This window comes from Ovis aries, chromosome 2 (genome assembly GCF_016772045.2).
Source record: "Ovis aries strain OAR_USU_Benz2616 breed Rambouillet chromosome 2, ARS-UI_Ramb_v3.0, whole genome shotgun sequence".
Taxonomy (NCBI): Eukaryota; Metazoa; Chordata; class Mammalia; order Artiodactyla; family Bovidae; genus Ovis; species Ovis aries.
In genome coordinates this window covers 216,712,832-216,857,010 of record NC_056055.1, presented here as the reverse complement: position 1 = coordinate 216,857,010, position 144,179 = coordinate 216,712,832, and the positions used below count along the sequence as shown (strand labels likewise).

The window sequence follows — 144,179 nt, the reverse complement described above, 5'->3', positions numbered from 1 at the left end:
TCAGCTTCAGATAGTTCCTTGACCCAGCTTATACTTCGTCTAAAAGTCTATAGGCCCCTTCCAATGCTTAGTCGATGCTAACCAATGGGCTTTAATCTGTTGCACCTGTCACTTCCAGAGCAGTTCCCTCTTCTTTGTTCATTTTGGCTTCCTCTGTTTGCAAGTCTCTTCAGTGTCTAATTTCCACCCTGACACAGGGGAGCGAAGGTGATCACTTATTTAGGCTCACTTGTTCAGTTGTGCTGTGGGGAGGGAGGAACATTGCAAACAAATATCACTGGTGTGTGGGGAGTGCTCGCAGTGTATGGACCACACTAGGTTTGCCCCAGCTCATAAAGGCATGTGCTTTCTGGGTCTACACTGCTGAGGCTCCAGGGTGCTCTGCAGGGGAACTGTCCAAAGGGGGCCCTGCATTTCATGCACTTCCCAGGTCTAAGCTATTCAGGTTCAGGTTCTCAGGTACTCCACAAAGGCACAGACTCAGTTGGGCGTGCGTTTTGTGTCCTTCCCAGGTCTGAGAAGCTCAGGCAACCAGGCACTTGGTGAGCGCACAGTCCTGGATGAGCTGTGCATCTTAATCACCTCCCTTGTCCCAGCCGCTCAGTTTCCTGGGTGCGTTGCTGGAGGACTGTCTCAGGTGTGCCATGTGTCTCCTCTGGGGAGCTGATCTCTGGCTGTGACCCTCCTGGAAGATGTCAACCATCCAGGATCCCAGGAAGACTTGGTTGGCAACTGGGAGCCTGTTTATAGTTTGGTGGAGGATGCCAGTCTCTGGGGCTGAGATTGCCCTTGCATTCTGGCTCTGGCTGTTGCCCACCTGCCTCTTTGCCTCCCTGCCTCTGGCAGGGGGATGGGCCAGTCTACAGCCAGCTAGCTTTCCTTTGGTATTTGCTCAGTCCTTTGTTCTGTGAGCAGGCCAGGCTGTGCTTAGGTTAGAGCTTTTCACTGGAAAGTTCTCTCTCTCTCTCTTTTTCTCCCTGTCTCTGGCTATCCCATAGTTTGGGCTGCTAACTCACATTAGCTCCCTCAGATTGTCCTCAGGGCATTCAGGCCCGGTCCTCACCCTAAGCATGCAACCAGTCCCTCCCTGTCCAGCCCCTGCTTGCTGGTGGTGGATGTGAGAATCTGGGCTACTTCTCCAGTGAGAGTTGTGGTTAGGCACATATTCTGTGGGTTTTTTTTTTTTTCTTTTCTCCTGGTTATGTTGCCCTCTGAGGTTCCAAAACTCCCCACAGACCCACTGGTGAGAGGGTTTCCTGCTGTTTGGAAACTTCTCCTTCATGGCTCCCTCCCTGGGACAGGTCTCTATCCCTAACTCTTCTGTCTCTTTTTTTTGTCTTTTATATTTTGTCCTACCTCCTTTCAAAGAGAATGGGCTGCCTTTCTGGATGCTGGTGTCCTCTGCCAGCATTCAGAATTTGTTCTGTGGAAGTTGTTCAGGGTTCAGATGATCTTTTGATGAATTTGTAGGGGAGAAAATGGCCTCCCCATCCTATTCCTCTGCCATCTTAGGACTGCCTCCTGCTATAGACTTTTTAAGAGAGTGTGAAATATGCTTCAGAACTGTACCACTGCATTCCAGGCAAGGCCCTTCCCTTCTTTGTTGAGAATTGAGTCACTACTACTGATATTAAACCTCTAGCATCTCTGGGAGGCTTGAGTACCTCGTTCCCCTTTTCTTTCCATTGCCTGGGGCTCATGCAAAGACCTCTCCCAAGGCAGATGCCTCAAAAAATGGTGTTTCTCCTCCTCAAGATCTGTCTTCACCTCCCCTCTTTGCTTCTAGACCAATGACTGGGGTCAGATCTCAGCATGGATCAAGTGGGGAGAATACTGGATATAGAAAAGGCAGAGGAACCAGAGATCAAACTGCCAACATCCGTTGGATCATGAAAAAAGCAACAGAGTTCCAGAAAAACATCAACTTCTGCTTTATTGACTACACCAAAGCTTTTGACTGTGTGGATCACAACAATCTGTGGAAAATTCTTCAAGAGATGAGAATACCAGGCCACCTGACCTGCCCCCAAGAAATCTGTATGCAGGTCAAGAAGCAACAGTTAGAGCTGGACATGGAACAACAGACTGGTTCCAAATTGAGAAAGGAGTACATCAAGGCTGTATATTGTCACCCTGCTTATTTAACTTACATTCAGAGTACCTCATGTGAAATGCCAGGCTGGATGAAGCCCAAGATGGTATCAAGATTGCCAAGAGAAATATTCTCAGATATGCAGATGACACCACCCTTATGGCAGAAAGTGAAGAAGAACTAAAGAGCCTCTTGATGAAAGTGAAAGAGGAGAAGGAAAATGTTGGCTTAAATCTCAACATTCACAAAACTAAGATAATGGCATCCAGTCCCATCACTTCATGGCAAATAGATGGGGAAACAATGGAAACAGTGAGAGACTTTATTGGGGAGGGGGCTCCAAAATCACCGCAGATGGTCACTGCAGCCACTAAATTAGAAGACACTTGCTCCTTGGAAGAAAAGCTATGTCCATCCTAGACAGCACATTAAAAAGCAGAGACATTACTTTGCCGACAAAGGTCCATCTAGTCAAAGCTGTGATTTTTCCAGTAGTCATGTATGGATGTGAGAGTTGGACTATAAGGAGAGCTGAGTACCAAAGAATTGATGCTTTTGAACTGTGGTGTTGGAGAAGACTCTAGAGAGTCTATTGATCACAAGGAGATCCAACCAGTCCACCCTAAAGGAAATCAGTCCTGAATATTCATTAGAAGGACTGATGCTGAAGCTGAAATGCCAATACTTTGGCCACCTAATGCTAAGAACTGACTCAGTGGAAAAGACCCTGATGCTGAAAAAGATTGAAGGTGGGAGGAGAAGGGGACGACAGAGCATGAGATGGATGGCATCAGTGACTCGATGCACATGAGTTTGAGTAAGCTCTAGGAATTGTTGATGGACAGAGAAGCCTGCCGTGTTGCAGTCCATGGGGTCACAGTTGGACATGACTGAGCAACTGAACAGAACTGAACCCTTCTTTGCTTCTAGGCCAATGACTGGAGTCAGGTCTCAGCATGAATCAAGTGGGGAAATGCTGTCCCTGTTTTGAAGGAAACAGTTTCCCCAAAGTTCTTCAGAACCTGCTAGTATGTGTTGTCAAGAACCAGGAGATTCGTATCATGTGTATTTGAGGGGGACTGGGGGTAAGGTGGGGACAGAATATTAATTTACTAGTGAAGATTTTATCGATATGGGCTATTCTCCTGTGACTTAGAAGGCAACACCTTGACAAGAATGCCTGGAGTCAGTCTCAGTATGCTGCTGGAATGATGCCTTGAAGCTTGAAAAACAAGGACTGTCTACAGTGGGGATGGAGATGAAAGCACAGGCTCAGGAGTGTTTTGAGAAAGGGGTCCTGATACTCAAAAAGATAGGCGTATTACTTAAGTCAAAGGAACCCATTAGCTGACTCTGGTATGTAGAAGGACCCGGGCAGACACTCTTTAAGAAAACTAAAGGATGCATTAGTGAAGGGATACTGGTATCATTGAAAAACAAAGTGATGGATGTCATCTCTAGATCAGGATTGACAATAGAGGAGTCTGAGCTTCCTAATGATGCTGGAGATGAAAAAATTTTGGAATAATTATAGTGGGATCATTTAACTAACACAGGTAATTACTATAACATTATTACTACAACAGGCAGAGACCATAGTGGGAACCAAGGAAACCCAACCCACAAAGATCTGTGGTGATGGTGAATTAACCAGGGTGTGCCTTGGACTAGATAAGCAGGCAATCAATAATAATTGTTGATTCATTTGTATAAGCAAAAACAATCAAAAGCTGGAAAGCAAATGTTTGATGTCAGTCATTGAAATAGCAAATCATGCTCACTTACCTTGTGTTCACATCTGAGTCTATTCTCAGACCCAAGGCTCACTGATCAAGAAGAAGGCCAGGTTCTCTTCAAAAAGGGGCTTGCAATGTCATAGCAAGTATATAGTAGAAATATTTCACCAAATCTCCAAAAGAACCTCAGGGCTTTTATCACATGAATAGTCCACTAGACAGATGGTAATACCCAGAACTTTCAAGGATTTAGCGTCAAAGATGACTGTGATGCTGAGGGACACAAAATGGCTTCAGAGCCCCTGTTCAATTTGGAATACACTGAGGCCATAAGACAAATAGAGGTCCTGTCCATGTCTATCTCACAGTGAGTCCATGAAGTCCCCAGGTAATTGATCATTTCCCCATTATAAATGCAAAACTGGATATATTTTGCAGATAGCAGAAACCTCCATTTACTCCTTGACTTGATAAGTAAGAGCCATGGTGGTAGGGAAAGGCAAGAAGTCTCTGAAACTGACCCTGCCACCTGGCCAAAACAGTAACTCAATATCAGTCCTTATCAGTTGGAATGCCAGAGATGTGTACCATCCTCAAAGTCTTAAAAGATGGACTTCATTGTGTTCTCATTTAAATCATTGGTATAGCCCCTATAAAAACCAGATTGATGACACATGATAGTGGACTACCACAATACAGACCTTATTCACAGCTGCTGTCATATGTGGTACTGCTACTAGAACAAATCAACACAGCTGCTCTTGACCTGAAAAATGAATTTTTAAAATTCATTACCAGGAAAGAGAATCAAAAGCATTTTGCATCCATGCGGACGGACTTGTGGTTATTCAGTCGCTAATTCATGTCTGACTCTTTGTGACCCCATGGACTGCAGCATGCCAGGCTTACCTGTCCTTCACTATATCCCAGAGTTTGCTCAAACTCATGTCCATTGAGTCAATGATGCCATCCAATCATCTCATCCTGTGTCTCTTCCTGCCCTCAGTCTTTCCCAGGACCAGGGTCTTTTCTAATGAGTCAACTCTTCATATCAGGTGACCAAAGTATTGGAGCTTCAGCATCAGTCCTTCGAATGAATATTCAGCATTGATTTTCTTTAGAATTGACTAAAGAAACTAATTCCAAGGGACTCTCAGGAGTTTTCTCTAACACCACAAATTGAAAGCATCAGTTATTTGGCACTCAGTTTTTATGGTCCAACTCTCACATTCTACATGATTACTGGAAAAACCATAGATTTAACTAGATGAACATTTGTTGGCAAAGTGATGTCTCTGCTTTTTAATATGCTGCCTCAGTTTGTCATAGCTTTTCTTCCAAGGAGCAAGCATCTTTTAATTCATGGCTGCAGTCACCATTTGCAGTGATTTTGGAGCCCAAGAAAATAAAGTCAGCCACTGTTTCCACCGTTTCCACTGTTTCCCCATCTATTTGCCATGAAGTGATGGGACCGGATGCCATGATCTTAGTTTTTTGAACGTTGAGTTTTTTAAGGCAGCTTTTCACTCTTCTCTTTCATCATCAGCAAGAGGCTTTTAGTTCCTCTTTGCATTCTGCCAGTTCCTCTTCACTTTCTGCCATAAGGGTGATGTCATGTGCATATCTGAGTTTATTGATGTTTCTCCAAGTAATCTTGATTGCAGCTTGTGCTTCATCCAGCTCAACATTTTGCATAATGTACTCTGCATATAAGTTAAATAAGCAGGGTGACAGTGCACAGCCTTGACATACTCCTTTCTGTTGTTCTATGTCTGGTTCTAACTGTTGCTTCTTGACCTGCATACAGGTTTCTTAGGAGGCAGGTTAGATGGTCTGGTATTTCCATCTCTTAAAGAACTTTCCACAGTTTGTTGTGATCCACATAATCAAAGACTTTAGCATAGTCAGGGAAGCAGAAGTAGATGTTTTCCTGGAATTCTCTTTCTTTTTCTGGGACCCAGGGGATATTGGCAATTTGATCTCTGGTTCCTCTGCCTTTTCGAAATCCAGCTTGACCATCTGGAAGTTCTCAGTTCACATACTTTTGAAGCCTACCTTGAATAAGTTTGAGCATGACCTTGCTAGCATGTGAAATGAGTGAAATTGTGTGGTAGTTTGAGCATTCTTTGGCATTGCCTTTCTTTGGGATTGGAATGAAAACTGACCTTTTCCAGTCCTGTGGTCGTTGCTGAGTTTTCCAAATTTGCTGGCATACTCAGTGCAGCATTTTCACAGCCTCATCTTTTCAGATTTGAAATAGCTCAGCTGGAATTCCGTCACCTCTACTAGCTTTGTTTGTAGTAATGCTTCCTAAGGCCCACTTAACTTCACACTCCAGGATGTCTGGATTATGGGTAGAGAGCCATACACATTTAGAGTCCTGCCCCAGGTCTTTGTAAACTTCCCTGCTTCCTATTGCAGTAGACTCTAAAGCAGAACTCCACAGAACTTCACACTGGTCCTGTAGGTGAATGACATTCATTGAACTAGTGACCATGAAGTGGCAAATGCTCTGGATGCTCTGATGAGTCATATGTCAACTGGAAAGTACATAAACCCCACAAATATTCATGGTACATCAGTGATATTTTTATGGTCCAATGTCTTGAGGAATGCCAGGATATTCCTTCTATGCTAAAGGACAAGTTATTACACCTCTTACCTTAAAAAAAGAGGCACAGCACTGTAGCTCTCTTTGAATTTGGGAGATATACTATTGGTAGGGTTAACTATCTGACATTCCTTGCTCCTTGGTGGTAAAATTCAGAAATATGTTTTGCTTGGTTTCTCAGAGGATCAACACCAAGACTGAGCCCCAGTTATCCACATGCTGACCTTCTTATTAACATTAAATCTTTTATTGGCTTTTCTTCTTACTCTTCTCTTTGCACCTCATCCTACAATGGTTCTTAGGAACATCTTCTAAATAAATTATATCCACATTCCCACTCAGGATCTGTTATTGGAGGCACCTAAACCAAGACACTTTATAGGACAGAGACAGGGAAAGCAGCTACAAAGTTATTGCAATAATACAATAGGAGATGATGATGATGGTTCATTCAGGGTGGTATTACTATAGTCAGGAGAGGTTGAATTCTGGATATATTTTCAAGTTAGATGCATAAAGTTGGATGTGTTATATGAGCTAATGAAGGAGTCCAGGATGTTTCCAAAGATTTTGCCTGGATTAATTGGAAAAATTGAGTTTCTTTCAAGTGAGACAGAAAAGATTTCAGGAGGAGCAGATTTTCTGGGGAACATACAGAACTCAGTTTTTGTCAGCCTACTACATATCCCTGAGAGGCTTTCAAGTAACTAGTTGGAAACATGAGTCTGGAGTTCAGGAGGAAGACCCACTGAAGGGACACAATGATAGTCATGGGTATATAGATGATGTTTCCAGCAATGAGATCATCAAGAGAGTGATTATAGGGAGAAAGAGAAGACAACCAAACTCTGAGCACTGCATCCCTCCAATGTTAAAAGACTAGAGAGAAGAGAAGGAACAAGGGAGATCAGAAAGAAGTTAGCAGTGTAATAGGAGGAAAATCCAGGAAATGAGATGTCCAAATGGGAGGCCAAAGTGGCAAAGAAAAATGATAAATCAAGGAAGAAGTAGCAAATGCTGAAGATAAGTTAGATTACATAAGGACTAAGCATTTATAAGAGAATTTAGCAATGGAAAGATCAGTTCAAGCCTAATGACAAATGTTGGGTGTTTAAAGCACTTCATAAATCCAGTGAATGTCAGTGGATATCAGAGCATTCCTGGGACTAAAAACAATCCATGTTTTATCAAAAAGCTGAAGAGAAAATGCATGAAAAAAAGGACTCTTAAAATGAACTTTGGCTGCCTTTCAGTTTTGCTTAGGGTCAGCCATGTCATTGACAATAAAACATTGGATATAATATAAACGACAAATGAGTAAATTCCCCTTGGGTGCTCTGGGGAAAAACTGTAGCACTAGAATTTCCTGGCAGTCGAGCCAGATAATTAACGCAATGATTTCTGATAGATTTTACTATAAAATAAATTGAATAAACTGGATAGTAGGTTCTATTGAACAATAGTATATAAAATTTCTGATTGCAGAGTATTTTGACTTATTACAATCAATGAGAGGCTCCTAGATACTTTGGAAATGATGATTAAAAATAGGATGGTACAGCTGCCTGATAATAATGCTGGAAATCACTTGACAGTAAGCCTTTGTTGTTCAATGAAAACCCAAGAGAGATAATGCCAAAAAGCCTTATATACAATAAGCAACAGACTCCCAAAAAAGAGAGGGCAAAATAAGTTCATATAATCATGTCACCCATTCTCTATGTGGCAAAAAGTTGTTCTGTGTCTGGTTTTAATGTTGGTACAAATAATGGATTAGTTTTTCCTTATGATCGTATTTGACTTTAATCCAAGAATTACATTTAGCTTTACTTCACTGGTGCCTAATGTCATCTTCTTTCCTGTTGGAAAGTGTTACCTACACAGGATTTGCATTTCTTCATCCACTATCCTTCTCTTGGCAGTATACACTTAAGATAAAAGTAGCATCTGTCTATAGAGCTGTTAAGAGTATCATGCAACTTAATCCAGCTCAATCACTTAAAACAGTACCTGGAAAAAGTGGTGCTGTGTATATGTTTCCTCTTATTTTAACTCTTATGTGGTAAATGTTTTACCTTTGCATTGCCTGTGTTCATATTGGTTTCTGGCCTTCGTGATCATGACAATTATAATATATAGAGTTTGCCAAATCATTATGAAAATGAATACTTTTAATTCTAAATGTAGGCTTCCCAGGTGATACAATAGTAAAGAATCTGCCTGATAATGCAGGAGATACAAGATACATGGGTTCAATCCCTGGGTTGGGAAGATTCCCTGGAGTAGGAATGGCAACCCACTCCAGTATTGTTGCCTAAAAAATCCCATGGATAGAGGAGCCTGGCAGGCTACAGTCCATGGTGTCACAAAGAATCATAGGTGGCTGAGCACACACACATATTCTGAATGTATAAATGTGTAAAAATTGATGATCCTGAGACCTTTGGAAACCCTACTAATTCTGGAGACAGAAGTAAATATGAGCCACTCATATTCCAAAGGCCTGGATCAGAGCTCAGAATCTTAAGGTTTTTGAGTCTGAGATTAGCAGTCAACATATTCTAAATGAGTATTTACAGCAATTACATACTTCTAAAGGAAACTAGGAAAGTTATGACCAACCTGGATAGCATAGTCAAAAACAGAGACATTACTTTGCCAACAAAGGTCTGTCTAGTCAAGGCTATGGTTTTTCCAGTAGTTATGTATGGATGTGAGAGTTGGACTGTGAAGAAAACTGAGCACTGAAGAATTGATGCTTTTGAACTGTGGTGTTGGAGAAGACTCTTGAGAGTCCCTTGGACTGCAAGGAGATCCAACCAGTCTATTCTAAAGGAGATCAGTCCTGGGTGTTCTTTGAAGGAATGATGCTAAAGCTGAAACTCCAGTACTTTGGCCACCTCATATGAAGAGTTGACTCATTGGAAAAGACTCTGATGCTGGGAGGGATTGGGAGCAGGAGGATAAGGGGACAACAGAGGATGAAATGGCTGGATGGCATCACTGACTCGATGGACGTGAGTCTGAGTGAACTCCGGGAGTTGGTGATGGACATGGAGGCCTGGCATGCTGCAATTTGTGGGGTCGCAAAGAGTCTGACACGACTGAGCGACTGAACTGAACTGAACTAAAAGGAAACTAGTACATCTATCCCTTGGCCAACCCCACCATATCTCAGATTTAGTAGGTGTTCTCTTTGGCCCAAATAGGTCCCTGTTTATTGTCCAAGACTGGATTTTCTTTGTAAAGAGGCATCATTGGTAACATGAGTACTGAGACCCTTGCAGAAACTAGGAGCTTTGGTGATTGGGCCCAGCCATTCTTCAAGCTCCTGACAACTCCCCAGGATACAGTGAAGAGGTGGAGTGCAGATCTGCTACTCTCAGGACCCCTCATCATCAACCCTCCTAGGAGCCTCTTTCAATTTTGTCATGTCTGGTTCCTGATCTTACGAACTCGAAGCATATCTGCTTTCCTGGACTATTTTCTCTTACAAAAGAAAATTTTCTTTTTAAAACTATTTTTCTATTTGGTGGCATCAGGTCTTAATTGCATCATGAAGGATCTTTGTTGCTTCATGCAGGATCTTTCCTTGTGGGGCATGGACTCTAGTTGTGGTGAGGCTCAGTAGTTGGGGCACTCAGGCTTAGTTGCTCCATAGCACGTTGGATCTTAGTTCCCCACAGGTATCAAACCTATGTCCTCTGCATTGCAAGGCAGATTCTTACCCACTGGACCACCAGGTAAGTCCCCCAAATTTTCTTAACTCTGCAAATCAGGGTCCAGGACTCTATCAATTGAAAGTGTAACTGAGACAGAGATTTGAAGAAGTAAAAAAAAAATTAGTGCTTGCGTTTCTGATTCATCTATAGCTATGTAAAGAAAACACACATTAATTCCTCAGTGAAGAATTCTGGCACATAGTAGTAAAGTGGGCTGTACCATCTCTTGCCTCTGACTTTCACTCATGCCACTTTCTCTGCCTGGAATACTGCTGCTTGCCCTTCCTTCTTCCTTACCTGGCTAGCTCCTACTCACTCTGCACATCTTAGTCTAAACCCTCCTTGAAGTGAAGTGAAATGTTAGTCGCTCAGTCATGTACAGCTCTGAGACTGCATGGATTATAGCCCAACAGGTTCCTCTGTCCATTAAATTCTCCAGGCAAGAATATTGGAATGGGTAGCCATTCCCTTCTCCAGGGGTTCTCCAAGGGATCTTCCCGACCCAGGGCTTGAACCCAACATTGTAGGCAGATTCTTTACCATCTAGGCTACCAGGGAAGCCCATCACTTAACAAATTTAAACTATGCCTTGACTCATTATCTTAAAAATTGGCACAGATGAACATTTTCCAGAACATTAATACACTGTCACACATGATGTTCACTGCTGCTTCTGCTGCTAAGTCGCTTCAGTCATGTCTGACTCTGTGCAACCCCATGGATGGCAGCCCATCAGGCTCCCCCGTCCCTGGGATTCTCCAAGCAAGAACACTGGAGTGGGTTGCCATTTCCTTCTCTAGCACAGCTTAAAGTGAGGATAGGGTGGCCCCAGCTGGCCTGTGGATAAGGCCAGGTTTCTCTTCCAGGGCTCCTGCTTATGCAAACTCCTCACTGGAGGAGGTCCACATTTTCAGAAGTAGAGTGCTTGCAGGCTCTTTCTTTCATTTTTCCCCCAAATCTTCTGACAGAAAAGGATCTGTAATCATCTATTTGCATCTTAGTGGAAATGTAAATTGCTGCCTTGAGTGTCCCAGGGCTGCTGCAGGTTCAACCTATGTACTCTTGTGCAATGCAAACCTTTATTCCCAAGTAAAATAAGGTTAAGCTGCAGAGTAGATTTTGCTTATTTCAATACAGGACAATACAGGAAAAGGGGACGACAGAGGAAGAGATGGTTGGATGGCATCACCAACTTGATGGACATGGGTTTGGGTGGACTCTGGGAGTTGGTGATGGACAGGGAGGCCTGGCATGCTGCAATTCATGGGGTTGCAAAGAGCTGGACACGACTGAGTGACTGAACTGAACTGAATACAGTATTAAATGACTGGTTCAAAATTGGGAAAGGAGTACCCCAAGGCTGTATATTTTCACCCTGCTCAGTTAACTTGCATGCAGAGTACATCATGCAAAATGCTGGGCTGGATGAAGCACAAGCTGAAATCAAAGATTGCCGGGAGAAATAGCAATAACTTCAGATATTCAGATAGCACCACCCTTATGGTAGAAAGCAAAGAGGAACCAAAGAGTCTCTTGATGAAGGTGAAGGAGGAGAATGAAAAAGCTTGCTTAAAACTCAACATTCAAAACATCAAGATCATGGCATCTGGTCCCATCATTTCATGGCAAATAGATAGGGAAACATTGGAAACAATGACAGACTTTATTTTCTTGGGCTCCAAATTCACTGTGGATGGTGACTGCAGCCATGAAATTAAAAGACCCTTGCTCCTTGGAAGAAGACCTGTGATAAGTGACAGTGAAAGACTCTCAGTCATGTCCCCATGGACTATACAGTCCAGGGAATTCTCCTGGCCAGAATACTGCAGTGGGTAGCCACTCCCTTCTCCAGGGGATCATCCCAACCCAATGATCGAATCCAGGTCTCCAGCACTGCAGGCAGATTCTTTACAGCTGAGCCACAAGAGAAGCCCAAGAACACTGGAGTTGGTAGTCCATCCATTCTCCAGCAGATCTTCCTGACCCAAGAATCAAACTGGTGTCTCCTGCATTGCAGGAGGGTTCTTTTCCAACTGAGCTATCAGGGAAGCCCTTAGACAGTGTATTAAAAAGCAGAGACATCACTACACTGACAAAGGTCTGTCTAGTGAAAGCAATGGTTTTTCTAGTAGTCATGTATGGATGTAAGAGTTGGATCTTAAAGAAAGCTGAGCACTGAAAAATTGATGCCTTTGAGTTGTGGTGTTGGAGAAGACTCTTAAGAGTCCCTTGGACTGCAAGGAACAGTCAATCCCCAAAGAAATCAACCCTGAAGGACTGATGCTGAAACTCCAATACTTTGGCTACATGATGAGAACAGCTGACTCATTGGAAAAAACCTTGATGCTGGGAAAGATTGAAGGCAGGAGGAGAAGGTGATGACAGAGGATGAGATGGTTGGATGGCATCACCGACTCAGTGGACAAGAGTTTGAGCAAGCTCTGGGAGATGGTGAAGAGAAGGGGAGCCTGGTGTGCTGCTGTCCATAGAGTCACAAGAGTTGGACATACTGAGCAACTGAACAAAAACAACAATTAAGTAACTGTGTGTGTGTGTGCTGAGTTACTCAGTTGTGTCTGGCTGGCTCTTTGTGACTCAATGGACTGTAGCCCACCAGGCTCCTCTTTCCATAGCATTTTTCAGACAAAAATACTGCGGTGGGTTGCCGTTTCCTCCTCCAAGGGATCTTTCAGACCCAGGAATTGAACCTGCATCTCCTATGAGTCCTGCACTGGCAAACAGATTTTTATTGCTACTGAGCCATCTGGGAAGCCATTAAGTGACTTCAGGCCTGACCTAACTTCTGCCATCAGTTAAATATCATCAAATATATTCTGATTTTCCCAAGGGTCATTTTGAAAACCAAATGAGATAATGTATTTGAAAGTGTCCATAAACTATAAAGTATTACACAAATGTTAGTGCTATTATTAGTAAGTTTCATGAATTTGACATTCATTGGCATTCAAGGCGAGTCTAAAAATTCCTTATTCATGACTGCCAGATCTCAGACACACTTGCTGTATTCTTTTCTGCATTCAGTAGAATCTGTAATTCCATGTACATTTAGGGAGAGGTTCTGAATATTGTCATAAAGCAAGAAAGCATTTTTGTTTAAGAATAAAATGATACATCTGTCTTGCAATAATTTTTTAGAATCTTTTTTAATTCTGTCTTTTGTCTCCATGAGAATTGTCCCAGCCTTCCTTATTTTATCTCATAAGAGAATTTTATTTTCCTATGTGACTTGAATATTTTTTTCTGTCTGATCCAAGAGCTGAACTTCAATATTCAGTAAAATATAATAAATATTTTAAAATACATTAAAACAGTATAATTTAAATATAAAATTATATATTAAATGTACAATTTAATATATAAATATAATATGATAAATATATTAATATATTAAAATATAAAAACTCATTTTTTCATTTTTGATAAAAATGCATTATATCCTCTATTTACTCCTGGTTAATAGGAAAAATATTACATTTATTATATCTTATAAGCAAATTGCAGAGTTATAGAACCTTATCTTTTAAAGAACTATTTTTTTCTTCCTACCAAATGTGTACAATTCAAACATTAGCATATATTTCATATTTCCTGCATATCACTAAGGTACTAAAATTTTCCTTTAATCAAATGTTGTACATTTACATAACTAAAAATGATCATTGTCTATTTGTTTAAAGATTGGCCTTTGTTTGAAGTGGTATTTGTTTGAGAATGTTTTTCTCTGAAGCCAGAAAATTGTTTCAGAAAACAGGCAGCAAATTATGAAACAAAAGAATCTGTTATTTAACCTCAAGCTCAAGTACCTACATCATGGGATTGAAGCCATTTACCTCAGGCTGAGATTTGAATCCATGAGCTGGGACTCAAACCCAGCCAAAACCCAGTTTGGGACTCAAATCCATGTGGCTGGGACCTGAACCCAGCCAAAACCCATGGTCTTTCCACTAATATCACAGACTGGGTTTCAGGACCTATTGAAGCTCAGGTTCTTGATGTCTCATTGCAGAAAGAATTCAATGAGAGACAAAGTGATAGGTGAGAAGTGGATTTATTCAAGAGAAACACACTCCACAGACAGATTGTTGGCCATCACAGAGGGCAAGTGCAGTGGCCTCAAAATGTGGTGTGGTTAGCTTTCATGGGTAATTTCATAGGCTAATGAGTGGAGGGATTATTCCAACTATTTTGGGGAAGGGGTGGAGATTTCCAGGAATTGGGCCACTGCCCACTTTTTGGTCTTTTGATAGTGCCTTGGAAATGTCATGATGCCTCTGGGTATGTCATTTAGCTTGCTGAATGAGGATCAAGGTCTAGTCAAAGTTGACTTGTCTGCCATCTTGGGCCTATTTGATTCTGCTTGGTTTATGTTTTGTCCTCTGGGACATGTCATTCTTTCAAGTCGTGTCCTGCCCTCTTCTCTCCCGTTTAAGGATCATTTATGTATGGCAACCCACTCTAGTACTCTTGCCTAGCAAATCCCATAGATGGAGGAGCCTGGTAGGGTGCAGTCCATGGGGTCACTAGGAGTCAGACACGACTGAGTGACTTCACTTTCACTTTTCACTTTTCACTTTCATGCATTGGAGAAGGAAATGACAACCCACTCCAGTGTTCTTGCCTGGAGAATCCCAGGGATGGGGGAGCCTGGTGGGCTGCTGTCTATGGGGTCACACAGAGTCGGACACGACTGAAGTGACTTAGCAGCAGCAACATGTAGTCACTTAGCTCTGAGTGTCTGAGTGAACTGCAATGTCATGAGTTACATTTATACTCTAAGCATATTGACTTTTAAAAATGAAAATTCATTCAAGTATTCATTTGCTTATTCATCCAACAAATACTTTTGGCCAAATATGTTCGAGGCACACATTTAGGTGAACAAGTGCCTGATCCAGGCATTCAGATGAATAATAGAGTCTCTTGCTTTCATGAAGATAATGATTAGGTGGATAGAAGTAGACCATAAAAAACACATAAAACAAGATCACAAAGAGCTGTAATGAGGGAAACTGATAAGTGAATGAAGGGAAGGTGAGTTATTTAGATTGGAGCAGGGCATGGCAACCCATTGCAGTATTCTTGCCTGGAGAATCCCATGGACAGAAGAGCCTGGTGGACTGCAGTCCACAGGGTCACAAGGAGGAGGACATGACTGAGCACGCACACACTTAAACCACAAAGAACTGGAGTAAAATGTTTCTGGGAATAGAAATGCAAAGGCCCTGAAGAAGGAGAAGGCTTTTTGCCTTTTTGGTATTTCAGCAAGAAGCCAAAGTGACTGCAGCTTAGTGAGCAGAGGAGAGAGTGTAGGAAAGGAAGTTAGATGGAGTGGGGGGGGGGGGGGGTGGTGGCAGGGAGCATCATGAAACTCATGAAGATCACAGAAAGGGATTTGAGTGGTAAAACTTCCACGTGGAAAAAGAAGCCACAGGAGAGCTTTAAGCACTGGAGTTACAGGGTCTGTTTAGATTTACAGCATCACTCTGACTGCTGTGCAGAGAATGAACAGCAAAATTCCAAGAGTTGAAATGGGAAAGCTAATAGCAAAGTGATTTCAGTGGACTAGGTGAGACATGGTGGTGGACCAGGTAAGAACAGAGGAGATGGAGATAAATTAATGGGTTTGTGGTACCTTTAAAGATAAAGCCAATGGTTATCAAAATATTAGATTAGATACTGAGGAGGGGATGAGAGAAATCAAGGTTAACTCCTAAATTTTTGATATAAGGCACAGTGCCAATGACCATGCCATTTACTGAGATAGAAAGGCTAGGGGAGGGATAAGTTTTTTGATAGAATATCAAGAGTTCCAGGAAGAGTATGAAACCTGGGAGGAGATGATAACATACCAGGAAATGAGGAGAAGGGGACAACAGAGGATGAGATGGTTGGATGGCATCACCGACTCAATGGACATGAGTTTGAGTAAACTCTGGGAGTTGGTGATGGACAGGGAAGCCTAGCATGCTATCGTCCATGGACTCGCAAAGAGTCAGACATGACTGAGCAACTGAACTGAACTGACTGAGACCAAAAACAAATCAGTCAACAGTAGCAGAACTACAATTAGAGGGGAATGACACACGGTTCTTTCAAACATGGTCTCTTTCTTATGCTTTGAAGACTAACCAATGGGTGCAAATAATTTCATGGGTTCTAGCTTGAGAGAGCTGTAGTTGTGCTTAGGTGCAGAATACATAGATTCACAGTTTTACAAACACTGATATATCCTCATATAAGTTAGAAATATTTTGCTATAAGAAATATACATATATTATAGAACTATACAGGTGCCTGATGTATAATACATGCTCAAGAAATATTTGTGGAATGAATGCAAACACATATAAAATATAAAATAATTATGAGTACATGTGCTCATGGAAAACTAGAGGAAGAATCATAAACTATTTATAGATGCATTTAGAAAAGCTATGACAAACCTAGGCAGTGTATTAAAAAGCAGAGACATCACTCTGTCAACAAAGGTCAGTATAGTCAAAGCTATGGTTTTTCCAGTAGTCATGTATGGATGTGAGAGCCAGACCATAAAGAAAACTGAAATAATTGATGCTTTTGAGCTGTAGTGTTGGAGAAGACTCTTGAGAATCCCTTGCTGCAAGGAGCTCAAACCAGCCAATCCTAAAGGAAATCAAACCTGAATATTCCTTGAAAGTACTGATACTGAAGCTGAAGCTCCAATATTTTGGAGCTTCTCTCCATGATGAGAAGAACTGACTCATTGGAAAAGACCCTGATGCCGGGAAAGATTGAAGGCGGGAGGAGAAGGGAACAACAGAGGAAGAGGTGGTTGGATGGCATCACTGGCTCAATGGACATAACTTTGAGCAAGCTCCAGAAAATGGTGAAGGACAGGGAAGCCTGGTGTGCTGCTCTCCAAGGGGTCACAAAAAGTCGGACACAACTGAGTGACTGAACAACAAAAAGTAAATTGGTGAGCATAGAGAAAGCCTGAGTGGACACACATTAAGTGCAATCGTACTGTTGCTTATTCCAAAGCCTCGATCTTTTCAGTGTTTTTTTTTTTTCAAATAGGGAAAATTACTCAAAGAACATGTTATTTTAAAAATCAGCTTTCACCTGTGATGGTGGTGGTTTAGTCGCTAAGTCGTGTCCGACTCTTACGAGTCCATGGACTGCAGCCCACCAGGCTCCTCTGTCCATGGGATTTTCCAGGTATACTGGAGTGGATTGCCATTTCCTTCCCCAGGAGATCTTCCCAACCCAGGAATCGAACCTGGGTCTCTTGCATTGCAGGCGGATTCTTTACCGACTGAGCTATGCTTTCACCTGGCATACAACAAAATCTTCATCCACAGGGAAACATGCAGATGTGGGCAAATGAAGGATATTCCTGCCTGAAAGCTGTAAGAACTGATGTTGTAATTGATTTGACTGGATTCTAAGAATGACTAAGTGGCCATAGATCATTAGGAAATAGAAGATTAACTAGAGAATATGTTCTTTGCTAGAGAGTAATAAGCTGGGAGTTTACGGTTTCTGATAATTTCACTATCCACTTTACATTTTTATTAAATCTGTGTTATTGGAGTACAAGTTAGCTAACTTTAGATGTAGCCAGTTATTCATTGCACAACATAGCATTCAAGTAAATGCTAATATGGCTTCTAAAGGTTAAAGTTTCCAGTGCAAGATTTTCCTAGGCAATAGTTTAAAAGACTTGACATTTGCTGAAATGAGCCTCTTCTTAAAAGTGTTCTTCCTCCTGGAAAATAAGATTTGCAGGAGCTAGACCCATTCAATAAACATTGAGGGTCTAATATACACTAGGCATTGGGTATGATACTTTGAGACAAGCCTTTTATCTGATATAGAGGTTAAAAGACCAACACCTATACCCTTTCCTTTCCATCTGATTAATGGGAAAGAACACAATAAGGACTGGTACTCTGAGAGTCTAGAGGAGCAGCACCAGGCCCACCGTTGGAGCCTGGGGGCCCAGGAAGTCTTCCTGGAGGAAATGACAAAGTAGCTGAGTTTTCAGAGATGAGTAAGACCTCAGGAGTTTACATTTCTGACATCTATCATCACTGTCTATTAACTGTTTGTTTTTTACTTGAGAAATTTATGTCATGTAAATTTTCATCTGAAAACGAATATTGATCTTAACCGAAACTTTGTATATTCAAACCATGAGAGTTCCAATCAGAGTGGGTATGCACTTATTCTGAAAACTATGGTTACCTCATAAAGATTGCATTAGCAAATGACATCCCAGAGCAAATATATCAGGGAATATCTTTAACCATAAGGTGAACATGTGCATGGGTGCTGTAGTTTCTCAGGCTTTGAGAGATAAACTCTATTCCTGGAAGTTTGTTGGGGAAGTAGGGAAGAATAGAAAGCTATTGACTAGCTAAGCCTTATAGAGACTTCAAATAATGTTTCTGAGTCAAGTAGCTTTTACAATATATTTTAAAATAGTAGCTTTTAAATGGAAAAAAATGTTTCTCATACTGAGGTTTGCTTATATATATACATACAAAGGTAAGACTAAGTCTAATTTCTTAAGCTAATAGCTCTTATAAACGAAAATAAATATGTAAACAAAATATAAAATCAACAAAATTACACATTAAATGTAAATTAATGTATAAATATAATTCAATTTAAATTGAAAACATTAACTATGTCTCATGCTACTATTTTGGTAAATTTAAATAAAAAACAAAATAATGAATAGATTAAATAATACAAAGATTTGAAAAATATAGACTCAGCCAGACTCTTATATTAAGTGTATATATATTTTTTACCACTGTGACAATTAAGGACATTTATTCTATTTTTCTCTTTTCTATCATCTTTACCTGCTACTTCTTACAGTATTATTTCAACCTCATGTAATGTATGTATTCATATTTTTAACACAGTAATACTAATACAAATAATACTAGTTCACATTAGTATTGACAATTTCACGGGGTTGCTTTCTAGTTGAAAGTAATTAGATTTTGTACCTAACTAAATTTTGACCAGAGAAACCCATGATTGCCAATTTATTGAAATTTGCATTAATTAGGTACATAACTTGAGTTATTGGTGAGGAGGGAAAAGAAAAAATTTTTCATGTGTATCTCTTATTCTATTTGTTGTTTAGTCACACCGTCATGTCCAACTCTTTGCAACCCCATGGACTGCAGCACACCAGGCCTCCCTGTCCATCACCAACTCCCAGAGTTTACTCAAATCCATGTCCATTGAGTTGGTGATGCCATCCAACCATCTCATCCTCCGTCATCCCCTTCTCCCGCCTTCAATCTTCCCCAGCATCAGGGTCTTTTCCAGTGAGTCGACTCTTTGCATCACGTGACCAAAGTATTGGAGTTTCAGCTTCAGCATCAGTACTTTCAATGGATATTTGGGTTGATTTCCTTTAGGACTGACTGATTTGATCTCCTTGCAGTCTAAGGGACTCTTGAGATTCTTCTCCAGCACCACAGTTTGAAAGCATCAATTCTTTGGTACTCAGCCTTCTTTATGGTCCAACCCCCACATCCATATATGATCACTGGAAAAACAATAGTTTTGACTATGAAGTTTACTAAATTGCTACATTTGAGGAATATGATAAATTCGAGGAAGAATATCCACATTTATGAAATCTTTTTCATTATCAGTTACAACTGTATACAAGACTAAAAGGATTGCTAAATACTGAAGGTGAAGAGGAAGGTGGGTTAAATTTGAGAAAACTGTCCAAGCATTTTTATATCTTTATTGATTTCTTGCATGAGAAAGTTTCTTCTCTTTGGAAGAAAGGAAGGGAAAAATAATTTCGGTATAGGAATAAATACAGAAGCAAGTAAAAGTGAGAGAACACAAAAGAAACTTCTAGATGAAATTTGTCTGATTTCAGCAGACAAGTTAAGTTGGAGCAAAGCAGGTGAGGGGATGCAAGAGAAACTTAAATTTATCAGTATTGTGACTTCCTTAGTGAAGGAGAGACCCACAGTTCAGGATAGTGAACAAGTGAAGTCACTCCGTTGTGTCCGACTCTTTGCGACCCTGTGGACTGTAGCCCATCAGGCTCCTCTGTCCATGGGTTTCTCCAGGCAAGAATACTGGAGTGGGTTGCCATTTCCTTCTCCAACAATTCAGGATTCTTCTACCATAATTTGATGTCTGTCATTTATTTTGTCATGAATTTGAAAGCTTCAGAGAGGGAGAGTAAATGGACAGAGGATGTTTGCAGTTTCCATAGAGATTGTTTGGAAGAAAGACATAGCTGTTACCATGGTCTAGTGGTTTTACAACCTATTTTTTCTCAGGCATCTCTCATAGTAATATATAATTTTTTAAACCTCCTTCAGTTTGGTTCAATTCAGTCGCTCAGTCATGTCTGACTCTTTGCAACCCCATGGACTGCAGCACGCCAGGCCTCCCTGTCCATCACCAACTCCTGGAGCTTAATCAAACTTATGTCCATTGAGTCGGTGATGCCATCCAACCATCTTATCCTCTGTCGTCCTCTTCTCCTGTCTTCAATCTTTCCCAGCATCAGGGTCTTTTCAAAGAGTCAGTTTTTCGCATCAGGTGGCCAAAATATCGGAGTTTCAGCTTTAACATCAGTCCTTCCAATGAACACCCAGGACTGATCTCCTTTAGGATGGACTGCTTTGATCTACTTGCAGTCCAAGGGACTCTCAAGAGTCTTTTCCAACACCACAGTTCAAAAGCATCAATTCTTCGGCGCTCAGCTTTCTTTATAGTCCACCTCTCACATCCATACATGACTACTGGAAAAATCATAGCCTTTACTAGACGGACCTTTGTTGGCAAAATAATGTCTCTACTTTTTAATACGCTATCTATGTTGGTCATATTTTTTCTTCCAAGGAGCAAGTGTCTTTTAATTTCATGGCTGCAGTCACCATCTGCAATGATTTTGGAGCCTAAGAAAATAAAGTCTGTCACTGTTTCCACTGTTACCCCATCTATTTGCCATGAAGTGATCAGACCAGATGCCATGATCTTTGTTTTCTGAAAGTTGAGCTTTAAGCTAACTTTTCCACTCTCCTCTTTCACTTTCATCAAAAGGTTCTTTAGTTCTTCTTGGCTTTCTGCCATAAGGGTGGTGTCATCTGCATATCTGAGGTTATTGATATTTTTCCCAGCAATCATGATTCCAGCTTGCGCTTCCTCTAGCCTGGCGTTTCTCATGATGTATTCTGCATATAAGTTAAATAAGCAGGGTGACAATATACAGCCTTGACGTACTCCTTTACCTATTTGGAACTAGTCTGTTGTTCCGTGTCCGGTTCTAACTGTTGCTTCCTGACCTGCATATAGATTTCTCAGGAGGCAGGTTAGGTGGTCTGGTATTCCCATCTCTTTCAGAATTTTCCACAATTTATTGTGATCCACACAGTCAAAGGCTTTGGCATAGTCAATAAAGCAGAAATAGATGTTTTTCTGGAACTCTCTTGCTTTTTCGATGATCCAGCGGATGTTGGCAATTTGGTCTCTGATTCCTTTGCCTTTTCTAAAACCAGCTTGAACATCTGGAATTTCACGGTTCATGTATTGCTGAAGCCTGTCTTGGATAATTTTGAGCATTAGTTTACTAGAGTGTGAGATGAGTGCAATTGTGCAGTAGTTTGAGCATTCTTTGGCATTGCCTTTCTTTGGGATTGGAATGAAAACTGACCTTTTCCAATCCTGTGGCCAGTGATGAGTTTTCTAAATTTGCTGGCATATTGAGTACAGCACTTTCACAGCATCATATTTTAGGATTTGAAACAGCTCAACTGGAATCCCATCACCTCCACTAGCTTTGTTCTTAGTGATACTTCCTTCTTTGGAAATTTAGTAATTTAAACCTTCTTGGGAAATTTAAATCATTTGGTAATTTTTTATGTACTGCTAAGTTTCTAGGAACTTGCTACGTTTTGATATCCATGAACTAAAATAACTGTGATTGAGTTTATTGAAACATTTAATTCAAAGCAAGACTAACAATAATCGAGAATCATCCTAAAATATCACTACTGTTTCTATTATCTCCCTGGCCTTTCCTAATGTGAGGCCACTTCTTTGTTACTCATTGGAAAGTGAGAGGAATAGTGTGTATGAGACAGAGCTTTTTGCACCTGCCATGGATCAAATGGCAAACAATGGAAACAGTGATAGACTTTATTTTCTTGGGCTCCAAAATCACTGCAGACAGTGACTGCAGCCATGATATTAAAAGATGCTTGCTCCTTGGAAGAAAAGCTATGACTAACGTAGACAACACATTAAAAAGCAGAGACACTACATTGCTGACAAAAGCCCATCTTGTCAAAGCTATGTTTTTTTCAGTAGTCATGTATGAATGTGAGAGGACTATAAAGAAAGCTGAGCACTGAAGAATTGATGCTTTTGAACTGTGGTGTTGGAGAAAACTCTTGAGAATCCCTTGAACTGTAAGGAGATCAAACTAATCATTCCTAAAGGAAATCAGTCCTGAATATTCTTTGGAAGGGCTGATGCTAAAACTGAAACTCCAATACTTTGGCCACACGATACAAAGAACTGACTCTATAGAAAAGATCCTGATGCTGAGAAAGATTGAAGGCAGGAGGAGAAGGGGATGATAGAGGATGAGATGGTTGGATGGCATCACCGACTCAATGGACATGAATTTGTGTAAGCTCCGGGAGTTGGTGATGGACAGGGCATGCTTCAATCCATGGCGTCACAAAGAGTTGGACGCGACTGAGACTGACCTGAATTAATTTATCAAATTCTAACAGAAAATCTTCTGGCCATTGTTCTAGGGAAAGTGATTAGTCATTTCTCAAAGTTACTAGAGCATGTTTGTGGCTGACAGGGAAAAGTGAAGCCAGTAGTGCATTGTCTGAAGTGTTCCCCACTGTTTAAAGCAATGAGAAGGGTCACAGGATTCTAAATAAAGAAATGACTGAAAAATATAGATTGCTTCAAAATTGGCAGGTTATGAACCAAATTATTAGAACTTAGGCATTAAAGGTGGCAGAAAAGAGTGCATCTCTATTACATCTTTTCATCTACTGATTATCTTTTGGCCAATAATGGCTTGTTTTCTAGTGATCCAAATGCAAAACAATTTGGGCAATGAAGGTACTTCTTCCAAAAGTAAACCTTTTCTTTTTTCCCAGTAAAATCAAACAAGTCAATTTTATGATGCATTATGATGATTTTTCCTGCATCACTGGTACAAATGGAATGTGGAAATTTGATATTATAAGTGGGATTTTGTCAGACTACCCATTCTTAATTATTTTTGAAAAGCACTGGATAGATTTAACTTTGATTTACAATTTTTTTTATCACCTTGGTTCTTATGTAAACCCCATTTGAAAATCCAAATTAATCCAGAGAAACTTTCAAAATGAAATAATACATTCATTTAATAGAAAACTTCCAGGAATACTAATTGGTAGTGAGAGCTTTATTTCCTAGCAACAAGTTTCTTGCCAATATTATATTTTTCTGACTGTGAATACGCATTGTATCATCAGATTATAATTGCATTTCAAATTGTCATAATTTATAGTTACCCTTTCCCTACGTAAATTTGTACAAACAACAAAGTTGACAATCTGACTAATCATTTTTTTTTACCAATTTAAACTTCCACAAAGAAAAGCAATTAAAATAGAGAATCTTTTGTTTGTTTGTTGACAACTCACCAGTCAGATAGTGGATAAGCAAATATTTTTCTGCTATTTTTTTTTAGTTAAATTTTGAGATAAACAGCTAACTTGCTAAAGACTAGACATATATTGCAAAGATATACTATTATGACATGAGAATAGCATAAAAAATTTCTGAGGATGAAATAGAAACATACTTCTCAATGATTATGTTTCATCTATATAAAAATCTAGTCATTTATAGGATGTTCAGAAAGACAGGCCATTCTTGATTATTTAGAGATCAAAGAGGTATTTCTTTTGAGTTTTCATAATCAAATTCCTGGATGTATACAGGATTGTATAGGAAAGAAAATACAAAATACTTACAAATACATATTACAAAACTGGCCTTTGGAAAATTAGTACTCACTCAAAGGGAACAGAATCCTGTACACTTAACACTAGATTCTATTTTCCCCACTGCTTAAAACATCAGCATCTGGAGAATATGATATAAGTGCAACAGCAAATCAAATTCAAAGTGAAAATACAAATATTGCATAAAATGCAAACTTTCTTGAAGTCACTGAAAGTGATCATAGATAATTGCTAGAATCTTGAGCAAATGGCAATTTCACTACCCAACCACTGGAGAGGAGCAAAAAAAGTAGGAGGCATGAAGACAAGGGAGGAGCTTCAAAAAAGAACTATTTGACTATCAAAGGATTAAGAGAGGCCCATACATGGATTAAAACATGAATTAAGAATGCCATGTCTGACTGTCAAAAACATTTCTTTGCCATGTTACACCCCAAAGCAGTGAAGTTTTGTTTCATACTTTGTTCATTCTAAAGATGAACACGTAATTGCAGTTATAACCTGTTGTTAAATAATTTATTTTCACAATTTTGATTTCATTTTTAAGTTAAAGAACCATCATACCTCTTTTATCCCCCTCTTCTTCTTTCTCCTTCTCCTCTTCTATCTTTTTTTTTTTTTTCATTCTCCTACATTAGTATTTATTATGAAATTCTGCCCTGGAGTTAAGAGGACCCACCTCAAGTAGACTGTTTTTGTTATTGTTTAGTACCTTAGCCAAGTCTCTTTTGAGACCCCATGGACTATAGCCTACCTCACTCTGTCCAAGGGATTTCCCAGGCAAGAATACTGGAGTGGGTTGCCATTTCTACCTCCAGAGAATCTTCCTGACCCAGGAATCGAACCCACATCTCCTGTGGCTCCTGGGTTGGCAGGTGGATACTTTACCCCAAGTGGACCTACCCCTTTCAGAATACTGAGATTTGAAATAGCTCTGGCTCATTCCTTTTTCTGTTCCCCGCCACCCCAAGAGGGTCTCCAGGATCTGACACTATTTGGTATTAGTCCCCAGTTTGTCTATTGCATCAGTGATGCCATCCAGCCATCTCATCCTCTGATGACCGCTTCTCCCTCTGCCCTCAATCTTTCCCAGCATCAGGGGCTTTTCCAGTGAGTTGGCTGTTGGCATCAGATGACCAAAATACTGGAGTTTCAGCTTCAGCATCAGTCCTTCCAAGAGTATTCAGGGTTGATTTCCCTGAAAAGAGCTTTCTAAATATTGATACTTATTTGACCAAAAACATTTTTTTCTACATGAAAGTCAAGTTTTAACAAACTGAACAGGTACTACATGGAGAAAGCCATTCTTGTTGCATTGCTATTCTGCAACATGTGGAAATAAATCTCTCATATCCTTCCTTTTAATTCTGGACTTGAAATGGAATCTCTTTCTATTTGATGTATTCTTTTCGTTAATTCTAAATATCAGAGAAAATCATCACCAGAATAAATTTTCAGTCTCTTCCAGACTTAAGTAATTAGAAAGGAGGATATGACTAACTAAACAGCTTTGCTCATTGTGATTCAGTCAAGATCATTCATACAAGTGAGGAATAAAAACTATTGGAACCTACCCTTCTAGTACTATCTAAGGAACCCTGTGTCATTAATACTGGGTTTTTTGTTCACCCCTAGTTCTAATATAGATGCCCAATAGAAATATTAAACATAAATTATAGGTTGAATTTGAATCTTAAGAAGAGATCCATATTTGCAGTTTATTTTCTTCAGGTACCTTACAATTAATCTTAATGGAGTATTTTAAAGAAAATCTCACCAGTGATGGATGTAGCTTCAGTATAAGATGTGAAATGATTATTCCTCATAAAAACATAATTTATACAGGATTTTATTATATTTCACTTAAATATTAAGTAAAATGTGGTTCATTGACTGTGATTATATGCTTTTATAAATTGTTTCATGACATTCTTTGTTCCATATTCTGTTTATGCAGAATATGAATAACAGAAAAAAGAGCTGCAATCCTTTCTAAAGTCATGTTGGAAAGCAATAAAAGGTTCATTATTTTAAAAATATAGTTACAATTGTGAAATTGCTCTCCCTGTACTTGTTTCAGTGAGTTAAAATATTGATTTTCACAAAGATGAATATTTTTAACTTTTACTATATTAAAAAACATACCAAACCTTGTAAAATAATGAGTACCATATTTGTATTCAAATTTTCATTAGGCATTTTAATAAATAAACTATTTGTATTAAGTAGTACATAAAGATGATAAGTGGAGCTACTTTAAATACAGAGGCTGTAGTACAATCTATTTGGAATATGATTGTAATTCTCTTCCAAAGTGCTATTTTTCTCTTTAAATTTGTTCTTTAAGAAGTGCGTTGCTTGGAAATCATATCACTCTCTTAGCAAGGTTGGGTCCATTGTTACTTTGACAGGATGTGGACGTCTTGATTCATGTTCACACAGAACTAAGCTATCACATATATCACACTACGCTTAAACACTACATAAACCAAATTTAGTGATCTGTTTATTCTTTATGCTTGTATAGGCCCAGTTGTTCACACTTTGAAATATTCAACTGTCTGCAATAATTTACTGCAGAAAAAACTCTTTCCTGTATTTCTAAAGTCTGTAACTCTTCAACCTTGTGAATTTAAGAATGAGTCAGTTTAATCTTATATCCTACTACAATAATATATGTATGCACATACTATTACTTTTATGTGCCTTTGATCTTGGTTGTATTATGTAGTGGTTTGTTCTATGTTTACTTCGTTGTAAATTTAAGTAAAGCCCAATATAGAAATGCATACACAAACCAATTTATTCACAAGTCTGCAGGCATATTTCAGTTTGTAAGAAAGAAAATGATGTCTTATGGTAACTTTTATTTTCAAAAGTTAGTGGCAACTTTATTTAGAAGATCCATGGATCAAATACTATCTAAAATAGGTACTACCACTACTTCAAAACTGGTGTGTTTGTCAGCAAGTAATACTTAAAAGAAATACTCATTTCCAGTAATACTTAACAATTTTTGATTAATTATAGAACATTTACCAGAGCAGAGCTTGTCCAGATTGCTTGAGCTACAAATATGTTAGTGCTAGAATTTTATTTAAAGAAATATAGCATATGAATGAGAATAAGGGAGGATATGGGGTTATGGTTCTGTTTGACTTGATATTAAATTTAGTCCCTGAGTAGGCATATTAAATTGCTATTTTGTTTGTTTTTATTTATTTTTTGTTATTTTAATTCAATATTTAAAAAATTATCTTTAGATATACTTTTCTTTTAACTATGCTGTAATGATGTTATGTAATTAAAAACTAACTAGGTCTGAGGATATCTCTATTTAAATTATAGGGGGTTATTTTGTCTGTGGTTCTAGTATTAGAACAGAATGAGTGTGATTTTGTGATTCTCCCCCAATGCTTCAACCATTTATTCTGGCACCCTACAATTCAAGAAAGGAAATTTTATTCCCGTTTGGAAATGAAATCCAGATGAGAAATTTCAAAGCAAGCCACATTGTCTATTGATCATAATGGGAGTTGCACAAAATCTTGATAGATTTTCTTTTTTTAAAAGAAGGTATTTTCTTCAGCAGAAGCCATTGCGCACTGACAACTGAAGTTTAAAAAATTTGTTTCAATTTTAACAAATGTAGGGTTGGCTGAGTACCTCTTATTTTGAGTTCAAGTAAGGAGAAGTATTTGGTCTGATCTCCTTGCAGTCCAAGAGAGTTTCAACAGTCTTCTCCAGCACCACAATTTGAAAGCATCAATTCTTTGGCACTCAGCTTTCTTTATGGTCCTACTCTCACATCTGTACATGACTACTGGAAAAACCATAGCTTTGACTATCAGCAAGGTGATGTCTTTGCTTTTTAATATGCTGTTTAGGTTTGTCATAGCTTTATAATAATCATTGGTGTGTATAGCTTTCATAGTGTTTTTACATAAGATATTCTCATTTGATTCTCACAGCAACGCTATGAGAGGGTAATTATTATTTTTTCCTATTATAGAGTTAATACAAGGGAAGCAGAGATTATAAAATCTGTGACGGGAGTGGGAGAGAGATTGGTCTTCCAGCACCTAATAGAGTGATGGCATGTACACGCTCAAGAACCATGTGATGCATGAGATGCGTTAAATGACTTAACTAAAGTCAGCAGTACTAGCAAATGGCAAGGCAAGGGCTTGACCATGTATCTTTTTTTTATATATATAATTTTTTGGCTGTGCCAGGCAACATGTGGAATCTTAGTTCCCTGACTAGATATTGACTTAGTTCCCTGACTAGAGGGTCCCTGCACCCTCTGCTCTGGACCAAGTCTCAAGTACAATGTCCTGTTTTCATTTTTGGTTTGTTTTTGATTCTTAGCCCATTCATTAGTTGTTATTCCATCTCTCCTATTTTTTTTTTATCTCCCTACTCCTACCCCAAAAGATGCACATGAATCCTTTTAAATATATGTATACATTTGAAGTATATTTCTCCTTTTTGTTATAAGTAGCCTTAGCCATTAAAAATAGTTGGAAAACAAAGGGTCTTTTTCCTTTTCTTGTTCTTTCTGGGTTTTGATAATTACTGCTCCCATAGCACCTACATTCACCAAAAGTAATAAGCCAGAAAGGTGCGAAAATCTTGGACATCATGTCACTGAATGTGAAAATAGAACTCTATTGAGAAGATAATATGATCAGAAAGAAATTTCAGGTAACGTTTTTACCCACACAGACTCTCGTCTCTTGCCTCTTGCAGAATAAGCACACATTTGGTGGGCTGTTTGGATGGTTTTGAGGGTGAAATGCTAGGAGCCTGAAACAGCTTCCAACACCACAGTCTTTGTCCTTCTTGTTCTGTGAGCAAAAGTTTTCGCCTTGGGGGCAGAAAGTATCTGATGTTTAAAAAGTAAAATGAAACAACAAAAAACCCAGAATCTTCTTACCCAGTGGCCCTACTGAGATAAAACAAAAGATTAGATTTCAAAGCAGACTTGCTCAAACTGGGCTCTCACCATTTTTGCTAACAATTTCATACTTTCCTCATCATTTCAAGGTCCCAGATTGCCAGCCAGCTCCTATCTGTATTTTTTTTTTTTTTTTTTTTTTTGGTGTCAGGGGCTGGGCAGCATATGATGATGTGCTCTGATCTAAGCAAAAATATAAGCAAAAATATATTCAGCTACTTCACTGGCATAAGAGACATGAAATACCATTATCTCTACCTCAGTGTACATAGGGAGCATCCATAGCATTTTTCAGGGAGCCAGGCCCCATAAATACATGGAATTCAGATTTGTTTCCATAGTAATCCTATAGCCGGCTAAAAGAGTTCCATTATTAAGGACTTGTTCTTAAAGTTCTCACCATCCAACTCCTGGGACTCTTCATTGGCTGCCTTTTATGTTGCAAGTCCTATCCCTTGACAGTCTTGTTGGCTCTTCTTTCTGCTCCCCCCTCCCCCATTTCCTCTTTCCCAGGCCCCAAAGCTAATTTTTTTTCTCTCCTTGTCCATAGTAGTTTAAACACTGCCTGTTGCTGCTTTAGCTTTTATGAATACCCTTCTCAGCCAAACATCTTATCAAGACTTTTACCAAACCATCTCACAAAAGAAATTCTGATTTGAACCATTAAGGAAATCATTTTTTAAAAACATTTGGGGGGTTATTCTGATTTTACACACTCATAGGTTTTATTTCTCTTCAGACAGTTAAAGAACAGAATGGGAAGGATGAGAGATCTCTTCAAGAAAATTGGAGATACCAAGGGAATATTTCATGCAAAGATGGGCTTGATAAAGGACAGAAATGATATAGACCAAACAGAAGCAGAAAATATTAAGAAGAGGTGGCAAGAATACACAGAAGAACTGTACAAAAAAGATCTTCATGACCCAGATAATCACGATGGTGTGATCACTCATCTAGAGCCAGACATCTTGGAATGTGAAGTCAAGTGGGCCTTAGAAAGCATCACTACGAACAAAGCTAGTGGAGGTGACGGAATTCCAGTTGAGCTATTTCAAATCCTGAAAGATGATGCTGTGAAAGTGCTGCACTCAATATGCCAGCAAATTTGGAAAACTCAGCAGTGGCCACAGGAATGGAAAAGGTCCGTTTTCATTCCAATCCCAAAGAAAGGCAATGCCAAAGAATGCTCAAACTACCACACAATTGCACTCATCTCACATGCTGCTTGGAGAAGGAAATGGCAACCCACTCCAGTATTCTTGCCTGGAGAATTCCATGGACAGAGGAGCCTGGCGGGCTACAGTCTATGGGGTTGCAAAGAGTCGGACATGACTGAGCGACTTCACTTCACATGCTGCTAAAGTAATGGTCAAAATTCTCCAAGCCAGGTTTCAGCAATATGTGAACCGTGAACTTCCAGATGTCCCAGCTGGTTTTAGAAAAGGCAGAGGAACCAGAGATCAAATTGCCAACATCTGCTGGATCATCGAAAAAGCAAGAGAGTTCCAGAAAAACGTCTATTTCTGCTTTATTGACTATGCCAAAGCCTTTGACTGTGTGGATCACAATAAACTGTGGAAAATTCTGAAAGAGATGGGAATACCAGATTATCTGACCTGCCTCTTGAGAAATCTGTATGCATGTAAGGAAGCAACAGTTAGAACTGGACATGGAACAACAGACTGGTTCCAAATAGGAAAAGGAGTATGTCAAGGCTGTATATTGCCACCCTGCTTATTCAACTTCTATGCAGAGCACATCATGAGAAACGCTGGACTGGAAGAAACACAAGCTGGAATCAAGATTGCCGGGAGAAATATCAATAACCTCAGATATGCAGATGACACCACCCTTATGGCAGAAAGTGAAGAGGAACTAAAAAGCCTCTTGATGAAAGTGAAAGAGGAGAGTGAAAAAGTTGGCATAAAGCTCAACATTCAGAAAATGAAGATCATGGCATCCGGTCCCATCACTTCATGGAAAATAGATGGGGAACCAGTGGAAACAGTGTTAGACTTTATTTTTTTGGGCTCCAAAATCACTGCAGATGGTGACTGCAGCCATGAAATTAAAAGACGCTTACTCCTTGGAAGAAAAGTTATGAGCAACCTAGATAGCATATTGAAAAGCAGAGACATTACTTCGCCGACTAAGGTCCGTCTAGTCAAGGCTATGGTTTTTCCTGTGGTCATGTATGGATGTGAGAGTTGGACTGTGAAGAAGGCTGAGCATCGAAGAATTGATGCTTCTGAACTGTGGTGTTGGAGAAGACTCTTGAGAGTCCCTTGGACTGCAAGGAGATCCAAGCAGTCCATTCTGAAGGAAATCAGCCCTGGGATTTCTTCGGAAGGAATGATGCTAAAGCTGAAACTCCAGTCCTTTGGCCACCTCATGCAAAGAGTTGACTCATTGGAAAAGACTCTTATGCTGGGAGGGATTAGAGGCAAGAGGAGAAGGGGACGATAGAGGATGAGATGGCTGGATGGCATCACTGACTCGATGGACGTGAATCTGAGTGAACTTCGGGAGTTGGTAATGGACAGGGAGGCCTGACGTGCTGCGATTCATGGGGTCGCAAAGAGTCGGACATGACTGAGAGACTGAACTGAACTGAACTAAGGCACGAGGCAACATAATTAGTTCAGAATAGGTACAATATTGAAGTGAGTGAAAGTGAAGTCGCTCAGTCGTGTCTGACTCTTTGCGACCCCATGGACTGTAACCTATCAGGCTCCTCTGTCCATGGGATTTTCCAGGCAATAGCACTGGAGTGGATTGCCATTTCCTTCTCCAGCGGATCTTCCCAACCCAGAGATCGAACCTAGGTCTCCCGCACTGTAGACAGACGCTTTACCATCTGAGCCACCAGGGAAGTCAGAAGTGAAAGTGAAAGTCACTCAATCTTGTTTGACTCTTTGTGACTCCATGGACTATATAGTTGGTAGATTCTCCAGGCCAGAATACTCGACTGGGTAGCCTTTCCCTTCTCCAGAGGATCTTCCCAACTCAGGGATTGAATGCATGTCTCCAGCACTGCAGGCAGATTCTTTACCAGCTGAGCCACAAAGGAAGCAAAGAATACTGGAGTGGGTAGCCTACCCCTTCTCCAGGGAAACTTTCCAACCCAGGAATTTAACCTGGGTCTTCTGCATTGCAGGAGAATTCTTTACCAACTGAGCTATCAGGGAAGCTCCCAGGTACAATATTGCAGAAAAGGAAATCTCCCTATTTTAATAAAGCAGTGTTGACCCAGAAAACTTTTCAAAGGTAGCCACTAGAGACAGTTTTGGACTGCGGTTGTGGAACCCAAAGGAGTAAGAATCTAAGGATCTCAGAGCATATGGCAGCAGGAATCACTGTGGGACTCTGAGTCAAAGCCTGGGAAGAGGGAAAAGCTAGATGCCAGTACTATAGCCAACAGCACCAGGTCTGTGAATGAACGTGAAATGTAGCCTGAAGACATTCATGGCAGGGGAGTGGGGGTGTGTATGGGGGGGGTGGGAGGGTGTGGGTGTGTATGGGGGGTGGGATGGTGGGGATGACAAGGGAGACACCAGATGGGAAGATGCACTGTTCTGCTGGTAAACGTTGAATAACTGACTTTATGAGCATAATTCCCACACATATTGGATGATATTCGTGTTAAATTCATGAATAAGATAAAGTGAAACCTGTTTATCAGTGATGTGAGTGAATTGTTTGCTGATTTAGTTTTGAATACTGGAAAAACAAATCATCAGTTTTTTGTGCCAATTCATGATATAAGAATTACAGACATGATATATTATCTGTAACTAACATAGATTAAAGCTCAACAGTCAGAAAATGAAGATCATTGCATCTGGTCCCATCATTTCATGGGAAATAGAGGGGGAAACAGTGGAAACAGTGTCAGACTTTATTTTGGGGGGCTCCAAAATCACTGCAGATGGTGACTGCAGCCATGAAATTAAAAGACGCATACTCCTTGAAAGAAAAGTTATGACCAACCTAGACAGCATATTCAAAAGCAGAGACATTACTTTTCCAACAAAGGTCCGTCTAGTCAAGGCTATGGTTTTTCCAATAGTCATGTATGGATGTGAGAGTTGGACTGTGAAGAAAGCTGAGCGCCGAAGAATTGATGCTTTTGAACTCTGGTGTTGGAGAAGACTCTTGAGAGTCCCTTGGACTGCAAGGAGATCCAACCAGTCTATTCTGAAGGAGATCAGCCCTGCGATTTCTTTGGAAGGAATGATGCTAAAGCTGAAACTCCAGTACTTCGGCCACCTCATGCGAAGAGTTGACTCACTGGAAAAGACTCTGATGCTGGGAGGGATTGGCGGCAGGAGGAGAAGGGTTGACCAAGGATGATATGGCTGGATGTCATCACTGACTCGATGGACGCGAGTCTGAGTGAACTTCGGGAGTTGGTGATGGACAGGGAGGCCTGGCGTGCTGTGATTCATGGGGTCGCAAAGAGTCGGACACAACTGAACGACTGAACTGAACTGAACTGAACATAGATTTCAAGCCACCAAGAGGAGGTTACTGATCATGAAATTGGCAAGAAATGTGCAGGGCCACACCTTTATGTACTGTAGAATGTTCATCATAGAAATTTCTAAAAAATATAATTCACACTAAGAAGGTAGATAATTTTTAAAATGTAGGAAAACATTTAGGATGTGATGAGTTTTAAATATTTACTACTTTTAAGGAACAATTTATTTAATTCTAAGCTTACATAATATGTTTTTTGATAATGGATATGTTAAACAAATAGCTAGTAAAATTCCTACAAAGTTAGTGTTGAATCTTTTGAACCTGTATAAACCAACTACCCCACATCACTGATAGATGCCAAAACCACATATATGTGAATTGTTGTTTTTAATAATGTGAGTTAATTTTCATTCTCATGCTCAAGTTGCCTTGAAAAGGCAAGTTAAAAAAAAAATTCAGTCCTTTAATTTTATTCAATTTGCTTTAATTGAACCAGGGCTTTTATTTGAATATCTAAGCAACCTATTTCCAAATCTCTCTTACAGTGCATAAATGAGCAAATAATAATCTCAGCAATTATTAGTTCATTCCTGCTTGCTTCCCTCTCAAGAAAGTGGATTTTCATGGACTCCTCTCCCAAATTCCTAAAATTCTTTATTGCACTCAGCTATGTATTATACATGGGCTTCCCTTGTGGCTCAGCTGGTAAAGAATCTGCCCGCAATGTGGGAAACCTGAGCTCACTTCCTGAGTTGGGAAGATCCCCTGGAAAAGGGAAAGGATAACCATGGTGATTGCAGCCATGAAATTAAAAGACGCTTACTCCTTGGAAGAAAAGTTATGACCAATCTAGATAGCATATTCAAAAGCAGAGACATTACTTTGCCACTAAGGTCCGTCTAGTCAAGGCTATGGTTTTTCCTGTGGTCATGTATGGATGTGAGAGTTGGACTGTGAAAAAGGCTGAGAGCCAAAGAATTGATGCTTTTGAACTGTGATGTTGGAGAAGACTCTTGAAAGTCCCTTGGACTGCAAGGAGATCACAGGACATTCTGAAGGAGATCAGCCCTGGGATTTTTTTGGAAGGAATGATGCTAAAGCTGAAACTCCAGTACTTTGGCCACCTCATGCGAAGAGTTGACTCATTGGGAAAGACTCTGATGCTGGGAGGGATTGGGGGCAGGAGGAAAAGGGGATGACGGAGGATGAGATGGCTGGATGGCATCACCGACTCGATGGACGCGAGTCTGAGTGAACTCCGGGAGGTGGTAATGGACAGGGAGGCCTGGCGTGCTGCGATCATGGGGTCGCAAAGAGTCAGGCACGACTGAGCGACTGAAATGAACTGACCCATTCTAGAATTCTAGCCTGGAGAATTTCATGGATTGTAAAGTCCATCGGGTTGAAAAGAGTCAGACACAACTGAACAACTTTCACTTTCATGCACTCTAGATAATCACTACTATTTAATATGTATTCAGAGCCGGACACGACTGAAGCAACTTAGCAGCAGCAGCAGGAGCAGCAGCTCGAGCCAGCTGAAATTGCTGTTACCTGACCAATTCTGACCTACAAAAACAGTCATTTCATATGCTTCAGTCTAATGTTTTTTTCTAGTCAAATTGGTGCCGTTCCCCTATCATGTGTCTCTTTGTTATATGATTCTGCCCGTTTGAAATAATCTTCCTCTGCTTTTCTACTACTTCAAACTTTTATCTTCCAAGACTAAACTCCCACTTTCACCTCTCCCATAAAAACATCCACCATCACCCCAGTCTTCTATAAGCAATTTTAAACACTCTATCCTTTGACATTTTGTGATACTTACAGATGCGCTGCATAATGAAACACTTAATTATAACCTGTCTCATATAATTTGTATTGTTTCTTATATTAGTCTTATCTGTAGACAGAAAATTTTCTTGGGAGAAAAGACTATGAATTAAACTTCTATAATTTTATAATGAGGAATTGTGCTGAAAGTCAGTATGCGCTCTGGTTTTTAATTGGGAATTAAAAATCCTTGGAAGTTAAATTTAATTAAAAGTAGGTTATGCAGGTGCTTAAAACTTGGGGTTTGAAGACAGGCAGACCTGGATCTATTTCCCACCTCTGCCATTTATAAACTGTGTGTCCTTGGGATGGTTACTAAACAATCTGAAGCCTCTTTTCTGTCTATTGAAGAGATAATGACACCTGTACCATTAGGTGATTGTTAAGATTATATGGTAAGTCTGCATTTGATAGACTCTTTTTGGAAATTAAAAACCGATAGAGTTGACTGTTGAATAACGGGTTTGAACTGTGCAGGTCCACTTATACATAGAATTCTTTTAGTAAGTATGTAGTTGGACCTTCTTATCTGTGGCTTCTTTATCCTCAGATTCAACCAACTGTGGGTCCCAAACTTGGTACATGGTCCAAGGTTGGCTTATCCTTGGATATGGAACCCGCACATGCAGAAGGCTTACATGACACTTGAGCAACCTCGGATTTTGGTATCCATGGCAGTTCCTGGAACCAATCTCCCCCTCCCTACCCTATGACTCCTGCCCCATAATGAGAAATGACTGTATATTTTTCTCAATGATTTGAATACTTCTTGTAAAGATTATCATTGTGTTATGTCTGGCTTAACAGTGAAAAGTGTTGGTAGAGTTATTTTTAAGATAAGCTTTTATCATTTGAGGCCACTTCCCAATCTCCCAATTAACATCTAAAAATTGCATGTGTGTTCTCAATCACTTAGTCGTATCCGACTCTTTGGCACCAGATGGACTGTAAGCTGCCAGGCTCCTCTGTCCATGGAATTTCCCAGGCAAGAATACTGGAGTGGGTTGCCATTTCCTTCTCCAGGGGATCTTCCTGACCCAGGAACTGAACCTGTGTCTCTTGAGTCTCCTGCTTTGGGAGGTAGATTCTTTACCACTAGTGCCACATACATACATACATACATACACACACACACACACACACACACACATATACACAGACACAGAGAAAGAGGCTGAGGGAACGTATATTTTTAAAAGTTGAAACATACTGGATTCCAATCTGAGCATCAAAGAGGATACTGTCATTCTTATTACTTAAGAATAAATTTCTTATCACTTTATTATTCTTGGACCTAGAGTTTTGTGCAGTAATAAGTGATAGTATTAAGAGTTTACAATGTATCAGTCAAGGACTTTGCTCAGGGTATTAGTTTACTTTATTCGTACAATAGCAATGAAGTATTTTCTATTATCCCTGCTTCACAGATGAAGAAATATTTAAACTATCTTTGAAATAGTGAGAAAAGCAACTAAATGAAGGCATATGCAAAATATTGAGAGATTTGATAAACTTTCTCTCATAGAGTGACTTTACATAGTAACTAAATTTTAATTCAATGTTCTAAACTCTAAAATCTATTTTTGAAGGGCTACTAAGGGTTATTACCAACACTAGCAAAATGAATTCAATATGTATAAACCATAATTTTCAAAACAGTATATGTGAATGGAAAAAAAGCTGAAATGCACTTTGTAATTTCAGGGACAGTGGTATATAGTAATTCACTCATTTATTTCACTATTAAACATGTACTGTGTCTAAGGTGTACTTAAATATACTGATTACCTCTCACTTGGCCTTGGAAAGAAATTTAAATTATTGTATGAATTTTGATTAAACTGATAACAAAATTTTGAAACACAGTGGAACCCAAACTAGGTCCAATTCTTGTTTCCTAAATGAACACTTTATGTGCAAACAAACAGCTGCTGGAATTCGACAGAATTTAAAACAAGCTGTTTGTAAATTTTACTGACAGCTGTTTTTGGTGATTTTCGTCAACAGAATTTTTCTGCTTTGCATCACAACATTCTTTTATTATGGTGTCCCCTCAAAGAATAACTTGCTTGCTTTAATCACGATTACAGAGATTTATGACTTGATGCTTATTCATTGGTAGAGCTTCTCGACACAAAATGTCAGTGAGCCTGTTATAAATTGCGTCTGGCATTCCTACTCTATCTTTTATTTGGCTGGGAGTATTTCCACCTGAAAGTGATAAATTCCTGCTATAACTACTTTATGTGCTTCAATAATTACACTGTACAGAAAAAGGAGGTTTCTACTGAGGTATCTCCTTAAAAATAGCAAGCCATAAAAGGCAGTGGAATGGGCTGAACTCTGAAGTCTGTTGAACAAAAAACAATGACCAGTGAAATATCTGTGTCAGACTGAATTTGATAAGTGATCAGGAAATATAGAAGACACGAAAACCTTTAAATTCTCCGCTGAAGGGACTTACTAATATACCCGTGCCTTTAGACTAGTTACTTCTGGTCCAGTGACAGAAATTTGGTAGGTACCCACAAGAATGGGGTTAACATCCTATCAGAAACCATTTCAAACTATCTACATGCTTCTAGAGACGTAGGCAGTTTTTCAGTAAATGCCAAGGTCTACGTGACCTTGAGACTGTGTCTATACATGCAACACAAAGAGGCTGCAGCCACTAACTTGATCAATACAGGTATGCACAACCGTACTAATCAAGAGGGGATCCACCTTCATCACATGGTTCTGTAGGGGGTGGGTACTGATTAGTTTTGGCCATACTGTTTGGTTTGTTTCATAATGCATAATGTACAGAGAACAAAATTATTGGTTTGCTTGTTTTTTTTTTTTTTTTTTGGCTGCACTGCACAGCATATGTGATCTTAGTTCCCTGACCAGGGATCAAATATGTGCCCTTTGCATTGGAAGCACAGAGTCTTAACCACTAGACTGCCATATGAAAGTCCCCCAAATTACTGTTTTTAACTGCTGAGGTGTTCTTGCTCTTAAAGGAGGAACAAAACATTGTAAATAAAAGATCTCCAAGTTAACTGAACAAAAACTATAAGGATTTTATTATCAAGTCCTAACACCATGCCAAGAATGATGTTAGGAATTCAGTAGATACTGCATCTGTGAAGATACTAAGAGAGATTATGGGCATTAAACAGAATTCAAGTTTCTTTTCAGAGTTATGACATCATATTTGCAAAGGAATTGCTATAGCCAGTACCTCGGTTCCATAGGCACGGAATTGAGTGGCTCCTTCTCGTTCAGAAGAGGTACTCTTTCGTAAGAGAATTTTAAAGCAAGCGTAACTGGCTTAGTGTAAATCAACAATGCTAAAACTGGTTCTAAGAATGGGAAAATGTGTTGTGCACTTTCTGTGACATAAGCTTTAATATATGCATTAAGGTTTAGGACAGCCCATTGTGAAGGGATTTGCAATGGTTGTGCTGCCTTCTTGGTTTAGAAGAGTTTCAGTTTGTCATTCCTTTCTCACAACAACCCTACGAATGTGAGGCTGGTATACATTAATCTGAGGTCTGCAAAAGATTAAACTAAGTTCCAGGATAGGTTAAACAATGAGCCCATGGACACAATTCTAGGAAATGACAGGGCTTGGTTTTTAACCCAGTTCTGCTTGACTCCAGAGCTCCAAGGCACTTAATCATTATGCCACACTTGTTTCCAGAAAAAATGGCATAGAACTTATGACTTTAACTTGGGTTAATGGCATTTTCACATCATAGGAAGGCTGGCTCAGTTATAGGGAGAGAGAAGACACCACCCTCCTAGATGCGGGGGAGGTTTGTTCTACTCCATCAGTTACCACATTCAATTGTTCTTTATCAATTGTTTTCAAACTGCATTTTCTGGGGGGAGCTCAAGGTTTCATAGAGGTCCTTGAAAACAAAATTTATATCTGTCAAGGAGGAAGCACTCAAAAGAACTGAGGTGGTGAGTTCACTGCATGACATCATAATTAAAGGCCAGAGAAGAACTAGTGTACGTGCTAAATTTGTGGGATAGCTTACATTCCATGGGCTGAGAGTCTGGCTATTATGCTTCTCCCATTTTGCTTGTTATATATGTTCATCTGAATGAATATGGGGAATTTACTATTTGTAAAATACTTCAAACACAACAAACAAATTAGCATTTAGACTGTTTTCAACAAATGGTTATACTGAGCCTGAATATTGGGAAAGAGGTCCAGGCACAAGATGCCTTTGGAATAAGTAAAAGTGGTTCAGTCATGTCCGACACTTTGTGACCCCATGGACTCTACAGTTCATGGAATTCCCCAGGCCAGAATACTGGAGTGGGTAGCCTTTCCCTTCTCCAGGGGATCTTCCAGCCCAAGGATTGAACCCAGGTCTCCCACATTGCAGGAAGATTCTTTACCAGGTGAGCCACAGGGGAAGCCTATTTGGAATAAAGTAGAATTCATGCTTGTGCTCAGTCTCACTCTTTGAGGCTTCTCTGTCCATAGGATTCTCCAGGCAAGAATACTGAAGTGGGTTGCCATTTCTTACTCCAGGGGATCTTACCAACCTAGGGATGAAACCTATGTCTCTCGTGTCTCCTATGTTGGCAGGCAGGTTCCTTGGCACTGTGCCACTTGGGAAGCCCAAAGTAGAATTATAGATGATAGTCACGGTGAGGAGGGGGTGGGCATGGAGAGAGTAGAATGGGTAAGTAGGCTAGAGCAAGCCAATTTGTATCATTCAGATTACCTCCTGGTACCAGAGGGTTACCCTGGGGTAGGATGAATAATTTTGGAAGAGTCTAAGGTTCTGGGAAATAATGCTTAATTGGAAGAAGAGAACCGAAGACTAGGAGTGAAATGAAGCAGCAAACCTGAACTCAAGGATTCAGGAGGTCCTTGCAGGGAAACAGAAAGGGACATAAGATACTATTTTGTTGTTCAGTTGCTAAGTTGTATCTGACTCTTTGTGATTCCATGGCCTGCAGCATGCTAGGCTCCCCTGTCCTTCACATCTCCCGGAGTTTGCTCAAACTCGGGTCCATTGAGTTGGTGATGCCCTCCAACCATCTCATCCTCTGTCGTCCATTTCTCCTCCTGCCCTCAGTCTTTCCCAGCATCAGGGTCTTTTGTAATGAGTTGCCTCTTCGCATCAAGTGGCCAAAGTATTAGAGTTTCAGCTTCAGCATCAGTCCCTCCAATGAATATTCAGGGTTGATTTCCTTTTGGATTGACTGGTTTGATCTCTTTGCAGTCCAAGGGACTCCTTGTCTTTTCTAGCACCACAACTCAAAAACTTCAATTATTTGCCACTCAGATTTCCTTATGGTCCAAATCTCACATCTGTGCATGACTACTGGAAAAACCATAGCTTTGACTATGCAGACCTTTGTCAGCAAAGTGATGTCTCTGCTCTTTAATACGCCATCTGCTGCTGCTGCTGATGCTAAGTTGCTTCAGTTGTGTCTGACTCTGTGCGACCCCATGGACTGCAGCCTACCAGGCTCCAGGCAAGAGTACTGGAGTGGGGTGCCATTGCCTTCTCCATTAATACGCCATCTAGGTTTTCATTTCGGAGAAGGCAACGGCACCCTGCTACAATACTCTTGCCTGGAGAATCCCCGGGACGCGGGAGCCTGGTGGGCTGCCATCTATGGGGTCGCACAGAGTCGGACATGACTGAAGTGACTTAGCAGCAGCAGCAGCAGGTTTCATTTAGGTTTGTCATAGCTTTTCTTCCAAGGAGCAAGCATCTTTTAATGTCATGGCTGCAGTCACAGTCTGCAGTGATTTTGAAGCCCAAGAAAATAAAATCTGTCACTGTTTCCTTTATTTCTCTGTCTATTTGCCATGAAGTGACGTGAAGATACCATTTTGCCCTTTTAAAGCAGAGAAGGGATATTGTTAATGCCCTAAGCTAAAACTCCACTGGAATCCTATATGTGGACTAGATTTCCCAGGGGAGGTTTTCTTTAGGAGCAGAATTTCAGGATTTCACACATTGTTCATGGACCTAATCCTGAAATGTTGCTCATCTTTTTACCTGCACGCCCAGTGGATGTGTGAGAAAGAACCGGCTCTTGAAATTCAGGATCCAGGGCTGGGAGGAAGAGTTGGTTTAAAAACACATATCCCATCTCAACTAAAAGCTAAGCATCAGCGAGCTGAACTGCAGCACTGCGGGGTTGGGAGTAAGGGAATGGAAGGGGAAGTGGCTGATGGAAGAATAACTGCCTATTCTTTTGACCAGTTAACTGTGGCCACCACAAAACAGCTGCCAAGAATTTTGTGAGGTTAGGGGGTGGGAGGTACTGGAGCAGTGGTGGTGGTTTAGTCACTAAGTTGTGTCCAACTCTTGTGATCACATGGACTGTAGCCCTCCAGACTCCTCTGTCCATGGGATTTCCCAAGCAAGAATACCGGAGTGGGTTGTCTTCCTTCTCCTGGGGATCTTCCTGACTCAGAGATTGAACCTCTTACATTGCAGGTAATCTCCTGCATTCCTGGAAGATTCTTTACTGACTGAGCCACTGGGGAAGACCTATGAAGCAGTGGTAGAGGGAAGGAAAAAGGAAACAAATAGGAGAAAGAACTCATTGCACCTGCATCATAATTTACTTAATAGCACTATGAGTAGACCAGTAACAATTATTTGGTTCTCAAAGCATTTGACCAAAATGTGAAATTTTCATTTACGCTGATCACAAAGTAAAGTATGCCCTGATAAAAAATAAAAGGCATCTGATAAAAGTATTCAATGTATTTTAGGATAAGTAAAGCATTCACAGTACCAGTCATCTTCACATTGGTTTTGGGTACTTATGATGTAGGCGATTTTACATTTATTGTATTTAATAATCTGGCAAATCTACAGGATAAATCCCTATTTTGCGAGTAAGGAAACAAATGCTCAGAGAACTTAAGACTTAGTGTAAATCACACAATTATTCAGTAGAGGAAGTGGGATTAGAAGTAGGGCTGTCTGAGATGCATGGAAAAAGACAGCCTTGTATGTATCTACAATGGAATACCATTCAGCCATAAAAAAGCAATAACACCATTAGCAGCAGCATGGAAAGATCTAGAGATTATCAACTAAGTGAAGTCAGAAAGAGACAAATATCATATGATAACACTTTCTGTAATCTAAAGTACAACATAAATGAAACAGAAATAGACATTAAAAACAGACTTGTGGATCCCAAGGGGGAGGGGGTTTGCGGGGAGGGACTGAGACTTTTCCAAACTATTACATATAGAATGAATAAACAATAAGGTCCTACTTCATGGTACAGGGCATTATATTCAGTATCCTGTGATAAACCATAATGGAAAAGAACATAAAAAAGAATATATACATATATATATTATGAAAAGTGTGGAAAGTGTCATTGTCTTTCCAACTGTGTTCCACAGTTGTGTCCAACTCTTTTCCACCTCATGGACTGGAGCTGCCAAGTTCCTCTGTCCATGGAAGTCTCCAGGCAAGAATACTGGAGTGGATAGCCATTCCCTTCTCCAGGGGATGTTCCTGACCCAGGGTTCAAACCTGGGTCTCCTGAATGACAGGCAGAGCTTTATCTTCTGAGTCACCAGGGAAGCCACAGAAGAAATTAATACAACATTGTAAATCAACTATACTTCATTAAAATTTTTAAAATTATGATAAAAAAGACTGGCTCCTGAAATTGCCAACTAATTCTCTAAGTTCATTTAACATTTTAAGTTTGCTAAACAATAAACTGTGGAAAATTCTGAAAGAGATGGGAATACGAGACCACCTGACCTGCCTCTTGAGAAACCTGTATGCAGGTCAGGAAGCAACAGTTAGAACCAGACATGGAACAACAGACTGGTTCCAAATAGGAAAAGGAGTACGTCAAGGCTGTATATTGTCACCTTGCTTATTTAACTTCTATGCAGAGTACATCATGAGAAACACTGGGCTGGAGGAAGCACAAGCTGGAATCAAGATTGCAGGGAGAAATATCAATAACCTCAGATATGCAGATGACACCACCCTTATGGGAGAAAGCCAAGAAGAACTAAAGAGCCTCTTGATGAAAGTGAAAGAGGAGAGTGAAAAAGTTGGCTTAAAGCTCAACATTCAGAAAACTAAGGTCATGGCAGATAGACAGGGAAACAGTGGACACAGTGGCTGACTTTATTTTTGGGGGCTCCAAAATCACTGCAGATGGTGATTGCAGCCATGAAATTAAAAGAAGATGCTTGCTCTTTGGAAGGAAAGTTATGACCAACCTAGACAGCATATTAAAAAGCAGAGACATTACCTTGCCCACAAAGGTCCATCTATGGTTTTTCCAGTAGTCATGTATGGATGTGAGAGTTGGACTGTGAAGAAAGCTGAGCACTGAAGAATTGATGCTTTTGAACTGTGGTGTTGGAGAAGACTTTTGAGAGTCCTGTGGATTGCAAGGAGATCCACCCAGTCCATCCTAAAGAAGATCAATCCTGGGTATTCATTGGAGGGACTGATGTTGAAGCTGAAACTCCAGTACTTCCGTTACCTGATGCAGAGAGCTGACGCATTTGAAAAGACCCTGATGCTGTGAGGGATTGGGGGCAGGAGGAGAAGGGGAAGACCAGAGGATTAGATGGTTGGATGGCATCACCAACTCGATGGACGTGGGTTTGGGTGGACTCTGGGAGTTGGAGATGGACAGGGAGGCCTGGCATGCTGTGATTCATGGGGTTGCAAAGAGTTGGACACGACTGAGCGACTGAACTGAACTGAAAGCTTGTTTTGTCTGCAAATTGTAAACAATGGCTTAACAGGGTTAAAAATCAAGGATTAACTTCTTGGCTACCCCTGAACTTAAATGTATTAATAAATGCATGCTCAATTGCTCACTTGTGCTTGATTGTGCACCCTCGTGGACTGCAGCCCACCAGGCTCCTCTGCCTATGGGATTATCCCAGCAAGAAAACTGGAATGGGTTGCCATATGCTCTTCCAGGGTATATTAATAAATGTTTTAGGCCACAATGGAAAAAATTACTATAAAAAGAATATCCTTATAAAATTTTTGAAATTTATAACATATAAAAATGTAAATATATACTTATATATAAATAGAAACATATGAATAATATATATTTCAATATAATTTATATGGCTTCCCTGGTGGTTCAGACTGTAAAGAATCCACCTTCAATGTGGGAGACCTGGGTCCGATCCCTGGGTTGGGAAGATTCCCCTGGGGGAGAGCCTGGCTACCCACTCCAGTATTCTTGCCTGGAGAATCCTATGGACAGAGGAGCCTGGTGGGCTACAATCCATGGGGACGCAAAGAGTCAGACAGGACTGAGTGACTAAGCACATAATTTATATATATACATGTGTGTGTGTGTGTGTGTGTGTGTGTGTGTCTTAGTTTCTCGTGCTATCGTAGGTCAGTTAAAATCTTTAGTTTTCTCCTTCCACTTCTACTAACCATGGGTTTATTTGGAAATGTTTTAGACAGTTGCAGTGTAGCTTAAAAATTGAAGGGGACTTGGGGGGACACTGGGGAATCAGCTAGAAGGTGATGGGGAAAATCTAGGCTAAAATGATACAACTGGATCTGTTGTGACGATAGAAATGGGAAAATTTGCGAGTAAGTTAGGGGGGAAAATGCAAAGATTTGGCAGTGGAGTGGATGGGGGCGGGTTGAAGGGGTGAGTAGTAGTTAGTGTTTGGGTATATCTAAGTGAAGTTGCTCAGTCGTGTGCGATTCTTTACAATCCCATGGGCTGTAGCCTAACAGGCTCCTCTGTCCGTGGAATTTTCCAGGCAACAGTAGTGGAGTTCCTTCTCCAGGGATTTTCCCGACCCGGGGATGGAACCCAGGTCTCTCGCATTGCAGGTGGACGCTTTACCCTCTGAGCCACCGGGGAAGTCTGTCTATATATATGGCGATCACAGAAAAGCGTGAGGGTGGGGGTGAAAGAGGAAGTAGGGAAAGAAAATAAAGATACTTTCTTAGGAATCAAGAGTGGCATCTTCAGTGTCACAGCAAAGCTTTTCCAAACAAAGCAGCTGTCGAAATAGCACTCCTTATAGGGCTTCCCTGGTGGCTCAGACGGTAAAGAATTCGCCTGCCAATAAGGAGACCCAGGTTCCATCCCTGGGTCCGGAAGATTCCCTGGAGGAGGGCATGGCAACCCACTCCAGTTATCTTGCCTGGAAAATCCCATGGACAGAGGAGTCTGGCGGGCTACAGTCCACAGGGGTTGCAAAGAGTCAGACACGACTGAACGAGCAACATAGATAATACTTAAAACTTCTCGGCTTGTGACTTTCCATTGATTAAATTCAGTGAAAGTTCCTTAGAATCGTCTCAGTTTCTTGCATTTATCCCTCCAGACAGCCTGTGGCCCCGCCCCCTTTCCCTCCAACACAAGGGTTCTGCGGCGGCCGCTCCCCCTGTCTAGGCCCCGCCCCACCAGCTAGCGTGCCCCTACTTTTGGCGCGTTTCGGCCTTGCTCCGCCCACCCCGCGCGCCCCGCCCATCCCGCGCGCCCCGCCCCCTTGGCGTCCCGCTGGCCCAGACCTAGGAACTGCTTGGGCTGGGGGCGAGGAGTCGGGTCGCCGGTCTCCGGTGTCTCGGAGGTTGCCCGAGTTCTCTCAGCCTCCCGCCTTCGGAGGAGCCTACTCCGCGAGGGCGGGGCGATGCAGGGGAACCGGCAGCCGAGGGTCCGCTCTGGGAACCAGTCTCATCCTGCGCCCGCCATGAAGCCGGCAGGTCTCGGGGCCTGGGCCCACAGCCGCGCCGCGCTTGACCGGCTGGAGAAGCTGCTGCGCTGCTCACGCTGGTAAAGACCGATTCTCGAGGGGGCTTCCGGGAGGGCCGCAGCGCGGCCAGGGGTCTCCTCAAACCTCGGATTTCCTCCTTTAATTCCCGCTTCCCTTCCCGCCCCCTATTTGGGCGGGCGAGTAGTGTTAATACATGCCCAGGGATCTGGCCTGCTGCAGTCTAGGGGGTCTCAAAGAGTTCCACACGACTTACGACTGAACAGCAACAGGGATCTGGTGTTCGTTCTCCCCCGTCTGGCCCCCATTCAATCCTTTTCGGGCGACTTTCTGCCTTTCAGTTGCACCAAACACCATCTAAGATGGTAGTTTTTGAACTTTAGCGGGCAAAAGAGTCTAGAGGTGTGGCTAAAGAGGAGGATCCCAGTTCCCGCCTGCACAGTTTGAATCGGTAGGGCTGAGGCATCTGCACTGTTCACCTTGCCCCTGGTTCTTGTGTCCAGGGTAATTTCAAAACCTTAGGCCCAGGGCTGTAAGGTTTGAAGAGGCCCCCTAAATATAAAGCAGCAGTCGCTTTGCTGAACTGGCTCCTTTGATCAGTTCTCCGTCGCAGCCTTGTTTGGGGAGGGGGAGTTTTGGGTACCCTTGTTGGCGATTGAAGATGCCAGTGTAATGGACACTGCCAATTGCGCATTCAATTCCACATTTCCTTGGTTTGATCAAAGACTGTGTGGCTTGGGATTCCAGCTCCTAGAGATGCTGTGTGTTATTAACTTTTGCTTGTTTTCCTTCATACTGTTAGACACCATGGGAATACTTTCAAGGTTTTCATTCCATCATTTTTATGACTGGTACTCCTTGCTTCTCCTTTTCCTGTAGCTTCTCCTAATATAGAGGTCAAGAAGGTTTATAAAACCAGAAAAGGGTTTATCTCACTTTTCCTGCTCAAAAATCATTTATTGAGCCCCTGCTGTGTGCACAGCTCAGTATTTCTGCATCACTATCACTTTGGCAGCTTTTCTCCCTGCTTGTGACTGTTCTATCATATTTCTTTTTTGGACTTTGTTTTCTCACTGTGATTTCCAACTTGCAGAACTTAGTTGTACAGAAAGCATAAGTAATATAGCAACTTTTTCAAACTGAAAGGACTTAACTGTCAGAATTTTGTACTTATATTTTGTTTTCAAAAACTTTAAAACTTGTGATGAAATGACATCGTGACACTAGAAAAGTGGCGTGTTTGTATATGAAGACATTCTGATTGTGTGTGTTTTCCCATAGCTCACAGGTCATCCATCTGAGAATAAAAAATTTCAAACAAACTGGCTCTTCCAGCTGTTAAAACAGAGGCAACTGTAGTAACACCTTTAAAAGTCAATGAAAGTTAGACATTAAGATGGTACATTTCAGTATGGAAGGCGCGAGGGTAGCAACATGTTGCTTCATTAGACAGTAGAGTTCAACTGTTGGGGTGGCCATTGTGATTATCATAGAACAAGTGATTGACAATAGTTGTCTTTTTTTTTTTTTGGCTACATTCGGTCTTAGTTGCTTCATGTGGGACCTTTTTCTTTTTTCGTTTTGTTATGTGAGAGATCTTTCCTTGGCGGCACATGGGGTCAGTAGCTGAGTCACTTGTGGGCTTAGTTTCTGCAAAACTTATGGGATATTAGCTATCCAACCAGGGACAGAACCACATTCCCTGCATTGCAAGGCAGATTCTTAACCACTGGACATCAGGGAAGTCCTACAACAAGTGTCTTAAACATACAAAAATACAGTCTGCTTGCTGAATGGTGTGGGAGGAAGGTGGACAAAAGAGGTAATCTATAGGAATAATCTATAGATTGTCCTAAAATCTAATAAGGCCAGTTTCAGTTTTATCCCCTACCAGTATTTTTCCAGTTTTATTAAAGTGAGCGAACAATAAGAGCCAAAAAAAACTGAAAGTAGACATTGGTAACTAGGTCTAGATTTTTAATACAACTCATCCCGCATGGTTAATAATATTTAACTCCAGTGATTGAAAGCACAAAATTAATATGTGAACCACTGATGGATTAACTAAATCTTAGCTATTCCTTTTGTGCTTATTTTAACATAGGGCTCTGCAAACTCTCTAAGGGTCATATGGTATATATTTAAGGCTTTGCTGGCCACACAATGTTCTTTTGTTTTTTACAACCCTTAAAAACGTAAAAAAATTCTTAGCTCAGTTCAGTCGCTCAGTTGTGTCCAACTCTTTGCGACTCCATGAATTGCAGCACACCAGGCCTCCCTATCCATCACCAACTCCCAGAGTTCACTCAAACTCACATCCATCGAGTCAGTGATGCCATCTAGCCATCTCATTCTCTGTCATCCCCTTTTCCTCCTGCCCCCAATCCCTCCCAACATCAGAGTCTTTCCCAATGAGTCAGCAATTCGCATGAGGTGGCCAAAGTACTGGAGTTTCAACTTTAGCATCATTCCTTCGAAAGAACACCCAGGACTGATCTCCTTTATAATGGACTGGTTGGATCTCCTTTAGTCCAAGGGCCTCTCAAGTGTCTTCTCCAACACCACACTTCAAAAGCATCAATTAAAAACATAAAAAAGTTCTTAGCTCAAAGGCTGTACAAAAATAGGCTTGATTTGGTGCATAGGCAATAGTTTGCAAAACTATTTTAAAACATCTTAAGGTTAAAAAATCCTTTTTGATGGAAAATTTAGCATCAGATAGGGTTTAGTGTTTAGAAATGATTAGTGTTCCTCTTCCTGTCACTGCACATTTGACATTGTCTGTGGCGAGTAAAGTATGGAAGAAAACCAGCCCAGTCTTCCCACTTATGCTTTGCTTAGTGGCTGTATCATAGCTTGAAAGGAGCAACTCAGGATGCCCTGTTTCTTGCTTTTGCTACCCATCATTCAAAACAAAGTCATATTATCTGCAATTGTGTGTCAGTATGTCCTTTTTATAGTGCTTCACAGTTTTACTCAGTGGGCTAGTGATTACCCCAATTACCCTCACATTCAGCTTGCAGCTGTTATCCATCTCCCGTTCCCAGCTGTCACCTGTCCTGTGTAGAACATTATATCTGTTTTGGAGCAAGCATTACTGGTGGGTGAGGGTGGATTGGCTACATTACAGGGCATCCTTTCTTGACCTTTAACAGGAGTATGACTTCAAGGCGAAGCTGATGAAATTGTTCAAGAGGCCAGATGTGACATTTGTGTTAAGTGCGTGCTTCACAACCAAATAGTAGCTATTTAAAGATTTGCAAAAATGCAACAGGAAGACTGTCGTTTGAGAGGCTGACAGAAAGCATGAGAATAATGTGTTCCTAAAGGAAGCAGGAATTAGGAAATGTAGTGTGAAAGCCCAGGTGTCATTTGACACTGTTTTGTGAGATAAAATAATTAGATACCTCTTGATCTATTTTTTTGGTGGGGGTTGGAGTTTAGCATCTACCACAATTTTTGAAATTCTAGTGACTTTAAAAAAAATTGAAGTGTAGTTGATTTACAACGTGTTGTGTTATTGTCTGGTGTACGGCAAAGTGATTCAGTAAATATAAGTACATTTTTTCATATTTTCCATTATGGTTTATTGCCATAAACCATTGATATTGAATATTCTCTGTGTTATAGGTCTTTATTAGGTCCTTATTCTAATGATTTTTTTAAGTCAACTTTTAGTAAAAAGTAAAAATGTAGTTTTGTGTTTTTTAAGATAGGTGATTTTATTTTTCTAAATTATCTCTGGTCATTTTATTAATAGTAAAGGTGATTGACATTGTTTTGAAGTTGCATAGCTTAGTGGTTAAGAGAATGGATTTTGGATCCTGGCTTCAAATCCTGGCTCAGCGATTTTGGACAAATTATTTCATCTTTATATATTTCCTTTTCTTCATCTGTGAGATGAGTTAGTAGTTTTTACTTTGTAAGTTTGTTAAGGGAATTAAATGAGTTAATATTTATAAGGTACTCAGAGCAGTGTGTATTCTGTTTGAATTGCTATATGGATGCTTGTAAAATAAAGGATAGAATTCCTGATGCCAGCATCAGGAATTTGTCTTTCTTCATTAGTTCTGATTGTTCAGAGGCGTTTTTACAGGCCATCTATCCTTTGATGGGATGATTATTGCCTTCTTTGTTAGGACAATGAGCAACCAGGAGGCACCTGTGTGTTCTGATGCCCTGAGGCTTTCCACCCTCAAGGAGGGTATCTTGAGCTGTAAGAGGTGAAATGTGTTACCCTAACACACAATCCAGGAGAAGGCAATGGCACCCCACTCCAGTACGCCTGCCTGGAAAATCCCATGGACGGAGGAGCCTGGTAGGCTGTAGTCCATGGGGTCGCTGAGGGTCGGACACGACTGAGCGACTTCACTTTTACTTTTCACTTTCATGCTTTGGAGAAGGAAATGGCAACCCACTCCACTGTTCCTGCCTAGAGAATCCCAGGGACGGGGGAGCCTGGTGGGCTGCCATCTATGGGGTCACACAGAGTCGGACAGGACTGAAGTGACTTAGCAGCAGCAGCAACACACAATCCAGGGTAAATTAGGGGATGCAGAAATGAATACTTGTGCAGGGCTAATGGAGGAAAGCTTCCTTTGCTTTTGAATTGGGGTTTAGATAGATTTTTATAGGTGGATCCAGATAGAAGATTATAGCACATGAAAATATGCGGAAAATTATATAGAATAGGAAGGGAGTGAGTCAGGTGGGCACAGTTAGGACAAGGTCAGATCCTAGATTAGAAGCATTGTTACTCCCTAAGGAGAGCCACTTGTGTAACTTTCCCTGGACTCTGGCATCCTCCTAAGTAAAACGAGGAAAATGGATGACTTGATTTTTCGAACTCTTTCCTGTTCTCAGATTCTGGAATTATTAGCATGTTTTGGATGCAAAATATCATTTAAAACTTTTTAGTTAAGTTAGATATACACATAGAAAAAGGCACAGACCATTGTATCATGTCCTCCAAATTGTGGGATTTATTTACTTCTGTGGTCTTTTGGTTTCTTTGATGTGGCACCTTTCTCTTTCACTGATACTACACATTTCAGAAGGGTAGGTCCACATTTGCCACAGTGTTGGACATATAGTTTCTTAGTGTTTGTTAAATTAAGATATTAAAGCATCTAGGTTAAGATTACATTGCAGGTGGGAGTACCAGAGGACCTGGTCAGTTCATTTGAAATGCCAGGAATCCTCCATAGGTTCCTGGGGGATAATTACCCATAGTAAACAGTGACTAAGGCTTCATCATCACATCCGGTCCCATCATTTCATGGCAAATAGATGGAGAAACAATGGAGACAGTGACAGACTTTATTTTCTTGGGCATCCCAAATCACTGCAGACAGTGACTGCAGTTATGAAATTAAAAGATGCTTGCTCCTTGAAAGAAAAGCTGTGACAAACCTAGACAGCACATTAAAAAGCAGAGACATTACTTTGCCGACAAAGGTCTGTATAGTCAAAGCTATGGTTTTTCCAGTGGTCATGTACAGATGTGAGAGTTGGACCATAAGGAAGGCTGAAAGCTGAAGAATTGATGCTTTTGAACTGTGGTGCTGGAGAAGACTCTTGAGAGTCCCTTGGACTGCAGGGAGATCAAACCAGTCAATCCTAAAGGAAGTCAGTCCTGAATATTCATTGGGAGGACCGATGCTGAAGCTGAAGCTCCAATACTTTGGCCATCTGATCCAAAGAGCCCAATCATTGGAAAAGACCCTGATGCTGGGCAAGATTGAGGGCAGGAGGAGAAGAGGACAACAGAGTATAAGATGGTTGGATGGCATAACAGACTCGATGGACATGGGTTTGAGGGAGTTAGTGATGGACAGGGAAGCCTGGCGTGCTGCAGTCCCATAGGGTTGCAAAGAGCTGGACAGGAGTTAGCAACTGAACGAAACAACAACAAGGCTTCAGGGCAGATGTAAAGGTGCAGGTCTTTCCCCTGTGGATTTAGAGCTAGAACCAAGACATGCACAGTCCTGTTACAGGCTACACAGACCTGGTGTTATATAGGGCTTGTGACTGCTGGGGAAACTTACCAGAGACATTGAGCACCTTTTAGTTACTGACCTCTGTAGCAGAGGAGATGGTCTTGCAAGTGAAGTTACTGTTATGCAGGTCTGAGGCTGAGGAGAGTTTCAGGCTCAGTGCAAATTTGAAAGTTATCAGCAAATACATGGCAATCGAAAGCATACTCCCGGAAGTAAGTGGGAAAGAGGGTATAAAAATGTCGACTTAAAAAATAGTCACAACCTAGAATTTGAGTTATGTTTTATTCAGTGGGAATTTTTAGGACTTCAAGCACTGGAGACAGCATGTCAGGTAACCCTGAGGGTATTGCTTGGGGGCTGGGAGGAGTCAGTTTACATTGAAGTTTGCAACAAAAGGTGGGTAGTCTGAATATCAAAAGCATTTTTGTGAATTAAAATCAGATATCTCAGGTTAAGGAATTTAGCACTTTTCTGTGTTTGGGAAGATGCAGGTCTGGGCTCACAGAAGACATTCCTTTCAGAGGCATCTCAGCTATTTGGGGCCAGTAGCATCTGGGCTCCCTGTAGGGAATGGCTGCAGGCTACTAACTGCTGGATTGGAGGTATTGTTTTCCTTCCTGATTGCCCTTCAGGCTCAGACATTCAGGGTTGAAATCACTGATGACTGTGATCCTTGTTTACTGATGTGGCTGGAATACTTCATCTATCAAAGGTGAATACCTGTGTCTAAGCCTTAAAACTCCAGAGAACCCACTCTAGTACTCTTGCCTGGAAAATCCCATGGATGGGGGAGCCTGGTGGGCTGCCGTCTATGGGGTCGCACAGAGTCAGACACGACTGAGTGCTTTCCCTTTCACTTTTCACTTTCATGCACTGCAGAAGGAAATGGCAACCCACTCCAGTGTTCTTGCCTGGAGAATCCCAGGGACGGGGAAGCCTGGTAGGCTGCTGTCTATGGGGTCGCACAGAGTCGGACACGACTGAGGCAACTTAGCAGCAGCAGCAGCAGCAGCAAGCCTTAAAACTCAGTATATGAACATCAGGTAGGTGAAAGCAGTGAAGTGAAGTCAAGTTGACTTGACTTGTGTCCGACTCTTTGCAACCCCGTGGACTGTAGCCTACCAGGTTCCTCTGTCCGTGGGATTTTCCAGGCAAGAATACTGGGGTAGCCATTTCCTTCTCCAGGAGATCTTCCTGACCCAGGAATTGAACCTGGGTCTCCCGCATTGCAGACAGATGCTTACCGTCTGAGCCACCTGGTAGGGAAAGTGATGCTTTAAGAACAGGAGCATCAGTGGTTACTTAGATACTGTTTTGCTTTGATAGAAAGGGAATATATCGGAAGACAGAATAACCGAAACTATTTGAGTTGGATATACATAATATTCTCTGTGGCTTATCTGTCTCCTAATAGTAGATTCTATTCTATTAGACATTAGGGTATAGAATTCTATTAACCCCTTTCATGTTTGACTCACTGATTTATTCAATATTTATTGACACTAAATAATTAGATATGCAGATGACAACACTTACGGCAGAAAGCGAAGGACTAAAGAGCCTCTTGATGAAAGTGAAACAGGAGAGTGAAAAAGTTGGCTTGAAACTCAGCATTCAGTAAACAAAGATCATGGCATCCGGTCTCATCACTTCATGGGAAATAGATGGTGAAACAGTGGAAACTGTGAGAGACTTTATTTTTGGGGGCTCCAAAATCACTGCAGATGGTGACTGGAGCCATGAAATTAAAAGATGCTTGCTCCTTGGAAGAAAAGTTAAGACCAACCTAGACAGTATATTAAAAAGCAGAGACATTACTTTGCCAGCAAAGGTCTTATCTAGTCGAAGCTGTGGTTTTTCCAGTAGTCATATATGGATGTGAGAGTTGGACTGTAAAGAAAGCTGAGCATCGAAGAATTGATGCTTTTCAATTGTGGTGTTGGAGAAGACTCTTGAGAGTCCCTTGGACTGCAAGGGGATCCATTCTGTCCATGTCCATCCTAAAGGAAATCATTCCTGATTATTTATTGGAAGGACTGATGCTGAAGCTGAAACTCCAATACCGTGGCCACCTGATGCGAATAACTGACCCATTTGAAAAGACCTTGATGAAAAAAAAAAAAGAAAATGAAAAGACCTTGATGCTGGGGAAAGATTGAAGGCGGGAGGAGAAGGGGACAACAGAGGATGAGATGATTGGGTGGCATGACCGACCCAATGGACATGAGTTTGAGTAAGCTCCGGGAGTTGGTGATGGGCCTGGAGGCCTGGTGTGCTGTAGTCCATGGGGTCACAAAGAGTCGGACAACTGAGTGACTGAACTGAATAATTAGACATGAATTATTATTTTTCCCTGTGATTTACTTGAATCTGACATACAGAATAACTGTGCAAAATAATATGCTTTCCTGTCATTGTCCATATTCCTTTATTTGCTAACAATTTTGCTTTTTTCCCCTTAAGAAAAAAACCCAGATTGTATAGTTCACTTGGTGAGCCTTTGCATTTTGGTAAGTGTGTTGGTCCATGCTTAAAAGAGCATGGGGATTTTCTGAAATGCTTGAGCACTGTAGTAGCTGTCTAAATGAGCTAAATCAGGTCTAGCTCTTTTGCGACCCCATTGACAGAAGCCCTCCAGGCTCCTCTGTCCGTGGAATTTCCCAGGCAAGAATGCTGGAGTAGGTTGCCATTTTCTCCTCCAGGGCATCTTCCAGACCCAGGAATTGAACCCAAGTCTCCTACTTGGCAGGCGGATTCTTTACCACTGAGCCACCAGGGAAGCCCAGTAGCTATCTTGAGTGAGTGAGTGAGTGAGTGAAGTTGCTCAGTCGTGTCTGACTCTTTGCGACCCCATGGACTGTAGCCTACAAGGCTCCTCTGTCCATGAAATTTTCCAGGCAAGAGTACTGGAGTGGGTTGCCATTTCCTTCTGCTATCTTGCCTAATACTAAATAGCAGTTGATATCTCATGGAAATTTAGGGACCAGTTCAGTTCAGAAATAGGTCTGCCTCAGTATTGTGATCTCAACTGAATTTACTTTCTTTTTCTTCTCTGCAAAGAAAATTTTCTGTCAGTAAGACCTTTAAAAAAAAAAGTCTGTTTTCCCTACTTATTTCTTCACTTAGTTTTAATCCTCTGATTACAGGTCTTTCTAAATCAACTACATGTAAAGTAACAAAAGTATGATGGCAGATGGAAAAAAGTAAAGTAGCTGAATTTTCAAGGTGCAGAAATCCTGTTACCATGCAAATGTATTTTCTTATTCCTCTGGCTTTTTCCCCCTGTATATCAGACAAAATACAGGGTGAGGATAAAATAGAATTGCTAATATAAATGCATTTTTATATGTAGTCTTCCACTTGATTCATGCACTAAGGATTTATTGAAATCACATGGCACCATGCTAGGTAGGTAATGGTGTGTTGGGGAGCTCAGAAAAAGTGAAAGTCAAGATTTCTTGTCCGTAGGACTATGATCTATATGGAGACTTAAAAAGCAATGAGGAAGATAAAATACAAAATACTTAGTTTTCAACATTGGTTTCCAGAGCCCCCGCTTGATGCCCTGTGTGAAACTTTAGATTTTGTACTTAAGACACATGTTAACTTGGCTTATAAAGCTACCTAACTAGATCAGTAAGCCCCTTAGGAAGGAGTATAATGCAGTCAGCTTTGCGTCCAGTGTGTGTCTGCTGCGGGGTACAGATTCTGCAGAAGTGAATGGTATGGAAACAAAATTCCAAGTGTTTCTATGCTTCTTTGTTTAGTGTCATTTTATTCTGTCATCCTGGAGAGTATTTGGAAAATCTGTTGGAAGAGGAGGAACTGGGTACAGTCTGAGCAGTCCTGGGCTTGGCATTGGACTTAAAGTGTTCGAGAAATGTTAACAGACACTGACTGGTGTGATAAGAGCAGTTTTTGCTTTGGAGTAACCAAATTGTGAAGAACTGTTTAAAACTGTGTTTTAAAACCTGAAAGTAATACATGTATATGAATTAACACAGTATATAGTCATTTAATATTTGTTAAGTGAATGACAAGTAAGTCTGAACCTTCTTCAAGAACCCACTGTGATCAATTACTTGTGTGTCCCTTAAGTGGTTCTCTATTTATATAAGCACTTTGTACCTCAGATGAGAGGATACAGTGACCAGGTAGATGTGTCATGATTTATTTAACCATTTCCTTGGTAGAAATTTAGTTTTCAGTCTTGTGCTATATAAACACAAGACTTCGCCTAGAGTAAATGTCCTTGTCCATGTGTATTTACATTAAAAAATTTTAAATTGAAATTATGCCTGAACACGGTTGACAAAATCAGTGGGACAAAGACTGTACTACTGTAATGAAACATTCTTTCACCTCATTCCTATCACCTTTGAGTTCTATACTCCAGGTACAGCCTCTTTCATCTCTTAATTCTTTAACTTCCACGTGACCAAATGTGTTTCTATTGCTAGTTCTAGATTTTTTTTTCTGTTTTGGACATTATTTGCTAATTCCCTAACTTCCTACTCTGAAAGATGAGTTTTCTGATTACCAGTGATCAACTTTCTACTGTGGAAGATGACTGTGTATCGTATTCAAAGTACAAAATAATTTTTAGTCATTACTCTGAAGACCTAATGCTTGTTGTCTCCCTTGAGATGACTTATACTATTCTGAATTCTTTAAAAAATATGTGTGTATATATATCTAACATTTTATCTTAGTCTCTGGAAGCTTTTGGTGTCTTGTTTAGATAGACATCTTTACTATTTTGAAGTTTCAGTTTTGCAAGCATCTGAGATTATCTGAAAAATAAATTGCTGGCAGTAGAATAGTTGAGTTAAAGTTTGGCACATTTAAAATTTTGATAGGTATTGTCTGGTTGTAATAAGAATTCTTTTATTCCAGAGCATCTTCTCAGCGAAGCTCTAGACATTTGAGAAAGTCTCACTATTGACAGAAATCAGTGTCACCCTCTGTGTAGCGAATCTATTCTTTGAGCTCTTCCATTAGAATTCTTTTGAACTACTCCCAGCTTTGGCTATAACACTCCTCTCCCTGCTTCTTCCCCTAACTCACACATGCACGTACTTTTCATTCACTCTTCCAGTGTCTCTTCTCATTTATTAACAGCAATAAAAAATATTTTCAAGGTCATTAATTAAAATAATTACTATAGTTGACCAGTTATTCATAGTGCTAGATTCATTGCTAGTTGCACTGTAGTATCTTGTTGCTGGGGTGAAGGGTAAGAACTGTAGATCAAGAAATTCAGAGTCATTTTAGGAAGGAAATTTAAGTTTATAAATAGAATCAAGTCATTGAGTCAGGTATTGGCAGAGAGAGCCAGAAGGCTGTGGGCTGCATCCTGAGGGTACACCTCCATTGAGAAATAGGAAAAGAAGCAGCTAAGGAAGTATTGAACTCAGCAAATTAAGAAAATTAAAACTCAGGGAAGGTTTCAGGAAAGAACGTGAGGTTGATGTTATTTCACAGGGATGTCGGGGAGAGTGAGGACCGAAACGTGTTTTGGTGAGCAGTGTGAACAGAGTGATGGGAGTTAAAGCTAGGAAGAAAAGGCAGATTAGCTAAGGGGTCCCCAACCTCCAGGATCTAACGCCTGATGATCAGAGATGGAGCTGATGTAATAAATAATAGAAATAAAATGCACAATAACTGTAATGCTCTTGAATCATCCTCAAACCCCACCTACTCCCCAATTAGTGCATGGAAAAATTGCCCTCTACAAAACTAGTCCCTGGTGCTATAAAGGGTCGGGGACTCCTGGATTTGCTGGTGAAAGTGAAAGTGGAGATGAAGTCGCTCAGTCCTGTCCGTCTCTTTGCAACCCCATGGACTGTAGCCTACCAGGCTTCTCTGTCCATGGGATTCTCCAGCAAGAATACTGGAGTGGGTTACCATTTCCTTCTCCAGGGTATCTTCCAGACTCAGGGATCAAGCCCGGGTCTCCTGTATTGGAGGCAGACACTTTACCTCTGAGCCACCAGGGAAGCCAGGGAAGGATTTGCTGGTGAGATTCCTTATTTAAGATCTTAAATATACAAGAAAGGGAAGAGGTAGGGCAGAAGGTAGAGTGGAGGGTAGAGTCTAAAGGTTTTTTTTTTTTTTATGTTGCAGGAGAGATTAACTTTGGATGTTTAGATGCAGCTAGAAGATGAAAGGTGGCTATAGTCATGTGAATAGACTGTTTTAGAAAGCAGAGAAGATAAGGGATCCAAGGACAAGTCTGAACCTGGAGGGTGGGGAAGTAGGAATAAATCTGGTGGGACAAAGCTCACACTGTTTGGCTTCAGTAAGATTAATGGGATTTAGAGCTTGGGCATTGCTATTCTATTTGTTTGTTTGTTTACGCACAGAACATCTACTACATCATTTTGGTAGAGATACAATGGTGAGGAAACTACCTGATGAGTTTTAGAGACAAGTTTGTATATATTTCTGTCTTTTTATGGTGGTTATTCAGAGCCTGAGTGCAGGCATAGAAAGAGCTGACTGGGGGGCCTGTCTAGCATTGTAGATTGGCATTCTTGAGTGTCTGAGAGGTTAGTAGAATTGAGGTGATGGTGAAGATGGTGCTGAAGCAGGTAAAACTCTGTGACCTGGGCTGGTAGGGAATCCAAGCAGCTAATACTGAATGGAAGTCTCTCCAGATGGAGAGCAACCTGAATGTGGAGGTTTGGTCAGGGTGATGGGGTAGAAGAGAGGGGGGATATTATGATAAGAGGACTTTTGGTCACACCACTCTTGAGATCTCAGAAGCAGAGCTTGTAATGAAGTAGAATTTAACACACTTATTCGGAGATCAGAGGTTAGGTTTGGTAGCTCAAATAATGAACAGAAATTATAGGGCTAGCATGAGTATTGTAGCAGAAATATCTGAATTGCCAGCAGTTGCCAGCACAAGTCATATTTTTATCACTATGTTCTATGTAGTGTGATAGAGAAATCAGATATTCTGAGTTTTTAAAAAGTGATGGGTTTTATAATGTCAGTGAGCACCATTTTCAATATCTTGAGAATAACATTGTGGGTGTGCTCTGTTTTTAGCACTCTTGCTGAAAACTCAATTTCACTTTAATGTTCATATCTATTAAAATGTGCAGTGTGATGCATTTGATCTTTCGAGAAACAGGAAACTATTTTTATTGGTATGTGAGATGTGTGCAGAGATAATTGGATAATAATGATGTAAATACCTAAAGGTCCTAGGGTTAGTATAATAAGCCAAAAAAAGTTCATTTTTAAAAAGCTTTACTTCTGTTTTTTCTTGCCACATTATGCCCTGTGACTAATGACTTGATCTGTGTTTATTAGTTAAGTAGCTTTACCTTCTTCGGATTATCAAATTTAGCAGGTGTTTTTTGATGGACAATGCTGGGGATACTTAATTTTCTGCAGACTGCCAACCTGATGATTCCTATTCCCAGTTGCTTTAAAGAATAAAACAATTTCCTGTAAATAGAAAGAATTGCTGCATTTCTGAAAAGACATCTGTGAAAAATAGATGGCTACTTGACAACAACTGGAAAGCAGTTTTTTTTTTTTTTTTTTAATGGGAAACCATAAATTTTTATGGTCAAGGGGAGCAGATGTCCTGTTTTTCTACGACAGTCTTGGTTCACACCTGCTGTTCTATCCAGTTATCACTCCCCTTTACTCTCAGAAGTATTTTCGTTTGGACATTACACTGTATAGTCATTCTATTTGTGAGTCTCCTTTTGAGATTTATGGTCTACACTTTGAATCATGAATTGAAAGAAGTGGCCAGTGGTTGGTTTTACTTGAAAGAGGTTCAGAGATATTGAGCAAAGTTGCTTCTTTCTATGATTTCACAGCATATGCATTATAAAAAGTGTTACAGTTTGTCCTGAGTTTGGTAGTTGCTATTTGAATTCAGCAGATGTGTGATGATACAATATTTAATCAGGGAGTTACAGCCTTTCAAATGAATATGACCATAATATCTTATGTTTTGAGAAACAAGTACAGTAGTGTTGGGTCTTGGACTTGTGAAATGTTGGGTAAAAAATGTTTAACAGTGACCTAAGTCTTGATTATTTTTCTTTCTTCAAACAGCACTAATATTCTGAGGGAGCCTGTGTGCTTAGGCGGATGTGAGCACATCTTCTGTAGGTAAGTAATGATGGCTTATGATAGATAGACACACACATTTAATGTAAGTGTATTTTTTACTGAGGTAATAGTCACGTGATCATGTTGATACTGGTATTACTTTCTGTTGTATAATTCTCATGGACTGCAAAATGACTTACTGTACATTATCTCCTTTTGATCCTTTTATCTGTCTTAATTTACTAATCAGAAGCTAAAAGGTCAAAGAGGATAACTTACTGACAGGTACAAAGCTTAGAAAATAGCTTTACTAAGTATGGGGAGAAAATTAATTATTATATAATTCAAATATGCCTCTCTTGCTCTTCCAGTTAATGTTGAATCTAGGCCTCTACAAACTGTGAAACCTAAGTTCTTTTCATTTACTGTATTAGTTTCGGAAGGCTGCCATAACAGGGTGCCAAAAACCAGGTGACTTTGAGAACAACAGAAATTTATTGTCTCACAGTTGTGGAGCCTAGAAGTCTGATAGCGAGGTGTTAGTGAGGCTGGCCCCTTCTGAGGGAGGTAAGGGAGTATCTAGCATGCCTCTCTCCTGCCTTCTGGTAGAAAGTCTTTGGTTTCTGGCAGTGATCCTGTTAGAGATACATCACTCTGCTCTTAGCCTGCAAGTTCACATGGCAGTCTCCCTTGTGTGCCTTTTGCCGTTGCTGAGTCACCAAGTTGTATCCGACTCTGCAATTTCATGGATTGCAGTAGGCTAGGCCTCCCTGTCCCTCACCTTTTCCCAGCGTTTGCCCAAGTTCATGCCCTTCGCATTGGTGATGCCATCCAGCCATCTCATCTTCTGTCGCCCTCTTCTCCTTCCACCTTCAATCTTTTCCATTATTAGAGTCTTTTCCAATGAGTGGGCTGTCCACATCAGGTGGCCAGAGTAGCCTCTTTGTGTCCAAATGTCCACTTTTTATAAGATTAAAATACCAGTTGGTTATATTGGATTAGGGTGCTCACCCTAATGATCTCATCTACACTAGATCATTTACGAAGACCTTGTTTCCCAGATAAGATCACAGGTCCTGGGGTTTAAGACTTAAGCATCTTTTTGTGGGGGGACACAATTCAGGCCATAACAGTTGCTATGAAATTATCTACTAAAGCCCTGTCTGAGAGGTTAGAATGTTAGATTTTCATTTCATCTTATTTCTTAGTCAAGAGGAAATCAATTAAAGGAGTGAATGTCTTAGTTTAATTGTCTGTGAGACAGGGTTAATATATCCTCCTTTGAATCAACCTTTTAATTATTTCAAGTTATGACTGTGATTATCTGGCATGAGCAAACTGCAATATGAAGTTTAAGCACATATGAAAGTAATTTACAGTGTCACTTGGGTGCGCTGGGGACTGTGGGAGGCGGCTATGGTTAGGGTCCAGATTTTGTTCCTATGTAGAAACATAGGTCTGCTCCATGGGGCACATCCGGCAGGAGGATGGGGTAGGAAAGAGTATCTCTTGCCTACCTGATAACTCCATTTGGATGATGAAGTGGGATTCCAGGCTTGGTATGTTGAGAGCAGATCTGCTGCTCGTCCTTGCCTTTACCCTGTTCTGCCTCGGTAATCTTCATATCAGTAAACCGTGCCGTTGGAATAAATGGTACCAAAGTTGCTCAAAGCAGAAACCAGGCATACCTGGCTGCTGTTTTTCTTGCTTATCCCTTATCATGAAGTTCTCAGTTTCACCTGAAAATGTACCCTAAGTCTTTCATTTTCCCACTTTTCTATTTCCTGTTTATGCTTTTGTCCAAGCCATGATCTCTCCCTGGCCTATTGTAAGACGTTCAGAACAGGTCCCCTTCTCCATTTTCTGCATTCTTGTGAGTGATCTTTTGAAAATCTGAATCACATTCATATCATTACCACTCTTAAAATCATTCAGTGGTTTCCTTTTACAATCAGAATACTCTGCGCTGGGGTCCACAAGACTCTGCACAGGGCAGAGTCTCTGACTGCCTCTCGGACCACACTGTTCAGCCACCATCTCCTTTTGGTTCATTAAACATGTCAAACTCACTCCTGCCCCAGGACTTTGGCACTCACTGATTTTTCCATCTGAACTGTCCTTCTGCCAGATTTTTGTGAGGCTAGCTTTTCATCAGTTGTATTTCAGCTCAAATATTACCTCCTTCAAATGTCTCCCATAATGCCTGTCTAAAATTCTGTCCGCCAGATTTTTGTGAGCCTAGCTTTTTTTCATCAGTTGCATTTCAGCTCAAATATTACTTCCTCCAAAAGGCCTCTCATAATGCCTATCTAAAATTTGTCTGCTCCCTGCCTCCACTCTGGAATAAGCAGATTTATTTCATTTCGGGGTTGTACTCACTGTATATAATAAATCAGTTACACATCTAGAGCATAACAAACTTGAAATTGTATGTAAAGCATGTGTATATTTGTGTGTTCCATACCTTTAATTGGATTCTGAAGGGGTCTATATGTAAGGCGTGTGTGTGTGTGTGTGTGACCATACCTTTAATTGGATTCTGAAGGGATCTGTAATTTAAAACAACCAATGAAAGAGTAAGAGAGGCATGAGAACCATCTTAAAAGAGAAAATGGTCATCTGTATGTGAACAGAAGAAAGAACTGATTCAGTGTAGTTTTGATTCATTTTCATTATATGGTGCCAAGAATTAGGGTAGCTGTTTGTGTTTCCTGGTGATTTGGAGATATTAAAGCTCTTGACCAGCGCTATAAATGCCATGAAGTTTTGTTTTCATTTTGGGGCGCTGTGCTGTGCATCCTTGTGGAATCTCAGTTTCCCAACCAGGAATTGAACCTGGGCCATGGCAGTGAATGCCTGGAATCCTAACCACTAGGCCACCAGGGAATTCCTGCCATGCAGGTTTTTAAAAAAATTAAATTAATTTATTTTAATTGGAGGCTAATTACTTTACAATATTGTGGTGGTTTTTGCCATACATCGACGTGAATCAGCTGTGGGTGTACATGTGTCCCCTGATCCTGAACCCCGCTTCCTTCTCCCTCCCCACCCCATCCCTCTGGGATGTCCCGAAGCACTGGCTTCCAGTGCCCTGCTTCATGCATTGAACTTGCATTGTCCAGCTGTTTTACATATGGTCATTTACATGTTTCAGTGCTGTTCTCAAGTCATCCTACCCTTGCCCTCTCTGACCGCCATGTGGGTTTAAAAGATGGCTTTAATATGTCACAGTGCAGCTGAAGCCTTGGAGTCAAGGGAAGGTTAGCAGGAACACAGGTCTTTATCTTACTGACACATTCTGGCAGCTTCAGAATATCATACTTTCGTGCCAGTCCCTGATAAAAGTAGTTCATGAACTCTCAGATGTAAGTCTTCAAGATATGTGGCAGGAGGACCCAGACATTTTGGGCTCAAACCACTTTGCATTCTTGAAAATTGAGCCCTGCTAAGAGCTTTTGTTTATGGGTGTGTGTTTTTCCCATGTAAAACTTAGACATTTAAACAATACTAATTCACTTAAAAATAATGAGGATAAACACGTTGCATAGTAATACTAAAGAACACTTTTTAAGGGAAAATAACTTTGGCAAACCAAAGGAAAAATGTCAGGGTGGCACTGTTTTTACGTTTTTGCAAATTTCTTTGTTTTGCTGAGTAGCTGCCACTAAGTTGCCTCAGTCGAGTCCAACTCTTTGCGACCCCATAGACAGCAGCCTATCAGGCTCTGCTGTCCCTGGGATTCTTCAGGCAAGAACACTGGAATGGGCTGCCAATTCCTTCTCCAATGCATGAAAGTGAAGTCACTCAGTCGTGTCCGACTCTTTGTGACCCCCATGGAGTTTAGCCTACCAGGCTCCTCTGTCCATGGGATTTTCCAGGCAAGAGTCCTGGAGTGGGTTGCCATTTCCTTCTCCTTTGCTGAGTAGAAGTCAGGTTAAATATTCTGAAGGGGCTCCTGTGGGAGGGGTCCTCTGCCTGCAGACAAGAGGGTCACAGGAAAAGGGGTGTGGTGTTTGGAGAAGATGTGGCTGCTACGGCTATTATTTTACCCCTTCCTGCTGCAGCCCATCTGGTGAAGCTAAAGAAGGTGTGGAAGGCTTTTTTATTCATTTTTTCAGCTGTGCTGTACAGCTTGCAGAATCTCAGTTCCCCTACCAGGGACTGAACCTGCGCTCTGGCAGTGAATGCCTGGAATCCTAACCGCTTGGCCACCAGGGAACTCCCACCATGCAGTGTAGAGGGTTCTTGTTTCGGGATTCACAGATAGGTTTCAGGGGGGAATTGTAAACAAAAGCTTGTGCACATCTTCATCGGAGTCATAAATGGTGTTGTTGTGTTGGGTTGTGTTGTGTTTAGTTGCTCAGTCTTTGTGACCCCATGGACTGTAGCCTGCCAGGCCCCTCCATCCATGGGGATTCTTCAGGCAAGAATACTGAAGTGGGTTGCCATGCCCTCCTCCAGGGCATCTTCCCAATCCAGGGATCAAACCGAGGTTTCTCGCATTATGGGCGGGTTCTTTACCGTCTGAGCCACCAAGAAATTTAATAAAAGCCTTTCTAATTATGAGATTATAACTCTTGGACAGATAATCTGAGGTCGTTTAACTGAATCTACAGATTAAAAGTACCTGAAAAGACCAAAATCTTTTCTCAAAAACTACTTTAAAAGCCTTTAGACACTTGTACACAAATAAAAGAAAAAATACCTTTACCTTTGTCTTTGCAGTAATTTTGGGAATTTCTATGAAGCACGGTGTTAGGTTTAGAACAGGCAAGGTTCATATGCATGGCTTGTATGCATTGGGGACTAATTTTTTTTTTTTTTAATCTCCCACTGTACTCTCTTTTGGAGAAGGCAATGGCAACCCACTCCAGTACTCTTGCCTGGCAAATCCCATAGACGGAGGAGCCTGGTAGGCTGCAGTCCATGGGCTTGCTAGGAGTCGGACACGACTGAGCGACTTCACTTTCACTTTTCACTTTAATGCACTGAAGAAGGAAATGGCAACCCACTCCAGTGTTCTTGTCTGGAGAATCCCAGGGACAGCAGAGCCTGGTGGGCTGCCATCTGTGGGGTCGCACAGAGTCGGACATGACTGAGGCGACTTAGCAGCAGCAGCAGCAGTACTCTCTTTAGAAGCTATAGATTTATCTACAGGGAAAAGTTATGCAGACTTTTGTCTGGCCTGGTATAGTCTCTTCGTAGCAGTTACAGAAGCAACTTTAGATGTGGATTGCATGATGTCTGTATTAGTGTCATATACTCTTTCAAAAACACTATTTTAACTAATATTTTATGATTGCCCAATGTTTATTAGAATAGCCTCTGCTTCATTTACTTCTGTTCATACTGTTTATTTTTTTGAATTTAGATCCTGCTGAATGTATGTTGATATCTATATATTTTTTTATCCTTTTTAAGTTATTGTGTAAGTGACTGCATTGGAAGCGAATGTCCAGTGTGTTATACCCCAGCCTGGATACAAGATGTGAAGATAAACAGACAGCTGGACAGCATGATCCAGCTCTGTAGTAAGCTTCGGAATTTGCTGCATGACACTGATCTTTCAGGTAAGAAGGAAGTATCACTGTCTCTCTTAAACAACTGAGGTTCATATTGATTTTATAAATATATAAAATATGAATGACTTAGTTCAGATTTGAAGGTTTATAGTGTTATGAATCAAGAGGTGATAGCTACCTTAGAGGTAATTAAGTCTGACTACCTTATTTTATAGATGAGAAGCCAGAGTCCAGAGAAGTTACATGATCTTGCCTGAAGTCTCCCATAGTTAGTACCAGGAGCAGGAGAAATAAAGCCTGTTTCTTTTGATTCTCAGTTCAGAGATTTTTCCTCACCTATACTACCCGCTTTTTCAGTTCAGTTCAGTCACTTAGTTGTGTCTGAGTCTTTGCTACCCCATGGACTGTAGCACGTCAGGCTTCCCTGTCCATCGCCAACTCCTGGAGTTTTCTCAGACTCCTGTCCATGGAGTCAGTGATGCCATCCAACCATCTCATCCTCTGTTGTCCCCTTCTCTTTCTGCCCGCTTTTTACTGTTAAATAATTTCTGTATAATATATATGGAGTAGTGATTTCTGTCCCTGGTAATAATGATTTTGTCCTTAAAACTCACTTAAATATCATTTCACTAGACAGAATGCAACCTTCTGTGTATCATTTTCCTACAGATTTATTAGATGTGCACATTTTGAAAGAGCAAAACCTAATATTCATTTTCTTTTATATTTAAACAGAGGTTAATGTTTTTCAAAATTGTTCTTAGGCTCTGTGTATTAACTATGTATCTTCCCATTTTGCTTTCTGCCGAGAGCTAATCAGCTGTGGAAAGAAAGTAAAGCATTTTAAATCTTCATAATCAGATATTGGAATTGGTTTTTTATTGACCAGGTAATACCATGTTAGCTTGTGTTTATGGGAGAACCTTTTCTTGACTGGTAGGATGCTATGAATGATTGATTAGGCTCATATAATATGGTAGAATTTCTATTTTTTAATATTTATGATCTTATTTTCCAACATGATAACGTTATTGTCAACTACTAAAGGCGAAGTTGTTTGGGCAAAATAAAGAAATAAGACAACTACTTTGAGTCTTACTGACCAGGTCCGTATTTTTGAGAAGACTTTGAACCATAGTTTACCAAAGAAAGGTTTTCTTTGTCTAGTTTGCTTATTATTGTATTAGATTCTATTCTTTCATGATAAAATGTGCTATGGTGATAAAGTTTTTCTTATTTTCAGATATAATTTTATATGCACATATTTTTAAAAGTACTTACCTTTTTTGAGAAGACTTTGAACCATAGTTTACCAAAGAAAGTTTTAGGTTTGCTTATTATTGTATTAGATTCTATTCTTTCATGATAAAATGTGCTATGGTGATAAAGTTTTTCTTATTTTCAGATATAATTTTATATGCACATATTTTTAAAAGTACTTACCTTTTTTGAGAAGACTTTGAACCATAGTTTACCAAAGAAAGTTTTCTTTATCTAGTTTGCTGATTATTGTTTTAGATTCTATTCTTTCATGATAAAATGTGCTATGGTGATAAAGTTTTTCTTATTTTCAGATATAATTTTATATGCACATATTTTTAAAAGTACTTACCTTTAAAAAATAGCATAACCCTATTTAAAGGCACAATGAGGAAAAGTTTTATTAGTTCATCTGTGTTCTTTTCCTTCTTTATCAGAGGCAGTGCTGATAGTGTTTTACTTTATATTTAGAAAAGATGGGTGTATGATCTGCTCCCTCCCCATCCCCATACCGTTGATTAGTCAGGAATTCTTAATCAAGAGTCCACACATCTTTAGCAGTGTTGAGGGTGGGGATTAGTGATTCTCTTAAGTGTATGATATGAAAAATGTCATGTCTCTGTGAAAGTAGCTTGCATCAGGTTCTTAAAGATGTGTGGCCTTTTAGGAATGTCGGCCAGGCCTTGAGATTTGGGTGCTATTTTGTTTGTGGCTGTCATGATATTCTGATCTGATTCTTCTTCAGCTTCTATATCGTCAGATATTAGCTTGCTAGGACTGCTGTAAAAAAGTCCCACAGACTGGATGGGTTAAACAATAGAAATTTATTGTCTCATAGTTCTGAAGGCTAGAAATCAAGGGGTAGGTAAGTTTGGTTACTTTGAGGTCTGTGAGGAAAAGATGAGTGCCAGGCTTCTCGCTTTGATTTGTAGAAGGTGGTTTTGTGGTGTTCTCCATATACGCATGTTTGTGTCAAATTTCCCTTTTTTGTTTGATCAGGGTTCATATTACATTAGAGCCCCATCTTCCTCATCTTAACTAATTATATGTGCAAATGGCCTGGTTTCCAAATAAGGTCATGTTCTAAGGTAATGGTATTAGGACTTCAAAATGTGAATTTTGGGAGAGACACAGGTTAGCCCAAAAGAAGCACTGACAACTCTGATGATACTAACGAGGGAGCAGAATAACCTTCAGTGGGTTGCTTGTAGTCACTTCTGGCTCACTGAGGTCTGTGTGCCATGTGATGCCAAGAGGAATCAGGGGGCTCCTCAAGGAATTTTACTATTAGTTAGTGATGTTTGAGTTATCAGTATGGTTTTCACATTTCATGGACCTTGGAATATTAAATGCCTTGATATTTCATCATTAAAAAAGAGATGCAGGAAAATTGCTGAGTAGAGAACAAGTTTTCGTGTAGAGCCTGAGGCCTTCCGGAATTCTGTCTTTCTCGTCTAAGAGCAGAGGTGGAGCGTGGGGAGTGAATTACAGTGATTCACTTTCCAAAGGCCACTTTGTGTTTATTTTCCTTTTTATAATGAATGATGACTACATTAGTCATTATCAGACTTGAGCTGTGCTGGCTTTAACATTTTACTTACTTTAAAATGAATTGAAATTTCACTGTTTACCTAACCTATATCACAATTTTAGGATTTTAATTCTGTAGGTGAGGAAACTGAGGGCCTAGGTTATGCAGGATGATAATATTGTGTCTCGCCTATTGTTTTATCATTTAGCACAATACTTTTGTTAGAAGTGTGGGTAGTTCATTGAATTGTGTTAGAAAAAAATTGGCAGTGTTAAGACTAATTCATATCCTAAAGACTAAACTTAATTAAAACAATATTAAAACAAATTCTTACATTTTGGTTTCAGTAATCCATTTTATAATGGTAACATCTCTTTTGCTATATTTAGAGAAGATGAAATGTATCTAGAATATAAATATATTGAAGTATAAATTTCTATCTGGATGTGTTATTTCCATGGTGCAAAGTATTTTCTACTTCTTGTAAGTTGCATCATTATCACCTTTTCCTCTCAAGGTTTAGCCACCCAAAACAGATTTAGTCTTGAAGGGAATTGAGGTGGTTTCTTTTGGTATATCCCTTTGTGTCTTTATAGTTTATTCCATATATTTTTTATCTAGCAAGTACTTCTAAAGCCAAAATATTATAAGGCAAACTAGATGACTATGTAAAGGGAGCTAATAGTTGGTGACAAATAATGGTTCATCCTCTTTGTAATGAGGAACTTGGAAAATAATATCATTATAAGATAAAAGTATTAGATTAAGTGATTCCTGAGTTCTAGCTCCAAAATCATATGGTTCTATTAAATGGTAATCTGTTGAATATGATTAATTAAGTGGAATGGTTGGACATAGCCACATTTTCTCTAATTTTTAAAAACCTGTAATTCATAATTTATCTTCCGAATGAACCTGGTTACTTTCATTTACTATAAAATATATAATTACTGTAATTAAAATGGGTAATTAGGAAGAACTTGTCAAATCATGGACATGGTATATGGCATACTGGAGACAAAGAAGCCTAATTTATAGTAATCCTTTCTAAAATGAGCTTTTAAATACTTGAACAGATTTTTCTTGGTTCAGTGTTCTTTAAAGAGAAGAGATTGTCATAAATTTTTCTGACAACCATTTATGGGTAATTTTACCTTATTCTTTAAAACATAATCTGCTTTCTAAGAGTGGCATTAAGCTTTTAAGCTTTTATTTTCTCTTGCCCCCCATCTTGTTAAATCAGGCATTGCAGGTGCTGGTCAGGTTTTGTGACGCGTATGTTGGTATTGGTGACATTTAAAAAAAAAAAACAGCAACACTTTGATTATGCTTTCATGGGTCTCAATTTTCCTTTCTGTTAGGAAAGGTTTTGGGAGAGATGCTGGTCTTTCTGTAGCGCATTGCATAGTGTTTCATATATGCTATGACTTTTTTATAATAGATGAAGATGAGCATTTGAATAGCTGTGTCACTGCTGCTTTGTTTTAAATAGAGCTGAATACTTCTTAACTTACAAAATAATCATTCTTTAGTGAAGGCGTTAATGTTGCACAGATGGTAGCAAAGTACTTTCCTTTGATTTTTAATAAGGGGCTAGTTTGTCAAAGAGATTTCTCAACTTCTGTTGTGAAGCCTATAATAGAGAATAATTTGAAAGGCACACAATGTACATCATTATAATCCTTTGATGTAGATTAATGATAGCTAAATCGCATTTGTTAATTGCTTCCCTTTTCTATAGTTTATTATTAAATTTTAACAAAACTCTTGGCTAAGCAGCTCCTTAGCAGCATGTACATCTCCGTTCCTCGGAGTTTTGTGGAGTACTCAGAAATACTTAAATTCAGAGAATAGAATTCTTTTATATGTCATTAAGAAATTTGCTATGTAGAGGAAGAACCAATATTTTTCTTCATGAAATGAATATGATAATTCATGCTTAACAGCATTCACCCATAAAACCTGTTGTAGCTGTTGATAGTTTGATTTATGTTCCAACAGTAGTGGTGTTTTCTCTTTTTACACTCTTAACTTAGTTATGCTGTGTAAAATCCAAAACTTAAAATCGTGTTTGCTATAGTCATTCTTGCTTAGTTAGGACAAGATGCATAATCAAAATCATCCTGAGTAAATTTATTGCTGGATGATTAGTGAGATTAGTAAGATTATTGTGTACATGTAAATTGCGTGAGTATATGCTATCTTCATTTACTCCGTTATTTGTGTTCCGCATTTTAAAGTCTGTTGTTGATTATGTTGTTACTGAAGAAAACATGTGCTCTTCAGTTTGAAGTTCTGTTGTCTTTTTAGGTTTAGATTTTTTTTTAGTTAATTATGTTATTACTACCTGCAAGTCTTAATTTTCTTTTAAAATGCCTAATTCTACATTTTGTAAGTTTTATAACTGTTAAGGACTTCAGAACTCAATGTTTTTAATTGAAAATGTCATCACCTGTGTTTAATATTAAATTAAAAAATCAAGTATGAGTTTTTACAGACTAGCAAAGGATTAACCTTTAAGTCTTTGTAATTCCGAGTCTTTCTTAAAAAGTAATCCTGATAACATTTTGACCTTGTCTCTCGTCTCCAGATTATGTTAGAAAGGACTTAGTTTTGAAATCTATTTGTCACTGCAGAGAAAAGTGACATTTAGATGTTGAATTTAGATGTAAAGTCTGTGTGAATGGATCTTCATTTGGATTGCCTTTATTTCCAAGTTCCTGTCTTAATTTCACTTTTCTGAGCATCAGTTCAGTTCGGATGGAAAAAGGGTATTAGAGGGTCTGCTTTCACTCCGATACCCTCTTCTCCTTCCAGCTGGTTTATTGTTAACTGGCTTTTCAGTGCAGTGGCTTCCTTTTCCATTCCCAGGAGGAAGGAATAGCTTCTTTGGAGTGAGTGGGGGTTTCACGGAATTTTTTTGCTTGACAGGGATCATATCTCTGAAATTTCTCCAGAGATAAATACAAGTTGATTTTTAAAATCCAGTGTTTCATTTTTCTCAATCTGTCTAAAGTGCTGTTTTTTACTTGGCAGATCTATTTATAAAGATAGGAATTTTGTACTTCAGAAACATGAGGTGAAAGAATACACCAAAGGGGTTTTGAACTTTAGGGAAGATCTGAGAGTTTATTAATCCTCTCATGTATTAAAATAATTTTAAACTGTTCTTTGTGAATAAAGAATATCTAAAAGGAATTAAAAATAACATTTCATAACTTCATTTTCTCTTGCTAATATTTTAAGACATGAGAAATGTTGAAATGTATTCCCAGAAACAATAGAAAAATGAAATTAAAATTACTGTGTATCTCTTTAAGTATGAAAGCTTTGTAGGAATAACGCACTTGACAGTTTCACTGTGGTAACATCCATACACGCTTACTTCCTACTCAGTGGCTGTTACGGTCCTCAGGAGTAAGATGCATAGGTAGGTTTTCTTCTCAAAGCAACTTAGTGTTAGAACTTCATTAAAATTTTTCTCTAGATTCCATAATGTAAGAAAGATTTTATATAGAACTCTTGGAAAAGAGTCTGCCTGGCAATGCAGGGGACACGGATTCCATCCCTGGCTCGGAAGGTGCCCTGGAGGAGGAAATGACAACCTACTCCAGTATTCTTCCCTGGAGAATCCCGTGGATAGGGGAGCCTGGCGTGCTACAGTCCATCGTGTTGCAAAGAGCCAGACACGACTGGGCACTCGTGAGTGCTCCAGCTTGAATGAAGAGTGACACCTTTCAAGAGAAAAACATTAGTCAAATGACTTTCTTAATTCTTTTTTAAAACAGGACAAATAAAACCTATTCTACTGTCCTAGTTAGTTATGGGAGACTCAGTCCATGTTAATTCGGGGAGTAAGCATTAGGAAATGTGAAGTTACTTGTTGGTCATTGTCAGTCCGGTCAGGTGGTCCTGGTGATTGTGGTTTTTTCCCAGTTTCTCTGCTTTTCTGGTGTTCTTCTTCATAACTGAAGTGGCTTCTTGATAATCAATTGTGTGTGAAGAGAAGAGTATTGGATTGGGAGCTGGGAGACTTCCTGTTCTTTCTTTTTAACTTTGAATTCCTTATATTTAAAATGAGAGAATTGGACAGTTCCTCAACTTTCCTCTGGCTCTTAAATTGAATTCTAACCTCCCTTGAATAAATACCAGTCAAGATTTAAGAGAGCATGAAAGTGAAAGTGAAGTCACTCAGTCGTGTCCGACTCTTTGCGACCCATGGACTGTAGTTGGCTAGGCTCCTCAGTCCGTGGGATTTTCTAGGCAAGAATACTGGACAGGGTTGCCATTTCCTTCTCTGGGGATCTTCCTGACTCAGGGATTAAACCTGGGTCTCCTGCATTACAGGCAGACTCTTTACCATCTGAGCCATCAGGGAATTTAAGAGAACATTCCAAATAATTTATTCATCAATTCATCAGTGTTTTCTGAGCACTGTTTATGTGCTCACCACTGTGCTGGGCTGACTGGGTTGGTTTTACCTGTCCATATGGAGTGAGAAAAGAGAATGTTAAGGGAATATTTTTGAATAATGGTTGACTCATTGGAAAAGATCCTGATGCTGGGAGGGATTGGGGGCCGGAGGAGAAAGGGATGACAGAGGATGAGATGGCTGGATGGCATCACCGGCTCGATGGACAGAAGTTTGGGTGGACTCCGGGAGTTGGTGATGGACAGGGAGGCCTGGCGTGCTGCGATTCATGGGGTCGTAAAGGGTCGGACACGACTGAGTGACTGAACTGAACTGAACTGAACTGAATGGGCTTAAGGGCAAAAACAGAACAAGAGAGCTTGAAGAGGGACCACTGCCAGAATCAGAAAGTGAAATTCTGTACAGTTATTCTCTATTTCTGGAGCCTCTGTTAGTAGGCAAGATTGGTAGGTCTGAAAGAATAAAATACACATAAAGATTATAAGTTGTGTAAAGAAAAGCTTTCTTCCCCTTATGTGTCCTCTGCTCACCCGACTGGGCTTCCCTCACAGCTCAGTCAGTAAAGAATCTGCCTGCAGTGTAGGAAACCCAGGTTCGGTTCCTGGGTTGGGAAGATCCCCTGGAGAAGGAAGTGGCAATCCGCTCCAGTGTTCTTGCCTGGGAAATCCCAAGGACAGAGGAGCCTGGTGGGCTACAGGTTGCAAGAGTCGGACACGACTTAGCGACTAAACCACCACCACCACCACTCACCCTACTATTACATACAGTACTGTTTCTCTTCTGACACCAGATGTGTGGGTTTCCACATGTCAAGCCATTATGTGACATCAGCTGGGTGTCAAGTTTACCCAATTCTGACGCTGTCTACCTGGAGATAGTGTCAAATCTTACAGGTTAGGAGTCCGTAAGACCACCCCCACTTCCTCCTAGGTGCCACCCTCAGGTCCAGTTTCTGCTTCTGAACCCACTGGCTATAAATTGTAGGCTCCTGTCAACACCTCGAATTTAAATGATTTGCTAGAGTGTCTCACAGAATCCAGGCATACATGTTACTTATCAGATTCTTGGTTTATTATAATAGAATATACCACAGGAACAGCCAGACAAGAGGAGGTCCATAGGGCTAAGTATGTTGAAGGGGCAAAGGGCTTCCATGTCCCTTCTGGGTGTGCAGCTTCCCCAGCACCTACACACGTGCATCAGCCCGGAAACTCACCATCTGTGTTTTGGAGGGTTTTTTTTTAATGGAGACTTCTTTATATAGGTGTGTGTGTGTGTGTGTGTGTGTGTGTGTGTGTGTGTGTGTGTGTGTGTGTGTTTTGGAGGGTTTTTTTTTTAATGGAGACTTCTTTATATAGGGGTGTGTGTGTGTGTGTGTGTCTCTCAGTCGTGTCTGTGTGTGTGTGTGTGTGTGTGTGTGTGTTAGTTGCTCAGTCGTGTCTGACTTTGTGACACCATGGACTGTAGCCCACCAGGCTCCTCTGTCCCTGGGATTCTCTGCGTAAGAATACTGGAGTGAGTTGCTATTTCCTTCTCCAGAGGATCTTCACAAGACAGGAATTGAACCTGTGTGGATCACAATAAACTGGAAAATTCTGAAAGAGATGGGAATACCAGACAACCTGACGTGCCTCTTGAGAAACCTATATGCAGGTCAGGAAGCAACAGTTAGAACTGGACATGGAAAAATAGACTGGTTCCAAATAGGAAAAGGAGTATGTCAAGGCTGTATATTGTCATCCTGCTTATTTAACTTCTGTGCAGAGTACATCATGAGAAATGCTGGGCTGGAAGAAGCACAAGCTGGAATCAAGACTGCCGGGAGAAATATCAATCACCTCAGATATGCAGATGACACCACCCTTATGGCAGAAAGCCAAGAAGAACTAAGGAGCTTCTTGATGAAAGTGACAGAGGAGAGTGAAAAAGTTGGCTTAAAGCTCAACATTCAGAAAACAAAGATCATGGCATCCGGTCCTGTCACTTCATGGCAAACAGATGGGGAAACAGTGGAAACAGTGGTTGACTTTATTTTCTTAGGCTCCAAAATCACTGCAGATGGTGATTGCAGCCATGAAATTAAAAGACACTTACTCCTAGGAAGGAAAGTTATGACCAACCTAGATAGCATATTCAAAAGCAGAGACATTACTTTGCCAAAAAAGGTCCGTCTAGTCAAGGCTATGGTTTTTCCAGTGGTCATGTATGGATGTGAGAATTAGACTGTGAAGAAAGCTGAGCGCCAAAGAATTGATGCTTTTGAACTGTGGTGTTGGAGAAGACTCTTGAGAGTCCCTTGGACTGCAAGGAAATCCAATCAGTCCATTCTGAAGGAGACCAGCCTGGGTGTTCATTGGAAGGACTGATGCTGAGGCTGAAACTCTAGTACTTTGGCCACCTCATGAGAAGAGTTGACTCATTGGAAAAGAGTCTGATGCTGGGAGGGATTGGGGACAGGAGGAAAAGGGGACGACAGAGGATGAGATGGCTGGAATGCGATTCATGGGGTTGCAAAGAGTCCGACGTGACTGAGCGACTGAACTGAACTAAACTCCTGCATTGCAGGCAGATTCTTTATGGTCTTAGCCACCAGGGAAGCCTGATCAAAGTTTTGATTGATTAAATCATTGGCCTTCGGTGATGGGCTCAACCTCTGTCCCTCTCTTCCTGGAGGTCAGGGGGTGGGATTGAAAGTTATAACCCTCTAATCCAGGTCGGTTCTCTTGGCAACCAGCCTCCAACATTAGGGACTTTCTGATATCTTATTAACATAAACTCAGGTGTGGTTGAACCAGGGCTTGTTATGAATAATAAAAGACACCAATTTTATCTTTTTACTGGAGCTGTTTCGGTAACTAGGAACACAATTAAATGTAACAAAAGAAGCCCCTGTGGTTCATATAGGAAATTTCAAGGGTTTTAGGAACTCTGTGCCTGGTTCACTGGGCTTCCCTGGTGGCTCAGTAGTAAATAATCTGCCTGCCAATGCAGGAGACACAGGTTCAGTTCATGGGTTTGGAAGATCCCCTGGAGAAGGAAATGGAAACACCCTCCAGTATTCTTGCCTGGGAAATCCCATGGACAGAGGAGCCTGGCGGGCTGTAGTCCATGATGTCGCAAAAGAGCTGGACACAATTTAGTGACTAAACAGCAACAACAATGGTGGACAAAGACCAAATGTATATTTCTTATAAATCACAGTATTACATATAGCATGTATTTAGTGAAAAGTTTTAATTTTTACATAGTGAGAACTTAGGAATTCAAGTGCCAGCTCAGTCACCAATTAGGTATATAACTTGTATTATACAAGTTTTATTTTCTTTTTGTTTAATTTACATAAGAAATATAAGAGAACATTCTATTAGCAACTGAGTAAGCAGTATGAAAGTGTGTAGAGTAACATGTGAAAGTCCCCCTCTACCCTTTATTCCCAACCAAAAAACACAAAATCTTTTTCAGAGGTACTGTTTTTAGTTAACCTTCCTAATCTTTCTTTGCATGAAATGTTCCCTTGGTATCTCTAATTTTCTTGAAGAGATCTCTAGGCTTTCCCATTCTGTTCTTTTCCTCTATTTCTTTGCATTGATGACTGAAGAAGACTTTCTTATCTCTTCTTGCTATTCTCTGGAACTCTGCATTCAGATGCTTATATCTTTCCTTTTCTCCTTTGCTTTTCACCTCTCTTCTTTTCACAGCTATTTGTAAGGCCTCCTCAGACAGCCATTTTGCTTTTTTGCATTTCTTTTCCATGGGGATGGTCTTGATCCCTGTCTCCTGTACAATGTCACGAACTCATTCCATAGTTCATCAGGCACTCTGTCTATCAGATCTAGGCCCTTAAATCTATTTCTCACTTCCACTGTATAATCATAAGGGATTTGATTTAGGTCATACCTGAATGGTCTAGTGGTTTTCCCTTCTTTCTTCAATTTAAGTCTGAATTTGGAAATAAGGAGTTCATGATCTGAGCCATAGTCATCTCCTGGTCTTGTTTTTGTTGACTGTATAGAGTTTCTCCATCTTTGACTGCAAAGAATATAATCAATCTGATTTCGGTGTTGACCATCTGGTGATGTCCATGTGTAGAGTCTTCTCTTGTGTTGTTGGAAGAGGGTGTTTGCTATGACCAGTGCATTTTCTTGGCAAAACTCTATTAGTATGGCATCCGGTCCCATCACTTTATGGGAAATAGATGGGAAACAGTGGAAACAGTGTCAGACTTTATTTTTCTGGGTTCCAAAATCACTGCAGATCGTGACTGTAGCCATGAAATTAAAAGACGCTTACTCCTTGGAAGAAAAGTTATGAACAACCTAGACAGCATATTCAAAAGCAGAGACATTACTTTGCCGACTAAGGTCCGTCTAGTCAAGGCTATGGTTTTTCCTGTGGTCATGTATGGATGTGAGAAGTTGGACTGTGAAGAAGGCTGAGCACTGAAGAATTGATGCTTTTGAACTGTGGTGTTGGAGAAGACTCTTGAGAGTCCCTTGGACTGCAGGGAGATCCAACCAGTCCGTTCTGAAGGAGATCAGCCCTGGGATTTCTTTGGAAGGAATGATGCTGAAGCTGAAGCTCCAGTACTTTGGCCACCTCATGCGAAGAGTTGACTCATTGGAGAAGACTCTGATGCTGGGAGGGATTGGGGGTAGGAGGAGAAGGGGACGACCGAGGATGAGATGGCTGGATGGGCATCACTGACTCGATGGACGTGAGTCTGAGTGAACTCCGGGAGTTGGTGATGGACAGGGATGCTGCGGTTCATGGGGTCGCAAAGAGTCGGACACGACTGAGCGACTGGACTGAACTGAATCTTTCTTTATGAATTTATGAAAATATATGAATATAAACACAATAGAATTTTTAAAATTTAAATAGGATTGTACTACTCTTAAAGTGTCTTGAGGATCTTTGCATGTTAGTTGATGTGTATAGCAGCTCCATAAGATTTTGTAATATAAATGCTCCATAGTTAACTGATTTCCAGTTGATAAACACTGACTTTTTTCCTCATTTGGGCTATTACAAATATTGCTGCAGTTAGCATTCACACATCCAGATTTGCAGACACACGTATGAATATTTTGTATATTTTGTAAGATAGGTTACTAGAGATAAAATTGCCTTGTGAAAGAGTACATGCGTAAAAAAATTTGCAAATATTTTATCACATTCCCATTGAGATTCCTCAGTGCACCTTTGCATTTGTGATGATACTTGACAAAGGGCCCATCATGGATTCCTACACATACAGGTGGTTGCGATACAGGAAAGGAACTCAGAGCTTTGGGGAATTGACTATATAACACTAGTACTCTTGCCTGGAGAATCCCAGGGACAGAGGAGCCTGATGGGCTAGAGTCCATAGGGCTGCACAGAGTCAGACACGACTGCAGTGCCTTAGCATGCACAGAGAAAGCAGAAATGGACCTGCTTTTTTTCCCTGGGGAAACACTGCTCCTCCCTCAGGTTTGCTTGCTGCACACAGTCCTGAGAAATGGCCTGGGAAAAAGCATCCAGGGCCTTACCCTCTTGGTACACCCCACAAGAGCATGTCAGTGTGCTCGGGAGCCTGAGCAGATTGTCCCTGCCAGCATAAGTGTTTTTTCTCTAGGTGCATCCAGTGCTATAAGCCAGAAACATATGAATTGTTTTGTCACCTTTTTCTTTATTCATTTCATCACCAAATCCTGTAAATCTTATCTCCTAAATATTTTTCAAGTAATTCTACTTCTTTCTCGACTGTCACCTCTCTAGGATGTTGTCTTCTCCTTGTATTAATACTTTGCCTCTTGACGATTATTCTTGCATCCGTTCTTGCCCTCTTCCAACCTGTTCTCCCACACTCCAGCCAAGAGGGATCTTTTAAAAACACAGATATAGTCATGCCACCGGATTGACACAAAACATTTTAGTGGTTTTCTTTTGCTCTTAGCATATGTGTTGAAGTCTTTAACATTGCCAACAAGAATTTGCATTGTCTGGTAGTTTACATATGTTCATTTTTAGTGTGTAGGAATACAGTTGCAATTGAACTTGGTATATTGATTTTGTATTCTGTGACCTTGAACAGTCACTTGGTTTATTAGTGATTTTTTAAGAGATTCTTTGGGATATTCTGTATAGCTAATCAAGTTAGCTTTGAGCAGATACATTTTTATATCTTCTAATTCGTGTGATTTTTATCTTTTTCTTAACCTTGGTGTGCTATCACACTTTCAGTGTGATGTTGAATAGGAATGATGAGAGTGGACATCTTTGCCTTGTCTTGATGACAGAAACAAGATAATAGGAACAAAATAGTAGTCCAGTTTTTCTCATTAAGGATGGCACTAGCAGTGTGTAGTTTTGTAGATGTCCTTAGCAGGTTGATGAAGTTTCCTTCTATCCCTAATGCTGAGCCTTTTTAAAAATAATGAATGGATACTGGATTTGGCCAGTGTATATATTTTTCTATATCTGTTGAGAAAAACCACCTATTTTTCTTTTTAGTTTGTTTTATAGTGAGTTATATTGATTAATTTTCAAAAGTCCTCTTTTAAAATTAAGCATCAGCTAATAAGTCTGTTTTTTTTCTTGACTTTATTCCCTCCCCAGCTAATAAGTCTTAATTTTTTTGACTACTGTTTATTAAGTCTCACCTGTTAATCTGTTTATTTAATATAGCTTTTCCCCATGGCTGTACTTCCATACAGCAGACTGTATGTTCTAATTATTTGTTTGTATATTTCATCTTTCCCAGTGGACTGTAAGTTTCTAGAACATGGTCTAAAATCAGATAGGACTCTGTAAATATTTGTTGAATGAGGCTATCTGCTTTCATAATCTAGGAAGGAAGGAAGAGGTACACAAATAAAAGGTGATACACCTTAGAAGAACTATCAACACAATTCTTTGGGAGTTCAAGATAGGAGAGATTAAGTTCATGTAACAATTTCTTTTCCTTTTTCCTATCAGATATGAAAGAAGAAACATCTAGGAAACGTTTATTTAAAGATGCACAAAGTAAGAAGAATTCAATAAAAATGTGGTTTAGTCCTCGAAGTAAGAAAGTCAGATATACTGTGAGTAAACTTTCAGTGCAAACCCACCCTTCTGTGAAAAATGATGAAAATGCTCAGCAGACCTCCATGTACGAATTTGTCTCTATGACCCCTCCGGTGGAGGTTTCTGAGAGGCCTAAGAAGCCTTCCACAAAATCTAGAAAAAAACAGAAAAAGAAAACCTTAGCTGAAGTCAACCAAAAATGGAATTTAGAGGCAGAAAAGGAAGATGGTGACCTTGACTCCAAAGAGGAAAGTAAGGAAAAGCTGGTATCCTTCTGTAGCCAACCATCTGTGATTCCTAACCTGCAGATAAATGGTGAAATAGACTTATTAGCAAGTGGGTCCGTAACAGAATCTGAATGTTTCGGAAGCTTGGCTGAAGTCTTTTTACCATTGGCTGAGCATATAGAGTCTCCAGAAACTGAAAGCAAGAATGAAGTAGTGACTCCTGAAAAGACAGTCTCTGCAAACTGTCCTCCGTCCGAGAAATCTTTGCCATCAGGTTGTAATGGGCAGCGTGGGCATCACAACAGAATTTCCAGTCCTGTTTCTAAGAGATGCAGAAGCAGCAGTCGGAGCACTGGTGGAAACTCTGTTAAGCAAACAGTGCTCTCAGAAAACATGCCATTGCCTGCATGTTCTTCACCACCTTCAAACAAAAAAGCTGGGGACACATTAAGGAGGAGAAGCCATACTATATTGGATGAATCCATTAGCCTGTCACCAGGTACGCCGCCTTCTGCCCTCAACAGTCCAAGTTACAGACGAATGATGTGTAGTCCCTCAGCAACAAAGCTGTGGCCCGTTAGCCTTACAGCTGTGAAGAGAAATCATCGAGGAGAGACTTTGCTCCATATTGCTTCAATTAAGGTAGGATGCTTACTGTGAAATACAGCTTCACAATGAGACCCAGTATAAAATGTTTTCTTTGGAGTTTGTGAAAAATGACACGATTACTAGGCTAATTAACCTGACCATAAGTGGTACTTCCTGTGAACCGGGGAAGCAAGAATTGATAAGGACTTGAACCCTACCTCAGAGCAGGGTCCCTGGGCCAGAGGAGCATGACCTTGCTGGAGAAAACCAGCATTTCCATATTTCAGCTTCAGCTTTGCCAAGTGCTTTTGTTTTTTTCTATTCCATAATGGTTTTGTTTGGGTTTCCCTCATAGCTCAGTTGGTAAAGAATCTGCCTGAAATGCAAGAGATCCTGCTTCGATTCCTGGGTCGGGAAGATCCCCTGGGGAAGGGAAAGGGTACCCACTCCAGTATTCTGGCCTGGAGAATTCCATGGACTGTGTAGTCCATGGGGTCACAAAGAGTTGGACATGACTGAGCAACTTTCACTTTCAATGGTTTGTTCAGTTTTTACCATTTTTTTTTAACCCATTCTTCTTATGCTTTATGGATATAGACACAACATTGCCAAGTTTACTGCTGGCAACATGTCTTTTACCCAGCTTCTGAGCTCAGGGCAGTTCGAGAAGGCATGAGCTTCTGTATGTTTGACCCTCCTAGCGGGCCTGTGCAGAGTCCGGGAGGTCTCACTGCATGGCCTGGGCATTCCTCCAGTGACTGGAAATTTGAGTGTCATGAATGACTCCTGTGGTTCACCGTAGAGGGACTTCTCTGGGCCCCACAGCCAGCCTATTCCTTTCAATAGCCCATTCTTTGAGTTATGTCTGTTTATTGCCTCTGTACCTCAGAAGTGGCAATATTTGTTTTTTGGAAGCTACCTCTTTTGCTGAGCATGAGGTGTACTTGCAGTGGTTACTCTTTGAAATTGACACAAGTGCTGGACATAGAGGGAGCGCTTAGTGACACAGCTTTATAGACTTTGGTTTGTGAATTCATGCAGGTGTTATGAAACGATAATATAGGAAAGATTAGCACTGAATTAGGATAGCTTTTTTTTAATCGTACATTAAATTCACTGGGAAACTTAGGTCTTTTGCATGGGTAGAGAACTTTGGGAGGTCTGGAAAGAACCCCTTGAGACCCGTGAGCATGAAGGTGGTGAGCATCATAACATGTTTGGGAGGAACATGGAGTAGGCCGAGTCCAGATATATTCTTTCTGGTAGAAAGGGAAAAACACAAAAGTAAGTTTCTTCTAATGTTTTTCTTTTCTTCTAATACATGATGAATGTAGAATATTCTTTGTCTGGTTCCCCTGTAAGACGACTATTTTCTAGGCCGTCCATATACTTTGAACAACTTGAATTTTTGGACTTGGCTCTAGTTCCATTTCAGTCTGATTTTTGCAAGGTATGGTTTTAAAAAATCAGACTTTATTTTGTGTCTTCTTTATATATATATGTGTGTGTGTGTGTGTGTGTGTGTGTGTGTGTGTATGTTCGTTCATGTGTGTATTACAGTAGGTATAACAGTATTAACATTATAGTGTTATTAATGCTTTATAGATATAAGTAGTTAGTATAGTAATCAATGTCTTTTGTTCATTTTTCTAGCTAGTACATGAATGTAGATTGCTCTAGTTTCTACATTCTGCTTTCTGGGAATTATTTTCTGACCACTAGTTAAGCATCCACTTACTTTGGTAGAGAATTTTTCTTTCAATCATAAGAATCATATATCTTTATTAGTGGGGATCTCTAGGACCTAGAGTCCAGGCCGTGGTTTGTCAAACACTTTATTAAAGGAGAAATTAAAGTGAATATTTTCAGCTCTGTAGTAATATGGTCTTAACTATTCAACTCTATTTTAGTGCCAGAGTAGACATAGACAATATTGTAAACCAGTAAAGTTTTGTACACAAAATCGGGTGTTGAGCCTTCAGGCCATAGTTTATCTATGCTCAACATGGGCCGTGGAAAAAAGCCCAGGGGAATACTAAGGCAGGAAAATATGGTGGCATGATGCTGTCTTGGTGAATTTTCTCCATTGATAATGTTCAAGATTGCTTCAATGCAAGTTTTGTCAGATTGTCATTTTACTTAGAAATTGTAATGCCAGAACTAGAATTTTGATTCTCTCCAACTTATCAGATACTGTTTTGTCACTCACTGGCAGATTCTGATACAGTACCTTTAAGAAAAGTTAATTGATTGCTATTGTTTTTAAAATATCTATTTAACAGTAATGTTCTTTGAAAAATTTTTTATAAGTAGAATGTATGCTCCCATCTCAGCTTGATTTTAATAGTCAAAACAAATACTTGAAGAAAAATCAACAAATTTATCAGTATATTTATCTTTTTATAAATAGTATTCATTTCACTTACTATCTTGATTTTTTTGTTTGCAACCCAGAATGAATAATCCGTGTGTACTTGAAAACCGATTGCTGCGGTACTGCTGTCTTGTTTATGCTTTCTATCCACCTACTTCAGAAAAGGATTTGAGGTGACTCTAAAGTTAAAACTGCAGTTGACTCTTGAACAAGGCAGAGGTTAGGAGGGCTGACCTCGACACAGTCAAAATCCACGCATAACTTTGGATTCTTTAAAAAGTTAATAGCCATCTATTGACTAGAAGCCCTTACTGGTAATATAAACAGTCAATGAATACATATTTTCTATAAGTATTATATACTATAATCTTACAATAAAGGAAGCTAGAAGTGAAAGTTGCTCAGTCATGTCTGACTCTTTGTGACCCCGTGGTACCATATAGTCCATGGAATTCTCCAGGCCAGAATACTGGAGTGGTTAGCCATTCCCTTCTCCAGGGCATCTTCCCAACCTAGGGATCAAACCCAGGTCTCCCGCATTGCAGGTGGATTCTTTACCAACTGAACCACAAGAGAATCCCAAGGAAGCTAGAGATAAGTGTTAATTAAGAAACTCATAAGGAAAACATTTATGATACTGTGCTGCTTTTATACAATACAAAAGAACATTAGTTTATGTTATAGTCAGTCAGTACATACATCAGTGTTGTCTTGTACGATATAAAATAGTGTACTTGGTATATGGAATACTAACACTAGACATCAAAAATGAGATATTGTGAAAAAGAAATTCATATTTATTAACAGGTATAATGATTCATGCATTGATAGTGAAGCAGCAATGTGATTGCTTTATGGTAGACTAGTGTAATTGATACAGTTGCATCACTGTAGCCCAGCCTATACTCTGTAAGTGAATCATAAGATTTTTATGGCCCACAGTGTCATACTCTTAATACACTATTGGAAATATTGTTACATTTTTTAAAAAATGACTTACCTGTGATGATAGACTGATGTGCAGTTTCTCCATTTGCAAGAGAGAGGCATGCTGTACAGAGAGGCATCTTGAATGGTAGTGTAGTTCTTTGAGAGCAAAATTATAAAAGAGTAAGAATACTAATGCATTATTAATTTAATTTAAATACCAGCATAGATCAGGGTAAGGATCAACTGTTATCCACATATATTTTATGCATTCATGGCATACCTAACTTTTCTTTATTCTTTTCGACAGTTCTATGCTACCTGGTGTGTCTGCAAGTTGTTTCAAAATGTCACAAACTTTGAAAATTTTCCCAGTATATTTATTGAAAAAAATGTGTGTTTAAGTGGACCCATGCAGTTCAAATCTGTGTTATTTAAGGGTCAGCTATACTATAACGTGGGACAAAGCGCAGGGAAAAGGAAGGAGTGACAGCAGCCGCGTGATGAAAACGGATCTGATGGCATTGCAGGTCGACAGAACAGATGCAGTGTTTTGCTGTCAGAGACAGATTTTGTTGTCGTTGTTATTTTCTCCAGAAACATCTTGTAAACGTGCAGTGCCCACATTCTTGTTTCCCCCAGATGCTAAGAGTGCACCGTTGCACGGTGTACACCTGGTGGATGTGCTGAGGTCTGAGAATCCCATAGGAGTTCTACTCTTCTGTTGGGCTGGTTAGCATCCCTTGCTACAGTGATGGCTTTATAGAAGGACCTTTGAGCCTGGCCACATCATTACTAAAATTCTTTAATATCTTGCCCCATACCTACTTTGGGCATCTTTGTTGGCCGTAGCTATCACCCTAGTGGAAGTTACTTGTGTTTTCTTGCCCTAGCCACTTGAAATAGCTTCCTGTTGCTGTCATAACTAGTAACCACAAATTTAGTGAGTTAAACAAGCAAATTAGTTTTCTTACAGCTTTCTGTGTCAGAGTCTGGTATGAGTCTCACCAGATTATAATCAGTTCATCGGCTGTGTTATTTTCTGGAGGCATTAAGAGAGAACCCATTTCCTTGCTTATCTGGTTTATTCGCAGGAACTGTATACTTCCTTGTGGTTATAGTGCTGAGATCCTGTTTTCTTGCTGGCTCATAGCTAAGAGCTGTTCTCAGGTTCTAGAGACTCACATTCCTGGGTATGTGACCCTTTTCCTTTGTCTTCAAGTTGGCAACAACAGTACTTAATTGCTAAAAGGAGAAACGTTAGGTACCTGGTTAATTCATTTATGTGTAAAAACTTAACCGTTTTGGGTGTTGCTGTGTGTAAGTACTCAGTCATGTCTGACTCTTTGTGACCCCATGGACAGTAGCCCACCAGGCTTCTCTGTCCATGGGATTCTCCAGGCAAAAATACTGGAGTGGTTTGCCATTTCGTACTCCAGGGAACTTTTCCGACCCAGTTATTGAACCCACATCTCTTGAATCTATCACGATGGCAGTTTCTTTACAACAAGTGCCACTTTGGGTAGGTATTATTATTGTTGTACTTTACTGTCCTGTATTATTTTTATACAGATATTTATTCTAAAGCGCTTACCTTTATAAGGAAAAAGTTTTGTGTGTGAGTGTGTTTGTTTTTGAAAAGTTAACTTATGTTGATGCCATATGCATGAATACGTGAAGAATATTTCCTTTGAATGAAAGGTTAGCAATAAGAAGATTCAGTGTGACACATGTTCCCTTTAAAGTATTATTTGAAAACATCAAGTCTGTTTAAAAATTTTTATAAGCCTTGGTAAATACTGTTTCCTATGATTTTTCCTCCTTCTGTGGTTTAAGAGAATCTCAATTATTCTTATAAATTGTAAGAAGCCTAGAAGTTCTTATTACTCAGAAAATATTCTGTTTGAGAGTATTTCTGTTTTAAAGTAATTCCAAGAAATCGGAAGCAGAAGTGAATTTATTTCCTGGAAACTATATATTGGTTCAAGCTTACCCTGTTACTGTGGACGCTATCAAATTATCATAATTTTATTTATGCGCATGACATTACATCTACATAAAGGAGAAGGAGAAAATATGACAGACTTTTCAGAATTAGGGAGGAAAAAACAGATTGAGTATGAAAAAGAAGCAATCTGCAAATCAGCTATACATTTCAGGGTTCAGTTCAGTTCAGTCGCTCAGTTGTGTCCGACTCTTTGCGACCCCATGAACCACAGCATGCCAGGCCTCCCTGTCCATCACCAACTTCCGGAGTTTACCCAAACTCATGTCCATTTAGTTGGTGATGCCATCCAACCATCTCATCTTCTGTTGTCCCCTTCTCCTCCTGCCCTCAATCTTTCCCAGCATCGGGGTCTTTTCAGGTGAGTCAGCTGTTTGCATCAGTTGGCCAAAGTGTTGGAGTTTCAGCTTCAACATCAGTCCTTCAATGAACACCCAGGACTGATTCCTTTAGGATAGCCTGCTCGGATCTCCTTGTAGTCCAAAAGACTCTCAAGAGTCTTCTCCAACACCACAGTTCAAAAGCATCAATTCTTCGGCGCTCAGCCTTCTTAATAGTCCAACTCTCACATCCATACATGACCACTGGAAAAACCATAGCCTTGACTAGATGGACCTTTGCTGACAAAGTAATGTCTCTGCTTTTTAATATGCTGTCTAGGTTGGTCATAACTTTCCTTCTTAGCAGTAAGCGTCTTTTAATTTCATGGCTGCAGTCACCATCTGCAGTGATTTTGGAGCCCCTCAAAATAAAGTCAGCCACTGTTCCCATTGTTTCCCCATCTATTTCACATGAAGTGATGAGACCGGATGCCATGATCTTAGTTTTCTGAATGTTGAGCTTTAAGCCAACTTTTTCACTTTCCTTTTCACTTTCATCAAGAGGCTCTTTAGTTCTTCTTAACTTTCTGCCATAAAGGGGTGTGTCATCTACATATCTGAGGTTATTGATATTTCTCCTGGCAGTCTTGATTTGATTACAGCTTGTGCTTCCTCCAGCCCAGTGTTTCTCATGATGTTCTCTGCATATAATTGAAATAAGCAGGGTGACAATATACAGCCTTGACATACTCCGTTTCCTATTTGGAACCAATCTATTGTTCCATGTCTGGTTCTAACTGTCACTTCCTGACCTGCATACAGGTTCCTCAAGAGGCAGGTCAGGTGGTCTGGTATTCCCATCTCTTTCAGAATTTTCCAGTTTATTGTGAGCCACACAGTCAAACGCTTTGGCATAGTCAATAAAGTGGAAATAGATGTTTTTCTCTCTTGCTTTCTTGATGATCCAGTGGATGTTGGCAATTTGATCTCTGGTTGTTCTACCTTTTCTAAAACCAGCTTGAACATCTGGAAGTTCATGGTTCATGTATTGCCTAAGCCTGGCTTGGAGAATTTTGAGTATTTCTTTACAAGCGTGTGAGATGAGAGCAATTGTGCAGTAGTTTGAGCATTCTTTTGCATTGCCTTTCTTTGGGATTAGAATGAAAACTGACCTTTTGCAGTCCTGTGGCCACTGCTGAGTTTTCCAAATTTGCTGGCATATTCACAGCACTTTCACAGCATCATCTTTTAGGATTTGAAATAGCTCAACTGGAATTCCGTCACCGCCACTAACTTTGTTTGTACATTTCAGGGTAGTCTAGGGGTAAAATGTTAACATAAGACACCTTTGATAATATGAAGAGGTGACTTGAAAGAAAACTGCCACCAGCTAGCAACTTTAAGAGATTCTCCTTTTAGTTTCCAAATTGTCGCTCTAATTGTCTATGTGACTTCCATATGACTCTTTGTTCCACAGTTGTGTTTGTATTATTTTACAGGCTTCTTTAATATGTTTTTGTGACTGCTGTGTAGAATTAGAATGAGGATATTTTTGAGAAGGTTTTTGTGTATTTTTTGTGTATACTTTGATTTTGAAGATTGGGAATGTGTATGGTTCTGGCAGTTCATCTGCCTCTGTATTCATGGGATTGTTTTAAAAAATAAAATTTGTATCTTGACAGATGTTCCTGAGCTTGTTTGGAACTGACTTAAACATAGTGCAACAGTAGCTAAATGTACGCTAACTTGCACCATAGGTGTAGAATTGCTCCTCTGAGGAACTGTGGGAAAAATTTTTTTTATTGGATGTGGTGCAACTGATTTGAAACATGTGGAGTGCTTTCTTTTTAGACCCATTGAGTATTTAAGGTATTTTTGGTAATCTAGGAACTTGAGAATATATATTGCATGAAGATTTGTTTGTTTTTGTATTTTCGAAAACTGAGTAAGCTACCAGCTTAGATTTGCTGTATTTGCGAGGTAGTCTGAAACAGCGCAGTAAAAGCAAATGTTACTGTCTTGAGGGGATTTAGTGACTTCTACACTTTCCAACCAATACAGAATAGCTTATTTCATAGAGTTGGGGTTGCTTATTGTAGGAGAGAGATTTCCTTCTCCCCGAAGAAGCTCTTCTCAAAACACAACATTGGTGTATGTAATTTTTATCACATGTAACTTTTATTTATTCAGCATTTCAGAGTAAGCTGTCATTTTTTTTTTTTTGGAGAAAATAAGCCTTTCTTTTGCCTGAAAAATAACTTTGAGAAAATAAGGTGAATAGGAGCACTCACACTCACCTAGAATCAGACATCCTGGAATGTGAAGTCAAGTGGGCCTTAGGAAGCATCACTACGAACAAAGCTAGTGGAGGTGATGGAATTCCAGTTGGGCTATTTTAAATCCCAAAAGACGATGCTGTAAAAGTGCTGCACTCAATATGCCAGCAAATTTGGAAAACTCAGCAGTGGCCACAGGACTGGAAAAGGTCAGTTTTCATTCCAGTCCCAAAGAAAAGCAATGCCAAAGAATGCTCAAACTACCACACAATTGCAGTCATCTCACACGCTAGTAAAGTAATGCTCAAAATTCTCCAAGCCAGGCTTCAGCAATATGTGAACCATGAACTTCCTGATGTTCAAGCTGGTTTTAGAAAAGGCAGAGGAACCAGAGATCAAATTGCCAACATGTGCTGCATCATCGAAAAAGCAAGAGAGTTTCAGAAAAACATCTATTTCTGCCTTATTGACTATGCCAAAGGGTTTGACTGTGTGGATCACAATAAGCTGGAAAATTCTGAACAAGATGGGAATACTAGACCACCTGCTCTGCCTCTTGAGGAACCTGTATGCAAGTCAGGAAGCAACAGTTAGAGCTGGACATGGAACAACAGACTGGTTCCAAATAGGAAAAGGAGTACATCAAGGCTGTATATTGTCACCCTGTTTGTATAACTTCTATGCAGAGTACATCATGAGAAACACTGGGCTGGAGGAAGCACAAGCTGGAATCAAGATTGCTGGGAGAAATATCAATAACCTCAGATATGCAGATGACACCACCCTTATGGCAGAAAGTGAAGAAGAACTAAAGAGCCTCTTGATGAAAGTGAAAGAGGAGAGTGAAAAAGTTGGCTTAAAGCTCAACATTCAGAAAACTACAATCATGGCATCTGCTCCCATCACTTCATGGCAAATAGATGGGGAAACAGTAGCTGACTTTATTTTGGGGGGGCTCCAAAATCACAGCAGATGGTGATTGCAGCCATGAACTTAAGAGACGCTTACTCCTTGGAAGGAAAATTATGACCAACCTAGACAGCATGTTAAAAAGCAGAGACATTACTTTGTCAACAAAGGTCCGTCTAGTCAAGGTTATGGTTTTTCCAGTGGTCACGTATGGATATGAGAGTTGGACTATAAAGAAAGGTTAGCACCGAAGAATTCATGCTTTTGAACTGTGATGTTGGAGGAGACTCTTGAGAGTCCCTTGGATGGCAAGGAGATCTAATCAGTCCATCCTAAAGGAGATTAGTCTTGGGCGTTCATTGGAAGGACTGATGTTGAAGCTGAAACTCCAGTTCTTTGGCCACCTGATGCGAAGAGCTGACTCATTTGAAAAGATCCTCATGCTGCGAAAGTTTGAAGGCAGGAGGAGAAGGGGACAACAAAGAATGAGACAGTTGGATGGCATCACCGACTCAATGGATATCGGTTTGGGTGGACTCCGGGAGTTGGTGATGGACAGGGAAGCCTAGCGTGCCGCAGTTCATAGGGTCGCAAAGAGTCGGACCCGACTGAGCCACTGAACTGAACTGAAACTAAATTGGTATTTTGAGGATAAGTTGATTAACTACCAGTAAGACTCCAGTTTTGGGTTTAACATTGGCTTCACCAAGATGCCCTCTTGGCTTTAATTTTGTTTTAAATAATAAGAAACTATTTTCTTATATGTTCAAAAAGGGTGTTTTTCACAAATGAAATGGTGACTTTAAAAACTTCATTATGATCAGATGAACTTTGGCTACTGTCCTTGGTATTTTGACATGAATTTTGATACAGGTTGCTAATATCAGAGATATTGGAGTCTGTTCAGAGATGGACTACATGAGTTTGAGTTGGTATCTCAGAACAATCCATGAATGAGTAACTTATTATTTATTGACTCATGAGCAGTGGGTATAGAACAGGTTTAAATTGTATCTTGAAGAAGACAGAAATCTTAAAGAAGAAATACAAAATCATGAGTTTTTTTTTTCTTTCCTTTATAATTTTTAATTTTACTTTCTCATTGTTCTACTAGGGCGACATCCCTTCTGTTGAATACCTCTTACAAAGTGGAAGCGACCCCAATGTTAAAGACCATGCTGGATGGACACCATTGGTAGTTTTCTTCTTGTTTGTTTTTTATTATCTTTCTGTTTATGGTTTATAGTTATCATAGTTATGTAGGTTTCTATATATCGCCCTCTCCCATATATATAGTCTCTTTTTAATCTGAAGAACTCATATTTTAAATAAATAAGGGTAAATGTCATGTTTCATCTAGCTTTTCAGTTGTGCCAGGTGAAAAATTGCCTACCTTTTGACTGACTTCTTCTAGATTTAAGAGTCTGGTTCCACTGTATTGCTGAATTTACCACATGTATGGAAAGCTAACTGCTACAACAGACATTAGGCTCTGTTCTGCAGCACTGCATGTCATTGGAACCACAATTTTCGGGAAAAAGAAGTCAAGAACTGGGTACAGGAATGTAGCACAAGGCAATGGTTGCTACTGAGGATCTGTCTTGGCCTCAGTTATAGCCTGTCCAATTACAGACACACAGAGGTAGTAGAAATCTTTGCTCACATTAAATAATTTTTAAAGTCTTTGCTTTTTATTGCTAAAAATACTATGTAAAGGATAGTCTGGAAAAAGGATGGCACAAGTACATGGAAACAAGTGTTCTATGGACCATTGGGACAGTTAGCATGTGGTTTGAATACAACCATAGAATATCAAGAGATGAGATGGATATCCTTATTCTGTGAACTGTAAATTAAAAGAAATGGAGAGATTCTCATTAGACCAGGTGCAAAAAAGGTTTTAAACTCGTCTATACTGACTTCTCCCTGCAATGTTTTAAGCTGGGAGTGTTTATTCTGGATTAGAGTCACTTTGTTGTTTGGACTCCACACACAGTCTGGGTAACCTTTTCAAAGAAAGGTTGATTTTTCTTTTAAACAACTAAGGCAAACTTTAATAAAAATTGGAGAATAATTTAGGGGACATGAGACCTAATTTGGAAATAGAAATAGACCAGAAGCATTCAGTGTGGTGTTTTGCCTATTAAGATTTGAAGGTATGTACTTAAAGGCGTGGTATGCCAGAGATTTCTTAGAATACGACACAGTGGCATCGTTAGCAGATCATTAAACATAAGGAAGATTTGCAGTGTGAAGCGTCTTTGAACATTCCACCATTCCCAGTTATGTCATTCATTAAGTTCCTTCTGAGCATCTCCTCTATGTTATATCTTTTGTCACTGACACCAGCCATACAATATCTGTAGCTTCCACAACTAGAGGCTTGTCTCGTCAGTTCTCATTCTAAGATACTCACTTTGCTGGGTGCTTACGTATATATATGCCACTTAGCTTATGACTAAGCAGTTGATTTAGTGAATACTGTTCAGCCTTGAAGGATTTCAGATTTTATGCATGATCTGGTTTTGAAATATTTTCTGTGTTTTTTTTTTTTTTGCCCCTTGTTTTAAATTTCTTGCTATAGAGCAATTTAGGAGCTGTAATTGGACTAAAGCTACTTTTTCTTCCAAGTAAAGAGCGTTTGACCCAAGGCTTAAATGAGAAAAATCTTTTTTCATGAATTGCGTAAATCTTGGTTGCGACCTATCTTACCTTTAAGACTGTTAAGAGTGGTTTTACTCTGTCAATAACTTATGGTCTGTGTGAGTATTTAGGTAAGAACCAGTTTTCTGATTCGAGGTTCGTATTATTTTTCTGAAGTGTGGGCTTTGTTATTATTCATTGGTCTTCCTCATTACTCTTCTCACTCTCCTTTAATCAGCATGAAGCCTGCAATCACGGGCACCTGAAGGTGGTGGAATTGCTGCTCCAGCACAAGGCATTGGTGAACACCACTGGGTATCAGAACGACTCACCCCTTCATGACGCAGTGAAGAATGGGCATGTGGACATTGTCAAGCTGCTGCTCGCCTATGGAGCCTCCAGGGAGGCAGTGTAAGTAGTTCACCTTAAAGCCTATTTTTTTTCTGCTGACTTTTTATTGAAACCAGGTCTTTGATGAAGCAGAGACTTTACTACCTAAGTTGATGACTGTTTCTTTTTTTTTTCACAACTATATTTAAATGTGGCCAATATAGTCTAGACTTAAAATCAGCATTCATGCCCTTTTCCTTTATAATTCTTACGTGTCGAAGGGAGGTGTACTCTTTTAATTCAGAAAGTTTTCAGATTAATTTTGGAAGCTTCGAGTTTCTGGAAAAAGTCATTCAGTTTTTATATAGATTGACTCATACTTATTAGTAAGGCAAGAGTTAGAAGACTGTAAATAACTACTTTGTATGCTCCCTAGCGCTTTAGAATTGTTGTAAATCTTCTATTCCTTTTCTTTTCCTGAATATTTAGTATAACCCCATTTAAAATATGTAAGAATTCAGATGTTAGGGAAGTGCAGTCAAATTATTTCGTAGATTATTCAAATCATTCAAGTGAACCTCCAGGTAAATTGTTTCTCAGTATTGGAGCACAGAGACACATCAATGAATGCTGGCGGCTGCATTTTAAAGTTGCTGTTGTCAAGAGTGTCACAAGTAAATGCTGCATGTGGATTTTATATCTGTAATCTCTAACTTGGTTCATGTCTCCCTATATATTATTTTACTCTTTTTAATTAATGAAGTAGTTGGAATGAAAATGCAAGCATTGGTTCTCTGTTTACCCATTACTGCTGCAGGTTTGGAAGTAGCACACAGAAGTCAGGACTTGCTCTGTTTACAGAAGGGAATAAATATTACAAAATGCAGATCTTCTAGGTTTCATTTTATAGAAAAATAGGTAATCATAAAACATAGTTGAAAGATAATAATGCAGGAATCTACTATACCTTGGTGCTGTTAGTTTTTGGTGCCTTTATTTCTCATCACGTGATAAGGTGGTTGGGGCAAGCTCAGAAAATACATCTCTTCTATTTCTTAAATTTTTAAAAAAATTTTTTACACACACGTCACATACATGTGTATTAGACTAGGCCGTGTGTTTGTGTGTATGTGTACATATATACACGTGTAACAGGTATGACCCTCTTGTCGGGATAGCGATCCATTTGGTAGAGCAGGTGGTTGCTTTGTTCAGGTGAAACAGAATAGTTCCTGTTCGTGGGCGCTTAAATCAGCCATGACTACTCTAACGAATGGAGCACTGGTCAGGGTGTTAGGGATTCCAGCTTTTATTTGTGACTCCATTTTTGCCTTTATGGCTTCAGTCAGGGTCGTTTCTGTGCCTTGGTGTCCTCACCTATAAAACATGGGTGATGCCTGCTGCTTTTCTATTTCTTCAGAGTATAGTGGGGATTCATGAGCCAAAACACAGGGTCTGTTGTATGGTTTGTACACTGTGATTCTTCACTACACTGTGAAGCTCATTAATACACAGGGTGTGGGCCTAAGATGGTAAGCGGGTCTGCTTTCAGAAGTGCCTTCTCACATGGCTGTGTTGTTCCCAACAGGGTTATGGGGTGAAGCAGCAGGTGTCGGCACACCGCTAGCCCGTTACTGTCTAGTAGATCTTCCTGCACTGATGGAAACGCTCCGTGACAGGTGCAGGCACTCAGTAGCCACTGGACATCTCTTATTATTCAGCACTTGAAATGGAGCTGTTGCTACGGAGGAAATACATTTTAAAATATATTTTAATTAATTTAAATAGTCATATACGCCAGATGGTTACTGCATTGGCGAGCTGGTTGGTACCGTTTGGATAGTAGGGAAGGCAGGTTTATTTGGTGACTGAAGTCAGGAATGATTTGGGGTAGAGGATACTAAGGCAACTGTAGGACAATTGCAAGAGTTGATTTAATTTAAGGTGTAACAGGCCGGGAGCTATTTCTAAACATCGTTATTCCTTCTGTTCTGGACTGTTGGTCATCATACTTAAGTATTTTCTGTATTTCTTGGTTTCTGTTTTATCTTGTGATAATTGCTGTTGACCTGATTAGCCTCGCCATCTCCTTTTCAGATTACTTTTCATACTACACAGCCCAAGAGCTTTCAAAATATACAGTTCTGGCCAAATGACTTATTTGCTTAAAACTCTTCCCAGTAACTCTTAACGTTTTTAAAACAGAAGTCAGACTTAAGAACTTGATTTGTAGAGCCTCAGGTGGTCCAGCTTTCCTCATCTCTCCAGCTCTGTCTCTCTAGTCCCTCCTGTCCCCCTTCTTCAACTTTTTTTGCACTAATGAAGTCGCTCAGCTGTGTCCGACTCTTTGCGACCCGTGGACTGTAGCCCACCAAGCTCCTCCGTCCATGGGATTCTCCAGGCAAGAGTACTGGAGTGGATTGCCATTTCCTTCTCCAGGGGATCTTCCTGACCCAGGGATCGAACCCAGGTCTCCCACATGGCAGGCAGACACTTTAACCTCTGCACCACCAGGGAAGCCCTTAAATACAAGAATATAGTCTCTCAGAAAACCTCCTATAGAGACACAGAACTTCAGATTCAAGTGCTAACATCAAAGATTTCAAGGGAGGAAAGGAAGCCAGGTTGAAAGATGAGGGGGAGGAGGTGGGAGTGGGGGGCCGTCTGGCCTTACAGACGTCTCCTGCCACCTACAGATACCCAGGTGTTATGGGACTTTTCCCTGGGCCTCCAGAGAAGGGAGGATTGGAACTCGGCCCTACCAGAAATCAGACCAGACCAGAACCAGAGGAGGTGATCAGTCTCCAATCCTCAGCTCAGGCTGAGGGCCCTTCGACCAGATTCCTGCGTCCAGGACCGGGAGACTAGAAAAACAGGGAAGGACAGGAGGGGTTAAGGAGAGGAAAGAGAGAGGGAAGGGGAGAGAGGGCAGTAGAGTCTCTTGTTCCTTACTGGTCAGGGCACTCTGGCCAGGTTTTGCACTAGCCTTTCTAAATTTTTATTTCCTTAAGATGTGCAAAGCTGTTTTGTCTCCTAACCATCAAATATGCTTTTGGTCTGTGTGGTATGTTCTTCCTTTGGGTTTCATCTGAGGTATGGTTTGTTTTTCGCTGGCCTTTGCGAGTCCTTCGTATATGGTGCTTCCTCCTGGTTATAAATGGAGGTGGCAGTGTACCTGCTTCTTACTATCTTCTCGTTAGGCTGTGTGCTCTTGTGTTCCAGGGATCGTGCCTGCTCTCCCAGGCCCTCCTGAGTGCCTGATGTAGTCTGTTGTTGTTCCATCACTAAGTCGTGTCCAACTCTGCGACATCATGGACTGTAGCATGCCAGGTAGTCTGAACCCACAGTTATTTGTAGAGTGAATTGGTAAGTCGTTGAATGCATAAAGAGTTTCCCTTGTGGCTCAGCTGGTAAAGAATCTTCTTGCAATGTGGAAGACCTGGGTTCGATCCTTAGGTTGAAAAGATCTGGAGAAGGGAAAGGCTCCCCATTCCAGTATTCTGGCCTGGAGAATTTCATGGACTGTATAGTCCATGGGGGTGCAAAGAGTTGGACATGACTGAACAACTTTTACTTTCATTTTTCTGAATGCATAAAGGGCTTCCCTGGTGGCTCAGATGGTAAAGAATCTACCTGCAATGCAGGAGACCTGGGAAGTTCAGTTCATTCCTTGTGTTGGGAAGATCCACTGGAGAAGGGAATGGCAACTCACTCCATTATTCTTGCTTGGAATATCCCATGGAGAGACTGGTGGGCTACAGTCCATGGGATCACAAAGAGCCGGACATGACTGAGCGACTAACACTTGCACTTTTCTGAATCCATAAAATGATGATATGTTTTTTCATCTCTTGGTTAAAGGGACAGACAAGGTGAAAATAGGAATTGCCTCCCTCTGCTCCCATCTTCACTATAACTATGAAGAGAATGTGTAAATCTAAGTTTCCGTAAGCTGCACCTTATCTCGGATGGTAGAACTGGTTCCCGGTATTCATCCGCGTGAACAAACAATGTATGCTCCCTGGGCAGAATTGTTAGTCTCTTGTCCATTGTTCATTCCTATTCCCTTTTGTGGGATCAAGGCCGCCCAAAGTAATTCTAGCCTTGACATCTTTAAGGTCTATTTTTCTTTCTGCCAATGTTCTAGATATTGTTTTTCTAGAGTTAAGTATTAACAGGTGAGAACAGATGAAATTTGTTCCTGTGCTTTCCTCCATATCTGAAATAGAGCATGGGGAGGGGCTCGTGGAGACTTTGTAGGGTTTTTACTACTCTTGTGTTTTTTTCGCCTTAAGTTCATTTTCTATTTAAGCCGTTAATATCTCAGACTCTGAAATCTGAGTTGATAGGTGTGCTTCCACTTTTTTCTCTGCTTACCATGTATTTTACTCTTAATATATCTTGTCTCAGAGTAACCAGGACTAGACTTTTTCCATCTCTAGAAGAAGGGTAGAGACGAGAAAGGGCAAAAACTGTTCTTTTATCCTTCCTTCTTTGGCCCTTGGTGCTTTGGCTAATTGAAGTTGTAGATAAATAGTGTCCTTTTGCCTATTCTAAATACCATTCTTTAGCTCTAGAAGAGACATTTTGGAATCTTCATTATCTCAAAGCTAAAGGCTTCTTTCTACTTAGATGCTTTCTTTTCCTGAATTTCCAACAGAATGCGTGTTAGATTTTTCTCTTATCCTTTACATCTTCTTCTCCCCAATTGTTTTATCTGCTACTTTTATTCTAGTAGATGTGAACAGACATTTATGTTAGTGGTTACAGAATAGTATGATACATGTCTTCATAGCTCAATGCCCCCAAGATTCCATGAGTATCTAGGATAGGGGCTAGAAATAACGACTAGAGGAAATCATGCAAGGTTTCCTAGAGGATGTAGCACTTCAACTGAATTTGAAGAAGAAGGATAAGAGGGTGGACTTTGCAGAAAGAGGATGATGGTTGCTAAGGTACTAGGCACTTGTTTCACTTCTAGGAGCTGATACAAGACTGGAATGAAGGGAGGGAGGACGGTGAGACAAGAGGCCAGAGAAGGTGGGCAGAGGCAGTGAAAGGCCTTGTGTGCTAAAGAGTTCACGTATGAAGTTGAAAATTTTCACCTCCACACTGGGAAGGAATCCAATTGAAAAGGTCTGTTCAATAATCAAGGGGAGAAGTAAAGAGAAGGATCAAATGATCATATATTAGCTTTTATTTTGTATTGCATTTGTCACAGTTTCCAGAGCAATATTATAAAATAATAGTGATAATCTTGGCATACTTGCTTTATTCTCATTTTAGAAAAAATATTGGCCATAGGTTTACAGGTCAATATTAAGGTTGTATTAAAAATAATGATCTTGTCGTACAGATGGCTGACAGAGACATGAAAAAATACTCAAAATCACTAATTATTAGAGAAATACAAATCAAAATATAATAAGATACCACCTCACACCAATCAGAATAGCCACCATAAGAAAAGTCTATAAATAGTGAATGCTGGAAGGGTGTGGAGGAAACACTGTTGATGGGACTGTAAATTGGTACAGCTACTATGGAAAGCTATATGGAAATTCCTTAAAAAAATAAAACTAGAGCTGCCATATGATCCAGGAATCCCACTGCTAGGAATATATCTGGAGAAAACTTTAATTGAAAAGATGCATGCCTACAAGTGTTCATAAAAGAACTATTTACAGTAGCCAAGACTTGGCAGCAACCTAAATGTCCGTCCACACAGGAATGGATAAAGAAGAGGTATACAGTGAAATAATAAAAGCTGGAATATTAATGGAACATTACTCCAAAATAAAATAGAATGAAATAATACCATATGCAGCAACATGGATGGACCTAGAGATTCTCTTCAGTGCAGTTCAGTTGCTCAGTCCTGTCCAACTCTTTTCGACCCCATGGACTGCAGCACACCAGGCCTCCTTGTCCATCACCAGCTCCCAGAGTTTATTCAAACTCATGTCCATAGAGTCGGTGATGCCATCCAACCATCTCATCCTCTATTGTCCCCTTCTCCTCCTGCCCCGAATCCCTCCCAGCATCAGGATCATTTCAAATGAGTTATTTCTTCGCATCAGGTGGCCAAAGTATTGGAGTTTCAGCTTCAGTATCAGTCCTTCCAATGAATATTCAGGACTGATTTTCTTTAGGATGGACTGGTTGGATCTCCTTGGAGTCCAAGGGACTCTCAAGAGTCTTCTCCAACACCGCAGTTCAAAAGCATCAATTCTTTGGCTCTCAGCTTTCATTATAGTCCAACTCTCACATCCATACATGCCTACTGGAAAAACGGTAGCCTTGACTAATCAGGTCTTTGTTGGCAAAGTAATATCTCTGCTTTTTAATATGCTGTCTAGGTTGGTCATAACTTTTCTTCCAAGGAGCAAACGTCTTTTAATTTCATGGCAACAGTCATCATCTGCAGTGATTTTGGAGCCCCCAAAAAATAAAGTCTGTCATTATTTCCATTGTTTCCCCATCTATTTGTCCATGAAGTGTTGGGACAAGATGCCATGATCTTAGTTTTCTGAATGTTGAGTTCTAAGCCAAATTTTTCACTCTTCTCTTTCACTTTTATCAAGAGGCTCTTTAGTTCTTCTTGGCTTTCTCCCATAAGGGTGGTATAATCTGCATACCTGAGGTTATTGATCTTTCTCCAGGCAATCTTGATTCTAGCTTGTGCTTCATCCAGCCCAGTGTTTCTCATGATGTACTCTGCATATAAGTTAAATAAGCAGGGAATATACAGCCTTGACATACTCCTTTCCCTATTTGGAACTGGTCTTTTGTTCCATGTCCAGTTCTAATTGTTGCTTCCTTCTCAAGAGTGAGGTCAGGTGATCTGATATTTCCATCTCTTGAAGAATTTTCCATGGTTTGTCATGATCCTCACAGTCAAAGGCTTGGGCATAGTCAGTAAAGCAGAAGTAGATGTGTTTCTGGGACTCTCTTGCGCTTTTGATGATCCCAGCAGCTGTTGGCAATTTGATCTCTGGCTCTTCTGCCTTTTCTAAATCCAGCTTGAAGGTGTGGAAGTTCATGGTTCATGTACTGTTGAAGTTCATGTACTGTTGGCTTGGAGGATTTTGAGCATTACTTTACTAGCATGTGAGATGATTGCAGTTGTGCAGTACTTTGAGCATTCTTTGGTGTTGCCTTTCTTTGACATTGGAATGAAAGCTGATCTTTTCCATTCCTGTGACCACTGCTGGGGTTTCCAAATTTGCTGGCATATTGAGTGCAGCACTTTCACAGCATCATCTTTTAGGATTTGAAATAGCTCAACTGGAATTCCATCACCTCCGCTAGCTTTGTTCATAGTGATTCTTCCTAAGGCCCCCTTAGTTCACATTCCAGGATGTCTGGCTCTAGGTGAGTGATCATACTATTGTGATTATCTTGGTCGTGAAGATCTTTTTTGTATAGTTCTTCTGTGTGTTCTTGCCACCTCTTCTTAATATCTTTTGCTTCTGTTAGGTCCATACCATTTCTGTCCTTTATTATGCCCATCTTTGCATGAAATGTTCCCTTGGTATCTGATTTTCTTGAAGAGATCTGTAGTCTTTCCCATTCTGTTGTTTTCCTCTATTTCTTTGCATTGATCACTGAGGAAGTCTTTCTTATCTCTTCTTGCTCTTATTTGGAACTCTGCAGTCAAATGAGTGTATTTTTCCTTTTCTCCTTTGCCTTTAGCTTCTCTTCTATTCACAGCTATTTGTAAGACCTCCTCAGACAACCATTTGGCCTTTTTGCATTTCTTTTCCTTGGGGATGGTCTTGATCCTTGCCTCCTATACAATGTCAGGAACCTCTGTCCATAGTTCTTCAGGGACTCTGTCTATGAGATCTAATCCCTTGAATCTTATTTCTCACTCCACTGTAAAATTGTAAGAGATTTGATTTAGTTTATATCTGAATGGTCTAGTGGTTTTCCCTATTTCCTTCAATTTAAGTCTGAATTTGGCAGTAAGGAGTTTATGATCTGTACCACAGTCAGCTCCTGGTATTGTTTTTGCTAACTGTAGACAGCTTTTCCTTCTTTGGCTGCAAAGAATATAAACAATCTGATTTTGGTACTATCCTACTGAGCTATTTATCTTAGGTTGTCATATCAGAGGTAATCACAGCAGAGATTATCATACTGAGTAAATCAGAAGGAAACAGACAAATAGCATATGATATCACTTACATGTGAAATCTAAAATATGATACAAATGAACTTATTTATGAAACAGAAACAGACAGACATAGAAAACAAACTTATGGTTATCAAAGGGCAGTGGGGGTAAGAGAGGAATAAATCAGGAGTTTGGGATTAGCAGATACAAACCACTATATATAAAATAAAGAGCAAGGTCCTACTGTGTAGCACAGGGAACTCCTGTAATCAATATCCTGTAATTAACCATAGGGTAAAAGAATATGAAAAAGAATATATATATATATATATATGTGTGTGTGTGTGTGTGTGTGTGTGTATATATATATGTGTATGTATTTATAAATGTATGTATGTGTGTATAACTGAATCACTTTGCTATATACCAGCAACTAGCACATTGTAAGTCACCTACACTTCAATTTTAAAAAAAGATTTTCCTTCCGGTTATTTTACCATTTTTAAACAAGACTGGATTTTATTTTATTAAGTGATTTTGAGATGATCTTGCACTTTTTGCCTGTTGATGTTACTACCACATTTAAAAATATTACTCCATGTTGCATTGTTGGGATAAACTTAGTGTATTGTGTTAATCTTTACACAAATAGTTCGTATTAGTTTCCTAGGATTTATTTAAGATTTTGCATCTATAGCTATAAATTAGAATAATTTGTTGTTTTAACTTCCATTTTTTACTTTCAGGTTTCGATGTTAAAATGATACTTATAGTTCTTAAAAATAATCAGGATGCTTTCCACCTTCTCTGGTCTTGGGTATGTGAATAGAGTATCTAACAGAAATAATTCCCACCCTACTTCCTGTTTCTCATCCCCTGTCCTTTGTCCCCAACCTGACATAACATTATTTATTTTGATCACTTTCATATAGTATATTTGGAGATATCTCTCAATTTGGTTACTACTAGTAGTTATCGCTCTGAAATTCTAATGTATTAACATTAGAATTTAATGTATTGAATTAATTAATGAAATTAATTAATGAAATTCTGATGTATTAACATTAACCTATATTCTACTAGGTTAATATAGGTACTAAAGAGAAGATGGACTTTTTGTTATCCTTTTAATTTATCCTGAAATTGTCCCTGTGAACTATGAAACTAAGTTATCTGTTTTGTAGTTAAATCTGAGACCATATAAATGTATACTTCTTACTTTATCTTTGATTTTGATTTAATTTTAATATTCTATTTCTTTACTGTTTTCTTATAGTCACATTTTGCTTAGAATACTTTCATAATGTGCTTTGAGCTTTTGCTGTGCAAACTGGCATTTTTCAAATGGCTCTTGCATTTGAATATAGTATTAATTTGCTTTTTCAAATCCTAAAAGATGATGCTGTGAAAGTGCTGCACTCAATATGCCAGCAAATTTGGAAACAAAGGTCCATCTGGTCAAGGCAGTGGTTTTTCCAGTGGTCATATATGGATGTGAGATTTGGACTATAAAGAAAGCTGAGCACTGAAGAATTGATGCTTTTGAACTGTGGTGTTGGAGAAGACTCTTGAGAGTCCCTTGGACTGCAAGGCAATCCAACCAGTCCATCCTAAAGGACATCAGGTGTTCATTGGAAGGACTGATACTGAAACTGAAACTCCAATACTTTGGCCACCTCATGCAAAGAGTTGACTCATTGGAAAAGACCCTGATGCTGGGAGGGATTAGGGGCAGGAAGAAAAGGGGACGACAGAGGATGACATGGCTGGATGGCATTACCGAGTTGATGGACATGAGTTTGAGTGAACTCTGGGAGTTGGTGATGGACAGGGAGGCCTGTCGTGCTGCAATTCATGGGGTCGCAAAGAGTCGGACATGACTGAGCTACTGAACTGAACTGAACTGAACTACTCCTTTGAAGGAAAGTTATGACCAACCTAGATAGCATATTATAAACCAGAGACATTACTTTGCCAACAATGGTCCATCTAGTCAGGGTATGATTTTTCCAGTAGTCATGTATGGATGTGAAAGTTGGACTATAAAGAAAGTTGAGCACTGAAGAATTGATGCTTTTGAACTGTGGTGTTGGGGAAGACTCTTGAGAGTCCCTTGCAATGCAAGGAGATCCAGCCAGTCCATCCTAAAGGAGATCAGTCCTGGCTGTTCATTGGAGGGACTGATGTTGAAGCTGAAACTCCAATACTGTGGCCACCTGATGCAGAGAGCTGACTTTTACTGGGAAAGATTGAGGGCTGAAGGAGAAGGGAATGACAGAGGGTGAGATGGCTGGATGGCATCACTGACTCAATGGGCATGGGTTTGGGTGGACTCCGGAAGTTGGTGATGGACAGGGAGGCCTGGCGTGTTGCAGTTCATGGGGTCGCAAAGAGTTTGACACAACTGAGCAAGTGAACTGAACTGAACTGATTAATTAGCTTAGCTCTGAATTTACTGTGTTTTGCATGAGACATTTACCCATTGTTACCCAGGAGGGAAAATTTGTTCTAGTTTTAACTTCATATATGAAAATAAATTTCATATCTTCTGTGTTTCTTTGTTGCTTAGAAATATGTTGATAAGTGTTTAAAACCTCATAGACTGTCCTTTCCCACGGCTTTCTATGTGTCTCAGAGTGAACCTAAAACAGAACTATTCCAGAAACATGAGAAGTATGTTGAGTGTTTGGAGCATATCATATGCTGTTTTTTGTTTGTTTGTTTGTTTTAACAGAAATAGATAGAGTTCAGGATTTGATACTTGGTCAGAATAGGAAAGACTAGAGATCTCTTCAAGAAAATTAGAGATACCAAGGGAACATTTCATGCAAAGATGGGCTTGATAAAGGACAGAAATGGTCTGGACCTAACAGAAGCAGAAGATATTAAGAAGAGATGGCAAGAATACACAGAAGAACTGTACCAAAGAGATCTTCATGACCCAGATAATCATGATGGTGTGATCACTCATCTAGAGCCAGACATCCTGGAATGTGAAGTCAAGTGGGCCTTAGAAAGCATCACTGCAAACAAAGCTAGTGGAGGTGATGGAATTCCAGTTGAACTGTTTCAAATCCTGAAAGATGATGCTGTGAAAGTGCTGCACTCAATATGCCAGCAAATTTGGAAAACTCAGCAGTGGCCACAGGACTGGAAAAGGTCAGTTTTCATTCCAATCCCAAAGAAAGGCAATGCCAAAGAATGCTCAAACTACCGCACAGTTGCACTCATCTTACGTGCTAGTAAAGTAATGCTCAAAATTCTCCAAGCCAGGCTTCAGCAATACATGAACCGTGAACTTCCTGATGTTCAAGCTGGTTTTAGAAAAGGCAGAGGAACCAGAGATCAAATTGCCAACATCTGCTGGATCATGGAGAAAGCAAGAGAGTTCCAGAAAAACATCTATTTCCACTTTATTGACTATGCCAAAGCGTTTGACTGTGTGGATCACAATAAATTGTGGAAAATTCTGAAAGAGATGGGAATACCAGACCACCTGACCTGCCTCTTGAGAAATCTGTATGCAGGTCAGAAAGCAACAGTTAGAACTGGACATGGAACAACAGACTGGTTCCAAATAGGAAAAGGAGTACGTCAAGGCTGTATATTGTCACCCTGCTTATTTAACTTCTATGCAGAGTACATCATGAGAAACACTGGGCTGGAAGAAGCACAAGCTGGAATCAAGGTTGCTGGGAGAAATATCAATAACCTCAGATATGCAGATGACACCACCCTTATGGCAGAAGGTGAAGAGGAACTAAAAAGCCTCTTGATGGAAGTGGAAGAGGAGAGTGAAAAAGTTGGCTTAAAGCTCAACATTCAGAAAACGAAGATCATGGTATCCGGTCCCATCACTTCATGGGAAATAGATGGGGAAACAGTGTCAGACTTTATTTTTCTGGGCTCTAAAATCACTGCAGATGGTGATTGCAGCCATGAAAATAAAAGACGCTTACTCCTTGGAAGAAAAGTTATGACCAACCTAGATAGTATATTTAAAAGTAGAGACATTAGTTTGCTGACTAAAGTTCATCTAGTCAAGGCTATGGTTTTTCCTGTGGTCATGTATGGATGTGAGAGTTGGACTGTGAAGAAGGCTGAGCGCCGAAGAATTGATGCTTTTGAACTATGGTGTTGGAGAAGACTCTTGAGAGTCCCTTGGACTGCAAGGAGATCCAAGCAGTCCATTCTGAAGATCAGCCCTGGGATTTCTTTGGAAGGAATGATGCTAAAGCTGAAGCTCCAGTACTTTGGACACCTCTTTCGAAGAGTTAACTCATTGGAAAAGACTCTGATGCTGGGAGGAATTGGTGGTAGGAGGAGAAGGGGACGACCAAGGATGAGATGGTTGGATGGCATCACAGACTCGATGGACGTGAGCCTGAGTGAACTCTGGGAGTTGGTGATGGACAGGGAGGCCTGGCGTGCTGCAATTCATGGGGTCGCAAAGAGTCGGACATGACTGAGCGCCTGAACTGAACTGAACTGCTATTAACAGAATTTTCATTTGAAAGATGTAGAATTCTTAGAGTATAGTATATACATTGGACTTATTATTCCACTACTGTTGTTAATTTTTAAAATATTCATCTTCAATAACAGATAATTTATATTTTATAGCTGTTAGGAATCATGTTGCTCTTTTGAATTTCTCTGCCGTTTCTTGTTTCATCACAAATTAAGTGACTTGAGAAATTAAAATCTGTGTGTGTGCAGGTTCATAGTTGTTCATAAAGGATTTCACCGTGCACCGTCTTGGTATCCTGTCATATGTTATAGGTTTAGTATTAGTAAAAGTGCTCTTTCATGTGTTATTTGGGATAGACTGATCTATACGTGCAAGTGCAAGTTTAAATTAGCCCATCTCTCCTTCTCCCCTTGTACTAGTGGTCAAGTTCATCTCCGGGACAGCTGTAGGTGCGTGTCTATTCATCATTCTTTTTTTCTTCTAAGTTTTTATTGGAATATAGTTGATATAAAATGTTGTGTTAGTTTCTGCTGTACAACCAAGTAAATCAAATAAACATATACATATTTCTTGTTGTTCAGTGGCTAAGTCATATCTGACTCTTTGCTACCCCATGAAGTGTAGCCCACCAGGTTCCTCTGTCCTTCACTGAATTTCAGAGTTTGCTCAAAATATATACATGTAACCGCTCCTTTTTAGATTTTTTTCCCATTGAGAAGAGTTCCCTGTGTTACACAGTAGGTCCTTATTAATTATTCTGTCATTCGTGAGGGGGAGGACATTGAAGGCCTATACTATATTCTGATCTCTGCCTTTGGGGTAAAACTGAAATGTTAAACACCTGAAAAAAGGCTGAAATGTTAAAACACACTCCAATAAGTACTTTCTTTTTATTAGCCTTAGTGATGAGCAAGAATCCGAGTGAGGATTGTGCCTTTCATTTTTTTTATCCTTGTATTGTATCCTATGTGTGTGTGCTTAGTCACTAAGTCGTGTCCAACTCTTTGTGACTCCATAGACTATAGCCCACCAGGCTCCTCTGTCCATGGGCTTTTCCAGGCAAGGATACTAGAATGGGTTGCCATTTCCTCATCCAGGGGGTCTTCCCATCCCAGGGTTTGAAGCTGCATCTCCTGTGTCTTCTGTGTCTACTGCATTGTCAGGCAGATTCTTTACCACTGAGCCACCTGGGAAGCATGTAGGACAACATAAATCTGCACGTGTTTTAATGTTGCTAAAAAACCAGGCTTCTGTCCTTCTTTCCCTTTAGTGCACATCCATATTGTCATTACCGTGCATGCATGAAGTATGTCATAAAATTGGGGAAAAATGAAGAGGCCAATACTTGAAATATAACTTACATTCCCAAATCTTCATTTTGTTTCTGTCTCCTCAAAAATGCCAATCTGATAATATTAATAACAAACAAATATTGAGCTCTTACTGTTTTCCAGGTGCTGTCTTAAGTGCTCTTGATACATTAATTCATTTGGTCCTTATATATATTAATCCTACAAAGTGAGTTGTATTCTCATCATACAGATGAGAAAAGAGACATAGGAGATTCAGTTCAGTTCAGTTCAGTTCAGTCACTCAGTCGTGTCCAACTCTGCGACCCCATGAATCGCAGCACGCCAGGCCTGCCTGTCCATCACCATCTCCTGGAGTTCACTCAGACTCACATCCATCGAGTCCGTGATGCCATCCAGCCATCTCATCCTCTGTCGTCCCCTTCTCCTCCTGCCCCCAATCCCTCCCAGCATCACAGTCTTTTCCAATGAGTTAACTCTTCACATGAGGTGGCCAAAGTACTGGCGCTTCAGCTTTAGCATCATTCCTTCCAAAGAAATCCCAGGGTTGATCTCCTTCAGAATGGACTGCTTGGATCTCCTTGCAGTCCAAGGGACTCTCAAGAGTCTCCTCCAACACCACAGTTCAAAAGCATCAATTCTTCGGCACTCAGCCTTCTTCACAATCCAACTGTCACATCCACACATGACCACAGAAAAAACCATAGCCTTGACTAGACAGACCTTAGTCGGTAAAGTAATGTCTCTGCTTCTGAATATACTATCTAGGTTGGTCATAACTTTTCTTCCAAGGATTAAGCGTCTTTGAATTTCATGACTGCAGTCACCATCTGCAGTGATTTTGGAGCCCCCAAAAATAAAGTCTGACCCTGTTTCCACTGTTTCCCCATCTACCTCTAAAGTCATACAGCTATTGAGTGGCAGAGTGAAAAGTGAAAGTGAAGTCGCTCAGTTGTGTCCGACTCTTTGCGACCCTGTGGACTGTAGCCTACCAGACTCCTCTGTCCATGGGATTTTCCAGGCTTTAGTACTAGAATGGATTGCCATTTTCTTCTCCAGGGGATCTTGCCAACCCAGGGATCGAACTTGGTTCTCCTGCATTGTAGACAGGACGCTTTCTAAATTCAGGCTGTCTGGTTGTATAACCCCAGCTCTCAGCTGTCCTGCTGTGTTGATGCCTCCCGCCTGCTGATAGCCGTTCAGGGAGCTGTTCAGGGTCCTTAGTCCACCTCTTCAGCTCCTTCCTTTTCGTTTCAGGTCACAGTTTACATTTCCAGAACACTGCATTCTTTGTCTTCTCTGTCTTTCTTCCTCTTTTCTTCTTTCTTGGTCTTCTCTCTATATTTTTTGGTGTTTCTCATTTTCCACACTAGCTCATGTCAAGGCCTTCACACAAGCTTTTCTCTCTCCCGGGAGATTCTTATTGTACTTCTGTATCTCCTTTTATTGTTTCTCTTCTCATGTCTATGCACCTTTACCAAGCTTTAAAGTTCTTCTTGTTTTCTTTCCTTGGCTTTTGCCCCACTGAGCTCTGTGAGGCCCTTTTATCTCGTTGGTTCTTTAGTGACTAAGAGAACTTAGAAGTACTTGAGTGCATGACTGTTTGCCAAACTGATCACAAAATGACGTTTGTAGCTTTTCCCCTAGGTGGACAGAATTGCCTCTGGGTGTCCACAAAGGACTTGGAACCAGTCCCCCCATGGATACCAAAATCTGGTACTCAGGTCCCTTAAATAAAGTGGCATGGTATTTGCATATAACTTACACATGTGCGTGCCCCTGTGTGTCAAGTTGCTTTAGTCGTGTCCAGCTCTTTGCGACCCCATAGCCTGTAGCCCACTAGGGGCTCCTCTGTCCATGGGATCATCCCGGCAAGAATACTGGAGTGGGTTGCCATTTCCTACTCCAGGGTATCTTCCTGACCCAGGGATTGAACCCAGGTCTTCTGCATGTCCTGCGTTGGCAGTCAGATTCTTCACCACTAGTGCCACCATGCACTTCCTCCAGTGTCCTTTAAAGCATCACTAGATTACTTATAATACTTAATACAGTGTAATGCTATGTAAATAGTTGCTAGTACATGACAAATTCATTTTGTTTCTGGAATTTCCTAAAAAAATTTTTTTTTTCTCTTCTTCCATGTTTTTGATCCACTCACTGTTAGTTGAATCCATGGATATGGAACCTGTGGAAATGGAGGGTAGGCTGCATGCACATATACCCAGTCTATGTGTGTTAAATAAATAAACAAATAAATGATTATTACTAGTTGTGATATATATACATTATGTATATTAATACATATATGCACTTTTGTGTTGAATCTATTAACCTCGGTCAGTTACAGGTCAGCAACAATGACCCTCCAACATTTCTTATTAATTTTTCTGTAGTAAAAAAGCAGTAATTTATGGACACTTAGATTGTCAAGATTTTAAACTAAATTTTTGAAGAGAAATTTAAAATCGTCAGTCGTACCTTCAAAACTTTTATGTGAAATATATTTAAAATTATTTACAATCAGCACTAAAGAAATAGAGCAGGAATATATCAGAGGAAAAAAGGTGGTCAAATTGGCTAATATAACGTGTTGTGAAGAAACCGAAAAAAATTGGAACCAGAAAGATACTTCCCTGATTAGTGACTATATAAAATGTTTTACTTATGAGTTTTTATGATTTAGTATTGATAAAGTATGTTATCTATATGTAGTCATTTGCCATTCACTGAATCATAAAGAGATTTCTTTGATAGGTCGTAAGAGAACTGAACTGTCAAAAATGGTGCATATGAAAGTTGTTAATATACCGTCCTGCACTACGTGTAAATTCAGCACTGAAGATGTTGATGTGTTCCTATATTCTGAAAATAGTTTTAATTATACTGGTGTTACATTGACCCATAGTTTAGCCAGTAGACATTTATGTTTTTCTGCTTTCACAGCTCCATGCTGTCTTTGTCTCTGATGACTGTTGCTTTATGCCTTATTTGTGGCATTCAGTTGCTCAGTCATGTCTGACTCTTTGCAGCCCCATAGCCTGCAGCACTCCAGGGTTCCCTGTCCTTCATCATCTCCTGGAGTTTGCTTAAACTCATGTCCCTATCATCCTCTGTCACCCGCTTTTCCTCTTGCCTTCAATCTTTCCCAGCATCAGGGTCTTTCCAGTGAGTTGGCTCTGCATCAGGTGGCCAGAGTGTTGGAGCTTCAGCATCAGTCTTTGCAATGAATTCAGGGTTGACATCCTTTAGGATTGACTGGTATGAACTTGCAATCCAAGGGATTCTCAAGAGTCTTCTCCAGCACCACAGTTCGAAAGCATCAATTCTTTGGAGCTCTGTCTTCTTTATGGTCCATCTCTCATGTCTGGACATGACTACTGGAAAAACCATAGCTTTAACTGTACAGACCTTTGTCAGCAAAGTGACGTCTTTGCTTTTTAATACACTGTCTAGGTTGGTGATAGCTTTTCTCCCAAGGAGCAGGCATCTTTTAATTTCATGTCTGCAGTCATCTTCTGCAGTGATTTTAGCACCCAAGAAAATAAAGTCTGCCACTCTTTCCCTATATTTGTTTGCTGTGAAGTGATGGGACCAGATGCCATGATCTTCGTTTCTTGAATGTTGAATTTTAAGCCAGCTTTTTCACTCTCCTCTTTCACCTTCATCACGAGGCTCTTTACTTCCCCTTCACTTCTGCCATTAGGGTGGTGTCATCTGCATATCTGAGGTTACTGATATTTCTCCTCACAGCCTTGATTCCACCTTATGCTTCATCCACCCCAGCATTTTGCATGATGTACTTTGCAAATAAGTAAGCAGAGTGACAGTGTACAGCCTTGACGTACTCCTTTCCCTATTTGGAACCAGCCCATTGTTTCACGTCTGGTTCTAACTCTTGCTTCTTGACCTGCATATATTTTCAATTTTCCATGTTCTTTTTGGCTTAGACACATGAGCATAAAGTAATTAGGCTCTTTAACCCTGATAGAAAGCTTTCTTGCATTAATTCCATCCATTTCATAAATCACATTGCTTATTCCCCCAACAAGCCCTTCACATTCATCTTCCAAATTCTAGTTTCTAGTCCTGAGTTTGAATTCATTTTATTTGTGTGTGTGTTTTTTTAACCTCCTGTAAAATCCATCTCACATTTCACCTCATTATTTGTGCCTTGATTAATACTTTTTAGTTTTATACTTACCTATTGGAAGAATATTTGTCCTCAGTAGGATTACAGGCAAAGACAGTGTTTTCTAAGTATTATGTATTCCTCCAAAATAATCTGTTTTAAGGTTAAGGTTTTAGATTAAAGTATGTCAGAAAATAAAGAACATGCTATATTTAAGAACATTTAGGAAAAAAATTGTTCTATAAGCTCCCTTGGTAACCCATTCTAATAGCAAATTATTGATACTTGTTCTGCATCCATGATATTGCAGTAAATCTAAAGCAAACATAAAACACTTCTTCCTTATATAGTGATGGGGAACGATTGATTTATCATGTCGTCAGTTAATACTTGATCACATCAACAGTCCCTTGTGGCTTTTCCTCTATGTATTACCTTTTTTTTTTTTTTTAAAGAATAAATCTAAGTATATTTTAAACTGACTTTTGACATAAAATGTAAGCAAAGTATTCATTCAAATATATCATCATGGGGAAAAAGTTTTATGCCTTTTTTGTGCCCACATAATAAAGGAGAAATCTTACATATGCTCTGTCTTCTCTTGCTATGGTTTTTGAAGGTGTCACATAAAAACTTGTGCCTAATTCCAAATTTCAGTGGTCCATGGCAAAGCAGTATCATGACAGAATTTAATAGACTGCATCTCCCATGATGCAGGACTAAGGGTTAACTGATTATTTCAGTAGCATTTTTAATGTGCCATTCTCCAGTTCATTAGCAATGCAGGAAGGCTAAGCGTTTAGCAAATTGTGTATAAGCAGAAGCCATCGATAATCCAGGTAGAGAAATCACATGTTTAAAAACAATATTGAGGTAGTACGCTTTGTGTAGTAAGGACTCTAAATGACTAGAGTCTTGCTAGTCATTTTATGAAGCAGTTTTTTTAAAATTGTAAAAGCATCTTCCTTGTTCAGAGACCATTTTTTTTTTTTTTTAAATTTAAAGCCTTTTTAAGCTGATTTGGTTCTTTGGAAAGTACTTTCATTTAACATTTTTAAATGTTGTCATGGTTCTCTTCAGTTTGTATTTGTATAAAATAATTATGCTGTAGTTACTGTGCATTAAAGTACACTTGATTGGGCTCTTAAATTTCATTTCCTTGGAGAAATCTACATTTGTCTTTGATAAACAGTCTCTATGTCTGCACTGATTGATTTTTTTAATGCATATAGTGTGACTTTTTTTGTTTATTTTTGCATCTGGGGATAGAAGATCTAGCATATTGATTCCTTTTTGATTGTCATACTTACAACATATGTATGTGAGGAGATTGTGTATTTGGTACATGGGCATAACAGATAATAAAATTGAGAAATGTCAAGTGTAGTAGATGAGATCAGCTCTCTTTTGAAAGAAAATGAACTTATCTGCTTTGAGAGTGAAAGTGAAAGTAGCTCAGTCCTGTCCGACTCTTTGCAACCCCATGGACTATACAGTCCGTGAAATTCTCTAGGTCAGAACACTGGAGTGGGTAGCCTTTGCCTTCTCCAGGTGATCTTCCCAACCCAGGGATCGAACCCAGGTCTCCCGCATTGCAGGCAGATTCTTTACCAGCTGAGCCACAAGGGAAGCTCCCGCTCCTGCTTTAAATGTATAATAATTTGGGAGGACCCAATTTCCAATGCAATAACTGGTGTCATTCTTTTTGTAGTCAGAAAGTTGAAATACAGATGATTGTATTATACTTTGGTTTGAGAAAAACTATTGCCAGAAGAAAGACACATGCTATAGGACTTGAGCGTGTAAGGGAATCTGAGAATACACGTTGATCAGAGTTTACATAGCACTTGCCCAAGGAGAAAGAGTGACTGAGCCTGATAGTCGTGAATAGCAGTCATTAGAGAAACATTTGCTGTGGTTCATTTCTTTTCCCAGTCTACCATCAAAACAGCTTTCTCTAAGATCATTAATGACCTTGACTCTAAACCCAGTAGGTGCTCGTATCTCTCATCCCTGCGCTCTCAGATTTGACACCTTCATTTCTCTCCCTCTTAATGTTTCCCTGTTTCCATGCAGATCTTTTCCTGCATGTTTGATACAAATTTAAAAGCTCATATTTTACCAAGTTTATAATTTTATATCCTATTTAACACATTGCATTTTTTTTACATGAACAATAATGACTGCTGTATGGATATCCTGTACTCTAAAAACCAGAGAAGGTTTCAGAAGACAGGTTCAGTTTAGAAAAGTTTTCTGCCATGATATAATGCATTAAAGTCATTTTGAAACTGTATGTAAAGAAGTAGACTATTAGACAAAATGCTGTAATTTTAACAGTGTCCTTATTGAAATATGGGCAATATGGAATATTGTTAGAAAGAATAGAAGGAAAGCGAGACCTTTGTCAAGTCAGTGGAAGCTTTCTTTCAGTGAAGTAACAGCCATATCATATGTCTGAGGTCTCTTGCATTGTAATGTTCTGTGACTCTCAAATTAGTGCAGCAGGGAAGTCTGGGTCGCTTTCTGAACTCCATCAGTTTATTCTGTGATGGCTGTAATTATTATAGATTGTAGTGTACATACACATTAAAAATTAATTTTAAAATGCCCTGTTTACTACTTTATTAAATTGTCACGTGGCATAGTTTTCCTTCTAGTGAATCTAAATACCTATCTTGTGAATTTGTCTAATTTTTGTATTTGTTTATATAGACTACAGAGCCTGTAACAGCTATAGTAAGTGATTTTTATTTGCATTTGGAAGCATGTAATCAGCCCATAGTGATTAATGATTATGAAGCTATATTTTCAAATAAGAATTTGAATACCAGTACGGAGTTGTGAAAAAAAAAAAATCATGTTTAAGTAACAATATATTCAGTTAAGAATAGTTCCTATAATGGTCTGGTGTTAAATTGAAATTTCACATCTTTTTTTCTATTTTCACATATTTTTTCTATTTTTCAGCAGATTGTAGTTCTTGATTCTTATGCCTTATATGAATTCTTGAGTCATTTATTTTCAAAAAATTGTGTCTTATTAGGGAAGTTGAAAAAATTGTTCCACTAGTGTATTCATTTAGTTAAAAATCAGATCACACATTTTATTTACTTAAACCCATCTGTACTTATTTTACCAGCAACATATTTGGTCTGCGGCCTGTGGATTATGCAGACAGTAAAGATATGAAATCACTGTTGCTGCTACCGGAGAAGAAGGCGTCCTCATCAATCAGCCATTGCTCAGTAGTGAGTATGGATGTAGCCTTGGGACATTTATGTGTTTTATTTAAATTGGTTATAAAATGGCAAAATTTCTAGTTAGTGAACTGCTTTCATTCACCAGTTGAGCACTTTCTATAAAGTAGCTGTTGTGATTTCAAAGACATAATCAGAATAAATCAACAAATATTTATTGTTTTCCCCCTTCCATATATTAGGTAGCATTCATATAGCAGTAAATATGACTGATAGAACTCTTATTCTCAAGAAGTATACTTTCTAATGAGAGCTAGGAAAGATACAGACTGTTGATATATATACTAATATAAGTGAAATAATTTTTGAAACTTACAAATGAGTTCTTTGAAGAAGACTTTATAGAGTGTGAATAGACTGGAGGTTGTGGGCTTCAAGAAAGGTACCATTTTACCTGGGTCATCGAGGAGAGCCTTTAAACATCTGATATTTGGTCGGAAACCTGATTGATGTCAAGGGAGCACCCAGGTGAATGTCTGGAGGACAAGTGTTCTAGCAGGGGGAACAGCAAGTGTGTAGGTCCCTCAGTGGGTGACCTTGGTGTGTTTGAAGGTTAGAGAGAAAGTCATTATTACTGGTGACTCAGTTCAGTTCAGTCGCTCAGTTGTGTCCGACTCTTTGCGACCCCATGAACCGTAGCACGCCAGGCCTCCCTGTCCATCACTAACTCCCAGAGTCCACCCAAACCCATGTCCATCGAGTCGGTGATCCCATCCAACCATCTCATCCTCTGTCGTTCCCTTCTCCTCCTGCCCCCTATCCCTCCCAGCATCAGGGGCTTTTCCAGTGGGTCAGCTCTTTACATCAGGTGGCCAAAGAATTGGAGTTTCGCCTTCAGCATCAGTCCTTCCAGTGAATACCCAGGACTGATCTCCTTTAGGATGGACTGATTGGATCTCCTTGCAGTCCAAGGGACTCTCAAGAGTGTTCTCCAACACCACAGTTCAAAAGCATCAATTCTTCAGCACTCAGCTTTCTTCACAGTCCAACTCACACATCCATACATCACCACTGGATAAACCATAGCCTTGACTAGACAGACCTTTGTTGGCAAAGTAATGTCTCTGCTTTTTAATATGCTGTCTAGGTTGGTCATAACTTTCCTTCCGAAGAGTAAGCATCTTTTAATTTCATGGCTGCAATCACCATCTGCAGTGATTTTGGAGCCCAAAAAAATAAAGTCTGACACTGTTTCCACTGTTTCCCTGTCTATTTGCCATGAAGTGATGGGACCAGATGCCATGATCTTCATTTTCTGAATGTTGAGCGTTAAGCCAACATTTTCACTCTCCTCTTTCACTTTCATCAAGAGGCTCTTTAGTTGTTCTTCACTTTCTGCCGTAAAGGTAGTGTCATCTGCATGCCTGAGGTTACTGAAATTTCTCCCAGCAATCTTGATTCCAGCTTGTGCTTCCTCCAGCCCAGTGTTTCTCATGATGTACTCTGCATAGAAGTTAAATAAGCAGGGTGACAGTATACAGCCTTGGCGTACTCCTTTTCCTATTTGGAACCAGTCTGTTTTTCCATGTCCGGTTCTAACTGTTGCTTCCTGACCTGCGTATAGGTTTCTCAAGAGGCAGGTCATGTGGTCTCGTATTCCCATCTCTTTCAGAATTTTCCACAGTTTATTGTGATCCACACAGTCAAAGGCTTTGGCACAGGGCATGTCTAAGAGTAATGGGAAAACCACTGAAAGAATTTAAAGCAAGGAATGGTATAATCTAATTTATACTTTAGGAAGTTCACTCTGGCAGCTTCTAATCAGAAGATGAGGCAGCAGCAAGAATGGCAGCAGGGAGATTACTTGGACTCTTTCTTGGTAAAGAAGAGAGAGAGACCATGATGACCTGGATTAAGGGAACAGCAATGGAAGCTGAGAAGTAATGAGATTGGTATGTATTTTTGAGTTAGTGCCAACAGAACTTTTGGATAGATTATAGGCGAAGTGTGGAGAAAGAGTAGAATTAATATGACTTAGGCTTCACTGTTTTCTCAGATGGTAAAGAATCTACCTGTAGTATGGGAGACCCAGGTTTGATCCCTAGGTCAGGAAGATCCCCTGGAGTAGGAAATGGCAACACAGTCTAGTATTCTTACCTGAAGAATTCCATGGACAGAGGAGCCTGCGGGTTATAGTCCATAGGATCGCAAAGAGTCAAACCCCACTGAGCGACTAACACTTCCACTTTTTACTTTAGCAATGGAGGAGATGTGGGTGCCATTTGCTGCCTTGTGGAAAGAATGCCTATTTCTTAGGAACCTGTAGTTTAGTCGGGAATATGGATGTAAAAAAAATTATTATACACTGCAGTGAATTTGTAATAGATGCCATACAAATATATAGTAGAGTCTTAAAGAAAGAAGCTGATTTTAGGAGGGATCAGAAGAGAAGGTAACATGATGTCTAAGTAAGCCTTTAAAGGTACAAGTTTTAGCAAGATATATAATACTGTGTTATATTGGCTGCAAATAACAGAAAACATTCATTCAAATACTTAAAGAGTGTATTCTCTTAAATAATCTTAGTATACCACAGCTCTTGTTATAATTTGGCTTAGCAATTACAAGGCTGCACCGAAGATCTAAATTCTTTCTGTTCTTCTGCTTCACTATCTTCAGTGTGGTGGCTGTGTCCTCACTAATCTCCCTCCTGGTGATTGTAGGGTGATTGCCACAATTCCAGATACAACAGTGTCCAGCATTAGGACTGAAACCTTTCCCAGAAGCCTTCAGTGGATTTCCTCTGATGTCTTATTGGTCAGAACTGGTCACATAATTACTTTTGACATACATTGTGGTTGAAGGTAGGGTCAGTCTTTGAAGATCTGAACAGAATTGGGACTCTACTAGAGTCTAGAGGGCGTGAAGAATGGATTTTCATTGCCCACTGCAGTCAGGTACACGAAGCAGAAATAGAAGCCTAGATCTAAGGAACAGCTGCTCAGAGACAAGGAGACATAAAGGACCTTAGAAATTTGAGAAACTAGAATTTAGTGTGAGAGGAGCATGAGGTGCATTAAAGAGAAATTGGAAGTAAAGACCTGGGTTGGGATCAGATTGTGAAAGACCTTGAGCTCTCTGTGGAGGAACAGAGACTTTATTCCCCAGTTAGTGAGGCACCCTCAGTAGAATGGGACTCTGGGGGATAGTGAGGGTGGGCTGGGACTGAAGACTGGTGAGGAGGCTGTTGTGTGTCCATGTGAAGTGGAGAGGATTGGAACTACAAGTGGTGTTGGGGATGGGGGTATGAAGTGAAGATGAAAGGCTTTAAAGAGAGAGGGGTGATGGACTCAGTGTATCTTAACTGCTCAGATGGGGGAGAATGAGAGAAAAGGGTAAACTGAGATCTAGAACTGTTCAGAGAAGGCTTCTTGTCCAGTAAGGGCAGCAGGGTAGTGATTGACCTGATTGTTTAAGATAAGGAGGTAATTGAAGGTGTTTATAATTTGAGGTGGTCGTTTCTTGGGCTCCAGAATCACTGCAAATGGTGACTGCAGCCATGAAATTAAAAGACACTTGCTCCTTGGAAGAAAAGCTGTAATAAACCTAGACAGTGTATTAAAAAGCAGAGACATCACTTTACCAACAAAGATCCATCTAGTCAAAGCTATAGTTTTTCCAGTAGTCATGTACAGATGTGAATGTTGGACCATAAAGAAGGCTGAGCACCGAAGAATTGATGCTTTTGAAGTATGGTGCTGGAGAAGACTGATTGTCTCAGACAACAAGGAGAACAAACCAGTCAGTCTGCAGTCCATGGAGTCACTAAGAGTCAGATGTGACTGAGCGACTGAACTGAAACTGAAAGGAAATCAACCCTGAATAGTCACTGAAGGGACTCATGCTGAAGCTGCAATACCTTGGCCATCTGATGCAAAGAGCCAACTCACTGGGAAAGACCCTGATGCTGAGAAAGATTGAGGACAAGACGAGAAGGGGGCAGGAGAGGATAAGAGAGCTGGCTGGCATCATCACCACAGTAGACATGGGTATGTGCAGACTCCAGGTGACAATGAAGGACAGAGAAGCCTGGCATGCTGCAGTCAGTCCCTGGGGTCGCAAAGTGCTGGACATGACTGAGCAACTGAAGAACAGTAGATGCTATCACAGGCTGGTTACCCTTATTCTTTGAAAACTCTTAATCTCCTTGCTCCAGGCATCAGCCTTGGAAGTGTGCCCTACCTATAGACCTGGAGGAGAACCTAGATATCAGCAGTTTAATTTCCTTGTTTTATAAATGAGAAAACTGATATGTAGTGTGATTTGGTCAGGGTTAGCCCACCACAGAAAAAAAAACAAAACCCACAATTTTGCCCCCTAGTAGATCAATTAGAAGTTGAGTGAATTCAGAATATTAAGAAAATTTTAGGTCAGTATTGATTTGGTCCTGTTGTACTTAACTATAAATTGATCCTTACTCTATTCGTTTGGACTTGGATTCTGCTGGCAGAACATAATGTAACTAAGTTGTCATTTGCCAATATTTCTTTTATGTTAGAAACAGGAAAAGGATTATTTTAGATGTGTCAAAAATAAAGATATGTTAATGGTATTATTGGAATCTGAGAGTGGCAATCTTCCTCTTAATTTAGCCTTCCAGTTACTCTTATGTTTTTGTTAAATGTAAGAAACCTACACTTTCTGCCTGTCACATGGACACTGCCCGTGAGTATGGTTATCTACTCTCTTAGTGGTAGATACTTGGCTAAGGAAATGATCATGAACGGTAACAATTTCTTAAGTTTTAAAGAGTTGTTTCTTTGTGTATACTCACTAAAGACAAAAATCTTTGCCAAATAGCATCAGTCTCCCTTTCACTCACCTCTTTCAGCCACATAGGCTGCCTTGCTGTTTCTTGAATCCCTCAGACACGTCCCCATTTCAAGTCCTTGGTGCTAGCAGTTTTCTCCACCAGGAACAAATGTAGGGAGCCAGATGTACACGTGGCATGCTTCCTCACTCCCTCTGGCTCTTGTTGTAGTTTTTTAAACTCTGTTTTTGATAAACTCATTAATTTTGATAAATTCAGAGTAACTAATTTTTCCAAGAAAAAGTTTCATATCAAATTATTCCTTAGATAAGTTTATTTAATGCCAGTGTACATAGTATCTAATATCTCTAAAAACAGATTATTGACCCTTTGGATTATTTTCTGAACAGCTTTTGAATCTCCTGATTCTGAGACCTCCGCTTACTCAAATCAGATGCCTCCACACTCCCACCTCCTGCCCCAAATTAAACATGTGGCTCTGACAGCTCTTTGCTTGATTTTGTTTATTTATTTTTAATAGCTTTCCTTAATTATGAGAAATTAGTGCCAGTGTCTATTTTTTATTCAAACTTAGAAACTAGATAGAAAAATGCTTGACCCACTTTGGTGCTTTCCTGAGCTTGATGGAAGTAGTACCATATTGCTATATTTACAATTGATATATTTTCACTTTTTATTTTGTGCAGAGAACTCATTTAGCTGAAGTGGAGTTATAAAAATTGAAAAGTAATGTGTTCCATTTAGAACTACTTTATGATGCTCATTTGTAAACTGACAGGAATATTTGAAATACTGTTTTTTAACATGATTGTAATATAGTAATTGATTGATAAAGTAGACTGAACTATTTTCATGCTATGGAGTGTTTACAGTGTTTAGGTTAAACATAGTTACCTCATGTTATAACTGAGTGACTAGGAAAGATAAATGGACAGAAATGTGATGTCAGTATGTGTGTGGTGTCTGCACAGCATGTCCAGTGAAATCTCTGTAACTTGAACCTTTGAGAAAAGCAGTTCAGGAAGCTGAAACTTTAAGTGCTGAATATTGTCATAAAAAAAACTGTATAGAAATGTTTTTTAAAATGTCATGAATACATACTGGCTTAATATATAATAGAATCCTATTTAATGCATTTTGGGTGAATGAATTATTGATATCAGTCTGTTTAGAGATGTAGCCAGCAATTTACATGTAATATTGTAGGGCATCAGACCAGATAAATTATCATTATTCAGATCTGTGAAGTGAATATTTAAATATAAATTTCCTCTAATCTAGTTGCAGAACTATACTGGTAATTATACCTGCAGTGTTTCACTCATGTTCTGTGGAACTTCTGAGAGCCCATTCATACATGTAGGAGGGTCCTTTGTGTTGTATTTGAAAATTGAAGTATTATGTCTTGCTTTTTATCTTGCAATACAGTAGTGCTCATTTACCCTTTCTTATCTGCTGGATCATTGCTTTTTTTCATCAGGTAGCTTTTGGCTAACTCTCATCGCAGTTTCTTGGAATTAAATTTCTTGTCTTTTTTTGTCTCCTATAAATTCTTTCTATTAAAGTAAAAATACTATTCTTTGTTAGAGCACTTTCCTTTTCATAAACTGCAGTGACTTATTTCTGTTGGTAAATCCGATATAATAACTTCAGTATTCCCTTGTCTGTTTTTACTTTGTTGGTTTTGAAAAATAATTCTTTCATTCATTGTTAAAATTTTGTTTTCTGTTTTTGAGATTAGTGCTGTTTTAGAAGCCTTGGTGTTTTTTTATTTTTTACTTAATCTCAGTTTAAATTAAACACATCAGGCTGGATTTAGCTCTGTTGGAATAAGTTAGGGAGGGTAGAGAATTGATCATTTTAAGTTGGTATTTGGGGTTATTTTATAAAAAGCTGGGGCTTACTGGTAACAGAATGAAGTTAGAAAACCCTAGAGAGATCCACTTTAGAATCGAGGAAACAAGACACCCTAGCTATAGAGAGGTGTCCCAAATGGTGTTTTACTGGGGGCAAGGGGTAAAGAAATAGAAAAACAGTTATCCAGATGCATTGAGCTTTAAGGTTCTGAGTGACAGTTCAATGGAAATTATTGGGAATTACTAGATAAAGTAGAGAAATCCAAGCTCATATCAAGTGAAACTCAGTTTAATCTTTAGCCTTTAAATGTTTTTGACACTATGGCATTGCCTCTTCTATTGACAGGTAAACACTGGTCAGCGTCGGGATGGGCCTCTTGCACTTATAGGCAGTGGACTTTCTTCTGAACAACAGAAAATGCTCAGTGAGCTTGTAACGATTCTTAAGGCTAAAAAATGTGCTGAGTTTGACAGTACAGGTGAGGATTATTGGTTTATTTAGTTTTGGTAGAAGAGAATTTTAAATGGGTAATTCCATTGTAGAACTCACCTTGATAATTTATACAGTTTACCCATTGGAATCTGACTATATACTTTGAATCTGGTAATAAGTTCTAAAATATTTCTACAGTTATAAATTACTTACAGTCTTCATTTAATTAGGAAATATAAAGTTTAAAGCTTTGCCCCTATTTTAGGGCATATGTCAGAAGAGCAATTTTATGAGTTTGCTAATGACAGATAAATGGTCAAACAATGTAATGGCTTTATTTAATTCCTTAGTTGTAATTGGAAATAGAAAAGAAATTTGCTTTGGCCAATGTGGCTTTGGGCTTCTCAGGTGGCTCAGTTATTAAAAAAAATCCACCTGCCAATGCAGGAGATGTGGGTTTGATTCCTGAGTTGGGAATATCTCCTGGAGGAGGAAATGGCATCCCATTCTAGTATTGCCTGGAGAATCCCGTGGACAGAGGAGCCTGGGAGGCTATAGTTCATAGCATCACAAAGACCCAGACACGAGTGAGCATACACATACACTCTGTGTGGCATTAAGATTTATGATTTATGATCTAATTTTTCATGTTGGTAGCCATAATAGAGAATGAAACTAAATAAGTCTTTACCGAAGTATAAAAATTGTTGCCTTTGAAGAAAATTCAGATGTAAGTGGACTAGTTAAATAATTGTTTTGGTTTATATTTCTGTTTCTCTTACTGCCTTTTTTGTATTGTAGTAACTCATGTCATTGTTCCTGGTGATACAGTTCAAAGCACCCTGAAATGTATGCTTGGAATTCTCAGTGGATGCTGGATCCTAAAATTTGAATGTAAGTACTGGATTTGGGAGAATTACAAAGGGAATTAAATAGACTAATTTCATTTTTTAATTGCAGTATCGCCAGTAATTATTTAAGGACCTTATGCTAATGTTTTTTACCTCTGTTTAGTCCCTACATTTGAAAAAGCTTTTCATATTAATGGTATCATTTAGGTATTCTTGGTAAAAGTATACAAGTATGTTCTCATTTCAAAACCTTCCTGTAATACCAACTATTTTAATCCAGAGTAAATGGATCCTGTAATAGACCTGTAAGCTTAAGCAATCTGTGTTACCATTATTGTTGTTGTTGTTGTTTAGTCGCTCAGTCATGTCAGACTGTTTGTGGCCCCATGGACTGTAGCCAGACAGGCTCCTCTGTCAGTCAGTGGGATTTTCCAGACAAGAGTACTGGAGTTGGTTGCCATTTCCTTCTCCGAGTCATCTTCCTGATCCAGGAATCAAACCCACATCTCCTGCTTGGCAGATGAATTCTCTACCACTGAGTTATCTGGGAAGTCCGTATTACCAATGTATGATATATTTAACTCAATAAATGCTTGTTTTACATATGACTATTAAATGAAATTAGTTTATTGCTTTTCCTTGTGATGTCTAAAACTTACCTGCATAACTCTCTTTAGCTCTCTCTGCTAATATGGTTTGTTTTAGGAAGGTCTTTGGAAATTGAGACTGCCTTGTACCACCTGCTGCTGCTGCTAAGTCGCTTCAGTCATGTCCGACTCTGTGCAACCCCATAGACGGCAGCCCACCAGGCTCCCCCGTCCCCAGGATCCTCCAGGCAATTGTACCACCTGATTGGGGGCAATTACACTAGCAATTCTCAAAACCTTTGATGAAAATGTGTTCCTGTTACTCCTTTCCAGTTAGCAGTCAACCACCTTCACCTTTGCTGCTGCCTCTCACCTTCCCAGCTCTCACCTGTTTGTTTTACCTAGGACTTAACAAAATAAAAAGAAAGTTTGTACAAGGTTATTTTCTACTCCTCAATCACTAAAGTATCTTCTGCTTTTGATATGACAACTAAAATAGGAGAATGAAATGACCTTTTTGCTAACTGATTGTTTGTAAAAAGCAAAGTGTCTGTTAAAGAGGGACCTGAGAAGTCCTGTCATGATACAGTTGAATATCTTGATCTTAGAGGTGGTTGTGTTATGTAGTCTACATCTATGATTAAATGTCAGGTCTGTGTGTGCACACACACACAAATGGTGAATGTATAACTGGTGAAATCTGAATAAGTTCTTCGGACTGTATCAATGTCAAATTCTTGGTGCTGATGATTGTGCTATTGTTGTGTAAGATATTAACACTGGATACTAGAAAAAGAGTGCATGATGCTTTCCTGTGCATGTCTTTGCAATCACCTGTGAATCTATAATTATTTCAAATTTAAAAATTAAAGAATAGTGAGTGTTTTTAATGAAACTTTCTTTGTAAGAAGCAAATGATGGGTTAGAGTTAGTTTTGAAAAATCTTTTGTTTTATAGGTTTGTACTTTCAAGGTTTTATGGTAGAGTTGCTTGATTGAATCAAAGCCTTAATTATATTACTAATTTAATCTGTTGTTTTAAATTAACTTGGTTGGTAAGAAGTTTTCTTTTAGCAGTTGGTATTCATCTCAGTGAAGTACAGCTACCACTTTTCTTTTGATGGTTGTCTCCACTGATTTGGTCTGTGACATATATAACTGCGGTGCCACTCTTGTCTGTTCTAGTCTGTGCCTGTTACTCTACTCTGCCAGTCAGCCAAGCTAAAAAGTATGAGAATGAGTTGGACTGATTGGCCACTTATGTAGAAAAAAAGTTTTTTCTCTAGTCCCTTATTTTTGGTCCTTTGTTTCCCTTTCAGACCTGTATCAAGTCTAATTGGGCCTCAGTATTTTAAAAATTGACCTAAAATGTTCCCATGATTATAGATGTTTTTGTACTGAACTTTTGCCAGAAAGCTTGCCAGTGGTTATAGAAAGAAATGGATTTTCATAGTAACAAGAATCTCAGTAATAAAGAAGCTGTGTGAAATTTTAAATATTAAGGCACTTACCACTTAACCCTGTAAGTCTAGTTGTGAATTTGCTGAACTTGCATCTTGTTACATATACAGACGACATGATTCATTTCCATAAAATCTGCCTTCTTAAGAAATGGAGGTTTTGTCACTTTAATGGCTTGGCCATGTCATTTTTATAGAATCACTAATGGACTCAAGCTGACTTAATACTGTGCCATTTGGTGATTGTCACAGTAGTGAATAACAGACTCTAATATCAATGGTTCTTTTAGGATAAAAGGTGGATGGAATCTCTTACTGAACTTCATATCCCCATATTTTCTAATTCAAAGTGCAAAGAGGAATAGGTTCAGGGTTGGAGACAATGAATTTAAATAGTTGCTGGGTTTAGTTGCAAGAACACTTTCTTTCCTAATATATTTTTCTATTGTTTTGTGTTGTTCTTAATGTCAGGCAACTTAGTGTGATTTTTAAAAACATGTTGAGAGCTATTCAAAATTAGTTGAAAATCATCTATATTAAGGAATGATATGGTGGGCCAAAGCTTTCAAAACTAATCACAAAGATCTGTGAGTTATTAAAACTAGATTTTGTGTTTGAGATATTCACTGACTTGCCTGAAAGACAAAATCTTTACTGGCTGAACTCTGTAGAATGTTTAGTATTAGCTTTTTCAGTATTTTCTATAAACCAAGTAGACTGAAAAGGAAGTTTCATGTAAACTTTCTCTGTAGGGAATTGACTTACTTTAAAAATTAAACAAATTTAAATAAATTAACAAAAATATAAAACAGTCTGGATTCCTTGGATCCAAATTTAACTGGAGGTTTTCTGTTTAAATGTATTTTTCTCTTAACTGGTTAATATCTCTTATTTTTCTATTTTATATATATGGAGCATATGGAGCAGTGTCATAGTTAATGAACTGTGCATGAACATTCTAAGAAAAGGCCATAATTATGCTATTGTACCAGGCATTCTTTCTCATCATGTTTATTTTACAGATATTTTATTGGATGGTATTTATTTTGTAGAAACAGGAGGTATAGATAGGAAAATTCCTTTGTCAAGATTTGAGTTTGTGCCTGAGATTCTACTTTCGTCCTAGTTTTGGTGACAGTTGCTCACAGGAAGCTACTAACCATCCCTGTACAGGGTGATTTTGGTAATTAAAGAAGTGGCTAGAATGAAAAATGGAAGATGAATAAATTGTATTCATCTCTTAGAGAATGAAGAAGATGGAACTGCATCCTAAAGGTGTAAACTAACCTTCAGAAAGAGAAAATGTGTTTTACTGAACTGTTCTTTCAGTACACTGCTTTCAAATCTCCTCTAGTCTAACCTTTTTTTTTTTTTTTGAAAAAAATTGAATTCTGCCTCTTCACTTCTCATCTCATTGTGGAGGGGAGAGCAGATGGCTGTCATCTTTTCTTTCATAATCTCTTCGTCTTCCCCACTATCATCTGAGTTGAAATAAAATGTAGAAGTTTTGAAAGACCTTAGCACCTAAGGAAATTGGTGTGGGAATGTGCCAAACATTTTACTCTGGACTTTTATCTGTGAGGAAAGGAAGAGCCAGATACAGTATTGCTTTGTTTTAGTTTTAGATGTGGAAGATGGAACCTAAAAGGCAATCACTACATCATTTTATAAATAACTTCATAATCAGATTAATGAACATGCTTTTTAATTAAAATTTTCTTTAAATGGATATTAAGAGTGCTGTGGAATTTTTAAAATAAAGAAAAATTTTATTCATATTTTGCTAATTATCAAAAAATAAATATACCAAAGCATTTCTATCAACTAAGATTAGTTAGGCAACTTCATGCTTACAGAAATCTTTTACCAAAGATTGTCTAAGAAAAAAAATAATAACATCTGTTAATATAATAATAGTCCTATTTCTGAGATATACCCCAAGCAAGTAATAGAGAAGGAAAAAAACCTGATTTCTATTGTTATTTCTTATAACAAGAAATAGGGGGAATAAATGGAGTTTCAGAGAATTAAGAAAATTCTGAAATACTTAAAGATATTTTCTGAAAAAAATTTATATTTTTATATGATAACTTAGGTCTGAAATATGAAAAGCAAATTTGTTTAAACTTTTTAAAGAGCATAAAACATTTATGTCTCTTCTATCAATATGACATAAATGTGTGAGTATGTACAGGCGAAAGAAGTAAACGGTCATGGATTGGATTAGGTAGAGGTCTGTTTATAACAGTTTTAACATCAATATATGTCTCTTAAATGTTTTAGGAAGAAATTCAAATTCTTAAATTCTAATAACAATTAGATCTTCTTTTTGATCTTTTCTCAAAATTTATTGAGGAGTTAATGGTTTCATTCTTAATCAGGGAAATTAGAACCTATGTGTGTATATTGCTTGAATCTGATACAATGAATTGTTTATACCTGTTACGTAGATCTAGCCAGATACATTTTAATATGATTATTGTCCAATGAACATAGAAATCTTACATAAATAATTTGTGTTAAAAATATGATAAGAAAAGAGCACCAAGTATGAGTTTTTAAAGTATTTTATTAGGAAAACTTTTGGCCATTAGAATGACTTTGTTCGTTAACCACAGTTATAAAGAAAAGGATTGTTTTAATATTATTATTCATAATACAAGGATTTAGAATTGATACCAAATTTTGCCTAAGCAAATTTTATGATACAGTAATATATTTTTGTGATAGAAGTTGACCTGCTTCTCAGTATGCATTAAGTAAAATAAATAAACTTAGCACACTGTCTTATGAAGAAACATATTTTTATGTATAAATATGCTTGTAATTAGAATATTGGCTTAAAATGTAGCCAAAAATAAACAATTGTTCAATGATATTTATATGAAAATGCAAAATCTAGTGATTTGTGACAGTTGATTTCTAAATTCAAATGTTTATGATGGCATGAGAGGAGCATTTACCTTTTATGTTTTCAGCCTTCATTTTATTGGCCTTCCATCCTCACTGTGGAATTTCATAATATTGGTTTTAGCTTTTACTTGCCATCCAATTTTTTAAAAATAACAGTAAGAATAAAAGTTGTTTTCCCATTTTTGTCATTGTTGTAGAAAGTTTCCTCTTAAAAACAATTTCCTTTTGTCTAAAATTTAGTGATATGATAGCCTATTTGACTAAAAAGCCCACTAGAAAATAACCTAAAAAATAATTTTTTGTTTTGTTTTTACAACTTGGGTGTTCATAGAAAGGAAATTTACTAATATGCAGTTTTCTTGAGTTATATTAGTGCCTAGTTTGGATCTAATGACATATTTATTAGGATTTTTGATTTTGACATAAAATTTTTGATTCTGTATTTTTATTTTTTTTTTAGGATACCATTTAGCGTTGGCTGAGAGTAATATTTAATTCTAATTGTCAATGCAAATAGCCACTGGCTCCAGAAGAATAACAGTTCTTTAAAATAAGAGTTTGTTTATTGCTCTGGCTTTTGAAGAGAGTGAGCACGTTCTGTGGCTTCATCGAGGGATCATTTCCCCTTTGGACATTTGGAATTTGGAGCATTTGACAGATTTCCATTTTAAAGCTTTATTCTGTCTTCATTGAATTCTATAGCTGTGGATTCAGGAACCTACTCCCATTTGTGTAATCCTTTTTTCCTTCTAAAACTAGGAAAAGTGACTAAGCTTAATAGAAATTAATGAACATCATCAGTGGTTCATGTAGCTAAAATGAAAATACACACCCATAGATTTGTATGGTTTTATGAAGTAGGAGGCAAGAGTGGTTAGTGGAGATTATTTAGAATAAAGAAGTACATTTCTGGATGGTACAAGACTCTTTTTTAAAAAAATCATATCCCAGAATTCATAAGCTGCATTAGTATGCAGGTTCCAGATGTTGCTTAGGTAGCCGGAGCTGCCTTAATGAGTTAGAGTTAATGACTTTGAGTTAAGCAGTAGTTTGGGAATTGGGCTGCTTACCTCTATATCAAAAAGTAATAAAATCAGGGCACAAGGAAAGCTTACCTAAAATGGTACACATGATCAAGAATACATCTGAACTGAAAAGAATCTCTTCCTTTTAATAAGATAGCTAGTTCATTTCTATGTCTCTGCAAAATGATAGCTTTGGTCACAGTCTTAAAATACAACATGTGACAAGTAAAGATGTTATAAAGCATACATTTTACAAGAGTAGTGGCTTGACACATTTTAAAGTATGTATCTTTCTGGCATATTCAGAAATCTGTGTTTATATAAGCAATATTAAGTTACTCATGTAAAGTCATTTCAGTTTGGATTCAGATCCTCCTATTTAGCTGAGAAAGTTAAGCAGTGATCTTGCATATATTTTCATTTCTGCTGAACTATTGCAGATGATGAAATAATATGGACTTTATTAAGTACAAATATAAAATGTAATTTGTTTCAGTTTTAGAAAGTATTTTTATTGCAGTATAATTGGTTTATACTGTGCTAATTACTGCTTTTCAGCAAAGTGATTCAGTTATATGTATATATGCATCCTTTTTAAAAATATTCTTTTGAATTGTGGTTTATCATAGGATATTAAGTATTGTCTCTCTGCTATACAGTAAGGAAATATTAAGTTGGTGAAAATGGCCTGTTTTAAAGTCTTTATAGAGATTAATGATTACAGTATATATTATTACTTTAGATGAGTTTATGACTAGGAATATTTTGAAAGTTCTGATTGTTTAATATGGAAAATAGATTTAATAATTCTTGCTGCAGTTTAGTTAACTAATTTATAGTATTGAGTAATTAAAACTTTGATTATTATTAATAATTATCTTAATCTTAATAATAACTACCTTAATGATTATCTATTTAGGTTTGTTAAAGTAGTAACTTTAAATAGTATTTTGGCTTGTAGATTCATCCATTTCATTGCTTTGGATAAATGAAATTGGATTAGATAAATATCACCATTTAAGTTACTGAAAGTTTAAAGTATTCTTTTCATGTTGTAGTAAAATCTGTTCAATTGGTTTATTGCAAAAGAAGTCAACTAGGAAGTTGATATGAAGTGTAATTATAAATGTCTACTGACAAGTATTACTATTCTGAAACTCAAAGGGTACAAATGAGAGAGTGGCAGCTTTGGTTTCAAATTAAACAAACTCATTGATTCACTAAAGACAAAGCCAAATGCACTATTCTCTCTGCTCCCAATCTCCCAGGTAGTCAGCAGTTTTTGACATTTTGATACACTTTTTGGCTAATCTCTTAAAAATAAGGATCCTCCTATTTAGTCATCTGTTTAGTGGTTAGGTCATTTATTTTAAGAGAGCTACAATATATTAAATCTGAGTAGAGAGTACCTGGCATTTCCTAAGATGCTTTATTTTTTTAAATAAAATAAAGATAGGAAAAAACTGATCTAGGAGTTGGAAGATATCTGAATTTTTTTCCCGCTTATGTCACTTAAAGAATTTAACTTTCCTTTACCTGTGAAATGAAGAATTTGATTAGATGAAGCATCAGGAGTTTCAAATTGGCAGTCTTTAGTCCAAAACAGGTACAATTTATGTGATTTAGTTCATCATAATCATTTAATTTCTGTGTCTTTGAGTAAGATGTGCATATTATGATTACAGTCTCTATAACTTCCTCCCACTTAACATGAGATACCCAACATGGTTACGTCATTTGAAAGGCTCTTGTAGGCATCATTCTCACCCAGGCTTCAAAAACTTCTCCATGTTTTCCGTGCAGCAGTAATTCTATCATGTTATCATAGAACTGGAAACTGTTCCTTAGTTTTCAGCAGGGGGGTGTGGGAAACTATAGTCTCCTTCTTTAGTTGATATTAAATGGCAGAGAGAGTTGGCAAAATGTTTCTTTTTGTAATAAGAGAATATCAGAGGAATGCATTCTTCATTTAGCTCAACAATTATAATTAGAGCCTTGGATTTTTCTGACTACCTTTACAGAAATGTACTGACCAATTACAATAAAGCTGGAAGTTTTATGATTTGAGGCATATTTACACTGAAAAAGCTCTCCTCTTGGTGTCTGCCATCTCATTTCTCTTGATGCCGTGCTTGTCTCATTCTGCTATGTGTTAAGGCTATATTCTGTTAATTGACTAATGCTGGCATATCCCTTGGGTCAATTAAAATAATTTTAGTATGATTTTTTGATAGTTTAACCAATCATATAAACCCATAAGGTGGGTAAGCAGCCAGCATAGGCACAGTGTATTTATTTATTTTTGTAGTTATACATTAGCTGTTTACTTGTTACAGTTAGATATCATAGGGGTATTCAATGTTCAGTTCTTGGCTTTATGTACTGGCATGTACAGTTCATCTAAAGAAACCAGTATAAATAAATGCTCTGCAAATATCATTAGGAGAAGGGGGCTACATATTTAAGTGACATAAAGTAAAAGGAGTAATTTATATGTGAAATAACAAGTCTGAGGTAACTCAGTTATTTGGTTATATTGGTAATGTTTTTTGTATTGATATTTAATATAGGATATCATGTAAGCACACTGTCGGAGTTTCTGGTATGATTTTGACCTAGTCATAATTTTTATTTGGACATTCATTTTTAATAAATGGTAAAATTGATAGTTTAGTGTTAGCTTCATTGGAAAGATAGTTTTTCATACCCTGTGAGTGGTTATTAAAATTATATTTTTAAAATAAAGTTTTTAAGTACATACAAAAAAAACAGTTTTTATAAAACTATCATATTTATAAGTTATTGATCAGAATAGGATTCAGCATAGCAGACTTAGCTAAATAGAATTCTTGTATTGAAAACATTGGGGGAAGGGGACCTCAAAACACAGGCAAAACTAGCGGAAAATTAAGAATCACATGGTAGAGAAGTACAGCTATGCCAGCGCTGAGCACTGAATTGTAATGTACATTCATAGCTCCAAGTTAAGAAAAATTCAGTCCCTTGACAAAGATATGCTTTTGAAGAGATGGAGTATTCAGTCATTAAAATATTCTGACTTTTGTTATACTATATAATATCTTGGAACATCTCAACTGAAGCAGCTGTCAGTTCAGTTCAGTTCAGTTGCTCAGTCGTGTCTGACTCTTTGTGACCCCATGGACTGCAGCACTTCAGGCTTCCCTGTCCATCACCAACTCCTGAGGCTTGCCTAAACTCATGTCCATCGAGTTAGTGATGCCATCCAACCATCTCATTCTCTGTCATCCCCTTCTTCCCCTGCCTTCAATCTTTCCCAGCATCAGAGTCTTTTCCAGTGAGTCAGTTCTTCACATCAGGTGGCCAAAGTATTGGAGTTTCAGCTTCAGCATCAGTCCTCTTCCAATGAACATTCAGGACTGATTTCCTTGAAGTGGCTCTAAGGCATTTGAAATACTCACCAGTCATCCCTTGGTGACTACGGTGTGTACCTGTCGATTCCAAACATGTCACACTCTGCTTTACTGTTTACTTTAACAAGTGCTATAGAGCCCCTGTATGTCAGATCACTTATAGTCTAACAGGAGGTTAGACATGGGATTGCCAGGATGAGTGGGGCAGATGGTTAGATCTCAGAGTCAGATCATTGTGAGCTGAACTTAACGTGGGACTTTTTATTCACTCTAATTTTGATCATGGCCATAAACTAAAATTTAGATTTTTACTTTGTACATGGAATAATATATTGAGTTAGGTTTTTTAGAAAGAAAACTCAAATTTGTATTCAGTACTGCCTCATTGCTAGTCTTCTGAAGGAAAGATCAGTTTTACTCCCTTTTGTTTTGGCATAAGTTAGGTTTCTTTTTCTGTTTCAGAGCAATACTTAACCATGGAGAAGAAAAATCGCTTAGGTAAATGGCTTCATTTCACTGTGAAAGAAATAGTTTTCACTTGATATTTATTTTGCTTTTATCCTTGGTTTTTGCCAGGGGTGAAAGCATGTCTACAAAGCAAAGAATGTGAACAGGAAGAAAAGTATGAAATTCCTGAAGGACCACAGAAAAGCAGGCTCAACAGAGAACAGCTGGTATTTTCCTTTTGATTCTACTTTCATTGTTCTTATCATAAATTAATACTGTTATTATCATCAGGAAAAACTTCTGCCCTTTTAACAAGCACAGGTGACTGATTAAAAATTTTTGTAATTATTTATTTATTGGCTGTGTTGGTTCTTCATTGTTATGCAGGTGTTCCTCTAGTTGCAGCCAGCAGGGGCTACGCTCTGTAGTTGTGCTCCAGCTTCTCATCGTGGTGGCTTCTCTTGCGTGGACCACAGGCTGTAGGGCCTGCGGGGTTCGGTAGTTGCTGTTCCCGGGCTCCAGAGCCCAGGCTCAATAGTTGTGGCACACTGGCTTATTTGCTCCACAGCGTGTGGGATCTTTCCCAATCAGCGATTGAACCCATGTCTCCTGCCCTGGCAGACGGATTCTTTACCGCTGAGCCACCAGGGAAACCCCTGGTTAAAATATTAATTGTGCTCATTTCGAGTGCTTGATTCTGAGAGATGATAACAATGAGCAGTAAAATCCAGAAGGTAATAATTTCATACGGGTTCTGCATTTTGGGCATTTCAAACATTACCATAAACCTTTCAGAACCTGAGGAGTCTTAGATACAAGTAGTTTGAGAGAAGACAGAGCTGCTGCTCAGGTTTAGTTAACCATGTCTTTATTACCACATATTGAGATTTTAATGGACAAAATTCCATTTTTCTGTTGACAAACAAGTGTATTAAAAATGTTGAAGAAGAATTTTTGTAGAAGGGACTTGTGAAGCTTTTTTTGTAAAGCACACAGAAATGTGTTTATAGCTAAGTGGCTCTCTGGCTGTGGCTTTCTAATGTGTTGTGCTGTAAGGAAAATGTTTCTAGAACCCTGGAGGCCACCCTCCCACATGCTGCCCTGGGGGAACCTGGGTTGGTAGTATATAGGGACCTGAATGTGGATGGGCAGAGTTGGAAAGATCCATGGACAAGCTGTCACACTTACAGTGAAGTTTAGCTTGGTATACGCAAAGCATATTTTAGATACAGTAGGGAGGAACTCTTGAGGCTTTAAGTCCTAACAAGTATGAATAAAGATTCTGATACAAGAAGTTTGAGGAACAGATTTTAAACGTGGATGTGTACCAAACACACATATATACACACATTCATAACACACCTAAAATGTGAGAAGAGTGAAAAGGACCAGAGTCTTCAGCAGAAAAAAATTATAGGAAACCTTTATTTTCATGAGTATTTTTCTTAACCCAAAGAGTTACTTAACCCAAAGAGTTCTTGAAGTGTGTCTTGTCCTTGCACCTCATTAAATAGCTTCTTAACTGCTTATGACTTTTATTTCCCTTATTTCATGTGCAGTGTTTTAAAATATTTTTGTCTGCTTTTAATGAGCTTTTTTTGTTTGTTTCTTTTTTTCAGTTGCCAAAGCTGTTTGATGGATGTTATTTCTATTTGGGGGGAACCTTCAAACACCATCCAAAGGACAACCTTATTAAGCTTGTTGCTGCCGGTGGGGGCCAGATCCTCATTAGAAAGCCCAAGCCAGACAGTGACGTGACTCAAACCATCAATACAGTTGCGTACCATGCCAAACCTGATTCTGATCAGCGCTTCTGCACACAGTATATCATCTATGAGGACTTGTCTAATTATCGCCCAGAAAGGGTTCGGCAGGGCAAAGTCTGGATGGCTCCTTCCAGCTGGTTTATAGATTGTGTGATGTCCTTTGAGTTGCTCCCTCTTGACAACTGAACTCGCACAGTGTGATAACCTGTGATTGCACTGTTTTCATCAGTCACATTTTTACAAATAGGTAGACTCATTCATTGGAGAAGGTGATGGCACCCCACTCCAGTACTCTTGCCTGGAAAATCCTATGGACAGAGGAGCGTGGTAGGCTGCAGTCCATGGGGTCGCGAAGAGTCAGACACGACTGAGTGACTTCCCTTTCACTTTTCACTTTGATGCATTGGAGAAGGAAATGGCAACCCACTCCAGTGTTCTTGCCTGGAGAATCCCAGGGATAGAGGAGCCTGGTGGGCTGCCGTCCATGGGGTCACACAGAGTCGGACACTACTGAAGTGACTTAGCAGCAGCAACAGTAGCAGACTCATTCATATAGTTTTTTCCCTTGAATTAAAAAAAATATATATATTCTTTGCCAGAGTAGGAATTCGTTCTGTATTTACCATTTACATTCACATACTGAGTGCTGAGACTGCTTTAGAGAATTTTTCTTTTTAAAACAAGCATATGTATTGATTCATCATGTCTTTCTATTCACATTGTGCTCAGATACTCAGTCATGTCCTGCTCTTTGCAACGCCATGGACTGTGCCCACCAGGCTCCTCTGTCCATGGGATTCGCCTCTCAAGAATACTGGAGTTGGTTGCCATTTTCCTCCTCCAGGGGGTCTTCCAGACCCAAGGATAGAACCCGCATCTCTTGCATCTCATATAGGCAAATTGTTTACCCCTAGCACCACCTGGGAAGTCACTATTCATGTTATCAGATGTCAAAGATTTATGAGACAATATCAGAACTGTTGGTTACATCTACAAGTGGTATCATCATGTCTGTCGCTTTTAATGTTCTTTGATGAAAAAAAATCCACACTTGCCACCAGCAAAAATATTTGCATTTGTTTAGTAAGCAGATAATACTGTCAAATAATTTATTTTGGTTTTATTATAATGAAAATAGTTTACCTGGTCTAAATGTGTCACCATAGGTGTTAAAATTCTTTTGCTTTCTACAGTTCTGTTTTAATTACTTACAATTTACCTGGATGTCTGTTCCTACATTTTTATCCCCCTTTTCTAAAAAGAAAAAAAGTCTTTTAATCAGAAAATCATGATTTGAATCTTCACATTACTGCTTTTTGGTGAAAATCAACATTGGGCTCGTGATATTTTATTGTATATACTTGCTTATTAATAATCAGCTTATAACTGTGTTAATAGTATATGTATCTATCTGTGTAGAACATTTTCTCTTAACATTTTAATTTCAATATTTCTTAGGAGGTCTCACTAGACTAACAAATTTTTAGTCAAGTATAAGTGAATTAGAATGCAGTCTTTCTGGTAGACCTTAACATACATCCTTAACATAATTTTTTCATGGATCTTAATTTCTTTCTTCATAAATTGTTTTTCATGTTTAGGTTTCTGGGAGGGCAGAAGTTGGTAATTGATTTCGAACAGAGTTTGTCCAGATGATACAAATGGTTGTGACAATCAGTTTAATGGTAGCAACAAAAAGGGCTCACTCATGATTCCAGTGCTGCCAAGGCTGCAGAGTAGTGGACAGGACATCTTCTGAGAATGGGGAGACCTGGGAAGGTTGCTGTGGTCTGAGTGTTCTTATTTGTGAATCAGCAAGGTAGATTGGACCATTTAAAACATTTTTCTAAGAAGTAGAATTCTTTAATAGTCTTTCTAGAAATTTAATGTACTTACAATATTGAAAACATGGGAAGGGTGTTACTGTTGAGACTTGCCAGCTTTGTCCCTTTGGGTAACCATTAGGTTAGAATATGGACAGTCTGAAGTTCATGAATATTTTAAGATCCATTTATTTGAAGTTTGAAATTTGGCTGATTGTTTCAAAATAAAGTTTACTTTAATTTCTTCTTTGCAATGTTATTTTTCCATATTAAGAAATGTATTATGTGAACACAATACTGCTGATCCTGACCTTCAAAGGGTGAATTAGCTCTGAAACACTCTCTTCAACCAGTAATGTGTTTGTTTTGCATTTCATTCTAATGGAGAAAGATGAAGAACATATTTAGCAGGAAGCCATTCTGAGGGGTTAGATAATGTCTGGATTAAATAATTTAAGACTCCCTGGGATTTTGGTTGTCATTTTTGATTTATAACTGACTTTTGGTTGCTTTCTATTGCCTCATTGGTCATATCCTAGACAAATTTGTGTTTGTTTTCTCTGATCTGAATCCCTATTTGTAAAAACACTTCTGATATTTACATCTCGCCTTCCTTCGTTCATTCTCTTGATTTGTCCTCCCTCTTTGTGCCCCACTATTAAGCATTTTTATATTTGGTTTCCTTAACTATTTATTTTGACAGCAGCTAATTGATGTTAAGCTCTTATATTTTCTGTATAGATACACTTGTAATTATTTTCATTTTTCAGCCAGAGATTCAAGCTTCCTTCTTAATTACCGTAAACCATTACAGTGGTTTGTGCTTGCATATCTCTGTTTCTTCTATAGAAGGGGCCTATTCTGCACTGTTGAAGAACGAGGCTCAGCAAGACATGTGAGGAAATCTTTCAGCTGACAAAAGCTTAATCTTTTTGAGTACTATATTTCAAATGTATATTAAGTACTTTATTACTTAAATAAAATGTTTTGAATACAGTGTAACGTTGGTAATTTGGAATCGTGATTAAGAGTGTCGTTTATTACACAGTGATTCCATTGCGGTTTTTTTTTAATTGAAATGTAATTGACAGAGTATTGTATTAGTTTCACGTGTGCATCATAGTGATTCAGTACTTTATACATTTCAGATGGTCACCTTGTTAACTAGTTGCTGTTTATCACCACAGTTATTACAATATTATTGACTATATTTCCTACGCTGCATATTACATCCCAGTGACTTAAATTTCTTTTATAACTAGAAGTCTTTACTTCTTAATCCCCTTCACTGATTTTGCCTGACTCCCAACCCACCCACCCCTTTTCCCTCTGGCAGCCACTGGTTTGTTTGCTGTATCTGTGAGTCATTTTCTGTTTTGTTTTTTAGATTCCACGTATAAGTGAAATGATAGAATGGTTGTTATTTCTGTGTCTTATTTCACTTAGCAAAATACCCTTTAGAGCCTTCCGTGTTGTCATAAATGACAAGACTTTATTCTTCCTTATGGCTGAATTTGTCAGTATTGTACATTTACATTGTACGTGTATGTCACTTCTTTTTCCATTATCTGTCGATAGGCACTTAGGTTCTATATCTCGGTTATTGTAAATAATGCTTTAGTGAACATTGGGGTGCATGCATATTTTCAAGTTTAATGTTTTTGTTTTCTTCAGATAAGTACCCAGAAGTAGGATTGCTGGATCATAATGGTAGTTCTATTTTTTAACTTCTAGTGTTTTCTATAGTGGCATCATCAATTACAGGGCTTCCCTGATAGTGTTGGTAAAGAATCCGCCTGCAATGCAGGTAGACCCTGGCTCAATTCCTGGATCGGGAAGTTCCCCTGGAGAAGGCACAGGCTACCCACTCCAGTATTCTTGGGCTTGCGTTGCGGTTCAGCTGGTAAAGAGTCTACCTGCAATGTGGGAGACCTGGATTCCATCCCTGGGCTGGGAAGATCCCCTAGAGAAGGGAAAGGCTACCCCCTCTGGTATTCTGGCCTGGAGAATTCCATGGACTACAGTCCATGGGGTCGCAAAGAGTTTGACATGACTGACCAACGTTCACTTTTCACCAGTTACATTCCCATCAATGTAGCACAAGTATTCCTTTTTCTCCTCATTCTCTCCAACACTTAAAAAAAAAAATTAGGTTGGTACAAAAGTAATTGTGGTTTTGAGTTGTTGAATCTTGCTGTTTGATACTAGAATACATTCTTAAATGTTATACATCATTTTAATGAGCATTGCTTGCTTTATGTTTTTTTGCTAATGACATTACTTGCTATATATTTTATATGTATTTTAGACTATAAAAATGATGTTAGAAAAAAAGCAAATTGGAGCAATTTTCTTATTTGAGTTCAAAATGAGTCACAAAGCAGTGGAGACAACTCAACATCAACAATGCATTTGGCCTAGAAACTGCTAACAAATGTACAGTGCAGTGGTAGTTCAAGAAGCTTTGCAAATGAGACAAGAGCCTTGAAGATGAGTGTAGTGGCTGGCCATCAGAAGTTGACAAGAACCAAATGAGAGCAATCATCAAAGCTATACTCTTAAAGCTATACTAGAAGGTGTCAAAGAACAACCATTCTAAGGTCATTTGGCATTTGAAGCAAATTGGAAAGATGAAGAAGCTTGATAAGTAGGTGCCTTATGAGCTGACTGAAAATCAAAAAGATTGTCATTTAAAAGTGTTGTCTTTTACGCTGTACAACAACAATGAACCCATTTCTCAGATTGTGATACGTAATGAAAAGTGGATTTTATACAACTGATGATGACCAGATCAGTGGTTAGACTGAGGAGAAGCTCCAAAGCACTTCCCAAAGCTGAACTTGCACCAGGGAAAGGGCATGGTCACTGTTTGGTGGACTGCTGCAGGTCTGATTCACTACAGCTTTCTGAATCCTGGCGAAAACATTGCATCTGAGAAGTATGCTCAGCAAATTGATGAGGTGCACCAAAAACTACAAGGCCTGCAGCCAGCATTGGTCAACAGAATAGGCCTAATTCTTCAGGACAACGCCTGGCCACATGTTATACAGCCATCACTTCAAAAGTTGAACAAATTGGGCTGTGATGTTTTGCCTCATCCACCATATTCACCTGACCACTAACCAACCACTTCTTCAAGCATCTTGATGACTTTTTGCAGGGAAAATGCCTCCACAATGACCAGGAGGCAGAAAATGCTTCCCAAAAGTTTGTTGAATCCCAAAGCACAAATTTTTTATGTTACAGGAATAAACATTTCTCATTGGCAAAAATGTGTTGATTTTACTGGTTCCTATTTTGAGTAATAAAGATATGCTGAGCCCAATATCTTTATTGAAGAAATTGTCTTTTCTCCATTGTATATTCTCTTCTCTTGCCATAGATTAATTGACCATATATACATGGTTATTTCTCGGCTAGTATATTTTGAAAGCAGGGAGTATGATCCCTCCAGCTTTGTTCTTTCTGAAGGTTGTTTTGGCTATTTGGGTCTTTTGTGGTTCCATACAAATTTTAGGATTCTTTGTTCTAGTTCTGTGAAACATGCCATGGGTATTTTGATAGGGATTGATTGTACATTGCCTGGGGTAGTATGAACATTTTAACAATGTTAATTCTTCAAATCAATGAGCAAGGTATATTTTCCCATTTAATTATGTTGTCTTCAAATTGCTTAAAAATACAGGTCTCACCGCCTGGTTAAATTTGTTCCTAGGTGTTTTATTCTCCGTATACAGTTGTAAATTAGACTGTTTTCTTCTATTCCTGGTACCTTGTTTTTGGTATATGGAAACACAACTTTTGATACCTGGAAGTTTCTATTAGAATGGTGATGTGGGAGAAGTGGGGAAAACACTTAACTGTTCAGACTCTGACCTGGTTAGAGAAGGATTACTTTGGCTACAGTGCTCCAGTTTGCCTGTGCATGCCATTCTGAGAAGGGTCAGTAAGCCTAATGGCAGGCATGAAGATTGGATTAAAGACCCAGGAAGGGCATGCCTCCTGCACAGGCTTTAAAGTCAGTTGGACTTGTTTACTGTATCTTTACTAGTTTAGTTAACCTGTGTCTACAGTTATAAAGGTGGGAAAATGCTGTCTGTCGCCCATGGATGTCAAGGTGGATGAAAGCACAGCACCGTGCAGGCACTCACAGGATCACTTTGCATTCCTCTGTGAGCAGATGGATCAGAGACTTCTCTAAAAGCAGCTCATTGAGAAGTCGGTCGGTCCTGGTCTTGATCGTCTTGGTCCTGATTCATTCTTGCCATCGTCATCGGCTCTAGCTTAAATGCTGCCTGTGCTGTCTTCACTTAACTCATGTTAGCCTTAACAGCGTCCAGGACCTGGCTTCTCTGGCTAATTTCTCTCCTCTGACTTCTCTCCCCGGCTAAGTGAAGCTTCCCCAGCTATGTAGATTCTCCTGCCCATTCAGGTAAGGTTTTATTTAGCTTTCATTCCCTGAATTGTGTGTATTATGCTTTGGTTACCAAGATTGCTTAGGCTTCTATCCTTACTATGTACACCTTAGAAAGCACTGGCCAAACCGTTCCTGTCGGCTTTGTGTCACAGTACTTTCTGGGCACTTCAGTCTTTGTGCTGTATGGCTTTAGGATAAGCTTACTTTCTGTGCTCAGTCGCATCCAACTTTGTGACCCCATGGACTGGAGCCTGCCAGGCTCCAGTCCATGGGGATTCTCCAGGCAAGAATACTGGAGTGGGTTGCCATTTCCTCCTCCAGGGGATCTTCCCAATCCAGAGATCGAGCTCATGTCTCTTGTGTCTCCTGCATTGGCAAGTGGATTCTTTACCACTAGCACCACCTGGCCCAATCTTTACACATCGCTTAAATAAAGAAAGTTGGTTTTTTTTCTACCTTTAGTTAATAATTTGTAAAATAATTTGTGAAAATCATATTTTCATTATTAATACTACAGAATTTTCAAAATCACTCCCCATTGCCTGCTGCTAAAATAATAGTGCCAAAATATTCTTCCATCAGTGAAATATATAGGTCTTTTTTCTGAATTTTACCAACGTACTACCTTCAAGTTTTTAAGTTCTTACAGAAATATTACATAATTACTGTAGAAAATTTGCAAGATATAAAAACACAAGGAAGACAATAATAGCCAGATTCAGGAATCAAACTGACAAATTAGTTTTTGGCTTTCATAATGTGAAAAAAAAAAAAAATAGAATGAACGCTATTAAAAGGGCTTGAGTGCTTCAGTTTTCCACAGCCTCCATCATTCCTTACTCTCCTGCCTCTCCACTTCTTGGACCTTGGGAGTATTGAGTTAGTCCACAACTCAGAAGCACAGTTATTAACATTCTTTTCTATTCAACCACACACACACATACAACTTTTATAACTAAGGAATTAAATCCTAAATGTACTTCCCATATTTTCCCATGTGATTAAATATTTTTATATGTAATTTCCTATTTGTATAGTTGCCTACTACAAACGTGTTAACAATTTTATCAAATTCATGCTATTGAATATTTGGGTTATTTCTGTTACAGAGATTGGAGAAGGAAATGGCAGCCCACTCCAGTACTCTTGCCTGGAAAATTCCATGGACAGAGGAGCCTTGTAGGCTACAGTCCATGGGGTCGCAAAGAGTTGGACATGACTGAGTGACTTCATTTCACTTCACTATTACAGATAAAGCTGTATAGTTCAGTCGCTCAGTCCTGCCCAACCCTGCGACCCCATGAACTGCAGCACGCCAGGCCTCCCTGTCCATCACCAACTGCCAGAGTCCACCCAAACCCATGTCCTTTGAGTTGGTGACACCATACAACCATCTTATCCTCTGTTGTCCCCTTCTCCTCCTGCCCTCAATCTTTGCCAGCATCAGGGTCTTTCCCAGTGAGTCAACTCTTTGCATCAGGTGGCCAAAGTATTGGAGTTTCAGCTTCAACATCAGTCCTTCCAATGAATATTCAGGACTGATTTCCTTTAGGATGGACTGGTTGGTACTCCTTGCAGTCCAAGGGACTCTCAAGAGTCTTCTCCAACACCATAGTTCAAAAGGATCAATTCTTCTACACTCAGCTTTCTTTATAGTCCAACTCTCACACCCATACATGACCACTGGAAAAACCATGGCCTTGACTAGATGGACCTTTGTTGACAAAGTAATTTCTCTGCCGTTTAATATGCTGTCTAGCTTGGTCATATATATACATATTTATATAAACATTTTGGTCCTGGGGAAAGGGAGAGAATTTCTTTAAAATGTAAAGCTAAGTCATTATCATTATCATCTCTATAAAATGCAGTGCACACCCTACCTATTTAAATTAAGACTTACAGTTATGCTTAAAATATAAAAATTAAAAAGAGCCTTAGTTGATTGCTGCAATTTTCATGAGTTGATGAAGCTTTACTTGTAAGAGTCAGAACACCCCAGCTCTTACAGGTTAGAAGCTAAAAGGAAAAAGAGGCAAAGGAATTTTAGGCTTTTTGGTAGAGATCTTATGGATCACCTTGCCAGTGAGGGAGTTCCGCTGGTAGCTCAGACGGTAAAGAATTTGCCTGCAATGCAGGACACTTGGGTTCGATCCCTGGGTCAGGAAGATCCCCTGGAGAATGGCAACCCATTCCAATATCCTTGGAGAATTCTATGGAAAGAAGAGCCTGGCAGGCTCAGGTTACAGTCCATGGGGTTGCACAAGAGTTGGGCACGACTGAGTGACTAAAATTTGACCAGTGAGGAGCTCTTCTGTTAAGATGAGGAAATGGGTCTGGAGACCTTTAGGTCACATACCTCATTATTGGCAGGGCCCACATTAAAAGCATGTGTTGTTCTGCTTCTGCCATCTCACCTTCCAGGGTACATTGTTTCTTTAAGAAATCCAAAGCATTCACTGTTACAGAGCCTATAATCTGATTTCTACTTGACTGAACTTGTCAAGCTGATCTGGAAGAGGAGATAGCATTCATCCCACATTTGCTGCAGCCCTACCCACCTCCACCTCATTGCAGGCATTGCATGTCATAGCATCTGTATTTGAGACCAAAAAGGATCTTCAAATCCTTCTTTAAATCTTTCTTATTTCAGGCAGTCACAGCCAACTAGTCAAATTGGTTTTTCAGTTAGAATTATTTACCTTCACTAAAACCAGCCATGCTTGAAAAACCTAAGTAATCTTTATATGTGTGTTGCTTTCTCCACAGTGTATGGGAAGTATAGGACATATTCCAGTCAGTAACTGTGGCTCAGTCGAGAAGTGATTCTCAACTAGGAGGCCATGCCCTCCTAATTGGTGGTTGAAGGGGGGAAAACAAGCTCAAAGGCAGCAAGAGAGTCGGAAGGAGGAAGATAATTTGAAAAAGCTCTCTAGGTGATCTTTATGCCTGCACTTCCCACAGTTGCAAGTTACATCTTTGGTACCATTTCTTGTTGGAAATTTGTGATGTGGTCACACCATTTAGAGATTATTTTTTGATTCAGGCAACTATTGTAATGCAAAATGTGCGTGGTATAATTTGACTAAATGTAGCCATATCTTATGTATGTAATATAGCTCATCTCTCAAAACACACATTTATAAAGCTAAGGTATGTGGAATTTGCTATAGAATGTGATTGATGCGTGTGTCTTAAAATCGTCACCGTTCTCACTGTAATAATCATTTCTTTTTTCCTATAAGTTCTAGAGGTCTGATACCTAGTGATAAATTCATATATTTCTTGACTCTGGAAGTAATGATAACAGGTATGGTGTTTTAATTTCTTTTAAGAAGGAATTAATACATTCTGAAAAGTAAATGAAATCTGAAGCTGTTTTTCACTGGCCTTTCTTTTACAGATGCATGACAAAAGCACAAAGGGCAGACAGTTAAAAAAGTATCCTCTTTTTAAAAGTGGTATGCAAAGATGCACTAGTAATAACACATATGCAGTTTATCCTTTTTCTTTTTAAAAATGTAGATCTCATTAACATTTTTAAAGGAGGCTGAACAAGAGTCTGATACTGATTCACTCACTAGTTTGTACATTGATGCATTAGATATTTATTGGGAAACTGCTGGATATCACATCTCGCTTGGGCTTCCCTGGTGGCTCAGAGGGTAAAGCGTCTGCCTACAATGTGGGAGACCCGGGTTCGATCCCTGGGTCGGGAAGATCCCCTGGAGAAGGCAATGGCAACCCACTCCAGTACTTTTGCTTGGAAAATCTCATGGACTGAAAAGCCTGGTAGGCTACAGTCCATGGGGTCGCAAAGAGTCGGCCACGACTGAGCGACTTCACTTCACTTTGGAGCAGTGAAAAATGAATGATGTGGCCACAGTCCTCAAAGGGCTTACACTTCAGTAGGAAAGTCAAACAAGTAGACAGATGGCTGCACAGATACTGTGTCTGGCAAAGCAGGCCACTTTTACCAGTTCAGGAAGAAGGGCTTGGAGGAGCCATGTACCCTAGGGGGCATTTCTATGTCAGGACATCAGGAAGGCTGTCTCACACACAGCTACCCATGACTTACTTGGCAAAAGAACCCACGAGTGTTTGCTCTGGACATGCAGCTTAATGTTTTGAAAAGGGTTCTAGGACTCATTCTTAGGATCAAATGAATTAATATTCACTATGATACTCACTAAACATTTTTTGATTCCCCTTGAGTGATATTTGTAAGAGAATGACATTTTATCAATATTTTATTAGAAGGTTTTTTTCTTTAATTAGAAAGTCAAGTCAGAAATAAAAATGTATCTTACTGAAGCCATGAATAGGAAATAAGAGGTTTTTTTGTTTGTTTGTTTTTTGGTGTCAGTGTTTAATTTGCTCAGTTACCAAAGTTAATTTAAACAGCAGTTAAAGCTATCCAGATTTATTTCATCTACCTTTTCCTCTCCCCAAACAT

General features: G+C 39.3%; 1 protein-coding gene across 1 annotated transcript; it reads left to right on the top strand.

Annotated features, from left to right (window-relative positions):
- Positions 1–45,999: 45,999 nt before the first annotated feature.
- Positions 46,000–138,631, top strand: BARD1 (BRCA1 associated RING domain 1). Its single transcript, XM_012145486.5, has 11 exons — positions 46,000–46,281; positions 60,304–60,360; positions 65,722–65,870; positions 80,006–80,964; positions 90,836–90,916; positions 92,603–92,775; positions 113,866–113,974; positions 120,957–121,089; positions 121,845–121,937; positions 131,847–131,944; positions 133,337–138,631. The coding sequence occupies exons 1-11, from the start codon at positions 46,139–46,141 to the stop codon at positions 133,667–133,669; spliced, it is 2,328 nt and encodes a 775-aa protein (XP_012000876.2). The 5' UTR covers positions 46,000–46,138; the 3' UTR covers positions 133,670–138,631.
- The last annotated feature ends 5,548 nt before the right edge of the window (positions 138,632–144,179 follow it).

What these genes read in the sequence shown, in the direction of transcription:
- BARD1 (XM_012145486.5), top strand. Translation starts at nt 46,139, where the DNA reads ATGCAGGGGAACCGGCAGCCGAGGGTCCGCTCTGGGAACCAGTCTCAT. An exon ending in CAATCAGCCATTGCTCAGTA is followed by an intron (nt 113,975 to 120,956) that starts GTGAGTATGGAT and finishes TTCTATTGACAG; the next exon opens with GTAAACACTGGTCAGCGTCG. An exon ending in GGCTCAACAGAGAACAGCTG is followed by an intron (nt 131,945 to 133,336) that starts GTATTTTCCTTT and finishes TCTTTTTTTCAG; the next exon opens with TTGCCAAAGCTGTTTGATGG.